We start from the raw sequence: 127,803 nt of genomic DNA on the forward strand, positions 1-127,803 counted from the left end.
GATTCTCATCTATGAGCACATTCGAGAGAACATGTTAATTTATCTGATGCATGTGATATATTATGTAGATTTTATAAAAAATGGAACATTGGTTGCAGGATTGACATAAAACTTAGAAACCCGAAAGAGAAGGGCCCGAAAGCAGCAGAGGTGGTCGCTGAAGAGGAGGTACGTAGCAGCCCGTTCATATTCAGCAAGCTGCTTGGGGAGCTCATCCGTCAGCTTCTTCATCACGGCCATGCTCGCGATCAGCTCCTTGGGGACTTTGCTCATTGATCGGAGTGTTCCACGGGGTTTGCTCTCTCTCTCCATCCCCTTTTAAGGAGCTTTTCTAATTCCGCACGCCTTTGTTTATCTTCCCTCGGCCTCTCAATGTACTTCCCTCTGGGCCTCTCGGAGTCGAGACTCTGATCTGAGAAAAGCTGCCTCGTACTGCTGAAATTGCGATTCTTGCCTCAAGCCGTGAAATCTGAGACAATTCCCTCCAAAGGTTAGGCACATTCTTGGGAGCACGAGCACCAACTTGCACTCGATGAAGCAATACATGGTACAGACGTCACATTCTTTCCTTGACCGCGCAACTTGCCTTGGTGGACCTCAGTGAAACCTTCCTAGGTGAGAAGGGACGTTATTTTTATCAAATTTTTTTGTAGCAATGATTTCAGAAGAGAATTTAGCCTTTTAGAGCAACATAAAAAGCCCTACATTCTCTTTTATGTAATTGAAACAAAATTTACAAATATCCTTTCCATTAGTAAAAACTCTTTTGCGACCTTAGCCCCTAGGAAGGTTTTATTGAGGTCGAACAAGCCTAGGGGTCCACCAAGGCAGGTTGTCTATTCAAGGAAGGAATGCGACACCTCTGCCATGTATTGCTCCATCGAGAGCATGATCGTATCCGGGCTCCTGAGAATTAGATCCTACGTTCTGTGCTAACTAGTGATGGGGTTTTCTCATATATTTCAAAGCCAGCTGAGGCAGGAATCGTATTTCCGGGAGCATGAGGCTGGTGCGTACATCGAGGTATTAAAGAGGCTGAAGGGAGAAACACGAAGAGGTAGGGAGATATGGAAGCACCTGGTAATGGACAGGGAGACGGAGCAGACATGGTGGGGCACTGCTATGAATGAGCAGATTCCCCAAGAAGCTGGTCGTGAATATAGCTGCGATGGGGATGCTGATCAATGAGCTCGACCAGCACGTTGTCGGAACAGGCTGCTGCCTCTTCTTCTATGATAATCTCTGCTGCTGCTGGGACTTCCCGTGCAGGTTTCTATGACAATCCTGCAACCAACGTTCATCTCGGTCGGGAAGGCGATGGTTCCACTTCGGAACATTTGGATCCATCCTCGCTGCAGAATTAGGATACCATGTGTTGGACCTACGTTGATTTACGGATCTTTATTTTTCCTCACGACCATGTGTTGGATGCCATGTACTTGGGAGTTTCACGACCCCAGATGCTTCATTCAGATATATATTTCTCACACTCATCTAAGGCCAAGCCCTAACCATTATTTGGGCCAAAATTAGACCCAACTACTAGTAAAAACTCGAGGTTGAATATTCAGCTTTCTTACGATTTGATTATGCTACATACCAGTATGACTTGTTTTAATTTTGGTCGTAATTTTCTCCCGCTCGCAACTCAAATGAATGAGCAGAGATCCAACTGAAATTGACATTTTGCTAAATAAAGCAGACCCGAAATGGTAAATAATGTACGACAGACTTGCATATATATGATGATTCGACCGACTTCATAAACAAGAGCATCGTTCCATGAGTGAGCCGCTTGTGGTTTAACCTGATAACCAAGAAGTTCAATATGTGATACTCATGATGGGACTACCCGTGACCATTTATTAGCTATTATGAATTATATTTCATTATACTATACTTGTATACCTCCTTTATAATTGGAAAAAAAAAACTTAAAATTATCAACAACACATTTAAAGTACAGATATAGGTCATATATGGGATGAAGGAATAGAAATAATTTGTAAATTGTATTGCCACGCAAAATTCCACATATTTTATATGCGTATATACTGCATTTCCTTCACTTTCTATCTCTTTGTGCCAAACAAGGCCATAGTGGATATGATTTGCAGTATCCATCGTGTCTCCTGAGCACATCAAATTAGTGCAGAGATAAGTCAGACGAAATCGATATACAACTCCATTCACTTAATATTAGGTACTCAGCTTGGATTTGTTTTCCATTGTAATAAGAGTAAACTAATAATTTGTCATCGAGAGATTGATGTTACATCAAATCAAATTTTTTTAAAAAAAATTATATCAAATTGAACATTGACGAATTAAGTGTATATCAAATGACTCATTCAGTTTGCCTGTAGTCCAATAGTGAATGGAAATATCTTCTTTTTTTTCATCAATTTTAACATTAGTTTATTAAATGTATATCATATTGTCCATTCTGTCAGTAGTTTTCGTCAATTTTTTTAACTGCAGACAGACGGAATGGGCAATATGATGTACATTTAATAGGTGAAAGTGAATTAACGTAAAAACTTTTTTGAGATCAGATTTGATATAATATCGATCTCTTGAGGGACAAATTGTTAATTAATTATTAACTATTTTTTAAAATAAATGATAATAACTAAGATTTTAAACTGTAATGGTAATATATTATATACTTATTTTTATTTATTAAACTTTTACTTTTTATTTGATTCTAATTTCCTATTACTGCGTTGTGTTAGAGATACAATATTGTGGCAAAAAAATTGACAATACAATATGAAGATATGTAAGAGATATGTTCAATTTTTTTTTTCACCAAACATGCGTCCAGATATACAAATTCCACTTGCACTTCTTTTCTTTTCTTTTTTGAAATAGTACAATTCAAAATACTTATTCTTAAATGTTTAATTTTATTTTTTAATTGTTTTCGAGCATAAATTATTCTACTATTTATTTTCATATTTGTTTATCGGATCATTTTTAAAAAAAATTAAGTATAATTATTGTATCCATTAATACTATCTATTATAAGAAATAGTCGATTTTATTACATATAATAATAATGATTATATATTGGGGTCTCTCTGATCTTTACCTCCTAAATATTCACGGATCATTTTTTTTTTACTCAAATCTCTTTTATTATCCTTTCATAAATTCACATGACCGTAATTCTTGCATACTTAGGGGGAATGAATAGGATTTTCCCGAACGAAAGAGGGAAGGTTTGGTCGGCAGATAATATTGTGGAAAGAAACAAATAATAATTACTTACTCCCCAATGCCAAAATTCCACGATCTGGCTTGGGCAATCTGTCTAGAATTGACCGTATATATTGTCCTGTCCGTGGAGATTCCCCTTCTTGCCTTCACATTTCGGTCCAAAATCCCCTCAATTATTATGTAATATCCCTGATTTTTTTTATAGGTTTGGGCTATTTCCATCCCATCTTTGGCTAATCCACTTCAATTGTGGTTCATCTTACCAAAATGCCCCCGATAATATATTAATTATACTCTAATTGATATGGGTAAAACTCTTAAATTACTCACTCAATTCTCATATCTTCCTTTCTAAATCAAACACGCCATTTATTTCCAGTTGTGAATTTTTCAATCTACTCTACATATCCAGTTACTCAAAATTATTATAATAAATTATTTCTTAACTCCATGCAATAAATGAGAAAAAAATTATAATCTTGCCCCAGAAAATCAAATCCCATTTTGTCCAGTGTTCCATTACTCATTTAAAGGTCTCGACGCCAATAATATAATATATATATATATATATATATATATATATATTTTGGTTGTGTTTTTATTTTTTGCGCATAAAATTTTTTAAAAAATTAATATAAGAAATTATGCTAAAAAGATATTTAGGACTTCCAGAAATAAAATCATTTCCATATTATTTGTAATACGAAAATGTAAAACTTATTTTAACTAATATTATATGTGAATATTATATGGTCATCAGTCATCTACTTGCTATTCGACTGGAATGGTGCTCATACAAATGTGACTTTCTTTTCATTAATAAAGTATATAACCAAAAACTTTTGTAGATTGAAATCACCTTTCTATTATAATATATAAAAATAAAAAGTACGTCACCTTTTATAAACCCTCAACTTGTGGTTATTTGCCTCTTGGTTTGTCCAGAAATTTAAATTTTTAATAACAAAGATTCATGTATCCATCTATTGCAGAAATAGATTCATGCATCTGTTAATTTAAATTAAATGAATTTTGCAAGTTCTTGTATATTCGGTTCAACGAATTTTAGATGTTCATTTACATTATTCGTATTTAGGGATATAACTAGATATTCTTTTTTGAAAAGTTAAAAATTCTCTAAATAATTTAAAAGTTTTTCTCGAAATATGAAATGCATTTTTAACTTCAATGTACTATATGTCCTATAAATAGAGTACGGAAAACTTCATTTTCTAGACTAGTTTCTTTCTACTGTTATTTCTCTTTACACTATACCTCAAGATGTTTCTCTCACTATCGATATACTGCATTTTAAATTTAAGTTTAAGTTATAACTATTTCTCTTAAATTTTTTAATTCACATCGGGTGTATAATATACATTTTCTATAACATAAGTTCTTTTTGTAATGTTTTATAATTAACAACAATAATCTCATACGAATCAAATTACTTATTCTTATGATTGCAATTTGATTTTTCTTAATTATATTAGATAATTTTTTTCTTTCATAATAAAAAAATATTAGGTATATTATTTTCCATACCATTTTTGTATGATTAGATTATTGCAATTAAAATTTTCATTCCTATTCTATTTAACTTATTATCTATTTTAAACAAATGTCAAAATTATTTAAAAAAACACTATGTAATACGCGAGAGCTCTATTTTTTTAATTCTCATTTAATGTTTTATTATTTATTATTATTTTTATATTTAAAAAATTATAACATTTAAAATTTTATTAAAAATGTAAATAAACACTATAAATTTTAAAGTAAAACATTAAATCAATTCACAAATGTATTAAAAGTTTTCTAAGAAGTAATTAAAAATTAAATAAATTAAATAATTTCTAAAGCCCGCGCAGCACGCAGGCGTAATCCTTGTTTTTCTATAACAAAGCTTTTGGTAGTATAGACCTTGCGCGGGCATTAATATGTAAATGTAACTAATTTCTAAAAACAACTTAAAATACAAAATTACCTAAAGACTGATTGGATAACTTAACATTAGGTTATTACTAAAATTGTTTTGAAATTAAATAATATGCATGATTATATGATATATACTTTCACTAAAGCTTCAAGAAATTTTTCAAAACAATGACTGTTATTAATTTTAGCAGTCATAAACATGATTGATTTCCTATTTTTGCTTATTCCCTACTTTAAGCATTAGTTTTGATTTTAACAGTTTTAGAGTATGGTCTCCCATGTCCCGAACAGTTTAATTTTTTTTTCCCGTAATCAATACTTTTAGTTTTTAGAATTATATTTCTTCATTTGTATATCAGTAATAACATTTCCAAATCAAGCCCAAGTCTTAAGCTTTTATACGGTATATATAACTCACAAGTCCATATTAGGCAACACGATTCGCACTCCAACTGGAATTTTGGAAAGCCCTTAATAACAAACGAATGCCATGTGCTTTTCCTTGTATGGATCGTAATTCAATGGGAACTTGATGAGTCAATCCGCCTTCACATCTTGCTTTCATATGTATAAAATTATCGGAAAATCCTAATGTAATAAGAAATGTAAAGTATGTAAAAAAAAAAAAAGGGAGCAAAAATGATGCGAGAGTTTTTCAGTGAGTAGGATTGGTTATCCGAATATGTTTGTAGAGGTATAGCTCCATAAATTCTATGGAAGATTCTAATAATAAATAAAATGAATCAAGACATGCATGGTAAGTGAATTATATACCTAAATACAGTCTTAATGATCGGTAGGTTTTAGCACTATATAAGAGGATCATTAACCAAGTCTCTCTTCATTCACCTCTTATCACAAAATATGAGTTTTATATAATTTATGAATATATTTTATACACTGATGTAAAATTACATTATATAACTATTGTTTTGGCTGAATCTGGAAGATTCTCATCTATGAGCCCATTCGAGAGATTACGTTAATTTATCTGATGCATGTGATATATTTTGTAGATTTTATAAAAAAAATGAAACATTGGTTGCAGGATTGACATAAAATTTAGAAGACCGAAAAAGAAGGGCCCGACAGCAGCAGAGGTGGTCGCAGAAGAGGAGGTACGTAGCAGCCCGTTCATGTTCAGGTGCTTGTGGAGCTCATCCGTCAGCTTGTTCATCGCGGCCATGCTCGTGATCCGCTCTTTGGGGACTTTGCTCATTGATCGGAGTGTTCCACGGGGTTTGCTCTCTCTCTCCATCCATTTTTAAGGAGCTTTTCTAATTCCCCACACCTTTGTTTATCTTCCCTCGGCCTCTCAATGTACCTCCCTCTGGGCCTCTCAGAGTCGAGCCTTTTGATTCAAGAAAAGCTGCCTCGTGCTGCCAAAATTGCAATTCTTGCCTCAAGCCATGAAATCTGAGATAATCCCCCCAAAGATCAGGCACATAGTGTATTGCACTCGATGAAGCAATACATGGTACAGATGTCATATTCCTTCCTTGACCGCGCAACTTGCCTTGGTGGACCTCCTTGGCTTAGTTGACCTCAATGAAACCTTCCTAGGTGTCCGGGTAGCAAAAGAGCTTTCACTAGTGAAAAGGGACGTTATTTTTATCAAATGTTTTGTAGCAGTGATTTCATAAGAGAATTTAGCCTTTCAAAGTAACAAAAAAGGGCCTATATTCTCCTTTACGTAATTGAAACAAAATATAAAAATTATATTCTTTTCCATTAGTATAAATAATATTCTTTTCCAAGAGGTTGCCCATTCAAGGAAGGAATGTGACACCTCTTCCATGTATTGCTTCATCGAGAGCATGATCGTACCCGGGCTCCAGAGAATTAGATCCCACGTTCTGTGCTAACTAGTGATGGGGTTGTCTCATACATTTCAAAGCCAGCTGAGGCAGGAATCGTATTTCTGGGAGCAAGAGGCTGGTGCGTACATCGAGGTATTAAAGAGGCTGAAGGGAGAAACATGAAGAGGTAGGGAGTTATGGAAGCTACTGGTGATGGACGGGGACACGGAGCAGACATGGTGAAACACTCTGATGAATGAGCAGAGTCCCCAAGGAGCTGATCGCAAACAAAGTAGCGATGGAGAAGCTGATGAATGAGCTCGACCAGCACCTTGTCGAACAGGCTGCTGCCTCTTCTTCCATGATGATCTCTGCTGCTGCTGGGACTTCCCGTGCAGGCTTCTATGACAATCCTGCGACCAACGTTCATCTCGGTCGGGAAGGCGATGGTTCTACTTCTGAACATTTGGATCCATCTTCGTTGCAGAATTAGGATACCATGTGTTGGACTTACTTTGATTTAGTGACCTTTCTTTTTCCTCACGACCATGTGTTGGATACCATGTATTTGCAGTTTCACGACCCCAAATGCTTCATTCAGATATATATTTCTCAAACTCACCTAAGGCCAAGCCCTGAACATTATTTGGGCGGAAATTAGACCCAACTACTAGTAAAAACTCGAGGTTGAGTATTCTGCTTTCTAACGCTTTGATTATGCTGCATACCAGTATGACTTGTTTTAATTTCGGTTGTAATTTTCTCCCGCTCGCAACTCAAATGAATGAGCAGAGATCCAACTGAAATTAACATTTGCTAAATGAAGCAGGCCCAAAATGGTAAACAATGTATGACAGACTTGCATATATATGATGATTCGACCGACTTCATAAACAAGAGCATCGTTCTATGAGTGAGCCGTTTGTGGTTTAACCTGATAACCAATATGTGCAATATGTGATACTCATGATGAGACTACCCGTGTTCATTTATTAGCTTTTATGAATTATATTTCATTATACTATACCTGTATACTTCCTTTATAATTGGAAAAAGAAAAACTTAAAATTATCAACAACACATACAAAGTACAGATATAGGTCATATATGGCATGAAGGAATAGAAATAATCTCTAAAATGAATCGCCACGCAAAATTCCACATATTTTATATTCATATATACTGCATTCCCTTCACTTTCTATCTCTTCGTGCCAAACAAGGCCATAGTCGATATGATTTGCGGTATCCCTGGTGTCTTCTGAGCACATCAAATTAGTGAATATATAAGTCAGATGAATCCGATGTACAACTCTATTCACTTAATATTGGGTATGCAAAGCAATGAACAAGCATATATATGAATATTATATGGTTGTCAGTCATCTACTTGCTATTCGATTGGAATGGTGCTCATACAAATGTGATTTTCTTTTCATTAATAAAGTATAAAACCAGAAACTTTTGTAGAGCGAAAACAACTTTCTATTATAATATATAAAAATAAAAAGCACATTTCCTTTGACAAACCCTTAACTCGTGGTTACTTGCCTCTTAGTCTATTAAGAAAAAAATAAATTTTTAATAAAAAGATTCATGTGCCCATCTATTGCAGAAATAGATTAATGTATCTATTAATTTAAATTAAATGAATTTTGCAAGTTCTTGTATGTTCGGTTCAACGAATTTTAGATATTCATTTACATTATTCGTATTTAGGGATATAATTGGATATTCTTTTTTGAAAATTTCAAAATTTCAAAAATTTCAAAGTTTTTTCTTGAAATATGAAATGCATTTTTAACTTCAATGTTCTATATGTCCCATAAATAGAGTACGAGAAACTTCATTTTCTACACTATTTTCTTACTACTGTTATTTCTCTTTACACCATAACTCGATATGTTTCTCTCAAATCGATATGCTCGTATGTACGTAAATTTAAGTTTAAATTATAACTATTTCTCTTATATTTTTTAATTCACATCGTATGTATAATATACATTTTCTATAACATAAGTTCTTTTCGTAATGTTTTATAATTAACAATAATAATCTCATACGAATCAAATTACTTCTTCTTATAATTGTAATTTGATTTTTCTTAATTATATTAGATAATTTTTTCTTTCATAATAAAACAATATTATGTATATTATTTTCCATTTCATTTTTTTTGTATGATTAGATTATAGCAATTAAAATTTTCATTCCTATAATATTTAACTTATTACCTATTATAAACAAATGTCAAAATAACTATTTAATACGTGGGAGCACTATTTTTATAATTCTCATTTAATGTTTTAATATTTTTTGTATATTTAAAAAAATTATTACATTTAATATTATATTAAAAAATGTAAATAAACATTATAAATTTTAAAGTGAAACGTTAAATCAATTCACAAATATATTAAAAGTTCTCTAAAAAGTAATTGACAATTAAATAAATTAAATAATTTATCATACTCGGCAATGCGTAGGCATAGTCCTTGTTTTTCTATAACAAAGCTGTCGGTAGTATACACCTTGGGCGGGCATTAACAAGTAAATGTAACTAATTTCTCAAAATAACTTAAAATACAAAATTGCCTAAAGACTGATTTGATAACTTAATATTAGGTTTATTACTAAAACTATTTTGAAATTAAATGATATGCATTCTTATATGATATATACTTTCAATAAAGCTTCACGAAATATTTCAAAACAATGATTGTTGTTAATTTCAGCAGTCATAAATGTGATTGATTTCCCATTTTTGCTTATTCTCTACTTTAAGCATTAGTTTAAATTTCAACAGTTTTAGCGTATGGCCTTCCAAGTCCCGAACATTTTTTTGTTCTGTAATCAATACTTTTAGTTTTTAGCAATTATATTTCTGCAATTGTATATCAGTAACAACACTTCCAAATCAAGCCCAAGTCTTAAGCTTTTATACGGTATATATAACTCACAAGTCTATATTAAGTAATATGATTCCCACTCCAACTGGAATTTTGGAATGCCCCTAATAACCAACTAATGGAAAGTGTTTTTCCTTGTGTGGATCCTATTTCAATTGGAACTTGATGAGTCGATTTGCCTACACATCTTGCTTTCATATGTATAAAATTATGGGATGACCCTAATGTAATAAGAAATGTAAAATAGATACAAAAAAAAGGGTGGAAAAATGATGCGAGAGTTATTCAGTGAGGAGGATTGGTTATCCGAAGATGTTTGTAGACGTATACCTCCATAAATTCTATGGAAGTTTCTTACAATATATAAAATGAATCAAGACATGCATGGTAAGTGAATTATATACCTAAATACAGTCTTAATGATCGATAGGTTTTAACGCTATATAAGAGGACCATTAACCAAGTCTCTCTTCATCCACATCTTTTCACAAATATGAGTTTTATATAATTTATGAATATATATTATACACTGATGTAAAATTACATTATATTGTTTTGGCTGAATCTGGAAGATTCTCATCTATGAGCATATTCGAGAGAATACGTTAATTCATCTGATTCATGCGATATATTTTGTAGATTTTATAAAAAATGGAACATCGGTTGCAGGATTGACATAAAACATAGAAGACCGAAAGAGAAGGGCCCGACAGCAGCAGAGGTGGTTGCTGAAGAGGAGGTACGTAGCAGCCCGTTCATGTTCAACAAGGTGCTTGTGGAGCTCATCCGTCAGCTTCTTCATCGCGGTCATGCTCGCGATCAGCTCCTTGGGGACTTTGCTCATTGATCGGAGTGTTCCACCGGGTTTGCTCTCTCTTTCCATCCATTTTTTAAGGTGCTTTTCTAATTCTCCACACCTTTGTTTATCTTCCCTCGGCCTTTCAATGTACTTCCCTCTGGGCCTGTCGGAGAAAAGCTGCCTCGTACTGCCGAAATTGCAATTCTTGCCTCAAGCCATGAAATCTGAGACAATTCCTCCCAAAGGTTAGGCACATAGGGTAGCACCTGATAATTCTTGGGAGCAAGAGCACCAACTTGCACTCGATGAAGCAATACATGGTACAGACGTCACATTCCTTCCTTGACCGCTCAACTTGCCTTGGTGGACCTCAACGAAACCTTCCTAGGTGTCAGGGTAGCAAAAGAGCTTTCACTAGTGAGAAGGGTCGTTATTTTTATCAAATTTTTTGTACCAATGATTTCAAAAGATAATTTAGCCTTTTAGAGCAACATAAAAGGCCCTACATTTTCTTTTATGTAATTGAAACAAAATTTACAAATATTCTTTCCATTAGTAAAAACTTTTTTGCGACCTTAGCCCCTAGGAAGGTTTTATTGAGGTCGAACAAGCCTAGGGGTCCACCAAGGCAGGTTGCCTATTCAAGGAAGGAATGTGACACTTCTGCCATGTATTGCTCCATCAAGTGCGTGATCGTATCTGTGCTCCTGAGAATTAGATCCTACGTTCTGTGCTAACTAGTGATGGGGTTTTCTCATATATTTCAAAGCCAGCTGAGGCAGGAATCGTATTTCCGGGAGCATGAGGCTGGTGCGTACATCGAGGTATTAAAGAGGCTGAAGGGAGAAACACGAAGAGGTAGGGAGATATGGAAGCTCATGGTGATGGACGGGGAGACGGAGCAGACATGGTGGGGCACTGCGATGAATGAGCAGAGTCCCCAAGAAGCTGGTCGTGAACATAGCTGCGATGGGGATGCTGATCAATGAGCTCGAACAGGCTGCTGCCCCTTCTTCTGTGATAATCTCTGCTGCTGCTGGGACTTCCCGTGCAGGCTTCTATGACAATCCTGCGACCAACGTTCATCTCGGTTGGGAAGGCGATGGTTCCACTTCTGAACATTTGGATCCATCTTCGCCGCAGAATTAGGATACCATGTGTTGGACTTACTTTGATTTAGTGATCTTTCTTTTTCCTCACGACCATGTGTTGGATACCATGTATTTCTCACACTCATCTAAGGCCAAGCCCTAAACATTATTTGGGCCGAAAGTAGACCCAACTACTTGTAAAAACTCGAGGTTGAATATTCAGCTTTCTAACACTTTGGTTATGCTACGTACCAGTATGATTTGTTTTAATTTCGGTAGTAATTTTCTCCCGCCCGCCACTCAAATGAATGAGCACAGATCCAACTGAAATTAATATTTTGCTAAATAAAGCAGACCCGAAATGGTAAGTAATGTATGACAGGCTTGCATATATATGATGATTCGACCGACTTTATAAATAAGAGCATCGTTCTATGAGTACGCTGATTGTGGTTTAACTTGGTCAATAAAGTTCATCTTACCAACTTGTGGAACGAGTCAAGAGTTCATACGACATGAGGTATTCTGCTTGTGCTGGCTGGGCATAGAAATTTAAACCGACTAAGCCCGGGCGCTAGCTGTACCCGACTTCCATCCGAACCAAATCTAAGCCCAAAAAATAACCGAGTCTACTTTCACAATGGACATATTACATGGGTGTTTTAGTAATTTTATTCAAAGATAAGGGGCTAAAAGGCAGATAGAGCTTTTTCTGAGGACCTTACCAGAAGCTATAAGAGCAGCCTTTGTTAATGAATTACCGTCAACGCCGAATTACAGATAGTGAGGTTGAGAGACTAGCTCAGCTATGGCGACGGCAATGGCACGATCTGCTCTCCGAACCGCCCTACGCGGCGGCTCCCGCCCCTCCGCTGCCCCCAAGCGATCCTTCGCTTCCTCTGCGGGCCACGACGATGCCTGTATTCTCCCTTCGCCTCTCTTTTCCTCATTGTTGCGGCGATATTTTCCTGCTTATTTCATTTTCCAGATCCTTTTTGTTTTTCGGCCGTTTGTAAATCAATGTTCTGTTTGATGATCTTGCCGAGCATAAGGTGGATTGGCTCTGATAACAATTTTGCTCGTGTGATTGGTGTTATGGATTTAAGATTGGTTGCTGTATGGTTTCTGTTAGGGTTTCATTCCCCTTCGTTTGAAGGAGAACCAAATGGATAGTTTGTATACTAAGAATCACCAACGGAGTCAATTTCGTTGAGATTGCTGGCTGGAGAATGATTGTGTTTGCTCTTTTGATTTGTTCAATGAGCTTAATTTTGGATTTTGATCATGGATGTTTACTAGATGAAACGGCGAAATGGGAGAAGATAACATATCTTGGCATCGCAACTTGCACTGTTCTGGCCATCTACAATCTCTCAAAGGGGCATCCTCACCATGAAGAACCTCTCGTGAGCTTTCTTTTTTAACTATGCGAATGTTTCATCGTTTTTCTATAGGTTTTAGCTGCGAGTGCAACACAAGACGAGATGCTCTACATGCAGTGCTCACATCTGGGCACATGCTGTCGGGCTCCGATTGTGAATTGGCAAAAATCTCGTGCTGTACGTAATAATGTATTACGTACTTTTTGTCGTGTCAACTGATTCTCTATATTGATGATTCTAATTGCAGCCATACTCATACTTGCACATTCGCAACAAGGAGTTCCCATGGGGTACGCTTGCTGAATCATGCACTCTGTTTTTCATATTTTCTCGCAGAGGTTTTTGTTCATGTTCCATGAAGTAGCCTGCATTTGCTGATTGTTGAACCTAGACAAACTTATGTTTTATGTCTTTCATGTTCTTTTGTGTGAAAGGTGCACTTTAATTTTGCAAAGCTGTCTCCTGTCCTCATCTTATTCCATTTTATCGCATTGAAATCAATCTGCTTATATGACTTCCAGCATGATTCGGATATATCAGGGTTGAATTGTATTTTATGTATATTTCTTCTTAATTTTGAAAGTATGTCGAATGAGGAGCTTATTTTACCTAGAAGAGTAGCAGCTCAATGTGACTTCAAATGAATTGACTTGATGATATATTGAATTCTCATCTTTGGATGGAGACTAATTAGTCCATTAGTGTTGATGGCTGGTTGTAAGGCTTATATGGTCCAATAATATGAGGTTAATGACGAGTGGACCTGAACTTTGCCGATGCAAGTAAGCATGTTGCATAATACCTTCACCGGATTGTAGAAGTGAATAGTAAACTCGGTGCAATTTAACTAGTTGAGTTGAGCATGGGCCAGAAGCAAGGAACTGCACCAAGAGTCTCCTGGACTTGCAATTGATCGATCATAATGATTGCCGGTACTTGGTTGGGTACTGTAGCACAGTATCTCTGATTCAGATGATCGTCCTCATTATTATGGAATAAGCAATCTTGATCTATAGTTTTCCCCATCATTAAATCTGTTTATATTGACCAACCTGTCAAGGGAAAAATATTATTAAACTCATTGGTCCTGCACATCTGAGAATTTACCTTGTATGTGTAATTAATGAATCTTCTTTATGCTCATTGTGCAGGTCCTGATGGTCTTTTTGAGAGTAAGCATCATTGAGATCGATGACTGATGAGTTGGATTTGTTGGAATATCCTTTGTTCAGCGCTTAAGCGTTCTGTCTGGATTTAGTACTTTGTTGTTGGCATTTTGGCATCTTGTTATCTGTTTATTCGCATCGAATGCATACTTCAGATGGTTCAATAAGATTGACATAATTCGGGCATTCCATTGTGCGTAAGCATATACTTCACCGATGCTTGTTTGGCTAAACTAGTCTCTCTCGTAGTTGAAAACTTCGTTTGATTGCTCTAGGTGTGGATGAGCTAAATGTGAAGTAGTTGGCGCTCCATGGATCTGCATATGTAATAAGCCGTCCAGTGCTCCAAGGCAAAAACTTATGAAATTGCTTTGCTATCAATAAAATACAGTGTCCGCTCCGGACTATATTGCTTGAGCGCTGATATACGATATCTTGTGAAATGAGATTACTTCCTCATTACCTAAACAATTTGATGCATAAAGGTGATATAAAAAGCCGTCAATTGGATGTCTACAACCCCAAATACCTATGGAACGAAGCACAATGGATCTAAGCTCGACAGCTCTCGAAGATCATATGAAGAAATTGCAATGGATCCGAGCTCGATAATTCCCAGATGGAAAAACAGCTTTTTTTTTTTTTTTCTCCCCCAATTTTAAATGATCCAACAGAGATAAATAAGTGTCAGTTAGATCATGACGAGCCAAAAAAAAGTGTCAGTTAGAGCATAAATAGACACTCACTCAAACTACCCGCAAATTAGCGGCTGAAGCCTCGTTCAAAGCCTGCTTCCCCCCCTTCTTCTTCGCCCCCTTCCTTGGGAACCAATTCCCTGCGAACTGCCCAGAGTTTCAGATCTTTTTTCCTCGTTAAATCTCTTCCCCAACTAAATCTTGTTCGATACGCGGAATCACCTCACCTTCTTGCTCCATCCTTTGTTCGATCTGCAGAATCACCTCACCTTCTCCTCCATCCCCATCTGTTTATCAAGACAGTATACGACGATCCCGCTCATTCGCTTGCATTTCTCTGTCCAAATGAAGAATTGAGTTCTCTCGTTATTTGACTGTACTGCTTTTCTTCTTCCTCTTTTTTCCCTCTTCCTTCGTCTTGCATCAGCTTTCATGGTAGAAGAAGCTCCCAATGATGCAAAGGATGAGGTTACAGAAGCGAGTTTATCTATTCTCGACAATGTCATGGCAATTTTTCCCGATTGAGATGAAAGCATGGAATTTGCTGAGTCTGTCATTGAGCTGAACGGTTATATTCGTCTCTGGTCTGTTCGTATTTCGTATTGTAAATGATGTTGAGGTTCCAAAAGTACGCCCTGAGGCTCAACTCCACTACTTCTGGAATTAATCAATTTCATTGGGCCTCATCTCATCCAATCAACCACTTTATGCGTGATGGCTTTAAAATTGGATTTTCTCTGGCTTTGTCAAAGGAAAGGAAAGGACAGGCCTTTACGATGCACTTTCTCGGGAATACATTTCATCGACTTGCCTTCAGTTGTTCTGTAGTTTCACTGCCTGAAATTGCAGCTTGCCCCATTTGATCCTACTTACAAGAAGAAGAAGAAGAAGAAGAAGAAGAAGAAGAAGAAAGTCGTCGTTCTGGATCTTGCAGACGACTCTGCGGACAAATTGGCTGATAAAACTGAGAATTTGTCTGGTTCCTTGGATGCGTGAACACACGCTTTTGGGCAATTGGTTCCGATCTTAATCAACCAAAGAGTTATTCGGAGTTTCAGTATAGGTTCGGAGAGCTAATCTGTTTCCCTTACTCTGCAGTTTCTGATGGAACAGATAATACCTTCACTGGTTTAAAGAAGAAGAAGAAGAAGAAGAAGAAGAAGAAGAAACCCGTAAGTCGTGATGCTCCCGAAGTTTTATACCATGACTTTAAACATAGACTTGTAGCTAGTACGGTTATCTAAAGAGACATGCCTCACCATAAATAGGCAGAGAGCAGCGCGTTGAATGGTGAGAACGAACTTCTTACGGGTGGTTTGGAAGGTAAGAGAGTTTCATTATCATTGTCCTCTTTTTCGTCCGTAATGAGCAAGCACCCTAACTAAAAGAGCTGATCTCTTCTGGCCCTATTGGATTAAAGCAGGTGACGATGAAGAAAGAGATGGAATTCCTCCACAGCGCCGTTCCAGTTGGGAAGGGAGTGATCGCAATTACCATTATGAGGAGGTGATACTACAGTTCCTAATTCTAGTGCTCGGACTGTAGTTTATACGAGTTTTACTTAACTCGGCATGATTTTCTGTTACGTTGATTCTCGGAAAAGTTCATAGTATTCCATGCATACCAACAGTTCATACAATTCAGGCTGTTGCTGGTTTTGGTCATTCCTTGATCCTCAAAATCATTTCGTTTCCGGTTGAATGGTAGTGAAATTTTGGCACATACCGATTTGTGCTCTGGTGTATATTGACATATTATGTTCTCGGCTTCTTGGCAGGGTGTTTAACATCCTTCGTGAGAACAACCTGGAGCTCGCAGGAGATAGGCGCCGCACAGTTATGAGGCCTCTGCAGGTTCTTCGGGAGGGTACGAAGAAAACTGTTTTCGTAAACTTCATGGATCTCTGCAAGTCGTAAGTCCACCTCCCTACTCTCTACGATTTACTTCATCTTGTGGAAGTTGTGTAGATTATGTATCGATTCTGATCGTTTGTTTGATAAATTAAACTTAGGATGCATCGCCAGCCCGACCGTGTTATGGCCTTCTTGCTGGCAGGATCACTGGATGGGCAACAGAGATTAGTTGTCAAAGGGAGATTCGCTCCGAAAAATTTTGAAGGGATTCTGCGACGATACATTAGTACGTAAACTTTCCGCATTATTAGCATTCTCTCCCGGGGAAAATCGTCTCTTTTTTCTCAGATGCGAGAAGGTAATTTCTTCTCCGGTCCGTTAACGTAGCAGAAGGCCGTAAATAATCTCATGGATCGAGTGACCTGACCAGAATTCACCGGAGACTGTATATATACTTATTAAGACACCTTTCTAACCGTAAAATCATCTTCTCATTTGCAGTGCGGTTCTGGGAGATCCGTTCTTCCAATTAAAGCTGGTTTTCTTGCTCGTGTTGGACGTAGAAATGCCGGGACATGAAATTCCAGCAAACTACCATCGGTTAGTTCCGGCTTGCAGTTGGTGACGACGCCGCATTTCCTGAAGGAAGGAGATCTTCTGAACGTTGACAAGTTCTTGCAGTAAATATTAACGCTTCACGGCGGGATAGTACTACAAAATTTGGACTGCAATTATCTCAAGGAGATTGTCAGATGCATATAACATCGAACATCGATTTTGCCAATCCTGGAATTCGACCATATGCAGATCAAAAGACAGGAGCGTAACAATTAGAAGCTTGGTTCGGATGCTGTCCCATTTCTGGTCATCTCTTATGTTATAATTACGTATATTGGACCAAAAGAATCTCTACATCATACTAATCTTTAAACATTAAATCTGTTCTAGAAATTCTTGTCACCCCTCACCGTGATTATATATCATCACGAAATCAGATTACTCAAGCAATATTCACTTGGTGGAGTTACATGATGTTACAAACATTCGGGAAACAAGGCTAGGCAACTAAAGCTTTTTTCCCTTGACCTCTCCATTGCCTTGAAAATTCTTCGAGATTAGAGCAGAGCCAAGAAGAACAGATAGAGAATCAGGCTAAAATTCGGAGTCAGGAAGAACAGTTCTACAATTTCGGGCAATGAGCTCTGAGTGTCAGACTAGTCACTAGAGGAGAGACTACAGCACGAACACAATCTCTGCATCTTCCTCGACCTGCAAACCAGAATATGTGATAGGCTAAAGATGAAATCGGAATTCCACTAACACAGGATATGATAAGTAGAGACACTGAATTTAGCCAACCTGCAAGAGCCTTTCCTATAATGTCCGATAGACAGAGAAATGATGGTTCATCATCAGCAGCTCACTTGGTGCTCGAGAGCTTATCGATCAAGTTTCCCTGGAAAACACATTAGCCCGCGCCCGGGCCCCGCCCCACCTTCGCCTCCGAGCCCTCCTCTTCCTCCCTTCTTTTTTGGCCTTAGCCTTCTCTTTCAAGTCCCTCTCACCTCTCCGCTTGTACATCTTAAAGGTGACCTGTCTTTCCTCTGCCATCTTCCTCACCTTCTCGGTGATCTCAGCTGCAAATTGCCTGTTATAGAGCTTCCTGAGGCCTCGCATTAGCTTCGCGAAGGTATCGGGCTGCGGCATCAGATCTGAGTCCATCATGTCCAAACAATACGAACAGGCCTCCTTCACATGCCCCCTTGAGAAGAGGGCATGGATCCAAATCGTCCATGCGTAAACATTAAGATCACACCCTTTTCGTGTAATGCAACCCCACACATCTTTTGCCAGTTCAAGCTTATCTCCTCTCAATAAAGAGTTCAATAGTTCCTTCAATGTGCCGTAATGAGGGGCATTGAAGAGGCCTCTTCCCACCATCTCTGTAAAGTACTTGCATGCTTCGACGAGATAGCCTTGCTCGATAAAACCGTGGACCATGATCACAAAAGTGTCAACTCCTGGGCTAAGCCTGCTCACTTCGATTTGGTTCCAAACCTGAATAGCTTCCTTAACCTCCCCCAACTTGCATGCTAAACGTATCACCACGTTGTATGCATTGAGATTGGGTCCACACCCACTCTTCTTCATCTCCTCAACAAGATTTAGGCACTCTTCGAGGTCTTCCTTCTTCTCATGTGCTAGCATGATATGCAAGTAACTCGTTGATTCAGGGGGAAGCCCTTGCTTTATCATGCTCTGCAAGAGCTCGTAGCCCTTATCTACTTTGCCCAACTTGCAGAAGCCGCTGATGAGAGTGGTGTAAGTGATGACATCTGCCTCGCAGCCGCGTCTCTCCATCTCGTGTAGGACCCGCATCGCTTCTTCTGTCTTCTCCTGAGTACAGAGGCCCTGTATCAAAGTTGTGTAAGATGTTGCATTCGGCTCACAACCCTTCCACATCATCTCCTTCAGCAAATCATATGCATCCCCCATCTTCTGGGCTCGAGTGTATCCGCTTAATAGGTTGTTATAAACCACAATATCAGGTTCAAAGCCTTCTTCCCTCATCTGCACCAACACATGCTTGGCCTCCATGAGCTTCCCTTCCCGGCACCAACCATACAGCAGAGACGTGAAATGCCTGATGCTTGGGGTGAATCGATATCTCATGTCTTCAAACAAAGATGCTGCCTCTTTCACACTGCCATTCTTACAGAGAGCATCCAGCAGGCAACCAAATACGTACTCATCAGGCTCACATCCATACCTGGGCATCTCATCTAATACTTCTATCGCCTTCTTTACCATTCTTGTAGATGCGAACCTCCTCATCAAGACCACAAACAAGTCAGGTGAAATCAATTGAGGATTCTCCTTCCTCATCTCATCTATCAATGCCCAGACCGTGCCAAAATGCCTCATCTTCCCCAATATCCGGATGATCGCCTTGTACACATCATAGCTGTGCCGGTAACCTGGTTGTTTCGAGGCCCAAACAAAGAAGCTGTAACCCAAATTGCCCGCATCCCCACACCGCTTGAGAACTCGTTCTGCTAAGCCCGGGCGCATGACAATGCCGGATTCTTGTAATGCCAGTTCCAACTTGGCTTTCCTAGAGTGGAACTTTCTGAGGATTCTGTATATCTTTTCCACATCACCCGCAAACTCACCTTGATTTTCATCGTGGGCAAAGTCGTCCTGGTTCTTCGCAAGGCATACCGGGGTTTCTCTCGGTTTAGCATATCCGTGATTCGTAGAATGATGGCGTTGATGATCCTTGGGACCTAAACAAACCAGGCGGATATAACTTAAGGGTGGTGTCTTCGGCTTGGCGGATATCAAGCAGAGGACATCTCTGTCGAGAAGAAGGTACGCCCGGGAAACAAATCTCCACATATTCTTCGACTAAACAATCCGATTTCATCGGCTATTCCCTTGAAATTGCATCATTTTACGACTCCAAATTCACCAGCACTACACTACATAAGCCATAAAGTCTTCATTAACACTGATTCCCCAATAGCAGCAGCTGCAAGCCTGCAATAGCTTGTAATCGAATCTTTCATTAGCATACAACTCCATACCTCTTTGCTTCAACACAGTTCAACACCGAAAGCTAATCAGCAATTTAGGGAAACAAGGCAGAGGCGACGGGCAATTTGAGGTAATTTCCCAGAAATGCTCGAGTCCTATTACAATAACGACAATCAATACCAACAATTGCTCTCAGTAAATTGGAGAAAACGGCAGGGGCAGAAGGTGATGATAGCTAAAGTGAAAGAGCTCGAATGAGTTTGAGGAGCAGAGACAGATTTACGAGGAGAAAGAGATTAAGGTAGGAGAGACGAATACAAGGACTCCACCGGTCGGTCGGTCGGTCAGAGCTGCCTGAGGGGGGCCGACACAAAGCTTTGCTTCGCGCCGGAGGACGACGTGAGTGCTTGTGGGTGTGGTTTTTTTTTTTTTTAATATATATATTTTACCAAAAATAGTTTTTTTTTTTTTTTTAAACCAAAGGGGCCGAAGCCGGAAATGAATTAAACACAAAGACGTAGAATATGAATAACAATCCCATAAATGTCTCTTATTAGAAGATGACTAAAACCATAAGGACAAACATCGAGATATTGAACACCCAAAGGGAAGTTAAGAGAGCCAACCAAGCCAGCCAATTAACACCTGGATGGATTGTCTTCACGAAACACATGCCTTACTTCCATTTCCCAGTCTCGATCAAGAAGAATTCGGCATGAATCGAACCGGCGACCGCAAGCAAAAAGGACACACACTACTCCACCTAGCTGGGAAGCAAGTGTTGTCTTGCGTTGCATAATATATTATAAGTCATAATTAGTCGAAACAAAATAAAAAAAAAAAAAGTAAAATTTAATGGTTTGACAGCTGGCAGAGTAAACAACAGTTTTAGTTATATTTTATGATTTATGATAGTGGTTGTTTTTGGGTAACTAAAAATAATGTTTTTAATTACCTACTTATTCATTTAGTTAAGTGATTTTAATCGTAAGAGAAAGAAAGGAGTAGGATAATAGCATACACATTTACCAAGAATATTTTATTTTCATGTCTGTACTTAAATGGTCTTAACTTCGAGATGATGCGATCAGAAATAACATTTGTAATATTTGTGACAATTAATCACCTGATTAGTACTTATTTAAATATACGTGATTAATACTTATATATTTATTACAATCTAATTGATCCCAAAATAGAATCTCTCTCCTTATTTCATATGACACGATAATATTTATATATTTATTACAATCTAATTGATCCCAAAATAGAATCTCTCTCCTTATTTCATATGACACGATAATATTCATCCGCGCAAGTTGGGGACTCCCAAGAATGCCATATAATGGGCACATCAGGTGTCCGTATGTTCATGACTAATTAAAGACACGGATAATTTTTTGCCATTCCTCATCGTTCATAGCATGTTCGACTTCTTCCTTTGAGTCGAACTCTTTTGATCAGTTCACAGCATCCTGCCGCTGGTGCAATTTTGCGTGTTCATCTCGACTTCCAAATGGCAGGTTCATCCACAGTACCGTCGTCCCCGAAGGTCTCTTTGAAATACTTTTCTTTTCGCCTCTTTAATATTGAGAGCAGAATTATCATTCGGATAGTGCCAAAGATCACAAGGTTTACACGATCACATTGCGTAGAGGAGCTTTTACAAGGACTAGATAAAATTATCTGCAGCAATTACAAAGGCTGATTGGTGCGTGTTCGGTGCGTGTTCGTTCGACGTAATGAAGCATCTTATTTACAAGGTTGCAGCTTCCTTTAGATACGTGGTCCCTTTCACATGTCGAAGATCAACCTCTTCGCCTCATAGTAAGCGCTCAACCAACCCTCAATCAGCCTGATCTCAGTTGCCCTTTGCTCCACCAGCCAGTCAGGATCTTCAGGGGTAGCAGGGCGCAGATCCGTGTGATGGGCCCCTTTCACAGTATCCAAATAAATAATGAGTGACGTTCAAAACTTCCATTTAACTAAATTCCAATTTTTTTCCCGTGACACGGATATTCTTTTAAACGAATCAGCTATGACCAGTGACTGGCTACAGGTCCCATGCTGATTGTCATGGGACCCTCGACACTTTCATAGACAAAGGCCTACAGTTGCTGAAAACCGAGCTAAAAATGGATTGTGCGATTAGTTTGTAAAACAGAAATCCTTTCACCGTACCTTCTTCAGCAATGAGAGCAACTATTGAGTCGGATATATTCTGAAGCACGCTGCAACACATTAATATTATATATCAATCAGTACCACGGGAAGAGGATCTTCTGGTACTTATATAGGTCTACTATACAATAATACAAGTTGGCAATTATGATGTTACCTGCCCCCGCTCCAGGGATCCAAGAGCCCGTTCGAGAAGATAATGTTGCTTCCAAAGATCTTCAGAGTTGTCTTAATATCCTTCATTGCAAAGTCCCGAAGATCAAGTCAGAAAATAGTAATCAATGTTGCAACGCATCAGAAGAGATGATAGAAATCAATTAAACATCAAGTTGGCAACACTCCTATGGTAACACTAAAAGTCAGGCCCGGCACTTGAATGGTTGAGCTATGACAAAGGTCTCTTATATAGCGAGGTATACTTCCTGCTGCTTCGATTTAGGATACTAAAGAGAAACGCCTCTGCTCTCAAATAAGTTTGTCCTGAGGGCTATATCTTACATGTCCACCAAACTGGGTAGTAATCCATCTCGGCCTTGGGGTCACGCCAAAGCTCTTCCTGCAATCCTCTTCAAAAAAGGAGAGGTTAAATTCAGAAGGAGGGAACATGCTCCCACCTCGGCTACACGACATCGGCATCACCATCTCTGTGCACGCCTATATAAAAGAAAAAGTAAATTGCTGCATCAATGATGTCCCATACTCTCATTTAAAAGTTGAAAAAAATGAGGAAAATTTTTAATTTTTAATTATTTATTTATTTTTTAAATTTCGAAAAGAGGGATGGAAAAAAAAAATTATGTTGCTGCGAGTATTCAAGACCTGCCAATTCCAACCATCCATGCCATGAGGATCATCATCTAATTCAAAGCAATCTGCATCTCCCGTGTAATTGTAATAGATGCTAACTCCTTTGAATATGCGTTCCAATATACTGGTCCCATCAGAGGCACCGTCAATCTTTTCGCACACCTAGTAAGAGGAACAGAGAAGCATTGAGCATGATATGGTATTAGGTGACATGACATGTTCATGATGAAATGTTATTACGAGAAAATTATTTCAGTAATGTAAATAATCTTTTCTTTCAAAGTTGGAAATACATAGTAAGTACTGATCTCTTCAAAATAGTTGAATAAAGAGATACTAGTCTCGCCAATCTGACTCTAGAGATATGCTTTATTGAGGAGATTGTCAAACTGCAATGAACCGAGACTGACCTCGCGAATGGGGTGTCCAGGCAAGGGCATAAGAAAGTTGGAAGGATAAGGGTAATCAACCATAGCCAAAAAACTATATGCAGAGTAGAGCCAGTCAATGAGATCTTGTGTGCTCTTTAATTCCCTGTCAAAAATTAAACCACCATAACATTATAAAGAAAAGCATAAAAAGGAAAAGTCGACTTAATCTCACATGAGATCAACCGCACATGAATTAGAGGAAATTCATCTTTAGTCTCCTTACCGACATAAAGAAAAGCATAAAAAGGAAAAGTCGACTTAATCTCACATGAGATCAACCGCAAATGAATTAGAGGAAATTCATCTTTAGTCTCCTTACCGACACAAGTGGAAAGTCTTTGTCAGTTGTGAAAGACCATTCTCCTTCAGGCCCTCAGATATAATTGCATCCCATGACTCCTTTATCGTGTTGAAGCAGCTTATACTTTCACGCTATGATTTAATAAAACAAACAATGGGGCAGCATCAGATGCAGAGAAGCATTAGATTGAACAAAAGGAACGTAGAGGATAGCAAGGTGATATACTAACTTTGAAATCATTAGAGACAAGATCGTAAAATGTTTCTGGGGGCACGATATCTTCGAATTGAAGTATTGGCGCTGATGAAGCAAGAGCACCGACTGCTATGTGGGGATACTTCAACCTCATCCAAGCAGCTAACACTGTTGAAATATGCCCAGTGAAAGAAATAAGTTCATTTTGGATACCTAATTGCAGCCCCGAATTATCAGGGAAGATCCAACCACTGCTGATACCGCTGGTGCTACTACTAGATATATTCATCTCATGTATACCTTAAAATATACAATTTTCTAACTTCACCCCACAACTATGTGAAAAGCTCCCTGATTTGTGCAGAACATCGAAGCACAAAAATTTGGTTTAGAATTCCGACACTGCCGAGTCTAGTTTACCCAATTTCTTTCTCTCATATGATCTCCGATTCAAATACCAATAGGCATTCCACTAGCTTAAAAGGAGTCAGGTTTATATATATAACCAAAAAAGAGTCGGGTTATAATCGGTCAATGATTTGTTGCGACTCAAAATAGCAAAGAAATGTTAGGTAAAAGGGAAACAAATGAGCAGCAGATCGCCTACTTCCACCATATGATCCACCAAAGAGCACAACAGGGCAAGCCTCAGCAGACAAATTCCGCTTCAAGTTTGTAACCAAGACCGCAAAATCAGCAAGAGCTTGCTCGGCGGTCAAATATTTCAGCGTCGTCGAATTCTTATTCGCCTCATCTCGACTCCCAAACGGCAATGACTCCCCGTAATACCGATGCTGTCATTGCAGTCAGAATGTGGTTAAGACCCGACATGCATAAGAGCAGAAGACTGTCAACACTACACCAAAACCTTAACATCCACGAAGGTTGCCTTTTCCCTAATCTTCCAATTCAATGGAGGACAAGAAGCTGATAACATTTTCATGGAAATGCGACCGCACTTACTTCAGGGAAGAGCACCATGGCCCCGAACTTGGGGGCGATCTCCCACACGAAGCCCGTGTTCTGAGCAAACCATTCGATGTCGCCCTCGTTGCCGCAGTAGAGGAATATGGGGGCCATCCTCTCGGGTCCCGCCCAGTGGTCGGAGCTGATAAGGTACCGCTGCCGGAACGTGGGGGCCTCGGCCGAAAAGCTGAAGTGGTCAAGGGGCTGCTCGAAGTACCGGACATCGTACCGGTACTGCTGCAACCGCAGTCTGTTGGAGCTCGCCGGTTTCCGGGAAAATTGGCCGAGAAATCGCGGTGGCCAGAGTCGGGGCGGCAAACTGAGGGACGGTGAGGACGAGGTCAGTGAGATGAGAATGAAGAAGACGAGAGAGAGTACGAAGAGCGGGCTAATATTTTCCGCCATTGCCGAGGATTCTGAGCTTCAGAAAGCTCTGATGACGATGAAGAAGCCGAGAACTGTTATGTTTGTCGAAGTGCAGACTTCATTTCGCCCCCTATACTTCTCATAATATCTCAAAGTGGTCCTTTTGTCGGGTTTTAACCGCAGATGTTTCCGTTGATGGCTATCATAGTGTCCTCGTCGATCCGGTGGACCGTAATCTACTTGCAGATGACACATTGAATGAGGTCAGATCTAAATTAAAACTATTAATTAATGTATCCATTGTTTAAGTAAAAAAATTAATAAAGAATAGAAACCCATTTCGCATAAAGAATTATTATTGTAATTTTATCCTTTTTAATGTAGCGTCAGAAAGCACGAACAAAATTGTAGCAAATGAAATAATTATCCTCTTAATTACAAGAATCTAGTACGTTTCTTTTTCTGATTATAAATCACCATAACAGACTTAATTATAAGAGGAGATAAAGTTCGGGGATCAATGGGGAATAAAGATAAATTTCGGGTACTGACATTAACATACCGAAAGCAGAGCTGTCAGATAGAATGTGAGCCGGAAGAATCTGTTTGCCATTTCATCATCGGCTCCGGGTGAATCCTTGAATCTGAACCAAAGCTAGAGTAAAAGGACTTGATGGGTCGTCCTGCTCCTTCTTGCCGGCCGCTCCAAACTAGCTAAAATGGTGAAAATCTTCATCTTCCTTAGTTGCTTCTGCAGTTGAGTGCAAGTTCTTGTCTTGCATTGCTTCAATTAGTTTTGGATTGTTCAATTCTATGCATTACCCGTTTCTTGAATCAGACTGTGTTGATTCTTGGTAAAGTTGAGAACTTTAGCTTTTCGCGTGCTTGTTGAAATGCCTCAGCCAGTTTGCATGCCTCACCGCGTCCCTTAATCAATCACATTTGGGGTAGTGTTTACGACTCCCTCTCGACCCACTATACGGGGTATCGATCCATCCTGAATCCTTTAATGGAGAATTGTTCTGCTCGCCGCCACATCTATGACCACCTAATAACTTCACGCTACAGAACTTGAAATTGTGTCTTGCCTGCCTGCTGTACCGATTGCAGGAATGTACTGAGCGAATCAGATGCAGAGAGCTTGGAGGGTCATCGTCTTTTCACGACAAACTGTACTCGGAGGTGAGCCAAAACGTCTCGTGACTGTTGCCTGGAGAACGAATGCAACACCGATATTCCATGTTCCATAAGTTCCTCTTTTTGCAAATTTGCTTAAACTCAAATCCTCTTCTCTTCTAAGATTAAGTTGTTTAGCAAAACTGATGTTGAAGTGGTACATCTATTCACTAATTACACTATTGGCTATGGATATGAGGACATGCTTCGAGATGTTAGGTCAATTAATACCAATGCTTTATACTTGAAGCAGTGAATGGTGATCATTAGAATCGTATCCTTTTTTCTTTCATGAAACCGTCTATTTGTGCAGCCATGATTTTCAAATTTTTTGATACAATACATTATCCATACATTTCTAACTTCCAACGTCATCTCTAGTGTTCTTTGCATTTAAGTATATTGGTTATTATACATGTCTGCAGATTGAGGAGGTTGGCTGGGACCACCTTGTCCGATTGGGTGATGACGTAACATTTCTCAGCTTCCGCACCTTGTAAGATCCATTTATCTAACTTTCTGACATTTAAACATCGAAGTAGTCTTACTCATAGAACATTTTTCTCAATGTGCCTCTCCTTTTAAACTTAACTTTTATTACTATTGAAAGTTAACTTTGTGATTTTGTATTTTAGAGATAAATCAGGAAGAGTGCATGTCGTGGAGGTTCGATTTGATGACGCCCTTGGATGTGCACCAACTATCTCAGCGGTTCGTAATGTCTCCTTTTACAGCATTTGAAGCTTCCTTGCCTTCAAGGCCATAACATGTTGTGGACCTCTCCTTAGGACATCCCATATCTTCCCAATATCAAATGGTCAGCAAACTTGAGGTTAAAGGATGTTCTAGTTCAGTTTGAAAAGGTATATTAACTTATATTCTGTGGTGGGAAAATGGTCAAGTTCCTAATTGGTCACGATGAGAGTCTAATCTATCCCAATATCTATGTAGCATTTGGAGAAGCTTCAGGAGTTTTGGTCGATATTAGATGAGATCGACCGATCTCTCTGGATTGTGGGCCCAAAATCGCCATCACGTGCATCAGGCAATCGCCAAGTTAATCTAGGTATGTTCTCCTTTTATGACCTGGGAAAATATATGTACACTTTTAATATTTTCTTACTTGTGTTTTTTGCTTCTCTCTCCGAAGGAAATGATTGCACTCTTTTGGTGTCAATAAGTGCCCACGATCCTCGATCTTTGCCAGAGTAAGAATGCAACAATATAAATATTATATATAAAGGTATTATGTAATGCTGTACATGTCTTCTCATATTACATCTGAGTATTATTAATTCCTTGTAATATCAGCAGATGTCGTTTTTTGGGCCCAAATTCTTGCATAAGTGCTATGAAATTGATATGGAGCAGAAACAGCAGAAAGTGGTATCCCTTCCTATACTCCTCATGCTTCTGGTCTTATGATAGTTGTGGTTTTCATCAGAGTGCCATTAAAGTCCATATCTCCGTAGAGAAAGTAGCTGCCCTTGTTTGATATTTTACTCTAACTTTCGACACCGTGTCTGATATATCAGATGCAGCAACTCTTTCCTCTGTCATTTATCTAAGTAGTATTAAGCCTGCTTGTTTCTTGGCAACTTTGTTTTTCAGGACAAAAGGGAAGTCTTTTGCTGATAATCTTACATGTATGTTGGAGTTTCAACTGCCAAAGGCCCCAGATATTGTTCAAACAAATGATGAAGTTGAATGTGGCATTTGTTATGCTCAATATCTTCCTCTAGGTCAAATTTTACAAATTGCCAATATCTTGTTTTTGCTATTTTCCTTTTCCACTTCCCATGTATGACTTCGCCACTTTACATTTAGTTTGTCACCTTTCATTAACTTAGGTGATGAGCTTGAAGCCAAGAGAGAGTGTGGAATCGATTACAGATGTGATAATGCCAACTGCAGCCGAGGTTTTCATAGTATTTGTCTTGTGGAGTGGCTGCGCTCCATTTCGACAACAAGGCAGTATGTGGATTTTGCTCCACCTCTTCATATCATTTGCTGTCATTTAGTTCATTCCAGCAAGAGAATGGGTCCAAAAATTTTCAGATTCCTCTTTTGTTTGGTGGCAGGTCGTTTGATGTTCTATTCGGGAATTGCCCGTATTGCTCAGAAGCTATCGCTGTCAAACTCAACAACGGAAAGAAGTACTTCTAAATCTCAAGCGATATTCTGTCCAGAAATGCATCACATCAGCACATTCATGCATCACATCATCGATATTCCGTCCAGAAATGCATCACATCAGCACGTTCATCCAGGCAAGAAGAGCAACCTCGTTTTACTCCAATGGCTAGATTTTATTGCCTGAAGATTGGATGGTATCGGTGGCCCCTCTTGGTAGTCAAGATGCATCAAGTGCTCGCTTAAAATGACATGCTGGGCCGGATCTAATAGACTGAACCAGGACAAGTCGGGTCAATAACTGTAAGGATACTAGTTATATTTTTCCGAGTTTATATTCAATGCACGATGCTGCAAGGTCATCTATTATCCATCTGCGGACATGTTTCGTACCTATTTGTAGTCTCACTGTGAGCACTCGTAAATGACAAAGAACATTGGGTTGAGAACACCTTCCAATTACAAATAAACTTGATATATATGAGAATCATGCAAGGTGGCCACCAGCCCTACCTGCTATCAGCATGGAGCGATAATCTCGGGAGCCAGTGCAAGTATTGAAACTGCTCTTCGACTACCAAAACGACAATTGCTCACTATCTTAATTGGAAAGCGATTTCCATTAACCAACCGATACCTAACGGTCCGTTAAGAACTTCTTTTCGATTGAACAGAACGGCAAATCCAAGCTCCACAATTAGCTCAAATTAAAGCGACATAAGATATGCTAACTATTGTGTTTTGTTTCCATTAATTAACAAATCGAATTAATTATATTTCCTCCAGTCATTAAAAAGTACATAAATTGAAAAAATAATGACAATCGTGAATGTGAACACAATCTATGTGACAACCTTTTTGAACATCATCGGCATTTGTGGAAGAAAAATGCCTGGAGAGTAAAGCAGCCTGGAGCTGTACTCCATGGAAGACTTTCATAAAGAACTTTTTCAAGTAAAAGATTTTGTCTAATAAAAAAAAGGGCAAAATAATATCGCTTTAAACAAATAAACTCTCATATCAGGTCAATATTGCACACAGTTAAAGGGACAACAAAAGAAAACAATAGGAAGATTGATAATAAGAATGTGTTTGGATTTAAAGTTGAGTTGAATTGAGTTTTGATTTTAATTGGTTTGTAATGATTGTGATGTTGAATTATAAAAAAAAGTATGAAAAAGTAATAAATAATTTGGATAAAGTAATAATTAAGCAATGATTATGTTGTTGAATTATGAGAAAAAGTGTGAAAAAGTAATGAATAGTTAAGATAAAGTAATAATTAAATAATAATTATATTGTTGAATTGAAAATAAGTGGAGTTGAGTTGAACTGAGTTAAAAAATATTCAAAATCCAAACATATCCTAAAGGCTGGCGGTCAACCAATTTTACTTCTTTGAATTAGAAACTAAAAGTAACATCAGAAATCGTGTCGTTCACCAATAAAAGTGTTAATTGAGTAGTAAGCAGCTCATTCCCGTAAGAAATAGAACATAAATTCGAACTCCGAGAAGTGCAATTATTGGGAGGAAGAATAATTTTTAATACTCGATCTCCCGACTGGATTAGTCAGATCCCGTTGGGCTCTGGATACCAGACAGATACCGAAAAAAAAGAAATCGTGCCGCCCTAGGATGCTCGGAATCAGTAACGGACTTTTTCTACCGCACATCAGCTGTGGCATCATTATTACATCTTTTAGTAAATTGATATTGCAAAAAGTTCGTCATCAAATAAGATATCATATTACTTCTTTAATTGAACGGAATAAAGTTCAGTGACTCCTTTCTAATTGTATACCGGTGTCTTTCGAATGCTCGAGGGCCAGGGATCGGTCATCGACACAGGAACAGAGAGTTTTCTCCGATTGTACCTCCCTCTAGAGGTTCAAAGATGAGAAAGAGGGTGCATGGTTTTAGCCAATTTTACCTTGGACCAGTCAAAAATGCGATAGTCCGATTTCTCTGGTAGCACTAAATGCAGAAGAATGCTCATGGAAGAATGGTCGTCTAAACACAAAAATAGTCAAGGGCAATTTATGTACTAATGCCACACTTTTGACTTTTAATCTTCATAAGAACCCTAGCCAGTTAGTCAAAAATAGTTCCTCTTTTCCTTCACTAATCCTTCCATTTTCCTTTCATTAATTATCATTATTCTCTGTAGAAAATAGGCCCTTAGAGATTGGTTGACAATGATTCAGTGAACCATACTCCAACTCCGATGTTTCGTTCGTCTTTTGTTTCTTGAAGTACAAGCGTTTCTTCTTTGACTGTCGCGCAGTTCGGTCAGTTTAGAGTTAATTAATGATAGGTCAAAGACCTAACTATCCAAGTGAAATAATCAGCCAGCCATGGCTATATGATGAGAGCGGTGATTGATTAGCAAAATCTGAAGAATAATTTATGCACATATTTGGAGTGCTCTTGTATATTCCGACAAATCTACAATTAATTTTTTTAAAAAAAGATTAAAGCATTAAGATCCGTCCGAATTGAAATGTACAAAAATGTTTTGGGAAAAGGACATCAAGGGCGAAAAAGTCTGATTTGTGACGCAATTGATTTGATAGTGGGGCTGAATGTCCACTGCTGGACCAGTAAACCAGTACATTGGATCTCTTATCATGTTCTATAGTTTCTCTTTGTTGGTAATTTTTAATTTATTTTTTTTTGGGTTACATATTTTTCTTATTTTTAGTTAGACCAGATCGTCTCCGATCATCTTAATAGACGAAACCAGTTCATGTTCAAAAGATGGTTTAATTAGTCTTGACGATCAGATGCTTTCAATAAAATTCAAATTTATATGAAGCATAATTCTGTCAACTTAATCACAAGTTGTAGTTTATCAATATTATTTTATTTTTTTGTCTTGTTTATGTTAATTTAATTTATCGGGGCCCCCGTTGAGTGCCAGATTGATTTCCATAGTTTTATCAACCGTCTTTTTCAACCTCAAAAAGCCATCAATTATTGTGTCTAAACTTCTCTTAATACTCGAAAAAATAGTTTATTAATCTCCAAAAGGCTATGCGTTAGTGCTTAACTCTCTTTATTTATTATTCCCAAGAGAATTCTGTGTATATTTATCGTTTAGTATGATCTTGATTACTTTCCAAATTTATTTGTTGGAACAATAGATCAGAGATCCTAGCCACTAGATCGCGTCCAAAGGATATGAATATGCCATTGTGAATTATTACCAAAATATCAAATAAGATCAATATATATTTAGGAAGTAAAGTCAAATAATTGTTAGACGTACGACCACTATTTCCAACACGTAGATTTAATTAGATGAGAGGTGTGAGCTTAAGTTTTTCGAACATGTGTTGTAATATTAAGTGAAAACTCTTACCTACCAACAACTATTTGTTTTAACAAATTAATCTTGCTAGATACAACATGATTTATTAATTCATATATATATATATATACACTAATAAATTAAATGAACATACTAATTGGGCAGTGCTCATTTGGCATCAATACTAACCAATTTATTAGTCTTCTCTCTTCCGATATTGGATAGAACTATCTCGAAATATATGGAGCTCATTACCGGAAGTTTTGGTACTTCTAGCCGCTGTTAGTGTTGTCGATCAATCGAGGAGTCAAGATGGTTTTTTCGATTGAGCTGTATCTTAATTAGTTTCTAATACCAGTGGTTAATCAGTAAACATAAGTACCAAACGGACATTTCCTAGTACAACTTATTTATTGTATGTCTCAATGGACATTTATGCGAAATGCTCGATTGAGTTAATCATGTGATTGTGCATAAATGTATACTAGGCCTTTCTGATCTCTCTCTCTCTCTTTTAACATGGATTTCGACTTCACGAAAAACCTTACGATGGCAAAGTCTTATGAAGCTCCAAAAACTCTACCATATATGCTTAGTAACGATTTGAAGATGTTAACCCGGAGAATTTGCAATGTCCAAAAGAGAGGATAAACTTTCACTAATTTGTTAGCATTTGGTCACCCACCCATAACGAAATCTTTTGGTTAATCCACACCTATGTGATTGTAACACTTGAAGGAACCAATGCGTATGTGTGTGTGTGTGTATATATATATGTATAGCTTCTAGACTTGAGTGGACTATCACCTACCAACTGCACCGAGTTTTAAATAAGGTAACATATCTAGGCGCAAGGGACCATTAATTCTATTTGTAGTGTTGAGCTCAAATCACATTGATGGTTACGAGGTATTCCTAGTTTATTGGTTGATTGAGACTAAGTCTCACTCGAGGGTTGGCTTCGTCTAGCCATGAGAAGCTTTCACTAATTTGCTATGATACCAATTGTTGTAATTTTTTGTTTTCAATCTAGTGAATACTCATGTTTTGTTCGTGAATGTTTCCCTCGCCTTGAGGGTTTTATCACATATATTTGGTGTCGTTTATTTTTTGATTTCTTGTTGTTCTAATCTCATTTGGATATCTTGTTACAACGTTTCAAACCGTTGTACTATAGGTAAAGTTCACGCACTGACAACGCAGTTTTTAATTGCATCATATCTCGTTTTTGTTTATATTATTGTGTTTTTTAATAGTAGTTTGGAAGTCCCAGAGAGACAACTATTTGCCATGCAAGCTCAATCATACTACACTTTATGGTCGAGATGCTTTCGGTATTGTTTCAACAATTGTACTATAGGTAGAGTTTATCCACTAACAGTGTAGTTTGCCAACTGTATCATATCTAGTGATTATTTGCAATATTGTGTTTGATTGGTTACTCAACCTAAAAATTGCACTAACTTCATTCAAGCACAAATAAATAAATAATAAATAAATAGAGCAGTTCATGTTCATCGATTCAAAAGTTTAGAATGACAGATGATATATGTTCAATGATCAGCTGGAAGGATGCATATTCATCTATTATCTATTATAATATTAAATAGAGGAATTTTTTTTCTTTTTTTTCAATTCCTGAAATTCTAACAAATAAATGTAATGAAATTATAGAGTTACCTATTATAAAACTTTATCAATCAATTATAAATTAACTAGATTAGGGTATAAAGATCATTTCACTCAATTTTCTTTATCCTCTTACTTTCATTTTTCTCTCCCATCCCCGTTTCCCTCTTCCTTCTAGAATAAATAAGTCCCCACTTAACTTTGCCATAATCTCCTCCAATTTTTTCAAACAAAATTTTTAAAAAAAAGTTACCAAAAATAACATAAAAGAAAGAAAATGATGAAATTTACAAAATCGAATTTCCTTCTAAGCATTTCTTTTCTTTTTCTAGTATTGTCTGCACTTAGCGCGGACGCATTCTCTAGTTAATAAAGAATTGAAATTTTCACAAAATTGTGTATGTCATTCAAAGTTTTCACTGTGTATATAAGTAGTTTGGTTTATGTCTAATGCAAAAGTTCGAATTAATAGAATGGTGTTCAATCACCTCATATACCAAGAATTTACTTTCCGTTTCTGATGTGCAACAACAACTCTCGACGTGCCATTACACCCATGTTCAAAGCATTCAACTTTGGAGCATACTCTAATTTGGCACAGCCACAACCAAGACAATGTATGGACACAAACTGATTGTCAGAAGTAGTGCGAACCTCAGTATATTTTCTTTCTAAATCCTGAAGACTTCATTTTAATGAAAAAATTATGTATATATATGTGAGTCGAGAATAATAGTCAAGGAGGATGGCGGTACGTACACATATGATGCACGCATGCACGTATATGTTTGTGTAACATACACACACACACATATATATATAGATGTAGATGTGTGTACGTGCAACAGATGAGATTCTTCACAAGTACACAAAGACAAGTAGAAAACTACCTCAATTTTGTATTCTTCCTGTTGTGAGCACTTCATAACATCCTTCCAATCATCATTCCTTATTAAACAAAAAAAAAAGAAAAAAAAAGAAAAAGAAAAGAGAAGCCTGCCACTGTTCCTCGTCCCCCCCTTTTGAAAAATCCTCCATCTTCATTGCTCGATCATTTCCTATGTCTTTCCTTCTCCAGCCATTATTGTATATAAAATAACATTATCACTCGAGAATTTTATATATTTCATCGAAGTCCTCGTTGCTACATATATATAGCAATCATGGGGAGAGCGATATTGTGAATTATAGAGTATTTGGAAGAAAAAAAAATATACATGGGGAGAGCTCCTTGCTGTGACAAAACCAGTGTCAAGAAAGGCCCGTGGTCGCCCGAGGAGGACGCCAAGCTCAAGGATTACATCGAGAAGCATGGCACTGGGAGCAACTGGATCGCCCTACCCCAGAAGATTGGTACGTAACCTCATACCATTCCGTTTTTTGATCAGTAGTGCACCTACGGAACGATCATTGTTCCGTTTTGTCCCTCTGGATTAAATTGAAGTTACTGCGCTTGATTCTCTAGGGCTTAAGAGATGCGGGAAGAGCTGCCGGCTTAGATGGTTGAATTATCTTCGCCCGAACATCAAACATGGTGGGTTCTCCGAGGAAGAGGAGAACATCATTTGCAGCCTCTATTTGAGCATCGGAAGCCGGTAATAATAATACTTTGTGACTGCTGTGCCCGGTGTGTCGACGACCGAAAGTAGGAGTGGACGTGACATGACAAAAGAGAAACCTTCTGACTGCTGATTTCTCCATAACTAATGCATATAGACGTGCAGGTGGTCGATAATTGCCGGGCAGTTACCAGGACGAACAGATAATGACATCAAGAACTACTGGAACACGAAGCTGAAGAGGAAGCTGTTGGACAAGCATCAGCTAAAAGACCAAAATGGTTCTCAGCAGCCGACCGTCTCAAAACGTGCTCTTATAAAGGGCAACCTCGAAACCATTGAGGTTACCGATGCCCCGGAGGTGATGATGAATAGTTACCATGATCATCAGAGACTGTATGATCCCAAGATGATCCCACTGGTTAGTCCTGAGGATTACCAGTGCCCCATCAATTATGGCTTCTCCTACACTTTGCAAGACCGAATTTGCAGGAACTCTTCCATGGATGTTGTCGGAATCCCACCAGCGATAGATAGCTCTACAAGTGAGGATTGTTCTCGAATTTCAGGCATTGACGGTGGTATGGATAAGGAAGCTCTGGAATCATTCCTAGGACACAGAAACACCTACTTCCCTCACCAGCCAACAAGTGAGGTGACGGTTTATGGCGACCCAGGACTCAAGTACGATGAGTTCACAAGTCTCTATTGGCCAATTGACTTGGACAACAACATAGTCGTTGACGTGAGTTCTAGAACTTGTAATCCTCCAACACTTTCATACCAAGAAGTCGGTCTACAGGATGAGTCGGTCCAATCGATCTTATTAGAAGATCCCAGGCGCTACTTCGGCCTGCAATAAAAACGGTTTATTAGTAATATAAAGTCAAGCTCATACTGGAAATTCTTGTTTTCTTTCTTCGCCATTTATTTATAGATTTGGAGGGACACACCATTCGTTTTGCATCGATCAGTGGTTAACTCGAGTTTGTGGCTTATGAGTTTTTTTATTAGTACATGCTCATCATCTAAAAGCGCTTTGTTATCCAATTATATATAGTTAAACACAGGTCACGTTAGATTTGTTTCATACGAATACTAAAGACCTCCTTATCAATTTCACTTGTTACGCTTACCAGAACTTATTCAGTAATTCAAAACTCGTCACAGACGGAATTTATTGTACGTGTATAAATTCCTCAGTAGACAGCGGTGGAAACTCGTTTAGGGAATGACACTTTATGCTTTGCCTCACTTGGAGAAGTCGACATGTAAAATAGAACTTCGATTGAGGATACATTGGTGGAAGAATCTTTCCCAGATTCCACGTTGTGAATTGGCCTCCATTAAAAGGGCTGGGGCCACTAGAAATTACGGGGAAAGGTTAACATAGAGAGGAAGAAAGAATGTGTAGGGTTGACATTTCTTGTCACAACACAACTTGCCCCGCTTCCAAATAAAAAGGCTGAGATTTCTAACCACGTGGTGTCTGACCGCATCGTGTCTAATCACGAAACGTGATATAATATTGACTGTAAAATTACGTTGTCAGTGAATAGATTTTACCTACAATAAATAAGTTCAAACCCATACTAAAACCACTTAATAATCATAGGACCCTAATTTGGATACGTATTTAATTTCATGCAAATTCAATAGAAGACTGAAGATAGCTCGTTGACACAAAAAAAAAAAAAAAAAAAGTCGAGAGGTGTGATCTCAAGATAGAAGCAGCTGGGTATATCCTTATTCTTATCTCTGTGTCTTGTATTATTCGGCAGCATAGAATTCAGGAGACAGCAGACCAATAATTAGCAGAGCTTTTCCCAAGCAACTCCAAGTAGAATGATTAAAAAAGCTGTCCCATTTTTCGGGTTTCCTCAACATACAATTGTCGGATAAACTTCGCAGATAGTAACAGTTTTAAGTGATTCGACGCTTATTTCGATAAACAATATTTCGGATTGAGTTTTGCGAATTAAGAAAATTCATGATTTGAATAGTTTTATTCTTTAATGAGCCGACTTGATTAAAATTGAAATAGTCTATCGAGTTTCAGAGTACCAGAGTTCGCACCGAAAACTTTGCAGGTAGTAAAATAGCTCACTCTCATATCTCGAAGTACTTTTCCGTTGGAGATAAAAATGATAGGTTGGCATGGTATTACCAATAGAATTTATGGAGCGCCTTGCGATAAAATTGGATATACAAACTTATGAGATACATCCATCAGCCCGAGTTGACTCCGGAGGAAGTCACGCCATCATCGGAACAGAAAAATTAAAATCGAGTACCAAACGAATTTCACCATTTATCGAACTTTAGACTGAACCACGAAGTTAGGCCCAACATCACCTTCAGCTTCAGAATGGCCCATGAGGCCGAGAAAGAATGGGCCCATGGATCGAGAAGTCCAAGTGCTTACACGGTGGCCTGGGGCCCAAGTTGAATCAAATCCTTTTCACTACTTCTGTATTTGGTCCAAGTAGGCCCAAAAGCCCATTATAAAATCCAAAAGGAGCTAAAATTTCTGCTCTTCAGAAAAAAAAAATGTTAAATGTAAACGGGAAACTTGTTTTAACTTACAAAGAAGAAGGAAAACGAATCCCAAATTTGGGGAAAAATAGATCTGTATTCCGAAAATGGTGTTTGGCCGGCTATTGAGACCTGCAAAGGCCACTTCATGATATGGAAGACTCAAGAAAATGACTCAATAATGTAATCAAAATGCGAATAGCATGGCGACAAACCGGACTCAATCCACTCGAAATAGGCTCAATCATGAGAGGTTGGACACTTAAAGCTTCAAATCCCTTATTACTGGAGTGTAGATGTATAGCTTAGATTAGCTGGGTCTGCTCGAAGCGAAATAAATAATTAGATAGAGTCACAAGTTTTTTAAAAGTTAATTTTTTAGAGCAGATGATGTTTGTGATTTATCTTAAACTTTCACATATAGAGCATTCTCTCACCAAAATTCTCACGCCGGGGCTCAGCCACAACACCCAACCTCCACACCACGAGGATTCAACTTACTACTTCACAATTCAGAAAGCAATGCAATTTAAATCTTCCTTTTTTTTTTTGAATAAATGGCAAAAATTTATATATATTTTCAATTGCTTTGGTACTAAAGAAAGGCTTCAAAAAATGTATATTACACATAAATTGATCACCTTTATCGTGGTTAATCAATTCCTTAACCCTAATATTGGACGGAAAAAATAACCTAAATATATTTTTGAACGACCTTGGTGGAATTTCATCTTTATCACTCTCCGCCCGACATCAGAGCTTTTCTTCCTGGAGACCTTTGTTGGGCTGCCTTGCCCCAATTTTATTCTATTAAGTTTATTTTGATTTTTGTTCTGTTTTTTCTTTCTTTTAGTTTTTGTCCCGTTAATTTTTTTTCAAAAAGTAATTACTAATGTAGGTTAATTTAAGTGATTCGACGCTTGTTTCCCTTGAATAAGGTCTCGAGTTTGAAACTTATGAAAGAAGAAAATTCGCGCTTAGAGAGTTTTAGCTCTTAATGAATTGACTTAGGTCGAATTAGATTAGTTGAGATTTATTAAATTTCCAAATATCATCGTATTAAAAAAAAATTGTCGGTTATTTGTGGGAAAATCAGGAAAAGTATCTCCTATCGTTGCCTTTTTACTCTGTTGTGTCGATCATTGGAGTTTGGTTCATGAGGCTAGTTCATGTCTGCCACTCATATTCCAATTTCCGCGGGAAACGATAAGAATAATGACATTGTTGAACATTTCTTTGAATAAGAATAACAACAGTGATCGAAAAGCAGAACTTGGAACAATCGTATGACTTTTCAGTGAGGACATTACTAGTATTTCAGTGCAATATTCTTCTTTTTACGCGATACGGCCTCTTTAGTCTGTCAGTCTCGTATGTATTAAACATGATGCAATACAGTACGTACTCACCGACCCGACATATAATTCCAAGATCATCATCGCGAACAAGAGAAAAGGCGCCTTCTTTTTTTTTTTCCCGGGACAAATGAATGATGAAGTGACAACAGAGACAAACTTGGTTGCATGGGCTGAAAATGTGCAGCGGGATACCGGGGATATTCAGACCCTTTCGGGAGCAAAAAGAGAAAATTAAAAGGGTCTTTTCTTTGAAAGTGGGGCAGCCCTTGCAAAGGGCATCCCTTTAATTAAAAAGGCCATATGATTTAGGGTTCAAATTGGGACAATATATGGCCTAGCTTTTGTACTAAAGTTCATCTGCAAACTCTCTTTGTGAAACAGCAATTGATTATTTTAGGGCAAATGAACTGGAAACTTTAACTAGAATTTCCCCCCGTTATTGGTCGGAAACGGAAAACACATATATCCCTATCACTGTCGGGAGCTTTGATCTATCAAGTTCAATTTAGTAAAGGTGCATCACATATTAACTTGCCCCTAGATTTGGGCGGTTATTTCGGTTCAATTACTTAAGTTTCGCTAGTAAATTACTGTCACATCGATCCGTTATTTATGTGGGTTACAAGTGCTATTCAGAAAAAACTAAAAGAGAAAAAAAAATGGAAATATGAACAATTGATATTGTGCCTCTTGAGATATGAAAACACTCCGTTTTATTTTCATCATCATACTGAATTCTCTCATCACTGCGGAGTGGAATTCACCCATATAAATTGAATCCTTAACCTCTTAATAGGGCCAATACAACTACAATGAATCCCCATTTCTCGAACTTGTATATCTTAATGTGTACACTTCCTTACATTTTTTTAATTTTGCGACGTATGTTTTGTCCTTGCAAAACCTAATGCTGGTTCCGACTACCTATTAATTATGTCTCCATGGCATTCCTCGCAACCCCTTAACGAATGATTGCATTTTCAGCTAAAATTGGTTCTCGTAATACATATATAATACATACACTAAATAATAAGCAGTCTGTCGTCTATCGAGACGATATATAAGAATATGATATTATACGATTTACATGGTCTAATTTGACTAATAAAATATAAAGTATACACTCCGATGCTAGTCCAACCCCGATTGCTTTAGGCCAATCGAGAGAGGACGATATTTTAGGTCGAGATCAACTAATATAGGCGAAGTCGTGGACTTAATTTCTATATTACGTGCAACATGGTCAACTAAGTTGAAAATACATGCTTTGCCTGACATTCCTCCCGAGTACAAGAACCCGAAAGAGACTTTTTAAAAGGACAGAATTTTTGAGCAAAAAAATTCTTTCACCCCAAAGAAAAAAAGGACAAAAGTTTTTCAACCACGGCATCAGTATGGCCTCCCAGAACCCAAACAAACGTCAAAAATTTTAGTGATCTTGGACACTCCATTTAGTAGTCTTTAAATTACCAATGTAAAAGTATAATATTGGGGGTTAAATGTTTTCCGGTTCCGGCAGGCGGGCCATCCGTCACTTTTTCATGTCGGATCATTTCACATGTGAGAGAGTAAAGGACGGCGATCGGTTTGGGTAGTTTGTTGAACAAAAGATGATATACGTAGTAAAGAGTAATATATGTCAGAAAATGTTGTTCAACGTCTGACAATGGTATATAGAATGGCTTGAATAACCCTCTTTTTTTTTTTTGGGTGAATTGGCTTGAATAAATTGTTGGACAAATACGAAATTCAGGAAAGAGTACATACATTGGGTCAACCATTGCTGCCCTTTGGTCGAATGCCAAATTTTAGTTTGCCCCTCATAAAATATTTCAGTCGGCAGAAGGGATATGACTCTGTCGACTGCCCAGAATTTCTTTACTTTACCTACCATCCATAATATAATATTCATACATATAAATGAAAAAGCGAAAAAGAAAGATCTCACTGGAACATAATAAAGGCTGTTTCTATGTAATTTTATTAATTAACCTGAACCACTATTTTCCCCTTGACTTGAAAATTTTCTCTTCGTGGCGTAATCCTAGGTAATAAAAGTTCATAAACGATCACGAGATTATGATTCATTGGCTAATTGCGATTTCATTAGATGAATTTTACTTGCTGTATAATAGTCTAAAATTCACTTATTCAAAGAGAGTGTAACCGAATGGTGCACGTCCTCCCCTGATATAATCAAAAAGTTTCAGGTTCGATATTTGTGGTAGGACTACCCGTGACCCTTTATTATTTATTAAGATTTTTATTTCATTGTGCCCATAGCTCTCCTTTGTAATAAAAAAAAAAAACCAAAACCAACTCGTGAATAGGAGCAAGTCAATGACAAAATTAATCTCAATTAATAGGTTGATAATGCATGTGATCTTCGTACAAATATCTTTGAAAAATTCTCTATTCGTTTATTTATATATGTTTATGACAATAAACCTATATATTCAACCAAGAAAAAAGATAAATTATATTAACTGTAGGTCCTCGATCGTAAATACGCTAGCAGAAGTCAATAATCCATTCCTATAATAATCTGACTTAGAGGGATTTACCGCCTTGGTATCCTCAAGGTTCTCTCATGTTGAAAATGTTTCTTCTTCTTTTTTTTTCTGTTTTTTTTGGTGGAATGTTGAAAATGTATTTGGATGGGTCATATATATAGGATCGGAAATTCTAAACAATATAACTTTATAGCGATATGTACGGACACAGTTCCTCATATCACATGGTAAAATATGATAAGATAATTTAAGAAAATCTCTCTAAACTCTATTAAAAGTTACCTCTCGGATATATCCCGCGAACATCCTATGAGAAATCACAAACCCGTTATCACTTTGTCTAGTGTGTATTTTTCGGTACGTCCTTTAGTGCGTATTTTTCTATCTTAGGAGCGCGGCGACGGGTAGACCCAACACATACTTTGATTTGAGCATTAACCAAGACCGCCCACCATTGTCTCCATCAAAGAGAACATCAGCCAAAGGGAGCACATACCTATAGGTTGCCTGCAATTAATTTAAATTTGAGTCGTTGTTTCTGATCTTCACAAAGCAAAAATAATAAACTAAAGAAACATTCAAAACACGCGCGCAAATGTTCTATGTTCCCTCTGGTGTGCCTCCTCATGTGAATCCCACATGACACCCATACCACTCGATCCCAATTTGTCTTCTCTCTTCCTTCAATGCACAACACGTCGAATTAATTGGATGATCTTTCGTTTTCGAAAAATCTCCAATGATAAAGATGTTAGATATATAGAAATTATATCATATTAGATGCATGATTTATTATTATATCTCGATAAGTTTTGGTCTACTAGTCTTAATAAAGAAGATTACCTATGCAGTCAGTCAATGCAATATATATGTATTCTTTTCTGCTAACCCTAGAATCAGCTGATTCATTCCGATCGTAAAAATTACTGAAATTCGATACAATAATCATAGCTATATATAGTTTCTTTATTTAGTGTGTTAGACCAAATGATATATGAATGGTCTATACATTAGAATATGATTTTAGGAGGAGGGGAAAAAAAACAACTAACTGGATGTTTCAAACTCATCTGCATGGATTGACAAAAATAAAAATCATTTGCATGCGACGTGTATAACAACTACCAAATAAAGAAAATTTTCTTCCTTTTTTGTTTTGTTTAGTTATCAATTATAAACTATCAAATGAATAAACATTCCTTCCACCGAAAAAAAATAAGTAAGCATTCCTTCTTTTGTTGCGAATAATTTATCTATATATACACTACATAAAAATAATGTAACTAAATATAACCGGTTTTGGGATATTCTCTTCCATATCTCTTGATCTTCTCCGCCGCCCAGAATCTGAGATATGCTAAAACTAATAACAAATTTTTTAAAAAAATTAAATTTATAATATATATATCGTTTTAGCATATATATATATTGTTTGTTTGGAACACCAATAACTAATTATATGATCACAAAATATTAAAAAGGGTTGTGAATATGAGGAGAGCAACTGCGCCCGATATCTCTGGCACATGCTCTCAGTCAAAGAGAACATGAAAAGGAAATCAAAAGATTCAAAACAATATACTCCGATATAATTAATTAGCGTATTAAAAATTAATACTTTAATTATTCACTAAATACTTGTTTGGATCGCGAGTTAAAAAGAAATTATAAGGATAGGTTATGTAAGATTACTATATAAATTTATATAATAACCCTTGGTTGGATTATGAGGGTTATTACACGAATTTCTACCATAAACCTCCGTACCCGCGATCGAAACAAGTTGTAAGACAGATGTTTTAGAACCCACCCTGACGGTCCTCAAGTTCTCGACAAGAGTATAAATTATCCGATCCCTTATTCAATCATGGTGCAAAAGGATATCTCGTTATAAATAGGCCAATAAAAATGAGTTACTACTTAGGCTAGGTAACGACCATGTTGTCTTGCCATTCCAAGGTAGCCTCAAGCAATGGGTTACAATCGCGCTGCCATAGGATCGCCTGGGGCGATACATCCCTTTCATCACCGAAAGGATTGCTTGGGGTAGCATGTTATCCTCGAGATTATTATATCCTCCCAAAGCATGAAAATCCTCCTTAGAATCATATAATTGCCGGTAGCTAGTGTATATAATATCAAGGATATCGAAAGAAAAACGACAATTTTTATATTTTCAAGTGTTAGGAAGAACTTAGGTGTATCTCATCATTAATGGGTGTACATATGTTGGTTATTTAATACACCCTTCAGGATATTATACTAATATTATTCCACCTACTAATCAAACAATATATAAGAAAAATAATTAATCATTTCTCGGAGATGATACTGCATCGTGTGGTGTTTGCCAATTACTATTATTTGCCGCATACTGTTGCGAAAATTTATAATAATAATAATAATAATAATAATAATGAGGGTTATTAGCCCAAAAAAGCATGACATTTACGATTTTTTCTGATTCTAGCATGACCTTTCGAAAATTGTCCAGAAAAGCACGATCTTTCATTTTAGTCTCAAATCTAGCACGATGTTAAATTTCCCGTCAATTTTAACAGTGATGTCACATGTCGCCACCTTATTGGATGAGTGAATCCCACTTATTTTTATTTAATAAAAAATTTTGAAAATAAAATAAAAAACAGAGAGAAGGGTCGGCTAAGGCCCGAAGGAAGAGGGGGTTGGCTGTGGTGGCCTCAATTGCGGCCGCCACCGCCCCAGACGAGGTCGGCAATGATAGCAAGGGTCGCCGCCAACCCCGATTGGGGCAGTGGTAGCCACAATTGAGGCCACCACCGCCGACCCCCTCCTCTTTCAGGTCTGAGCTCGTCAGTCGACCCTCTTTCTTTTTTCTTTTTTTAATTTCATAAAATTTTCAATTAAATAAAAATAAGTGTGACCCACTCACTCAATAACGTGACGACATCTGGCATTACTGTTTAAATTGACGAAAAATTTAACGTCATGTTAAATTTGAGACTAAAATGAAATGTCGTGCTTTTCTAGGCAATTTTCAAAATATCGTGCTAGAATAAAAAAAAAGTGCAAATGTTGTGCTTTTTTTTGCTATTAATCTTAATAATAATAAAGGAGGCTCTTTTAATAATTAATTGTAAATTATGAGATAAAAGGTGCTTTTTAACACAAATAAGGTTGGCGTGGTGATACCACTGAGGTGTAGCTCAGTTGGTAACATGCTAGTGATTCAAACACTAGTTCGAGGATTCAAGTCTCCTTGGAGACTTATTAGCAAATAAGGGGGAAGGTCACCATATTTGTTGTCGAATCCGCCTGCAATAGTAGTAATCCCGCTATAATCGGACATTCTGCGGTGGGATTTAGTCCCATATGATTACGCCATGTAGGGGTTGCTATGCTAGTTGCCCCCAACCCCTTTAACCTATCAAAAAAGGGGGCTGATGTGATAGTTAAAGGGCGTGACCCATGGGGAAGATCGAGTGGTTAGAGTGACTTGGTAGGAATAGGATTTTCTGCCCAGATGTTATTGCTATTGTGTTTTATTTTCACTGTATACCATGATATTCAGAAGTCCAATTGGATTTCGACTAATTTAGTCGAGTCGGATCGACTCACTAAGGGATAAAGCTCTTCCAGCGTAGATTTTCTCCATTCACAAGACTCGAACTCATGACTTTACTTAAAGGAAACAAACGTCGAACCGTTTGAACCAACTCATGTTGGTGCTACTATGTTTTATTTATTATTAATATAAAATGAAGTCTTCTTACTTATAAAAAAGATCATTCCAGAGACCATGCAGGAGAATATTTTCTCTTAGAGCATCGGACACCCTCATTATAAAAATAATTAAATAATAAAATGTACTTTTAATGAATTTCTTTTATTTCATCCTTTTTCGAGTCTTGTATTAAAAGAGATTATAGTTTTTTTTTTGGTGAATTAGGGGCCGAAGTCCAATTGCATTAAAAGAAATAATCAAGTAATACAATAGCGAGGCATGGTGCTCCTACAAGATCACAAAATAATAATGAATCGAGTCCAAACGAGCAAATACCCAGTAACGAGTCCCAGTACGAAACGTCAATGCATAGTCTGCTAGTCAATCCGCACATCTGTTCCCCTCTCGGTAGACATGGTTCACAGCCACCATCCAACTCCATTCCATCAAACTACGAATATCCTTCACTAAAGCCTCATTCCAACCCACATGCTCCACAAAAGAGATTATAGTTTCAAAGCCAGCCGAGCTCGATTTATTTTACCCATTTCCATTTTTCAATATAGCATATTTTCCCTTAATTTGTTTCTTTATTTTTCAAGAATGGAATTCTCAAAAAATGATTCAGCTATTACCCAGAAAAAAAAAACGATTCAGCTAGTTTTTAAGAATTCTTCCGATCAATGAGCTATTTTAAACAATTATATATATGTAACGCAGAAATATTTTAAATGGTATTTTTTCACGACGAATGTAACAAAAAATGATTGATTTCTTTCATTATTTAAATACATAACATGTTATTCGTGCTTATAAACTCATTTTTTTTATTTGGTAATTTCATTGGTACTATATGATGCTTCTTTTTTCTTTTTCTTTTTCTCTCCGGTAAGGTGGTATTATATAATACTTCGTTAGGGATAGGATCACTAAAAAGTTATCATAGAGGCAGTTTTCCTTATCAAAATCTACCTTTAATTATTTCTATGTGTGCCAATATGTTCATGAGTATAGCAAAAAAATAATATAGAAGAATTTGTCGTAGATGAGGAAATATTTCCAAATTGACAATAAGCATAAGATGAAAGGCCATTGCCATTAGTTTTATCAATGGTGGGTAGCATTTACTGGCGAAATGATTTCATCCGACAAAACATATGCTTTGGTTTTTTAAAAATGGTAAGGACGTCATTCAATTGAACAAGAAATATATATGCTACCAACAAGAGTCGGTTCAAACGGTTCGGCGCTTATTCCCTTAAGTAAAGTCTCGGGTTCAAGTCTTGTAAATGGTGAAAATTTATGCTATGATAACTTTATCCCTTAATGGGCTGATTTAGCTCGGCTAGATTAGTCGGGGCCCATTAAATTTCTGAATATCAGGGTTCACATAAAAAAAGTATTATATAATAATATATATACGTTCTTCATGCATGCTTTGAAATCATTATATTGTCATTAATGATACATTTTCCGTTTAATATCAAAATATATTCTTAATCTTCAATATGAACATTTCCATATTTTACAATGTAATTTTTTTATGAATACTTTTTACAATATGTATATTAATTCGCAATGAGTATTTTCGATTACAAATTGATGATTTGTTACATGATAAGATGTCTCTCGAATTTGACAAGTTTGTCGACTCATTTTCATCCATTTCAGATCATCATTTTTTCCGTTTCTTCATCTTCTCTCAGAGTGAATCCATTTCTTATTCTTTTTTGTTCTTTTTTATAATTAATCCATATATTATTCTTGCTTCTTCTGCTACGTCGTCATGCACTTTTTGAATGTGTAATTATATTATACGGTTGTTAATTAACCTATATACGAGTACGGCACAAAGAGATATATACAAGAGAGTTGTTATATGAAAATGAAATTAATTAATTAATTAAACATGTATCTTTGACTGCAAGTGTGTTTCTTCTTTGTACAATATTTAGACCAAGGGACGGTCAACCACAAATTTAGGTGATTAAAGATTTGAATTTGAAACCACAGACATGTAGTGCTGAGAAATTGCGTTGTTAATGGTAAACTTTATCATCTATAGTGTAATATTCAAAACTAATTGTAATAATTTCATAAATAGGATAGTCGCACGACACTTAGTCTCACATAAATAAATGAGAGGTAATCGTGATGTCATTGAAAAGAAAATGTTAATTTAATTTATAATCGATACAAGGCCCCTATTTCAAGTGACGTACACATGGGGTCTCCTTTTTTCTATTCTCCACATCTAATAGTCATACTATTGATTGCTATTGCCTTCGTATACACCAAAGCTGTTGGATTATTACTCGAGATCCTGGAAATGATTTATGGTCATTAATTAACGTGGAATTGGGGTGGATCTAACGTCTAAGCATATGCTTACCCTATAATATACTCCCGCGCGCTTTTATTATAGGAGATGACGCACTAATCATTGTTCAATATATTGCCCTGAGGGGGAACTTCAAGAAATCCTGATTTTTTTTCTAGTTCATTTCCTCCATGCTCCTATAATTCTCTTTAAAAAAATCAGATAGGTATCTACTTTGTTGATTACCAATTAAAATGATTATTGCATGATATGTGCAAGTACTTAATAATTAGAGTCCCTTGTTCCTATTATATATTCAATCAATAACCTACTACAATTTTTATAATTTAATATGGGGAAAATACTATGAAAAATCAATTACTTTCATTAAATTCTTCAATCTACAAATTTTTTAAATCTTGGCATCAAAAATCACAATTTTTACATCTGTTTCCCTGATCTACCAATCCGTTAATTGAGTTGTCAAAATTACTGACGTGACCATTAACGGTACTAACGTGGCAGACGGTTGCCTTCATGGGTTGCATGTCACAAAATTTTTAACCTAAAAAATCACATAATTTGTTTTTTTTCCCTCATCTACCAAAATATTAATAAATTTTTCCTCATTTACCAAAATATCAATAACTTAAAAAAAATTACATAGTCTGTTTATGTTCCTTCATCTACCAAAATATGGCTTCTTTCAAAAATCACATCTACCAAAATATGACTTCTTTGAATGATTATAAGTTTGAATTAGGGACTTATATATATGTATGTTGATTTGAATATTAAAATAATTTTTAATAGAAAAAAGTGCTAGAATAGTTATAAGTTTATCATTTGTAAATTAAAAGGATATTCATATATGTTATCACATTATAAGTAACATAGGACTGCAAGACAATAACATGCCAAAATAACCATTCCAAGAACTTGTGCACACCAACATCTATAAAATTTTAGCATGTTTCAACTTGTTAAACATAAGTCATGTTGTAAATGTTATTTTATCATAGTTATTGTCTTTGAAATATAATATATCTAAGTTCTTATCTGTATATATATGAAAGCAAGATAAAAATGGATCGTGCCAGATGGTCCTAAAACACTTCGTTTTTTAATGAAAATTTTTCAACCTTTTGAACTTTTTCTAAATAATATAATTTTAAATTTTAGAAATATATATATATATATATATATAGATTTGTGAATCCGTTCATTATTTTATCGATTTTCTGAGTTTTCATTATTTTTAATTTTTTAATTTTTAAAATTTTAAAATTTTAAAATAAGTATATATGGATTTATGAACCAATTGTTATTTTTTCAAAATTTTTAAATTTTTTAGAAAAATGAATTTAGTTTTATTTTTAAAGCATATAGATATAGATATCTAGAGCAATTATTATTTCCTCGCATGTACGTAGTTTAATTTTAGGTACATCCGTAGTTAGATTTTTGGAAGTGAGCTCTTCAACTATCTTTTTCTCGCACATAAATATTTTTTTAGAATTTTATGATTTTTAATTTTATATTTGTAGTTTAGCTGTTAAATGTTGATAATGCAGATATGATGAATTTCTATCTTCAGCATTTTCATCACATTTGTATTATCAAAATTTAATAACAATCGGTCACAGGAATCTATATCCACACAAACCATACCAAGATTACCATGCGAAAATAAGTTGAACCATACTAAAGTAATCGGTCCCCTTGTCCAACAAGTTCAACCATGCTAACATTTTATAGATATTTGTGTACATAAGTTCTGTTGGAATGGTTATTGTCTTTGCAGTATAATATGTTTAAATTACAATACTACTTATAATGTGATAACAAATATGAATATTCTTTTGATTTGCAAATAACAAACTAGTAACTATTCTAATATTTCTTTTATGTTAAAAATTCTTTTAACATTCAAACTAACATATTTTGATAGATTTGATTTTTGAAAGAAGCCTTATTTTGGTAGATGAGGGAACATAAGCAAACTATGTAATTTTTTAAAATTATTAATGTTTTGGTAAATGAGGGAAAAAAATTATTGATATTTTGGTAGATGAGAGAAAAAAAAAGCATATTATGTGATTTTTTAGATTAAAAAGTTTGCGGCATGCCATCCACGTAGGCATACGTTAACGGCCACGTCAACAGTTTTGACAACCCAATTGACGGATTGGTAGATCAAGGAAATAGATGTAAACTTTGTAATTTTTCAGGCCAAAATTTAAGAAATTGGTAGATCGAGAAATTTCATAAAAATAATTGATTTTTCAGCATATTTCTCCTTTAATATATATAATTTCTGATACTTGGCAAATAAAACCAAGTGTGAACATGTGACATCGATTTCCACACCGAATATTTTAATTTACCCATTAATTGAATAAATAAATTTAATTGTGTATGCATATATATATATATATAACGTGAATAATTAATAATGTTTTTGTTAACTAAAAACTAACTTAGATTCAGGTGGTCCAAATTGGCATAGCCATTTTAAAATAGCCGCAAAGCCGCGTAATCTGATCTGAAAGTAATGATAATGGAAGGCTGCACTGATTGATCGATGAAACTTCAAAGTAGTTTTGACTTTAATTAAGTTTTTTTTCCCTTGATTTCGTGCTGCTTAAGGCTTTTATTTTAACTATGAATATCATTTTCAATTGTTATTTTTCAATTATTGGCCAGTTTTTTTATGAGGCTAGCTGCTTCCAACAAATTCTTGGTGTATCTTGTACACATGCTCTACCTTGACAAAATTGAGGTTAGTAAGAATCAATTAACAAACATAAAGCTAGCTTTGGATAAAAGAAAATTTTAGCCCTTAATTAATTCTTTTTTTCCAATTAAATAAAATAAACTCTTGTATAAAGTTTAATATCATTGGTCTAACAAGAGAGAGGGCCACTAATGAATGTGTTAATATATAATTAGGATGATAATATATAGCAATGCCATCCACCCAATTAGGATAATATCAGCAATGTGTTAATAATTAGAATGATATTGCAAGGCTGATCAGGAGTAGCTCAAGACTCAAGAGCGATTTAAGATGGTCTTCCAAGGCTGGTTATGTTTTTTGTTTATTCAGGTGAACAAAATAATGAAATCATAATTGGCGATTTCTGAAAATTTCTCATTAACACGTGATAAGATAGGATTGTAAAAGAATTTCACTTAGACAAGAGATTGGATATTACATTTAGATCCTTTAAATGCTGATCCGTGCCAATTCCATTTTAATTTCTACATCTTGCACGTATTCGGCCAAACCAAATATATTAAATCATGATTATGTTTGGGAGTAGAGCATCATTCAGCTGGCCTTCATTTCACAGCTTAAAAGGTCCTCTCCTTATCAGAAAAAGATAACTAAAAGTCCTTTTAGTTCCCTTACGTGTTTGTGTGACTTCTAGGTTAATTTTCCAAAAACACTTTTGACAAAAAATAAAGGCATAATTCCCCAAAATTGGGCTTTTATAGCAGGATGGCTAATTAAAGCCCCATTTTGAGGTGAGAACATTTTTCTCATGCTTGGCTCATGAAAGTATTGGAAGGTTTTAAAAAGTTACCAAAAAAAAGTATAAATAATGTAAATATAACTTATATATGTTAGGTTAGTTCTAATAATATGATAATCTCAAAATTTAAGATGGTATAAGAATACATGTTGGAAATACTACACAAGCACACACACACACACACATATGTCTCTTTATTTCTCGGTTATAAATGAGGCACAAGGCCTAGTATAATGAAAGAGAAATCCTTAATAACTAATAAAGGGGTATTGGTAGTCCCACAAAGTATGAAATCTGTGACCTCTCGGTCAACAGGCAAGGGTGTACGCTACTGCGCTATACTCTTTTTTATATATGTCTCTTTATTTAACCAATAACTAAGAAGATTGACAAGTCGTTTTTTACTTATTACAAGGGACATTCAATGATCTTATCAAGAGATAAAGATATAAAGAGGTACGAAATGTCTCATCAATTGATGAGAATAGAAACCATATATCTTAGTTCTAGCTCGACAGTGAGTGTCATATCTCTAAAACTCCATATTTCTAACAAAATTAGTATTTTGTGTTATAATCCAAAAAAAAAAAATCCTTGATCCATTTCAATTTGCAGTCCAATACACAAATTAATTGGTTCCATTAAGCCAGCGATATCATGGGTGTTATCAATGATTTCCACATAAGTTAAGATTATGTGTTACGTAGTTACTCATCAGGGACCTTTGACACAATAGTCGCGTCACAAGTTCCACGCAAATAACTTCTCAGTACAATTTTTTTTTAAAAAAAATTATCTTAATTTCATGTGCTAATTCCAGAATAACCACTATGGTAGAATATTCATGCAGTACTTTTTCAAATTTTGCACGGGTGATACACATATATTACTTCTATTTTCCCAAGCAAAACTCTTCGCATATCGCAATGTCTATTGTTTCGGCTTGTCCTTTTATTTAAAAAAAAAGGACAGGATAATGCGTCCATAATAAAGTATTATTGTTTACTCTTGGTTCAACACACTTCCACTCTAGTGTCCGAGTAGGAGTAGCTCTAAACGCTATTTTTCTAGCAAGGTTAGTATTTCAAGTCCTAATCGCTATTCAAACGTTGGCTTATTGATGTGACCATATTACGTCCGATCTGATCTACCTCATTAAAAGCCATATCTCAAGATCTGCACTAATCAAAAGAAAAAATTATGGTACTTTACAAACTCTTTTTTTTTTCTTTTTATACCTTTGTGTGTAATTATGGGACTTAAGAATTTGTAGAACCAACCAAAAGCTTTGACAAAATCCTAAAATGAGGAATTAATGTGCTTTCATGCCTTAGGCCGCCGACATCGTCACCAAGAGATGTCTTTTGACCTTTTCTATGGTCTGACCGACATAATTTAAACACAGCCAAGGATCATGCTTTAATATTCCATTTCCATCTTAAGCATAGTAGAAACTCTCAAATCTTCCTTCTCATACGGCCTAAAATACGTAATGATTTAAAATTATATATTCAAAAAAGAATTACAATATAATTAAAAAGCTGTATTTAGGGAAAAAGATGAGTCATGTTGAAAGGTCGGTGGGTTAGAAAAACAATTCACCGAGAGCCGACCAACAGCCGGCAGCGGCCAGAGACCCACCGCCTCAAAGCCGCACTTCTCGTCAATGGCACTGCGGACAGTCCATCCATTAGGGCATATATATATATATATATATAAACTCTAATTATGTAATTTCTTTTTCTCGAAAAAGCTTCATCTCATTATCTGACAAGGTTTTTTTGCCAATAATAATTGTGTATATGGTGACATTTCGCCATGTCAAATGTAGATACTTACAAATCAATTACATCTATTAACATGCCTGCACCAATCCATATATACATATCAAACTGTGTATTTTGTTTCATGATTACATGCAATTATTTGAGAATTCGTATATATAGTGCGATAGGGAACCGAGAATATCGAAATATTTTAATAATAAGATATGATCGTATGAAAATGAAGAATAATCATACAATATTACATGTGATATATATATATATATATATATATATATATATTTCACACTTTACATGGGAGATTACTCACTAAACTACAAACATGATCTCATCAATTTTTGATTCATGGTAGTAAACACCCGGGTAATGAAAATGAAAAATGCCCTAATTAACTTTTACAACTTGATTTAGCTAAGCTAAATGCTAATGCCACCGCTAATCCACTCATGGACCGAGTGCACTTTTTGCCAAACACTAAACAAAGAGGAATTCATCCTCCAAAAAGGTTCTTATAAAAATTATTTCTTTAAAAAAAATGATTGAGAACCAGACTATCGATCATCAGCCTCACGGAGATGCGATGACGATAGTCGGAAAACCCACTTTGTGAGGAACTTCTTCCCCAAGCTCTTGTCCGTTGAGCTCGGGTGGCGGCGGCCCCTCCTCCGCTCGCAGCCACCCCTCAAGATGGCAGAGCTGGCGGACGCCACAAACTCCTTTATCCGTTGCATTGCGAGTTCCAGGGTTTCCTCGGTCATGTTCGCGAAGCACACCCTGAACCATCCGGGCTCGGTGCAGTGGCAAGACGAGCCCGGGGATATGTTAAGCCTGACTTCGTAGACAATCTTCTTCCATAGGTCGATCTCTGCCTTGAAGGTCTTCTCACGCAGGAGGTGGCTCATGTCGACCCAGCAGAACAACCCTGCATTGCTCTCAAGGCACCTTATCCCGGCTTCTTTGAGTCCGTGGACGAGCGAGTCGTGCCTCGTCTTCAGCCTCCTCTGGTTCTCGGAGATGTAACGGCTCGTGAACTTCTTGTCCGATAGCATTGCTGACAAGAAATACTGGGTCTGGGACGACACGAGCCCGAAGCTCGACATCTTCGTGGCAGCATCCACGACAGCCCTGTTGCTAGAGTAGATAGCACCGACCCGGAAGCCCGGCAAGCCCAGGTCCTTCGACAGGCTGTAGACAACATGGACTCGGTCCCAGACATCAGACCCCTGGCAGTCAGGCCGACCGGCCAGGACCTCCACGATGCTCGTGAAGCTCGGGGAGCTGAAGACTGTGCCAGAGTAGATCTCATCGCTCACAAGGTGAATGCCTTTCGCGATGACGAAGGTGACGAGGAGGTTTAGCTCGTCCTTGATCATTGTTGTGCCCAGAGGATTTGACGGGTTGGTGACCAGGACTGCTTTGACCCGAAGGTTACGTTTCTGCGCGGCTGAGTAGGCTTCTTCGAGAGCAGCCGAAGTGATCCTGAAGCCGTTCGAGCTCGTGCATTGTATTGGCACAATCTCCGCGCCTGTTCTCCATTTGAGATCTCTATCAAACCTGAAAATATTATATATAATATATTCAAAAGTTAGCCCTTCTGTTTATCATGCATAAAGCAAACGCGGTAGAGAAGAGTGGTCACAAAGAAACTGACTCAGCAAATTGCATTCTGATTATATTTTATCCGATATGATGACAATGAACATGTAATTTGTTAAAGATTTAGTTCAACTAATCTGGAGTACACGAACTTACCCTGGATAGTAGGGAGTGGGAATTAGGATGGCGTCCCCGGCCTCGGCAAGGCAGAACATGAGGGTCTCGTTAGCAGAAGTCGCACCGGCCATCAGCACGATATTGCTCGGGTCGAAGTTCACTTTGTTTCCCCGAATCTCGGACATGAACGACACCAATGCCTGCACAAAACATAATGCCCGCCGTTTAGCCAACAATATATATACAACAATAATTATTAGGATAATAACAGCAACTTAATTAATCAACGTGTCACATGTTTTTCTTACATTCTTGAAGGCGGGAAGGCCATGGTAGTCTTGGAAGAGAGCGAGCTCCCTGAATATCGACTCTCCATTTCTCTTGAACCCAGCCGCATCCGGGTTCTCGGCGATCCAGGACTCGGGGAGATCGAATGAGAGCTGGTTCTCGGCGAGGCCCATCTGGATGATCCCAGTGGGATTGAGGGTCTCATGGTAAGGGTTCTTCTCGTACTCCTGCCAACCCAGGAAGTAGGATGAGTCTTGCCCGTGGGAGTTACATGTGGCCTTCCTAGACAACATCCCCATCGATCGATCAATTAATTTCGGGCTGATGAATTCTCGAGCTACCGAATATTGATAGGCTAGCTATGGAGGACGAAAGAGGCTAAATATTATCGCTAAAATTCTAGAGAGAGAAGGAAGTGTGAGTGTAGAAGATGAAGAAAGCTTATTAGATAGAGAGAGAGAGAGAGGGGGGGGGAGGGAGTTGGTGAGGTTGTAGCGGATAGGTCTATTGCGATTAGGACATATATATAGGTGTTTTTGTTGGACAAATTAAAAATAAAATAAAATATTCCTTTAAAAATATTGTTTTTGTTTTTATTTTTTATTTTTTCTAATTTTCAAAGGAAGTATAGCACAGTGGCGCACTTTGATATATTTAAATTTTATTTTATTATACTAGGTTAAAAAAATTATGAACAGTTAGACGGGGACAGTTTTGACCATTGGGGCACAGAGGGATTGAGAGTGAGAAATATTATGATATATCTCTCTCTTCCGCCAAAGCAAAATGCTTAATTGAAAATTGAAAATATTTATTAATCAATTCTTGGTTTAATTAATCGTCACGCGGTTCTGCTCCTATAGAAATTTCGGTCATTTATCTTTGTCAAGATCTCCCTGGAGATCACTATACCTCACACTCAGTGCTCAAAACAACAACGCCAGATAAGTTCGATCCATTGCATGATCAGCTTGACAGAAGATGCACAGCTCAAAAACGATGTTTTCACAAACATATATTGCTTCAATAATCAGTCCAGAGGGATGCACAACATACGTCCATTTATCCGTGTCGTAGTGGTGAAACTAGAGAAATAAAGAGAAATAAGGGATTACGAAAAGTCGAATGATTAGAATCAAACTTATAAGAATCTTTAGTTTCAGGCGAGAGCGTGTGCTATTGTATTACTTTAGGCTCGACAAAACAAGCTATGTCATTACGGATATCGAGGGGGGGCTAATTACTGTTGGAAGATGAAAATCATCAGATTAATGCTGTAATAATGCCGCAAATTGGTTGAAGTAAATTAACAACAAGAAGGGGACCAAAAAAAGAGGACGGAGGAGGGGGGAACTTGAGAGCATGTAACCGACAGAAAATGGGGTAGGGACCCGCATGGTCCTAAGAATTGCTAAAGTCTTAACCCCTAGAAATGGAACAACGTGTCCATATGTCCAGTTGCAATTGGGCCCATCTCACTAAGTCGGCCTCCCCCGCTCTCTATCAATTATCACTTAAAATTAGGAAAATTATGAGCATATATACATACGTACGTTCCATTGGGGTTTACCCAATTAGTAAAGAGAAGACTGCTATACTATACTAGCCTAGTACTTTTATGGTCAATGGCCAAGTTGAAAACGTAAGCCATTACATATTGGAGCATACTACTTAGGCTATGTTTGGTGACGCTGGATTGGACAGGAAATTTCGGAGGTGGATGGGATGGGATTCCGCATCCCATGAATTTTGAATATCCTATCTAATAAAGTCCCTGGTGCATGTCAAGGATTACGATTAAGATATTCAAGCAAAATGACTAATATATGCCCATAAAAATAAATTTCTTTAATTTAAAAAAGCCCAAAAAATTACATAAACGAATGGAGATAGGGTACGGGCAATACCCGACCTAATGCCAATCACCGCCGCCCATACGAGATCACCAGTAGTCCTAGAGGTTAGTGGCAACCTCGCCTGAATAGCGGCAGTCACCGTCGGGCCCCCATCACACAAAGTTGGTCCACCTGTCCCCTCCATCTTTCTCTTCAAGAGAGAGGAGGGAGAAAAGGAAGGTGATGGTGGCCTAACCCCGTATTGAGGTTCTCAAGGCGGTGGTGACAGCATCGAGTGACCGCCACCCCATCTCTCCCAAAAAAAAAAAAAAACCTCAACTTTTCTCCCCTTTAATGACAATTTTTGTAAATTAGAGATAACAACAATGGCACCTCTCATCCTTGATCAGTTGCTTAAATGTTATATCCTATCCAATTTTAAACCCAATCCCAACCTTGTCTCTGCCAATCATAGGATTAGAATTATGGAAATCTTATTCTCCTTCTTATCTCGTCTTCCAAATATGGTCTAGAACTTAACGCAGATTATAGGAAATTAGTTTGCTCACCTCCTTGAGATCTCGTGTTCAACACTCATCGAGGACCATGGAAAATAGCTATGGATGAGTTAGAGCCAGTGTAGATGGATGCTCGGACTGACCGATGAGGGATTAATTCGACTTAAGGGCCGAAAGACCATGAGGTTACAAATACACACATATATAAATAGGCATATCTATATATATATATATATATATATATATAGTCGGGTTTTTGTAAAAGCCAAAATGAACCAAAGAATACTATAAATTAGTAAGTAGTTTGAATTTTGGTGGGTTGGAGATTTCAGTAAAGTAATCAAGTTTGATTTTGGACTTCTAGAAGAGAATACAAATGCCCACGGATTTTTCACTTTATGCATAAGAGAAATTCGTTTTGAATTAAGTCTAGAATGGCAAAGGAAAAAAAATGTTTAAGTCTAGAATATAATGATCTTTGTATGAATTTATACGATTTGAGAAATTTTATGATACAATCACAAAAATGATAGTATGATGTAATTAAATAATTTATTCAAAATTTAAGTAAAATTTCGTTAAAATTCATTTGATTTACTAACGTAATTAACACTCGTCAAAATCCAATAATTTACTTTAAATGTAAATAATTTATTCAAATCAAAATTTTCAAGATATGCGCAACTTGAAATACATGTAATTACTTAATAAGAATTTACTATGATTCTAAATAAAATTATTTTTTATGAATTTTTAAATAATTTACTTGTATATATAGTGGCAATCGCTTTTTAACAAATTGCACCTTAGATCATCCCATATCAATACGCACACTTATATATATACAATATTTTGCATTATGTTATGGATATTTATATATATAAAATAATACGTATACACATATATATATATATATATATATATTATATATATTTGTTTAAGACTTTTGTGCTTTTGGCCCTTGCGAAAGACGAACAAATCTCTCGGTGTAAATATAAAAATGTCTCCTCTCTGTTGCCGGTTTACGCGAGAGACCAGAAGGAAGGCCAAATCACCATATCCAAGAGGAACTTTGGCTCATATGGCAATCATAATTACATGTAGTCCCAAAATCCATCAGGGCTAATTTGTCGCCTTCATGCTCTCTTTTTTATTTCATTTTTCACAAAAAGAAAAAAGAAGAAACATAAATTAATATAAAAATAATTAAAATTGAACTAAACTTTATCTGTGAAAGGATACAACCTCATATTAATATAAAAATAATTTTAAAAAAGCATTCACTATTATTTACATTACGAAATAATAATGTATACTATCTAATTGTTGATTGATGATTAAATACTGGCGGAACACGTCTTCATAGTCATGTACATATAATGCAGCTGAGACCTGACGTACCAAATTGAATCAAGAAATATTTTAGGGGAAAAAATAAATTACGAGTGGGTAGTTTGTATAAAAATTAACAATCAATCGGTTTTCAATATAATTCAAATAAATGGCAACCTGCAGAACTCTCTCGCTCCATAATCAAACGTCCGCCCTTTGTTTCAAGCTCCCTGATTTCCGTTCTAAACAACTATGATTAGTCATAATGACAAGGCGAGTGTCGAGAGCAGTAGTGAAACTTTCTTTAAGCCAAAAAAATTAATAAATTAGAAACTAGGGTCCTTTTTAGGCATTCAAAGTGATTAGAAGGGACATGGACTATATATTAATTTAATTGGGATGTGGCAAGAGGTAGGTGAGATATCATCGAACTGTAAATGGCAATCAGCGCTCCTAGATTCCGAGCCATTTCTCTATCCATTTGCGACCACCGACACACAAAAAAGTTATCTATATTTTTCAAAAGTATGTCTACGCTATCTGATGGACTCGACCTGTTACTAGCGGTTACATAATGATAACATGAATCATCGTTGGTGAGGTAAAATTACCTAGAATGCATGCTTTGTCTTGATTAAGGAGATTGAGTTCATACAGTCCCCAGTTTACCAAAGCAAATCAAACATCACCTTGTGTTCTTCCAAGCAAATGTCTTAAGGGAAGATGACAGACAGCTCACTTTTGATGAGTGATCAATGGACTTCTTGATCAGCAATCAATTAACTCTTAAGTGAGGTCACTTACTTGAAGAAGGATGCATTGATTTACAATTTAGTTATTCTACTTCTCACGATTTACTTATAACTACACTTGCTTTTTCCTCATTCAAGATAATTTATGGGTACTTTTTCCCGTTATTGATTAATTAACTTGATAGTATCTTTCTTCAGTGTGCACTACCCGGTATTAAGAAGTCCAACGAATACTGATTAATCCTAAATTGAGGGGATTGGCCCACTAAGAGGTAAGTTTTATATGATAGATTTTCTCTTTTAATAAGACTTGAATCTAAAATTTTGCTTAAGAAAAATTATCGTGGAACCATTTGAACTAATACATGTTCGTACTTGATATAGTATTTTTTTAGCATCAAATAGAAAGAAGAATATCTCAGTTAATAACTTATAATAACGTGAAAAGGAAAATGAGATCCCTAGACTACGTAAAATATATTATGGTCCACACTATATATTTAGTTAGTTTTAATAAGGCATGTGCATATGTCTATTTCTAACCTCCTATTTAAGCAGGGACTAGAAAAAAAAAATGATAACGACTATGGGTCTCGGCACATTGAAGAGTTCGATGCAAGATAAATGAGCACTCTTCGAAATTTATAGCTTAGTTAAGGCACCATACGAAAACAGCTTGTAAGATGATTACAAGCTTGTTTATCACCGAAAAACGGCATGCTTGTAAGATGATTATTAACTTATTATTAAAAGTTTAATATATCATTAAGACTGGAGTCCCAAGGAAATCACTCATATATATTGCCACCATCTCTCCTCCATATCATCGTTGTTTGCATGAAGTGAGTGATATATAGATGATCAATCTAATGCAATCAACATTAATATTCCATTACCTAAGTTGTGATTTTAGATTTTGCCACGATTAATCTAATTAGCTAGGTGAACTTTTATACAGGATACGTGTGGCTTGTCCTATTGAATTTGCAATTAGACGACTGTTGCATTCCTTCTAACCATATAAAGGCAAAGGATCTAATGTCGTGACATTTACTATTATATATAGTAATCCAAATCGAGACGTCAGAGGTTGAAAGAGACATGACTTAGTCCAATGATTTGACTGATGATAGATGAGAGAAAATACAAAGAACTTTCTCCACCTCACCAGACATATACGTTCTACTCTGGGCAGCAAAATGAAATCAATACGTATGAATCGATCGATGCATGTATACATATATACATAAATGGCTCTCTATCAAAATGCTATTGTTCTTTTTTTTTTCTTTTTCCAGATTAATGCAATTCAAATCTGTGAGATTATCTGCTCAAATATGTTCACAGCACGAATGAATCAATACTATTTACATTATTACGTACAATATATACAGCTCAAAACGATTGCAAGCAGGGTCTTATATGCAGTTGAAGCCATTGGCGAACTTTTTTGAGCAAATCCTAGAGAATCTTTGGAGTTATTGCTAGCTTGGAACTCGGTTGCTTGCCTATAATCTGCATTAATCCAATGCTGACTATATTATACATATATCAACGATCCACGACGGAGCCCTCTGCACGGGATAGTGGAGACACTCGAGAGTACAGTGTTTGTAGTTTAGGGTACCATGCTAACATGATTCTCATAATTTGATCCAACATGTATTAAGTGATACTCTACTCATTGAGTTGATTCAATTGCCATTTGCAAACAAATTTGGTCCCTCATTTGGTTACAATGACATGACTAGGAAAGGCCTATTGACAATTTGGTGTTCATGGACACAAGCAACAATCCTTCGACATGCAAAAGACATGATTTGAAATCGCAAAACCAAAATGTCTCACGCGTAAAAGTTGCGTCAGTTTATCATCGGTACATTTTAGAAATCTTATGTATCAGCCAAACTATTCATCTTTCAGTCTCTCATTCGGCGATATCTGATTCCTTTCTTATTATCGAATCGGACTCTTCTGCTGTTGTTGGTTGTATACAAAAGGGATCAGGTGGTCCATAGAAATACCGTCAGATCTTCATTGACATTCATCTCTCCTCTATGCACTTCAACCGCATTAAATTTCAGCACACTCTCAGAAAAGGAAATGTTGTAGCTAATTACTTTGGCTAAATTTGGCATTGATAGAAACCGAGATTTTGTTGCTTGGCTTTAAGTTCTTTGTTGTTGGCTTTACCTTTCCTATTGTCACTCATCTTCATGTTTTCTTCCTTGTTGTTGATTCTCTATTGTATGGACTCTATATAGATTTTGTAGTCATCTTTTACTAATGATAAGCCGTGATTTATTAAAAACAAAAAAGAAATCTTATAGATTAATATATATATATATACCCAAATGTATTTTATTCCTACAGAAATCTGTGAGTCTTATAAAGAGAAGAAGGAAAGAAAATAAAGAGACGATAAAAGTTTACCGACAAAAATTACATCTGAAACTTCTCGATTCTAAATAACCGCGCGTATTAATGTATTAAGCTTCCTTTTATCTGAATGCATGCCCAAAGTTTAATCGGTCAATCCTTGCCGTTGAAGTGGGCCCTCGAGGACCCAAGGATCAGTCCGATTTTGGACTCTTTCGTTAGAAAATCAACCAATTTAAGGGGCAAATCATTAAATCGGTTTGTGTATGGAATCGACTTTGGGTGTTCTCTTGTTTGCTTTTACAGGGAACACAGCGCCACCCACTTTGATTAGAACTTTGGCTTATGTTATGCATTTTGATGAGTTATTTAAAGAATTATTATTCAATTGGCTTTTTGTGGTGATTTGTCTTTTAACCCTAACATGGCTTTGGCACTATTCTATGACAAAATTATATCTCCTTTGACAGCTAAGAGTCAAAGTTACACTACGACCTATACGATAAAATGAAATGCATGCAATCGTCATGAGATGAGAAGTAAATTTGCTAATATATATTGTCTATGAATTGGAAATTATTAATTACATGCACAACATATGACAAATAATTTAACATATATAAGTTTGACTTATACATCATATGCGACGGTGACCCATAAATTTGATAAAGAATTCGCTTGAATCTGATCATTTCACTAGCATCATGTTCGTAGGTCTAAGACGGAGAAAACGCTAATTTACCCCAGATCAATAGACCTATATTATGTTTAAATATCAAAATGCGGCTTTATTTGAAAAAAGAAATTGATTGTAATCCTTTCAATCAATTTAGAATTTCAGACTATGCCAATATAAGATTTACCACAAAATTTTGGACGAACTTGGAGAAGGGAAGTCGTTGATTAATTATGGAGGAGGGAGGAAGACCACGTGGTTGTGTAGTAGGACAAGGGTTAATAGATATCCCCACCCACACACTACCCGTCCTTTAATCTCATCATAGTGAAAGATGGATTAGATAGAATTTTGAATATATATAACAATAACGAGAGTTTTTTCAGGGCATCTCAACACTCTTTTTTTTTTAATAAAGTCTCGGATTCGAGTCTTGCAAATATAAAAAATTAACAATTTAGAGAATTTTACTTTTTAATTGGTGAATTTAAATCAAACCCGAATTGGTCGGGTTTCATTTAATCTTTCAGGTAACAGGTGATGGAGATTGAAAATTTTTGAATATTATATATATATATATATGTATATATATATATATATTATTTAATTAATAATTGCAAAAGGGGACCATGTAATAATATATAGAGGAAGACTCTATAAGGAGTCTCCCATTGGTGACAACCACCATTGGTGACAACCAACATGATACTTCACGTTACTCTCCATTACCTCGCTCGCACTTCCTAGGAGACATTGCCATGGTCCACTTGCTTCCCAACCCTTTGGCCCCACACATATCACTCTAATTTGATCTCTTCTTCTTCCATGTAACTGTACTCGATTGAGCTGAGATCGACCCTGAATATACGTCGCATGAAATATCCTATCCTACTTTGTTTCGATTAAATTGGATCCATCGGTCTCAATCGCCAGCATAAATTAATCATCCTCTTTTTTAACATATATTTGACTTGAAGGATGCTATGACCCTTATCAGCTAGCCCCGTGTGTCATGGGTCGATGTCGGAGAGGATAGACAAGTTGATGACGGACTATTTTCGGAAACTTGATGCGGTTTGGCAGTCAAGACTACATATCCTGATCCACCTCTTAGGTCTACGATTGCTGAGAGCTACAGGTCGAAGAAATTATTTGGGGGCGTTTGGTTTCAGAGTTAAAGTAACTTTGATTTTGATTTTGATTTTGATTTTGATTGTGGAAAAAGACAAATGAGATGGTATTATAAATTTGACTTGGAAAACGTGTGTTTTTGTTGTGTAGTGGGTAGAGTTAAAATCAAAATCATGATTCTAAAATCTGATCATGAAACCAAACAGGCTCTTGAATCCTGTACCTACACTATTGTAATGCATTGATATCTTGGTCCATGCTAAGACTTCTCTCTCTCGTGTAGTAAGCCGTTGATTGACTCAATATATAAGGACCGATTGATTAGAGTCGCGGTGAAGAGGTCAATGAAAGCTACGCTGTGCCCTAGCTAGCTACTGAATTAAATCAGTTAGATTATAAGTTTATATATCGAAATATATATATGTGTGTGTGTATGATATATGTATTTATGTAACGTCGAGACGTAAACTCCAAGCTTTCACGGGCCAAATTCAAAGCCCAGTAACCGTTGACTTGATTAGAAGTCATTGAGAAAATGACTCATTACAAAGTCAAATAGGAAAAATCCTTATACATCGTGGTTCAACGCAGGAGAAATTGTGTAGTTACGTAAAATTATTGCATGATGCTCACATGCTTAACGGGCCATTTCATGTTTATTGTAATTTGATCAAAATTTTCTCACATCTTGTTGTGAGGTTCGATCCCTGAAAAATGTTCCTAGTCAAACCACATGGTTAATTCACTTGGATCATACGACATCCGTGCATGAAAAGATCTATCAATGAATAAAAATCAACAAAGAGAAAAGAGAAAAAAACAAATAAATAAATATTTAACGTAAGGCTCTTGCATGGATTGAAAGTTGCTATATATTATGTGTATGTATATTTTCTTGATGGGAATTTTTGGCAATATGCATTTGAAGTCAACCCCTTGAGGTTGACCGGAAATCGAGCTTCAATCCTCAAGTTGTCGGAGGGTTTTCAGCTCAAGAAAATTCGGACGTTCAATAAATAGGCTTGATGGGGATGCGTAATGTTAATTTATAGAATAATAAACATAATATATAGTTAATGTAATATAATGAATATATCGCATTGCATGTCCAATTAATATGTTAAAGTTGGCGAATGAGGTCCAAAGTTCAGTAGGAGAAAATGATGCAATATCTCTGGTTATTATTTCATTTTCAGTTTTTTGATAATGGCTAAGGTCAACATTCGCTACACACGTTATGGTAGGAGAGATGATAAGAAACAAAGCTGCTTATAATGAATAATCCATAAAATAAAACTTGATTGGTATGTCGTATATGCATCGTAAGCCCAGTAACTCAACGCTTGAAATTTTATATCGACTAAATCTTGTGACAGATGCAGTAATAATTATAAATTAAATTGTGAACTTAATGTATTTATAAGAATATTTCTATAAAGTGCTTTATGAATCTGATGACTGAAAGACACTTAGAGAGGGAGGGGGGGTGTGTTGGTGTGGGGGTTGGGGTTGGGGGAAGGAAACCCAATGGATTAAATTTTCAAGGAATATCGCACTTAATCTTGGTTTTCGAGAGTATAATTCTTGCGATAGATAAGTGATGAGGTAGAGTTCTCGAACTGATTGACTGATCAAATTCTCGATTCGGAAATCAACTTGCTAATCGGTACGAGGTTGATACATTTGTAGTCCATGCAAGTAATCTCGAGTCTTTGTCCAATTTTGAGAATGGATTGTAGTGTTTTCTCGAGTGTTCTTAGCACGAATGGACATCTCATTTTGAAAGAGAATTTTTTTGAAAGAGAATGCTACATGAGTATTAGTCGCTCATCAAGCTTTGTCCTACTTCAACAAACCAATTAGTCAGCCTTATTACTTGGCTTGGGAAATTTCTTCACCACTTGCTCTCTATTTGAATCGAGAAAAACGAGGGGAAAAAAAAAACAGAGAGAGAGAGATGATGGGAAATTTCCAGAAACACATTAATTTTATATAGGATCTTTTAAATTCGTTTTCTCCATTAATGTGAGTTGGTTCAAGTGATTCAGCGTTTATTTTTCTTAAACAAATTCTTCAATATGAGTCTTGTAAATAAAAAAATCCACATTGAGAAAACTTTATCTTTTAATGGGTCGACCAAGTTTAAACTGAATTAATCGAGACTATTAGACTTCTCAATACCAGAATATACAAAGGAAAAAAAAATTCATCTCCATCCTCTCCCCTCCTATTACTACAAAGCATTAAAGATGTTGACCTAATCACGGAGGCTCCGGACACCATATCAGCTGATTCCGCGACTCTCACTGACTAATCAACTATAACTTAAATTGATTATGGAAACTTCAAGTCGATTATTCGCGCTGTCTAAATAACGATCACATGAAATGATCACGGAAGCTTCAAGTCGATTACGACTATAAGAAATATTACTGATAAAATTCATGAAAATTTGCCGGCATCACAAAATCGACCAGTTCAAAATAAGGGACCCGCAAATTAATAAAGTGAGGGACCAATTTAGGGATTGCTCAATGAGGCCTTTATATTTCGATTTCGTCTTCTAGTGGTGGCAAGTGGGTAACAGTGAAGCATGGGCAGTGTACCTCAATAGCAGCTGCCCATACTTGAGTCCGAGAAAATCATCCATAGTTGCAGTTTCATCGTCAAATTCAAGTGTCTGCTTTGTTACTATTGGAGCACCTAACTGATTCTTAAAATTTTCGATAGAGTGAAAATTATGTGTGATGATCATCCTGTCTTACGTGTACGTAACAGTTAATTTAGTCACGTGCCAATGTTCGATTACATATTCCACTGTACTTTTTCGGAGCGAATTTTAGTTCGATAATTGTGCTTGGTCCATGCAAATACAAAAGAGTCGTATTCGGAGAGATGTGCAAGCTGTGGCATTGCCGTCTATATTGGGGACTTGGACAGCTTAGATTGAGAGTGATCTTTTGTTTGATTTGGCTCTGCATGGAGCAAGTCCAGGACCCCCCCTCCAAAAAGAATTCGGGACACCAACGTTCCCTTTCCTCTTAAATGGGTTCACATCAAATCATCGAATGTTTAGGATCTCAACATCTTTGCCACGAGCCAGTCCAATATCATGCCGGGTTTAAATTATTTCAACATATAGTCTCTCCACGCAGAGTCATCACGTCGTGTTTACGAGTTGATGCAGATCATGCTTCTGTACATGTATATAACCGGTGCCGTGTCTTGGCCTTCAAAACACCAGCTTACAAATCCGACTAGTAGTGCTCAACCCAAGCAAGTCGTATCTGTCAGGAGTAGCGCCCTCATGGGAGCCGCTTTCTATGACTTCCCAACAAGATTCGAACTAAAGATTCTACAGAGATGGCGCCAATGATGAGGGTTTGAGCCTAAAATCTACAATACAGAAAATCCATTTAAGAGGTATTGTATGCTTTGAGTTTGATTAATTGGATTATGTCCGTAAAAAGGGCACCTTTTGAGAGGATAAAGTAGTTTTACCTCTTATAAGCTTGTTCTGTCCCTTGTCTCTGTGCAATAAGGAATTCGAATATCTCATCTAATCACATAATCGACTTAACGCGAGTCCGGAGCACCGGCTTATTCAATATTCTTGACGGTATTTGCCCCTAAAGGAAGACCCAAGGGCATCAATGGAATCCAGAGACCCGGCCCAACATAGACCCACAATCACACTAAATTATTAGATTAAATTAATTTTGGGCCCGTGCCTGATAATATTTATTAATGAATAGAATAATTTTATTTCACAATTCTTTTCAAAACCTTTTGGTATTTTCTTTCCCTTTCGGCTTGTCTAGAATAGGATTCACCTATTAGCCTATTTGAGGATTGGTTGTGCTGGTTCCTTAAAAGGGGACACAAAGACCTGATGGATCAAAAACAAGACCAACAAGTGGGCCACAATGGGCTGGGCCCAACATGCATGTCTCCTCTTTGGTTTATGCAATCTCGCGTGGCGTGCATGTTGTTCCTTCTTAACACTGCACATTTCCTCGGGAAAGATAAATTCCTTTTAAATATAAAAATAATAAAAAGTTATTTTTTACCGACTAAATATAATATGTTATTGCCTTTTATTTATGCAATATCCATATTTATTTTGAATAATTTTCCTATAGCATGTTGGATCCACTTTCACAATGTTGTTATCGGGTTGGCTAAAATCTGTGATATTTACCCTCTTCTTATTGCCACCTGCTGCCAAAAGAACATGAAAAAGAAACACCCACTTTATCCCATAATAAAAATTTTTTTTCTTGTGGGAAAGAAATAACCCACTTTTTTTTTTTACATGCATCACGCAGTATTTAAAATTTTAATAGATTTTAACTAATTTAAATTCGAATCAGATCATCCATTAGCAGATAAAGTTTTTCTTATCGTGGGTTTTCTTCTATTCACGATATTCAAATTTAAAAATTTACCAAAGGAAAAGAAGTATTGAACCATCTAAATTAATAATATTTTATTTTATTGAGATCCAGTATAATCAGATTTTTTATTAATATTATAGCTTTTATATATATATATATATATATATATATAGGGTTTATGAAAGAGGAACAGCCGCAAAAGCTTTTTGTCAAGAATGTTTTCATTTATTAAGAACGAAAGTTGAGGGCTCGAAAATGATCGATTATAGTCCTAATCTCAAATAAAAATGATGCCGACCATCCCTTGTATAAAGTAAGAGATATCTTCACTTATTGGCCGGGACTAATTAATTCTCACTCGACTCACCTTAGGTGCTTTCAGCGTATAACAAGCCCACTACACATAATATTTGCACCACATCCTATAATTGAGATTATAGCTTTTAGTTTGCAAAGATTTATTCAGATCCTATTATATCTGTCCAATTGAAAAGTACTGCAAGAATATGGCTCGGTGGTATCTGGAGTTTTTAATGAGCAATCTTTACTTGCAATTTCAGTAGTTCAAAACTCAGAAAGCATTTATTAGGATCAAGATGACGTCCAAATAGATATTAGTAAGACACCTCGTGATCACACCCTAAATAGTACGGGAATCTGATTACATCTTTGCATGGTAAAAGTTTGAAGATCTCTTTAATAGTAAAATACTGATCATAATCAGTTAAGAAACACTAAAATTTTGTAGGACAAGGATGTCTCCTGCTCATTCCAAAAGTCCAAACAAATCGAACAACAACTCGACCACAATGCTCCAGTAAAGCAAGTAGATTGTTTCTTTTTCCACTCTTCTTCAGTCCAGACAGTAACAACGACAACCATAGAACCCAAACTTCGAGTCAGTTTGAAGTAACAATCCAATTTTTTCGACCATTTAAAGGACAAAATCGTAAATATAGTTTTGCATTCATTCCATCACCGTAAGATGTAATAAGTTCGCAAGAGCGCCAGCAAGTAGTTAATATGCAGGTCGACTGGTAGATGATGCCCACGGTGGATGGTCCCTGATCCTGCTACAGCTGCAACAGCAATGTTCCAGCTAGCATCATTGTCCTCTGTCTGATATAAGACACATTGCAAGGAACACGATCCGCAAAAGTCGTCACCTCCTATTGCATCAACAATAGGTAGCCGCGCGGACCTCCATTGCTCTGGCAATGCCATATCCAAGCTCACACCGAGCTAAAATCCTCTGTCCCGCTTCTTTCAGCCACCTACACTACTTAGTTGGCCAACCACAATGGTGCATAGGAGTCATGCAGATAAAACGTAATGAGGAATTATAATCCGAGCTGCAGCCGACTTACTGATGACCCGTATCTAATCCAGGCGCCATTCAACCACTTGAAATTTTTACAAGCAAAATAGGCATACAAAATGTTAGCTCGACTCACGTCCCTATCACCAGCAGTGTGGCATGCATGCAAGGACCAGTGAAAGGTATCACATTGGGCTTGCACATTCAGAGCATACTCAAAGGACACAAGGAAGAGCGAATCGAGTTCAAATCCAACAGATTGAACATTACTGCTCTTCTCCAGGGCTTTGGGTTTTCAGACTCGAAATTTACTCCATATGGTTAGAGACTCGGGATCCTCAGTCACCGACAAGGTGGAGAAACAGAAACATCCGGAGACCCAGTAAAGAAACCTGAGTCCTGAATCTTATAATAAATCAATAAATACTGAATTACCTTCTGTAATATCAAAGACGGCATAAAAATGAAACATGTGGTAACTGTAGGTCTATAACCAACCGATGTGGTGAATCACATTGTGTGTGCTTCCCACGGGAAATTAGAACATTATCCTGATTATTTTCCATCTAAAAGATTAATATATATAATCGAGAAGTATCTAACAGCTATCGAATGGATTATAATGATTAACCATCCCTATGCAAAAGAATTAGTGATACGATTTTAGGTGGAAAACTTGGCAGCCCGGCTCATAAGATCTCTTAGACGCAGCTTGCTCGAACTTTTTACTTGCAGATTCATTCTCTTCTAAGCTCATCTGCATGAAGAAGCGTATCCACCAAGACGAGCTCCGCATTTTGGGCTTCACAAAGAAAAAGAAAATGAATGATAAGAAAACCAACTCCATATATGCAACACAATAAGAAAAAGCTCAATAGAAACCACCAAGAGATGGAACTTTATTTCCAGCAAAAGCAGACGGAACTTTGTTAACTCCTGGTAAACCTTCAAGGGTATCAATTTTGGTGGACACGAGAAAGTACTAATAATATTCAGTTTTGGAAGTTAATTGTGTTTCATGAAGCACTGCAATTGACAAGCCAAAAAGCTTATAACATAGGATAGCCACTTACCGGCCTTCCGAATTTAGATACTTCCCCAACCTTAGCTTTCTGTTTGCTTGGAAACCCTGAATGAAAAATAAGAAGAGTTTAGAAAGAATCTTACGCAAAACGAATATTACAAAACACCATTTGTCTGAAAATGAACCTGAAATATATCTAGTACCTTATGGAATTTAATATCCAGCAAGAAACCTTATGGAATTTAATAAAATAATTGTCTCAAGCAGTATATAATTCCCATAGATTACAAAACCAAACTAGGGATTGAATTAGCCATGTTCATGGTTTCAATGAATTGGATTTACTAATATTTTTAAGAAATAAATTTAAAAAAGAAAAACTTAAGCACAAGGGGACCCATCCTGAAAGCAAGAACACCACAATCTTTCAATTTGTTCAGTTGCAGATCTGATTTTAAGGAACCCAATCATTAAGAGCTTCTGCTTCCTGGTTGAACCAAAACCCCTAGTTCAGCCAGTCCAGTTGGCCCAGTTTATAGACCAAGTTTATACCTGTAAAAATAACTATGCTATCAGCCGAAACCCTGGCTAGGTCAGGAAGAGTCCTGTTGAGATACTTTGGGGACAAATAATCCAATGAGTCTGACACGATGACGAGGGAAAATGACTTTGGCCTGTAAGGGAGAGGGAACTTAATGTCCGCAACTCGAACAAAGCCCTTGCGGACAAGTCTCTTGCAGCTTCTGTCGGCATCTTCTATGTCATAAGGTTCCACACCCCAAGCTTCAGTCTCTTCCTCTTTCAGCAGTTGAGAAACTACCGAACAAGTGTCCGGTCCCACGTGCAAAACCTTGTGCATACTATCACCATAAGCCTTCTTCAGTACAGGCAATGCTCTTTGAACCTCCAATGTGCATGAGAAGTCACCTAGAAGGAAAAAAAAAAACCAATGTTTAGGAGGCAACTGAACATGAACAAATTATCAAATGTCTAAAGACATCATTCCTGGAACAAGCAGGGTGATCTTCTCCAAATTTTCGGCTCCCACTTTGTCAGAAACAAGTAATATAAGGAAAAGATACATTTTGTAACACTTCAAGAGTGGTTTTATAATCCTCCTGATCTTGTGAATGATAATCTAACACTTTTCTTTCTCTCTCTCTCTCTCTCTCTTTTTTTTTTTTTCCTTTTTCTTTGTTATAATTGCTTTTATAGAAAAAGAAAAATGAAGAAGCTACAGAACCCATTTCCCAATACTAAACACATTTATTTGCACTAGTTTTTCAACCTCTGCTCACCCACATCTAATAACTAGCAAAGTCATTCCAAGTTCATCTCAAAACATTTCTTGATTTAACTAATCCAGTCTATTCGAACAACCAAAAATTGCCTGACAATCCGAGAAAACACCTACCCTGCAATACATTTATCATGTGAAATGCAAAAGTATTCACAAGTTAATTCTGGTTTTAACACAACAGCAAATGCTGGAAGCCTGGAAAAGAGATTGTAGTGATAGTTTGAGTAATGAAATTAGGGGACAGAGTCCCATTGAGGTGATGCAAAAAACACCGTGGTATCTACCTTCAACCTTGCTAAATGCTTCCACCTTTCTTCCAAATAAACCTGTAGTAATATTACAAGTTAATCAACATGCTAACGTAAACCAAAATTGAAATTATAACAAGGATAGACCTAATCCTCTGCTAAGTGCATCACAAAGAAGAAAGGACTTAAGAATGTTGGCACCCTAGAGTTATGGAAGCAATAAGTGAAATATAAGAAATTAATAATGCGAGAGAAATGACCTGAGCCATAGGCAAAGCAAATGAGCAGGACTGCTCCCTGTAGAATTAATGAAAATGGAAAAACAAGCCATAGTAAGAAATGGAGTTTGACGTGTTCACATTAAAATACTTTCCAATGGGAATGAGAAAGGAGAAAAGAAAAACACGAGGGAGAGAAAGAGGAATGCTACCAAAAGGACAAGAACAACTGATAGCAACGGTGAAGATCGGGACTTCGAATGTAAAGATCCAGCAAAAGGGATTCCACTGTCGACCAGTCGGCGACTGGAGCCTACTTGCCTCCTCGCCATTGCTACTTCTTATTTAAGAATAATTTATCTGCCTCCACAATAAACAGATAAACGGGAATATCCTTGTGTTAAAAAAAAAAAAAAAAAAAAAAAAAAAAACAGAAGTAAAGTGGTAACAAGCAGTGCTAAGACAAATATTCATGCACTTAATTTACAAAATACAATGGAGAAGAAATCGAAAATAATTCTGGAATCCCTGAAGAAACGAAAGACAAACATATCAATAAAATACTACAGAAAGAAAACATGAACAAGTCTTATACATTTATATCAAATGCATACATTGTATTTTCTACCGATACTAAAAATTCAGAATAACTGGATGCTCACATTTTGGAAACCTATCCACTACAGTTGTATATGCTTCTCTGTTATCTCCATGAAACCCTCAAAGATGGTCGAAGCACAGTTAGTGTGTTTGCATATGCGCTTGTGTAGTTATGTAGATAAGGACTCCTCATAGACCCTACGCTTGTGAACACCCCAAAAATCTCATAGCTCCAGATAAGCCCAGCCACACTGGACCAATAAGGAGTCCAGTTTCTGTGACATGGTTCTATATCCCATTAACTACAGAGTTCCACCCACTTCCTTAAACACCTCGACGAACCAAAGGCTGTATGTTGAGTATGGCAATGCCCCAAATGCATTTAATACCCCAATTTCATCCTCTGGTATATCTCAGATTCCAATTCTGACACTCTAATAGTTCGCCTCTATACACACAAATAATTTCCATCGACTATAATTGGTACCCAGTGATAAGAACCGGACACAACATGTGCTTCCCAAACTCAGCTCACAAGGCAAATATTGCAGAAGCACCGCCGACATCAATAGACAAAAACAGCTGACCTTCTGGAACTTCTCATTTCCAAAAAATTTGTCTTCAAGCTACTAACTCCATACTTACCATTCTAAAAGAAGTAGTAAATAATAATTTATCAAGTGCTCCCCCTAGACCTAGTAAATGGAGAACCTTGAGGCCACTAATTCTCCCCGCAGTAAAGCAGCCTCTGCAATGAGTATCTTGTTTGTCCAATAAGAAACTAAATTCTAGAGTCAAAACCGTCCTTTTCACCCTTCCCTTGGCATAGGAAATAGAGAGCACTTCCTTAACCTACCCCCAAGAAGCTGCAATCTTGAAGCCAACACATACCGAGATCGACTTATTTAAGCTCGACAGAGACCGCACACCCGATACAGTCGCATCAGACAAAACCCCCAAGCACCCAAATATTCCCCGTACATTATATTAATCTCAATAGCTCCCGAAAGCGTCCAAGAGATGCACAGATTTAACATTCCTAAATAACTACGAATCGCCTCATTCACTCCCCCATATCAAAACAAAATTATGACTTTCCAAAAATCGGATGAGCCAAATCACTCCTCGTACGACAAAGCTTCCCAAACATTTGCCCAAAGCTAAATACAGAACTCTGAAACGATGAAGCTTGATCAAACCTGCAAGAGCGGAGCGGAGAGAGCAAGAAACAAACGCTCGGAGCAGAGACTCACCTCAGATCGACGATGGAGAACACCGCATTGAGATCCGAATCGACGAGGAAGCTCCCAGATCCGTGCTCGGAGAAGATTGCGGCAAATGCGAAATGCGTCGGGAGGCCGAGGAAATGGATAGTTTGGGGAATTTGCGATTTTCCGATGTGCAGTGTGTGCGCGAGAGAGTGAGTGAAGAATGGAAGCAGGGGAGGGGAAGACGTGCGGTGGGATATCATTATACCGTATACGTACAGTCCAGCGGGCCCCACGCCGAAGGAATTTCGTTTTCTATTTTTTTAATTAATTTGATAATATGAGGCGGGTTGTGTCGGCGACGGTCCAACTGGCGGGGACTCGAGGGGCAGTTTGGTCATTTTATTGGCGGGAGGCGAGGGTCGGCGCGCGCCTATCAGTTATTCTCGTTTGTTTGTTTTTTTTAATTTTGTTTTTCCTTTTCATTTTGTCAAATTTATGCTATACATCCAAATTCCAAACCGATGATATCTTATTCTGAATCTGTATTTCGCTGCTCGGTCATGGATTGTCGAGATTGTGCAACGAGGCCGTGACTTCGACGAATTTCTCGGTTAACTTCTTGTATGTGATAATGCTTTGTCGTACACTTTAGATAACCATTTCGACAGCATCACACTGGGATCGGGTGTCCAACATCCTTCGTTTAACATCAAAGCTGCTCGATACCTAAGGACATTGTTGGTGCACTTCAAAGTCGAAGAAAACAGAGAAAATTCTCCCGCTCTATTCAAAAATTGACACGAGAGACTATTGCCCGGCAGAGAAGAGCTCAGTAGCACTGTCATGAGTCCTCCTGAGCAGACAACCGATCGACTCCGCTGTTGCCAAGCGTCTCTTAACTTCTTTTCCACCAATGGAGTTACTGCTCGACTGCAATGCCTGCATCGTTTTCTCGGGGTGGTCTCCATTTTCTATCGAAAGCACCCCTTTCCACTACTCGCTCAGACTTGACGCTCTCGTCCTGCGCCTTCAGCTTCTCGTCGATGAGCTCCAGAAGCTCTTGTAGGCCCACTCCTGTCACTGCAGACGTTTTCACATCAGGCCCACACTTGTAGGACTGATACCGTTCATCACTGGCTGCGCTCTGAGCCTGCCGAATAGATGATCCTGGAGTGTTGCTGGTGATGGCTAAATCATCAAGCTCTCCAGATGACACCTCACACAGACGGTCCTCATCTTCCTCATACTCGAGTTCTCCCTCTGATTGCTCGGCAACAACTTCATCATCACCACTGGCAGTTGTCGAGCGATCTATCCCCTCACCACTGCTCTCCTGACATGATATCTCAGACAACACACTCTCGTCATCTTCTCCTGAGAGATTCTCAAATTCGACTTCTTCGGCATCAAGCAAGGCTCCATCTGAATGCATCTCATCAACTTCCTGAAGATCAATCTGAAAAATCACCGAATATCACAGATGTCAAAACTCAAGCTTCCTTATCCCAAAAAAAAAAACAAGAGCTCGTCTTCGAAGCACATAACTTAGGTAGTTTTTGAATAACAAGATTTTAATCAATTCACATACGTGAGAGCTGATGATAAATAAAATAGTGTAATGTAATTGAGGTCATGTGCTCCGGAAAATAATTAGATTTAATCCAATTTTTCATCTTTCTTTCTCAAAAAAGTGAGACCATGCGGGTTGTGGAAGTATAAAGGCATTTTGATGTGCTATCTAAAGACCCTTTTTTGGGCTGTCTACTATGAAAAAACCGCCCAACTGGAAAATCAGATGAAGTTTAACGAAAACTAATAAACCACTCTTGCAAATACCCTCTCGAAGAACAGTTTCCCGAGTTTCAATTTTAGTGGGAAAAAAGGTCCAAGCAAGCCTTTCATTTCTTGTTTTTAAACTCAGAATTCTTGGAAACAGTAAAGAGGAAAAAGCAAGGACTTATTTTCCGTACCTTATTCCAAACTTCAATCATGTTCTGAAGCTTATTCTCAGATACACCTATTTGTTCAAGAACTTGCAAGACTGATGAACGATGCTCATCGAGATTTGGAGCACTTGAATCCAATACATGCTGCAAATACAAGCAACATATATAGATGGAAAATAAACTGTATGTTTATTGCCAATAGCTTATAGAATGAAGGTTGAGTGTTCCTGTAAAAAGGGCAAGAAATCACTATTTACCACAAGAAGATCGGCTTCAACCACCTCCTCCAGAGTTGCATGAAAGGCTTCCACCAACTGAAAAGAGAAATGGTGACGAAAAGATTAGAGAGATATTGATATTATGAATGCCAAAAAGGAAATCTAATGTTATTCACTGTGTTAATACCTGCACAGGCAGATCAGATATAAACCCAACTGTGTCGCTCATAAGCACTTTCCTCCTGAATGGTAATCCTCAATTAGCGATAATTTGAGCACTAAGGATATGATATACATGGCAAAAAAACTCCAGCATTTCAATATTCTTAAATCCATGAGGATAAATAATCAAGATTTCTTTGCAGCACCATTACCCCGAGGGAAGAACAACGCTTCTCAATCTTGGGTCAACAGTCGCAAATAGCCTACAGAAACATTGCAGCATGGAATCAATCAAAACAAGAAGAAAGTAATTGATTTAAATGGCAATATCAAATACGAGCTGTCTTGGTGGTAGACCAATTTACCGATCATCACCATAAACATCACTATCTGAGAGTGTACCGACTAGAGTTGACTTTCCCTGTAGAAGACCGGAAAAAGGGAAGGCAAAAAAATCAAATTTCTATTGAATGATAAAGATGAGGGATATTATCAATCAACAAAAGGGCATTAACGGGACGCCAACCTTTTAAGAATGCCAAATATAAAATAGTACAAAAGAGGAGTTTTTGAACACGAAGATAGGATCAATATGCCCAAAAACACCCGTAGTATATTAACTTGTATAATAATAACCTATATGTTATATAGATAGAATCTCTTAGTAACCTACCGCATTGGTATATCCTACGACAGCAACGGTAGATAACCCCAGGCCAAACGAGCCTCCATGTCTCTTCCGACCAGCTCGTTGCACAGCTCGAGTTCTACGCACTTCTTCTATATGAGACAGAAGACGGCTACGCCTCTCTGCAATTCTACAAATATCAATAGGTTAATAAGAGAAATCTAGCCTAAATTCAGGCAAATGAACAAACAGAGTAGAGAGCAAAGCTTCTAAAATAAAGTGAAATACATAAAACTTCTAATAAATCAAACCTTCGCCGCTGCAGCTGAAGTTCAGTTTCTCCAGCACCGCTGATGAAACCTTGTCCTCCACTTCCTCTCCTGCATCAAACAGTCACGATCATAAAGTTGATCTTAAATTATGATAAGAAACCACAGGTAACTTTAGTACTGTAAAAAGTGAGGATTGGGAAAAATATTATCACTGCCAAGTCTAAATATCATGTGCCTCTTGGATTTTCAGAGCACGTATATTAGATTTTTTTTTTTTGGGGGACCATCTATTAGAAGTATTCAAATGATAAACTCACCCTCGAGCACTGACAACTTCAGCTTCACCACCAACACCAAAGGTAAGACGGCCATTAGGCCCACGAACACGGACAAGCCTCGTCTTTTTGTACATCAGGGCTGCTAGTTCAGCCTATAAAATGTAAATAACGAGAGCAAATTCATTGCCAAGCTATGCCCTCAACTAGCTATAGTGAATCCCTACTCCAAGAAAATAAAAGGTCGAGATAAGCATATAAATAGAGAGTACCTGTAGTTTTGCTTCTTTTGTGAAAGCATGAGCGTTAAAGATCTCTATAATAAGGCCTACACGATCTAGCACAGGCTTTCCCCATATCATCTGATACATGAGAACATAAATGAAAAAGAATTTACTCCACTTCACTTGACATAATACATGTAGAGTTTCGTCATCCTCCTTTAAACGCTTAAATAAAGAAGCTAAACACAACTTGCCTCTAAATTCCTCTGCTGAATTCCCGACAAGATGGCATTCACGAAAACAGCATCTATTATTTCACCCTGTCAAATTGTAGTTTCACTAAGATGAAATAACCATGTGCTGAGACTATCACAACTCCAAACAACAAAATAAGGGGAATAAAATGCAGTGAAAGGCTCTTGCCTTTTCTTCTGCTGCATTTAAATGGATCTTAATATTGTCCACAGTCCCTGGTCCGAAATACGTGTCTGCACATTGTAGCAAAAAGCATAGACAATCCCATTATGCATTCAGAGGGTACACCACGACGAACCCCGAACGAACCAAAGCAGCGGCAAAATGGCAAATGAATGAACAGCAGAAAAACAAAGCTGACTTATGAAAGCCAACCTTTTCATGACATTGGAAACCAATGGAATCGCAAATACCAAGAACGGATCAGGAACAAAAGCACTAAATCATTATTTGTCATACCCAGAAGATATCAGAAAGAAAAACGAAATTGTTACATTGGATAACTACAAAAAGTTCACAAATTTCATATTATTCTAACACAAGAATATAATTTGATCAGATGGGTCATTAGAAATGACAAGAATCCCTAACAACTTCCTAGGAAAACAACATTTTATCTGAGCTAATTAATTCTCCATCTTCCAAATGAAAGAAGGGAAGCGGGAAAGCAGGAAAGCAACAGAAAGCCTAATGGTAATTCTGCTAGACCAAAGAAACCGACCTGCACGAGGTTTCGGGGATCTAGCAGCAGGGTTCTGAACGACAACGTGAGGGGGGAGGCCCTTTTCGAAGAAATCGGTGTGGAAGAAGCCATCCCGCTGCTCCTCGAGGGAGTTGGCGAGGCAGAGAGCTTCGTCGAGCCTGGCGTGGAGGGCGGCGTCGGGGCGGAGCCGAGGCTGGACCACGAAGAGCCGCGGGGGGCTCGTGGGGTCCCGGTTGATCAGCGAGACTACGTCCTGGGGATCTGGCTCGTTGCTCTGCTTCGTGGAGAGTGGGAAGGAGAGAATCTTGGGGGCGGCGAGTCTGGGACACGGAGGTTCAATGAGGCGGCAGCGGAGGAGATTGAGAGCTCGAAACATCTGATAAGGCTGAGTTTCCGGCAGGAAGATGCCAAGAGCTTCGCTTCAGAGTGAATTCGAATCAGATGCTGCTGCTCTGCTGCTTCCTCTTCTTCAGTCAGCCACGGCCACGGAGGAAGGCTCTGATTCTGCTGGGTGCTGCTGTTTTTGTTCACGATAATCTCCATTTCTTGTACCCTTAACTTATCTATCATTTCACTTTGACCCCCAATGTTTTACTTATCTATCACTTTGTTTTTTTAATTCTTTTACAGCAAGTCTCGGGCACAAGAGCTCGACATGATCATCATCAACTTCCTAACAGGGGAAGGAGGTGAAATTAAAAATACCTTAAACAACCTAAGTGCCGGGTGGCTCCTACACGAGCGAGATGATCAACATATTAGTTGGCCTCCCTATAGACGTGCACCTCCTGCAAAGAGTCCTGCAGTCATTGATCGAGTTGATCAGCACAGCATTCGTGGAATCACCCCGCACCCAGCCTATGATAAGCTTCGTATCCAATTCCACGTAAAGCTTACGAATATCAGAATCTAGAGCAAGGAGGCCTTCCCGGAGGGCCTTCAATTCTGCAATAAGGCTTGTAGTGATCTTAAGGTTCATTAGAAAACTTTTAATCCATCTACCAAGCAAGTCTCGAATGAGACCAACCGCCCTGATAAGCCCCGGGTTACCTATATAGAGCACCCATCGGTGTTGAGTTCAATGAAAGAGTGAGGGGGTTCTAGAGGAGGGTGCAACTCCCGAAGCAGCAACTTATGTAGTTAGTTATTTAATTGTCTATTTCATTTAGATGCTTTATATATTCATTTTTCTACTCTTATTATGCATGCTTATTTTTGGTTTTTCCTTTTTTGTTTGTCTTTATTACCTTGAAACTCCACTGAGATACACTGACGCTTACAATTTCTTTGTAAAATCTTCTTCTTTGCTTTTAAGTAACATTAACCAACTGTCCCATTTTATTTTTCTTTTAAAAATTTCGATTATTATATTATATCACTTCATCTTATATCTCATTACCCAGGTCAAAAATTGTATTAGAGGATGCTTGCGAAAAATTTTTGGGGAGAATGGAATGGATATTGTAAGGCAAATTAAATCCAATCTACTAAATTGTGTGATAATTGAAGTAAGGGTAAACTTTGGTGCTCATCCGTTGGTGAGCTTTGGTCCCACCACTAAGGCTCAGAGAGAGACAGTGAATCCGTTAGTCAGCGGTGTTGTCAGAGAAAATACTTAAGGTTAAACTTACTCTATTTAATTCATCACAATATTTTCTAGAAAAGGATCAAAATGTCTATGCCATTCAGGAAGCTCTCCAAAGATCTAGCTGTGCTAGCTCAAATACTAGTAGCATATACTCTTTCCATTTAGCTCAAACGGAATTTTCTACACCCATTATGGAACCTAATCAAGATTTTCATAATCCACAAGAAATTAATTCCAATTATTTGTTATTTGATAAAGAAAATAAATTATATAAAAAAACAAATTATATATAAATGATGGATATTAATACAATTGTATTAATTTATATATAACACTTTTATCATTATGATAAATTATTCTTTCTAACTTGTTAGTTTGAGCTAACATGATTCATGTCATCCGTATTGACATACATTTTTCATAAATTAATGGAAGTAGGATTTCCTATTTGGTGGAGACTAACAAACAATATGTATAATAAATTGCTTACTATAGTTTTTATTTTTGGCACAAGCCGAAACTTATTTTTTTCCCAAAACGATCAGTTATGTTGGACATCTTTTTTTATTTGCTTGACCTGATTATTTATTACTCTTCTATTATTGTGCTCGGAAAAATCAATTAGTCACTGAGAGTTTTTATCCATATCGACCATTCAACGAGGGATCTTTTCTATATCTATCGATCACTAAGGGATTTTCTTTGTTCACTGTCAAAAGCAAGGAAAGTGTTGTTTATGGGGCTCAAATGTATCTTAGACGGCATAGCATCTTCTTATCTGTAACCCTCGTTGTTCTTTACAATAGAGTGAATGAAAACTCGATGAATATAGTTATTGTATTTTAAATTGGTCTACTAATATTAATATATTGAACACTTTATGCATGGGTCCAATCTAATCAAACTGTTAGTAGTGACATCTTAATTTAGTTCTGCTAGAAGGACAAAACTGACAAAATTTGATATGAGCCTAGGTGCTTGTAATAATTGGCTCAAGCTTACATGAATATACAACAACACTTATTTCATTCGTATTACACTATTATATGGTTGAATATGTGTATTATGTAAAATATAAATTTGGCCAGTGTGTGCCATGACTATTGTGAATAAGTTAGTAACATCAATATTTCTCGTAACTTAGTTTTGATAGTTGTTATTATTTCCCTGAGTCGATGATAGTGTCGGTGCTGACCAATTAGTTGTACTTGACATTTTTCCTCACCACATATGCCAGTGACTGCAGCTAACCTTGTCTACACTCATTGGCTACTCAAACTGATTTTGGATAATATAATATTGTACGTGACATTAATGTCAATTATACATCAATATATATATAAATTATAATTTCAGAAATACAGTAATTAAGAATAAAATAATTGTAATAAACAAGATTATTAGCCAAACTACGCGAGTAACCCAGTTTATTTATTTACTTTAAGTTCTTTAAAGAAATTTTTTTGAAAAAAATAACAGCCAAGCGGGGTGAAGAATGGGAGGTGCAGTTGGTGCTCGAACCACTACTGTCGAATCTCCTCATTCTCTTTCTTTCTCGAAAGAAAAAGGTTTTTGATCTCCCCCATCTTCTCTTCCACATTAGGAGTTGATTCGAGCTAATGGCACAATTAAACACAACTAACTATTACAATGAACATATTTTTTTTCTCTAAAATGATCTTTCATGATACTAGTGATTGTAGTGTCTTTAATTGATATGATCAATATGCTCTTCTAAAGTAACACGCTTCAACTTTATATTGACTAGATTTGGCAATGATGTAATTTCAATATATAGTTTTTCTCTAGAAAATTATACTCCTTTATAGAGTATTGAGTAAACAGGCATAAGAAATTGTTTGAATGAATTTAGTATGTGGAAAATATTTCTTCTTTCTGTATAGAAGTTTGAACTATTGTATATATTATTAACTTGAAATCTCTAAATTTTCCGACGATAATTAGCTTGACTTATTTCTAACTTTTGTAAGACCAAGTGTTATATAGAACATATTCTATTCCCTTCTATATTCCAAAGGTGAAATGGAATAAAATAAGATAAAGTTGAACTTTAAAAAAAAAAATTGATCTCAGATCAGCGAAGAAGAAAGAGGAAATTGAAAAAAATTGCCACCTCCCTTCCCTTCACACACACAACACCTCCCCCCCCCCCCCCCCCCCCCCCCCCCCCCCCCCCCCCCCCCCGGCTCCCAACCCCCGCTTCTTATTCTTCGGCTGATCTGCAGATCAGCTTCTTTTTCTTTTATTGTGGCTGGTTCAAACGGGTGGACCGCCTTGTTGAACCAGTTCAGCTTTCGAGACACATCATCAATCCCGAAAATTTGATGAATTTCCGATTTGACCCGATGAACTTATGACATAGTGAAAACATCTAGAACTAAAATGTAATTTTTAACATTCGAGGGACTTAAAAATTATACGTCCCACTATGTGACATTTTTTAGATTTCCACTCTAGAAGCACTCCAAGTTCAAAGTGTCAAGTTAAGAAGAAAATAAATGAAACCACCATGGATGAAGAATTAAAACAAAAAATCTCATCCATAATCTCCAAAAATGAGTCTTCGAAAATTGAAGAAACTAGTTCAGACAAGTCTGAATACCTACACGAAATCTGTAAACAGTCTATTAACGTAATCTCAAAAGAAGAAAGGGAAATTTTAGAAAAGGTAGAAGAATTAGAAAACCCTAGAGAAAAATTAGTAGTTTTAATGAAATTTAGAAAAATGCTTTTAGAAGAAGAAGAGAAACTCAAAAGGAACGTAGTTACATATAGTCTCAAAATATATTTGAAACAATCAGGCATAAAAGCAAACCAGTTACACTTCAAGATTTGCAAAGTGAAATCAATGAAATTAAAAGACAGATCACATAATGAAAAAGATAAAATTTTGAAATAAAACAGCTACTTACTTTTGAAAACATGAAAGAAGAAAAAACCCAAGAAAACATGACAGAAGATGCTAGTAAATCACCGGGATAATTTCTCAGTAGGAATGTTATCTCTAAAATGCCAATACAAAATGACATGTAAAGGTTAAAGTAGTAATTGGCGCAGATTTTAAGCTAGAATTGTTTACGAGAAGGAATAATACCTACTAAGTACAAAGAAAAAACTATTGAAAGGTTACACAGTGCAAACGGATCAAACCACTATTCCAAATATTACAAAAAACTCCTGCTTGGAATGATAAAATGACGGAAGCCATAAGGATTATTAAAGAAAAGGTAAATCATCTTCCATGCTTAGGATTTATCCTAAGACTAGTCTCATTGTAGAAATGGATGCATCATATATAGGATACGGAGGAATTTTAAAGCAAAAGCTTGACAATGAATTAATTGTAAGGTTTTATTCCGGGATATGGACAGAGCCACAAGAAAATTATTCTATAGTTAAGAAAGAGATTTTATCAATTGTTTTATGTATTTTAAAATTTCAAGATGACTTATATAATAACATGTTTTTATTAAGGATTGATTGCAAAATTGCGAAAGAAATATTGCAAAAGATGTTCGAATTTTAGTTTTTAAACAAATTTTCGCAAGATGGCAAGCAAGTCTATCTTGTTTTAGTTTTGAAATTGAGTTTATGAAAGGAGAATCTAATTCATTACTAGATTTTCTTACAAGAGAATTTCTATAAAGAAAATATCTATTACGAAAGGATCACCCAAGACTGAAAAATCTTACGCAAGGAAATCACGCAGTCTCTCTATCATGACTCCTTTTTCATCTCCATTACTCTATTCTCAATATAGGTCTCCTAGGTTGGTTTCTCCATCCACCTTCAGACTCATGACCACATTAGGAACAGGCCTGTTTGGATTTCCAAACACCAAATTTTAACTTTAACTTTAACTTAACACACTACACAACAAAAAGATACATTTCTCAAGTCAAAAATTTTAACTTTAACTCAACACACTACACAACAAAAACACACGTTTCCCAAGTCAAATTTATAATCACATTTCATTTGTCATTTTCCACAATCAAAATCAAAATCAAAATTAAAGTTACTTTAACTCTGAATCCAAACGCACCCTCATATTCTCCTTCAGCTCTAACTTTCCCTTTCCATTATCCTTCTCCTTCTACTCCCTCTCCTTGCGAAGGGCCTTCTTCTTTTACCTTTGCCCAAATAATTAATCCCGAAGTCAAAAATATGAAAGGATTTATAGTTAATGTAGCCGTTCATCTATGTCCTATAGAGTCAAAATTCGAAAGTCTTCCTCCTTACAAAATTGCAGAAAAGATCTATCCCAAAGATTTTAATTTTTCAGTTGATGGTGGAAAAATCAGGGAATTTTATGAATACATTTTAGTTGATACCGATTCAATTCACATCACGGAAGTACCGGACACGAATAATCCCGACAAGATTTTATATTGTAAATCCAAAATCATGAAAATATTTTTCCCTTATGACTGGAACACTCCTCTCACCACTTCACGATAGTTCTCTCAACCCTATTCTCCTCAAATGAATGATTACGCAGATTATGTTACTGCTTGGAGTCGAGCCTTTCTCTACTCTAGCTTTGCCCATACCTAATTTTTTCATTTTGGTGTTAGATATGAAAAAATTTCGAGATGGTTCTACAATTGGTGGGATTTTCACGGGGCTATCTCAGAAATTCTGCCACCCAAAACTTACGAAGGATGGAAAATATTTAGAGACAAAATCACAATTGAACGAGGAACCCTCAAGTCCAAAGGACTTCATTTTTTTTGCTTAATTTTTAGTTCCATAGAATTTCAAAATCGAAGGAATCTCCCCAAAAGAATGCCCATGAATCATGAAAGGTGTGTTCATCTCTAGACTCATTAGACAATCTAAAGTCAAATGATGGCCAAGTTGTAAAGAAGACCAGGCCTGTCCGCAAGCGGTTCAAAGATGGATTGATAAACAAAAGACGCCTTTGTTGGATGTCATGAAAAATTCAAAATTTTCGCATATGAAAGCTTAGATGCTAGCCAATTTATACAAGGCCGGCTCCATCATAAAAATGCAAGCTCAAGTTCAGAAAATTCATTTTATGTGTAGTCCAGAAGGTTTAGTCTCTGGGTCCGCAAACTCGCCAAATGACCCATTTCTGGACTCTCGAATTCCCTTTGAGTTGTAATCCAAAAGAAGACACGACTAAAGCGAGACAAGTGATGTAAAGCAGCAAGATTCCTTGCCAACGGTAGACCATTATTTATTTCATTGTTCAAAGGACAATAATGTATTAGCTTTTAATTAAGTCCATAAGCATGTAAAGTAAGAAATAGTGTAGGTTATCAAGGGTAGACGAAAGAGGGCATCACCAAAACATCCTGAAATCCTTTGTTAAAATTCCAAAGTTAGCTATGCTCAAAGCTTGTATCTCTCTTCCACGAATGTGTATTCCCGCTTCCTCAGCTCTATACAAAATATATCATTGACAAAATAAAGAAAGATTTGTAAGTATTGCTATTACTCAAAATTATCTTTTACTATATCTTATTAGTTTGAGATGAATTATTATTAGAAAATAAGATACAAAATGTTTTGTTGAATAGATATTCCAAAGAATCGAAAGATTAAGATTTGAACTTGATCGTTTATTTATGATTCTGAGACATTCCTGTAACGAAAATATTGCTTTAAATAACAAAGCTATTTTTAATCTTATGGATAGAAAGATTAGAATGATAGTGGATACAAAGAGGAAACATGAAGAAACTAGGCGATCAATCGGTGCTTGCATTTGTTAGAATTGCAGTCATTGCATATATCATATCACACTCTTATAAAACAAGCAGTCTTATAAAACAAAAATGAATGATTTTGAGATCTCAATGAATAGAATAGTTATAAAATTATAAAATTGGTATAAAAACATAATGATATTTTACAATTTTATGTTGATTTTATCATGCAAGTTTTTTAGGGTATTTATTCGATAATCATGAACTTAATCGAAAACTAATTGAGACAATGATGAATGCCTTCCATGAAGAGAGAGAAAGATTGAGAATTGCAAGCGTAGAAAATGAGAGTCAAGAAAGTGAAAAGTATTAGAAGTCAAGAAAATGAAAGTATAAATAGTGATTGGTTTCAAGGAGACGATGACCCTGAAGCATGAATGATAATAATTTTATTAGGAGAAATGGGTTATAATCAAAAGATTAAATTTTAATGGATCATTTAAATGTAGATATGTACAACATAAACGAATGGGTAAAATATGTCAAATTGTTGAGAGAGATAATAAATAAATTAGAAAGTCTAAAAAATTCATAAGATTTATCAAATGCAATTTGAAAGAGGTCACGAGTTAAATACCTACAAAGAACAATTAAAGCAAGAATTATTTTACTTATTTATGTTAATTAAAAATAAGCAACAAATAATAGAGAATGAAGGTACAAATGAATTATATTATATTACATTTTATTATATTTTATTACATTACATTATGTTATATTATTATTATTTTGTTATATTATTTTATATTATTATTATTACTTACTTAATTCATGCTTAGACAATGTATATATTTACATTAATTTATTCGTACTTTTTAAAAGATAAATAAGAAACTCGAGCGTATGAAAAAAGAATGTACTCTACTAGAGAATTAATGATTTCGATTTGTATAAGTGATGTATATATTTACATTAATTTATTCATAGTTTTTAAAAAATAAAAAATATACTCGATGGTATGAAAAAAGAACGTACTCTCTGCCAAAATTTCTAAAATGCTTCCGGTTTATATAGATATAGATATAGATATGTGGGACAAATGATCGCCCAAACCTTCATCCTTAACACCTGAACATCGATATGATTTATGTTCCTACCTCTGATGTCTATTGCCGCCGCTCAAGACAATGTATCCACTATCCACTCTTGATAATGTTAATGTTATATGCATAGTCTATCGGCACCCTCTTCCAGATTCCGGCCCCTTCCCCGGCCACCACGTCGCTCTCTTTGATCAAGTGAACCACTCTTGCCTACCACGCCTTCTGCACCTCATCTACTCACGGTCATGAGCGTTGTCATCATCATTCTCTAGCCCATGCATATCCTCTCTTACAAACTCCACCAGTCTCTCGGCAAGCATTCTCTCTCGAATGCCTCATGCTCATTCCTCACGTCAGTGTGTCCATACCTGCAACGACCGACATGCATGGGAACAAGAGATGTAGATTAAGGGAGTGAAATTTTATATGAGCAAATAGAAGGCCAAATGTTCAAGCTGAAGAGCATTTATTTATTTATTTATTTGTTAATCTTTCAGTAAATCGACTGCGAGTGCTTTATATATATATTTGTACATTTAAGAATTTCTTCAACTATTTTTTCTAGACTCATATCAATCATCTGTACTACTTTCAAAAGGGATATGTCTTCTTGGTCTAATATTCGGTTTCTCAAAATGTCCTTCTAATTCGATTAAAAAATATGAGTCGTTGGATATAAGGTCAGTTTTGTATAAAAGTTCTCCTTTTTCTCCATCCCTCTCTCACTTCTCTACTACCTGCATAACTTCTTCACATTTCAGGTTTTTATAATTGTTTAATAAATTTAACTCTCAAGATCAAGTTTTTAAATTTCGACGAGGCATATACTGTTCTGAGTAATTAAGATCGATAAGAAAATTACAATGGATTGTAAAAATTGAACTTCGGTAAAAAATATTATTTAATGAATTTTGCGCATAGCGTGGGTCTACACCTAGTTCTTATGTATGTTCGTCTCTAACTGAATACGCAACTAGGGGCGGATCTATATGGGAGTTAATGGGGTCAATGACACCATTTATTTTTAAGAAATTAAATGCAAGTATTAAAATTAGCGAGCAATTTGACTAAATAAATAGACCAAATAAATGGTACAAAATATAATTAAGACCCCACTTCTTCTCCTACACTTAAAAAAATGAAAACGAAATTTGAATCGATCACAAAAATTGACCATCGATTCTCTGTTGAGATAGACCTATATTTTGTTTTTGTTTTTGTTTTTTATGTTTCATTCCCTCCCATACTCTCTTTTACTAGAAGAGTAATAAAAAGAATATGGACTCGTTTAAATTATTCTTAATCTCAAATCTTACATCTCATCAGTATCTCTCGAGGTATTACATATTTTGTATTTTTGATTGCTAAACAGTTAAAACCCATTTTCAATGGTTAAATACCACAAGACTAACAAATACATGAACAAACATATATGTGTACACATAAATATGTACCCAAAGTAATATTAAATATCATTGATGATGGAAAAGTGAATTTTGTTATTTTGATGTGAGCACACATGGGCAAAGTCAATCTTTGTAACCAATCAAACACGCGACATGCGCACATCAAAAAGGGTCATGTGACATGTGTACACATATGCTAGTAGCAAAATATTATCTTTGTAATTCTGCGCTAAACATACACGCATCAAAGGGGGCCTTTCATTAGTTAAGCCGAAAATCCATGCATTAAGAGGAATCGGGCATTATATAGAGAGAAATAAATTGGTGCCAATCACATGGATTTGAAAAGTTCTTAATTCAATTTGGAGACGGCCACCGAGCAAAAGAGAAAATGTTAAGGATTGAGCAATAAAAAAGGATGAAATACTTCAAAATCACAAATAAACCCTTCTGGATATATAATCCTCAAGCAGACATCGAGTACCTACATTATCTGATACTTCATCGAGCAAAGCATGCATACTTAGAGTGCGTTTGGATTGAGAGTTGAGTTGAGTTGAGTTTTGATTTTAATTGGTTTGTAATGATTGTATTGTTGAATTATGAGAAAAAGTGTGAAAAAGTAAAAAATAATTGAGAGAAAATAATGATTAAGTAATGATTGTGTTATTGAATTGTGAAAAAGTAATGAATAGTTGAGAGAATTTAATATTAAAAATTGAATTGAATGGTTAAAAATATTTAAAAAATAAAAAAAGTAATGATTGTGATGTTGAATTGAAGATAAGAGGAGTTGAATTGAGTTGAATTGAACATTGTTTATAACACACCCTTAATCTTTGGCATATGCTAAATCAAGTATATTATGGTCCTTCCTTCACTGGGCTTTTTTTCACGACATTGCAAGCCTATATCGAGCATGCAAGCACACCCACCTCAAGAGGAGGCCTAGCTACCCGACTAACATCCTAAACCAGTTCTTTGATTGATGAAATTTAATAAAATAGTAGGATGATCATAGTACTCCCTCCCAGTATTTAGAACTCATACCAATTATTCTTAGAGGTGAGAATGCCATCATAAACCTGGGATGGACGTCGGTCTCTTCGAGTTGGGCATGACTTTGCCAAACTTGTCCTCAAGTTCAACCCTCCCTTGATCTTTTTTTTTTTTAATCTCCTGATGAGTACTCCTCATCTCATCTTGCTTGTAAATTCCAGCTCATTAACTCATCTCGTCCTGATCATCCTCATTTTGCTTGCCTCATCTTGCTGGTCAATTATATTCCACCTCATGAAGCTCATCTCTCCCTTCATATACAAGAGAATCATCACAAGAATTTCGAAGAATTGGTGATTTTACTGAACCTCTAAAATGCCTGCGGCTGTCCATCCATAATCTATTTTTCAACAGACAATTTTTCAATCGAGCCAGAAAAAAAATTTCAATTAATCCTCCTATCATCAACCGTAAGCACTAGACGATGGACAATTGCAAAACGACACCTAGTTATGAGACGGAATAGAACTGATCTGAATGATGATTCAAAACAATTAATAGGCGAGCCAAGTTCTAAAACCAAATTTCATAATTAACCAATCCTTTATGAAGCTGAAAGAGCTAGCCCCATTTCAACAACATAGTCCAGCAAGACGAATCATCATCAATTAAAATAAAATAGCAAGAAATTCGATACATCGAAGCCCGCATTTTAAGATAACAGATTAGCAAAATTAAGTACCACTTAGCAGGTTTTTCACAATTATTCCAAACCTTATATATATATATATATATATATATATATATATATTCGGAGCTCGTGAATAATTATTTTCACAAAAATAAAATATGTACTAAATCGCTTATCCTAGACCAATTAAACCCCCTTTTACTTCAATAAATAGAACCAGATTATGACCATTTGCTCAATCAAATATGACCATTGCCCAATCAAATAAGCTGCATGCAAAGTTAATTACCTGGGCAAAATCAAGAGGTAATTCTATTTAAGGGATGAAGGTATAGTAAAATTAAGTGAAGTTCTAGTGATACTGTTATGAATTTTCCGAATTCCTTAAGTTTCAAACCCAGATTTGAAGAGATTTAACCTATAGCAAGTTCGAAGAATTAAAGAAGCGAGGGGCAATTATCTGATCGGCAGAATTTGATCAAAGGAAGATCATTTGAGGAGCATATTTGCCCAAATAATATTTCAGGTTTCATGCCCTAGACAGACCAGTCATGAATTGATTTATCGCAATAATCAAAGAAGGTTTTACGGTTTAGGATTTTAGGGTTTCAGGATTTAGGGATCCAGGGTTTAGTGTTTCAAGATTTAGGGTTTTAAGGTTTCAAGATTTAGGGTTTCAAGGTTTAAAGTTTTAGGGTTATAGGATTTTGCGATCGGAATTTGTTATTTTATCATTGGATTTATTTGATAGGAGATATGTATTTAATGTTATCAGATTTATTTGGTAAGAGAGGATTAAGGGTATATTAGGTACTATAAAATTAAAATAATTGCTTTGATGAGATCCCGTTTTAATATGGTAATATTGATTTCCTTATCATATGCCTTTAGGGAATTGAATGTAAAAACTCTTATTAAATTATTTTCTATTCTATGCCCTTATCACATAATCTCAAGCATTTTTAGGGTTTTTGGGTTTAAGGGTTTTGGGTTTTAGTGTTTTTAGGGTTTTAGGGTTTTAAGGTTTTATGATTACCTATAATATTCTAGAAAATATATTATCTCTTTGCAAAATCATATATGGATAGAAAAATCCTGTGTAGATGATTTGAATCCTATTAGAAATGATAGAGATTATATTGTAAAAGGAAATTATAATTAATTAGGTAATATAGAATAAGGGTAAATTAGGCACACAAAAAAAAAGAATTTGGAATGACTGATTTGGAGTTTACAATTGGTAGTTTGGGTTTGCTTATGTCATGTAGAATAGACGAACCCTGTCATTTATTAGTTTGCAAAAATAGCCGCTTCTCTTGTTGGAGGAGGGAATGCTTACGAAGGTATTGCCGCTTCACTTCTCCAGGCCAAGGTCGAGGCCGAGGGGGAGGCTTTCGGCCGTGCCCCCTATCTCCGTCGTCTTCCTCCAGCGGTAAATATGCACTACTCACTTCCCTAGCTCCCTTAATGCATCGCGCCACTGAAGCGAGGGGGAAAAAGAGTTGGACCTTCTTGTCATCCAGTCTGAGGTTGATGTAAATTGTATCTCTTTTGCGGGCTAGGCGGGTAGGTCTGGTTTCCAGATATTTGGATCTTCTCGAGTTGTTAGAATAGGAACTGCCATCGAATCGAGGATGGAGATTTGCATCCATGCGTTCAAAGTTGTCTGCTTTGTTGTTTAGGTATATAATCTGGCGAAAGCGTCGACTAGCAACTACCGATTCACTCCTCCTCCCCCTCCTAGCTATTCACTGTAAGATGATAAATTTGCATGTTTATTCTTCCCTCGTGAAAAGCCAACTATGGTTTGAGCTTCAATTCCTAAGAAAGCAAGCAGATGCTGCACATGTTCAGTAAAGTGGGTAATACACTGCGGTGCTGCGGGGGTTGGTTTCATAGTACTGGCGTTGTAAATCAATATTTTCCTCTAACGTATACAAATCTAATGGTTTTCATCACCTTGTATTCATTCTCTGCAGTTACAGTCAGTTGGCCGGGGCTGGGAAGAACTTTGCTGGAAGGGACCGTCTGTTGGAAATTGAGGCCACAGTTAGACCTGGTGGACGGAAAATGATGTTTTCAGGGCTGATGCTGGTGAGAAGCCTCCTCAACCAGGGGAGAAGTTCTTTGGAAACTTCCCATACCCTTATATGAATGGGTATTTGCACCTGGGGCATGCCTTCTCGTTTTCAAAGCTTGAATTTGCAGCTGCCTTTCATAGGCTTCGAGGGGCGAATGTGTTGTTGCCATTTGCTTTTCACTGCACCGGCATGCCAATCAAGGTAGCCGCTGATAAGCTGGCTCGGGAAGCCCAACAGCTTGGTGATCCTCCAGCTTCTTTTCCCAAAAAGGAGGAGGAGCAAGTGAACCAAGAGGCAGACGCGTCGGATGATACTGCTTATGAGCCGTGGTTACAGGATAACTTCAAGGGAAAGAAGTCTAAGGCTGCTGCAAAATCAGGTGGGCAGTTGTACCAATGGGAGATTATGAGAAGTGTCGGCCTCTCTGACAGTGACATATCAAGGCTTCAAAACCCACGTAACTGGTTGACCTTCTTTCCTCCTCTGGCCATGGATGATCTCAAGGCTTTTGGCTTAGGTTGTGACTGGAGGCGTTCCTTCATTACTACGGATGCGAACCCTTTCTATGATTCATTTGTGAGGTGGCAGATGAGGAAGCTGAAATCTATGGGGAAGATTGTTAAAGATGTCCGATACACAATATACTCTCCTTTAGATGGTCAGCCTTGCGGCGATCATGACCGGACAAGTGGAGAAGGGGTTCGGCCTCAGGATTACACTCTCATCAAGATGGAAGTGGTCCCGCCTTTTCCTCCAAAGATGGGGGTTTTGGATGGCAAGAAAGTGTGTTTGGCTGCTGCTACTTTGAGACCGGAGACGATGTATGGGCAGACGAATGCTTGGGTATTGCCTGAGGGCCAATACGGAGCCTTTGAGGTTAATGAAACCGAAGTGTTCATCATTTCACATCGGGCTGCCCGTAACCTTGCATATCAGGGGTTCTCAAAGATCCCTGAGAAGCCTAGTTGCTTATTGGAGCTGACCGGTTATGATCTGATCGGGCTTCCTTTGAAGTCCCCGCTGTCATTGAATGAGATTATTCATGCTCTTCCGATGATGACCATCCTGATGAACAAAGGTACCGGGATTGTGACTAGTGTACCAAGTGATGTCCCCGATGACTACATCTCCCTGCATGTGTTGAAGACAAAACCAGCCCTTAGGGAGAAATTTGGTCTCAAGGATGAGTGGGTGTTGCCCTTTGAAATAATACCGATCATAAATATTCCCGAATTTGGTGATAAAGCAGCTGAGAAGGTCTGCAAGGACATGAAGATTGTCAGTCAGAAGGAGAAGGTGAAGCTTGCAGAAGCAAAGCGGAGGACATATTTGAAAGGGTTCAATGAAGGGACAATGATCGTGGGAGAATACACCGGTATGAAAGTCCAAGAAGCAAAGCAGCTGATCAGGAATTTGCTTATCGAGACAGGCCAAGCAATTATCTATAGCGAACCAGAGAAACGAGTCATATCAAGGTCTGGCGATGAATGCGTTGTGGCTTTGACAGATCAGTGGTTCATCACTTATGGGGAGCCCGAGTGGAAAAAGATGGCTGAGGAATGTGTTTCGAGCATGAATCTGTATTCTAATGGAACAAGACACTGCTTTGAAGACTCATTGGACTCGCTTCATCAGTGGGCTTGCTCACGTTTATTCGGCCTCGGAACTTGTATCCCTTGGGATGAGCAGTTCCTTGCGGACTCTCTCTCTGACTCCACCATCTACATGGCTTACTACACCATAGCCCACCTTCTTCATGATGGGGATCTGTATGGAAGGTCGACTTCATCATTAAAGCCCGAGCAGATGACTGATGAAGTCTGGGATTTTGTTTTCTGTGGCGGGCCACGCCCAGAATCCTCTGATATTCCTTGTTCTATCCTCAATAAGATGAAGCAGGAGTTTGAGTATTGGTACCCATTTGATCTGAGAGTTTCAGGCAAGGACCTGATTAAGAACCATCTGACTTTCTGCATATATAACCATACAGCAATCATGTCAAAGCACCACTGGCCTCGGGGCTTTAGGTGCAATGGTCACCTTATGCTGAATAATGAAAAGATGTCGAAGCAGACTGGGAACTTCAAGACCCTCCGTGAGGCTATCAAGGAATTCTCCGCCGATGCCACAAGATTTTCACTTGCTGATGCTGGTGACAGTATCGATGATGCCAACTTTGTGTCCGATACTGCCAATGCTGCGATCTTGCGACTCACCAAAGAACTGTCCTGGATGGAAGAAGTGATAGCTGCAGATTCTTCTTTGAGATCTGGCCCGCCGTCTACCTATGCGGACCGCGTGTTTGCAAATGAGATTAACATTGCAATTAAAATGACCGAGCAGCATTATCAGGATTGCATGTTCAGGGAAGCTCTTAAGACTGGATTTTATGATCTTCAAGCTGTGAGGGATGAGTACAGATTCTCGTGCGGTTCGGGAGTCATGAACCATGAGCTGGTGTGGCGCTTTATGGACGTACAGACGAGGCTTATCGCCCCTTTCTGCCCCCATTATGCAGAGTATGTTTGGCGGAAGCTCTTGAAGAGGGATGGCTTCGTGATTAAAGCAGGTTGGCCAGTTGCCGATTCTCCAGATCTGACCCTACAGAGAGCAAATAATTACCTAAAGAGCACAATTGTGTTGATGAGAAAGTTGCTCCAGAAGCAGCTGTCGCATTCGATGAAAGCAAATAAGGAGGGAGCCCCAGTTGCATCACTAACAGAAGAGAAGATTATGGGATTGATATATGTCAACGAGCAATTTGATGGCTGGAAAGCCGAGTGCTTTAGGATTCTGCAGCAGAAGTATAACAGGGAGACCCGATCTCTTGCACCAGACAGCGAGATACTTGAAGCTCTGAAGCAGGGCTGCATAGGTCAGTCAAGTGACTTCAAGGAAACCCAGATGCTGTGTTTGCCCTTCTTGAAATTCTTGAAGGACGAGATGATCGCTCCTGGTGTTCAAGCTCAGGATCTCAGGCTTCCGTTTGGAGAGATGGATGTTTTTCGAGAGAACCTGGACTTGATCAAGAGGCAAATCGGTCTTGAAGAAGTGGAAGTCTTGTCTGCAGCAGACCCTGATGCTATTGCTAGAGCTGGCACCTTGGCTTCGATGTTGAATCAGAATCCCCCGTCACCAAGATCTCCGACTGCTATCTTCATCACAATTTGAAAAAGTTTTACTTTGGAACTTCTGATGCACTATTAGCTCAAGAGACTATGCTGTCATCTGACTTTTTTGGTGCAACTTAGTTTGCAGGTTTGATTTTTTATTCAAGAACATTCCCTTGTTGATTAGCGGGTATGTTGAAAATGCAAACTTTATTTCAGTGATGTTCTTTTGCCAAATTTTTTGGTGGACTCTGTCTGACTTTTTCCATCTATCATTGTTCTTTGCCAAGTTCCCCTCTCGGGTGTAGGCAGACATATTATTGAAATAGATGGAGCTTGATTCTATTTCCTTTAGAGGAATTTGGGTTATCAGTCTGCAGAGCTTATCACGAGTTCATCTTCATTGAAGCCTTGGAGATCCTAAATTTGATGAAAAGATTTTAAGTTCGATCAGTTATGTGAACGAACTGTTCTTAATTCCATAGGTTCCAGCTCGAGATACACGAGGTCAGGCTCCTCCCAGCTCGGGCTCAAGCCGGCGAGTGGTTATTGGAGAGTCAGGCCGTTGGTGTGCTTAGCTGTGACGATCGTATCATGTCATCTCGATGCCAATGATTCCAGGCACCCACTCGATAAGCAGGTGAGGCCTATACCGCTTTCTCTCCATGTTTTTTGAGTGTCTATCCTCTTTGAATAATCGAGTGTTCTAGCTTGCTCAGTTGTGAGATATTGTATTTGAGCTGGAACTTTTGTTGATGGATTGAGAATTGCAGAACACACTGATATTGAGGACCATAGCAGGACTCAATGATCTCGGGAAGGCTCCATTAAGTATGTTATTCTGCAAGAATTCTCATAGCCTAAATCATTTCAGCACGGACTGTTACTGTGTGCAGTCACACAAAGGAGATTAATTTTGTTTGATGATAAAATTTATGCTAGAATCTGTTTACTCATAATTGACTGCTTCATCTATTCTATTGGAATTCAAAAGAGACATGCCACCACATGTTATGTCCTACCTCGAATGTTCAGTTCTCCATTTTCCTTGCTTGCATTCTCACACTCAGTGACATCAAGACAAGGAGTCAGAATTCATGCTTTTCACGGTTTGGAACATTCAATCTGAAACCTTGGAATTTGTCCGACTTCAGAAATATGTGATAAAGTCTTTCCTTCTTTGGCTTGCATTCTCATATTTGTCTTATGTTCTCTTCTTTGAACCGCTTATCTGACTGTGTGACAGGAAGTGTAACAGAGCAGGTCATGCTTCTCGAGAACATTGCGACATCGGTTCTCGTTTCAAAAGATCAAGTGAGCGAGTACTGCAAGATTATGTCTGCTTTCTATTTGATGCAGAACATAGTCAGCAAACTCTTGTTGGAACATATCATTCGTTGGAGTTCTTGTTTTATCTCTTCTTATTTGATGTGCTTTTATTTTCTCTGAATCTGAAGAGAACTTTTCGATGCGCTGGGCTACATATTCTGTTTTGTTTTTGTTTATTACTTTTGTAGGTTAAATAAGTCCTTTGTCATGGAATTGATCTATCTAATCCTAAAACAGGAAAGCTTATGGGGAGAAGCGTGCAAATATTTGCTCATATTGATTTTAGATTATGCTTTTTTGCTCTCTGATCTTCATCAACTAACTGCACAAATATTGAACATCGAGCCTCCCCTTCTGATCTTTATGTTCGTCAAAAGTCCTGTGCCAATCAAATCAATGACTAAAGTTCTTGTTGTTCATTATGGTAAACGATAAACATACTGCGCTGTTTAAGAAATTTTGTACCTGTATGACTTATACATCTGGGATCTGCATAATCATCTGTAACAATGCTTGTATGAGAATCTGCGCTTCGTTTTTAGTCAGTTGTTGCTTTAATCTGAGTTTATGATTTTGTGATATTTTGTTTCAGTAGGTTTACCTCCAAGGTCCAAAATTCAGTCCAGGCCATAAAACCAGGCTTACCCATGTTTCTTTACAATTTACACCGCTCATTGGTTGCTGGTATTTTTGAGGATAATTTGTTTCAGACTTTCTGGCTTAAAATTAGTTGGTCAAGAGCATCCTGTGGATATTACGGAGTTTTTATCGAAAGATGGACCGTATCCGGTATTTTCTTTTCTCCATTCGACTTTGATAGGAAGCAACTCTTAAAGTATCTTAAGTTGAACTCGAGCATTTCTATATTTCGGAATTCATTTTCGACGTTTTTTTTTTTTTTGGGGGGGGGGGGGGGGTTGTCTGGGGGTGTTGTGGTGTTCTACAATTGATCCAACTGCGTGGGAGGATAGAAAATGTAAACGCGAATTGAGATTCCCTGCTCAGGTAGTTCTGATTCGATTCTGTAGACTCTCACATTCAAATTCCATTCAATAGCTCTCTCCTTTTAAGTTTTAAGGTAGTGCACCTTTCCATTACGCATTCAGAGGGGGACGGACCCAAATGCTTCAAAAGGAATGGCAAATTGGCAAAAGGAATGAACAGCTTCATACGAAATTCGAAACCAATTAATGGAATCGTTAATTAACTTCTAATCAAATTTTGTTAAACACTGGGAAAGTACAATTCAAAGAAGGGGGGAAGAACGAAAAAACTGACTGATCCAAAGCCTGCATCCCGGCGTTTCTCCTCTAGCCGCCGTGAGCCGGGGCTGACAACAAAGAGCCGCGGGGAAGGGGCTCTCATATATATATAAATGAATATATATATATTCTATATATCCAAATTTATATTTATTATTTAAATTAAATTAAAGAAAGAATAAAAGTTAGTTATTACACACATGCATGCAAACATTCCTCCGCCAGCATCGGCCTCCGGGCAGGGGGGTCTACGACTGAATTTCACCTATTCCCAGGCCAAAGCGCTGCTTCTCTCCGCCTATATAATGCCAGCTGACGCCATTGTCATTCTTTTTTTTATGATGACTCGAATTTTCACTAAAATTTCTCCTAAATTTTCTCAATTTTCATTATTAAATAACTATTCGCATAAAATTTGATTTTCATAAACTCCCAAATATATATATATATATATATCTAATCCAGCAAACTCTAATATGTATATACATTCCAAAAAAGAGTTTTTTTCTCTTAACCACATCACTAAACTGACTAAACAAAAATTTCAAATCGTAATATATTCAAATACATTCTATACTAAAAAGAATACCTATCAAATAACTAAAGTCCCTATATAGTCCTCCGAGCTAATCCCTGATTCCAACAATGGCTCTCCGACACAGATAGAAGCTTATCTAAAAAAATATATGCAGGATGTAAGTTGCATCTCAGTGAGTACAAAATTTATAGTAAAATGAACTATTAAATGAATATTAATCCTTAATTAACTAAATATATACATACATACATATATATATATATAATATATACCACATCCAAATCCATCAACCAATACCTCTCAATCAACATCTGTCCATAAAACATTTTATACCTCACAAACAAACATTTATAAATCTCAACGTTTTATATAAATTAAGTATCCATAAAATTCCACCATAACATTAGAACATTCCTTTAATTCACTATCGCATAATAATTTCATACAATATGTACAATATATACAAATACTTCACAGTGTCCAAGCTCTAGCAATCACATACACGACATGCAACTCAATATCATATAATTAACAAATACCATTAAACCAGCATTTCATAGAAAATCACTATCTAAGCATTTAACAAATTAGGCTCTAACATCCCACAAACAATTAAGTATATTTAGAATACATACAGACAAGATCAACCATCATCATTTCCACTCTCAATTAATCCTAACACACAATGTATGACACCACTCAACCAATATAGCCACATGATCGCATTTTCTTGTAACAAGTTAAGATGGTACCGTAACCCTGCATAATTCAATCCACTCTTCCATAACTCCCATATCACCTCTCATACGCCGGGGCCACCTATCATCAAACTCCAACTAGCGTCCATTTTATATCCTGCTGGATCAGCGGTCTAGCGTCCATTTCTATATCCCGTCGAATCAGCGGTCCAATGACTATAACCACAAACAAATATCATCAACATAGCTCTATCAAATTGCAACCATATAGACCCTTCAATATCACATTACATGCTTTAACGATGATATTAAAATCATTTGCACATAATCAATTTATACAATCCATACTTCTTGAAGGATCACATAACTAAAGCTCCTGCAATCATCACATGCCTCTTAAAAGGAAGTCGCATAATTTCAAACAAGCAAATCATAACACCACAAATAATATATCTCAAAATCATTTATTCTTCCAATTTCCATTGAGTAAATCATCTCAACGATCATTTTTAATATATATATATATATATATATACACACACATTTATTTACCTATATGCGCCATTTCAAGAGGGAATAGAGTACTCACAGTGCTCCCAAAAATTTATTCAACGAAAAGAGCCTTGGCTTGTATAGACTCGGTCTCCTTAGCTCTTATCAAATATAATAGCACTAGAAAATTAAAACTTTTTCAAATTGTGATGAAGATAGCAGTCGGATTTCTTGGTGACGGGGGATTCTGATTCAACATCGAAGCCAAGGTGCCAGCTCTAGCAATAGCATCAGGGTCTGCTGCAGACAAGACTTCCACTTCTTCAAGACCGATTTGCCTCTTGATCAAGTCCAGGTTCTCTCGAAAAACATCCATCTCTCCAAACGGAAGCCTGAGATCCTGAGCTTGAACACCAGGAGCGATCATCTCGTCCTTCAAGAATTTCAAGAAGGGCAAACACATCATCTGGGTTTCCTTGAAGTCACTTGACTGACCTATGCAGCCCTGCTTCAGAGCTTCAAGTATCTCGCTGTCCGGTGCAAAAGATCGGCTCTCCCTGTTATACTTCTGCTGCAGAATCCTAAAGCACTCGGCTTTCCAGCCATCAAATTGCTCGTTGACATATATCAATCCCATAATCTTCCCTTCAGTTAGTGATGCAACTGGGATTCCCTCCTTATTTCCTTTCATCTATCGCGACAGCTGCTTCTGGAGCAACCTTCTCATCAACACAATTGTGCTCTTGAGGTAATTATTTGCGCTCTGTAGGGGCAGATCTGGAGAATCGGCGACTGGCCAACCTGCTTTAATCACGAAGCCATCCCTCTTCAAGAGCTTCCGCCAAACATACTCTGCATAATGGGGGCAGAAAGGGGCGATGAGTCTTGTCTGTACGTCCATAAAGCGCCGCACCATCTCATGGTTCATGCCTCCCGAACCGCACGAGAATCTGTACTCATCCCTCGCAGCTTGAAGATCATAAAATCCAGTCTTAAGAGCTTCCCTGAACATGCAATTCTGATAATGCTGCTCGGTCATTTTAATTGCAATGTTAATCTCATTTGCAAACACGCGGTCCGCATAGGTAGATGGCGGGCCAGATCTCAAAGAAGAATCTGCAACTATCACTTCTTCCATCCAGGACAGTTCTTTGGTGAGTCGCAAGATCGCAGCATTGGCAGTATCGGACACAAAGTTGGCATCATTGATACAGTCACCAGCATCAGCAAGTGAAAATCTTGTGGCATCGGCGGAGAATTCCTTGATAGCCTCACGGAGGGTCTTGAAGTTCCCAGTCTGCTTCGACATCTTTTCATTATTCAGCATAAGGTGACCATTGCACCTAAAGCCGCGAGGCCAGTGGTGCTTTGACATGATTGCTGTATGGTTATTTATGCAGAAAGTTAGATGGTTCTTAATTAGGTCCTTGCCTGAAACTCTCAGATCAAACGGGTACAATACTCAAACTCCTGCTTCATCTTATTGAGGATAGAACAAGGAATATCAGAGAATTCTGGGCGTGGCCCGCCACAGAAACCAAAATCCCAGACTTCATCAGTCATCTGCTCGAGCTTTAACGATGAAGTCGACCTTCCATGCAGGTCCCCATCACGAAGAAGGTGGGCTATGGTGTAGTAAGCCATGTAGATGGTGGAGTCGGAGAGAGATTCCGCAAGGAACTGCTCATCCCAAGGGATGCGAGTTCCGAGGCCAGATAAACGTGAGCAAGCCCACTGATTAAGCGAGTCCAATGAGCTTTCAAAGCAGTGTCTTGTTCCATTAGAATACAGATTCATGCTAGAAACACATTCCTCAGCCATCTTTTTCCACTCGGGCTCTCCATAAGTGATGAACCACTGATCTGTCAAAGCCACAACGCATTCATCGCCAGACCTTGACATGACTCGTTTCTCTGGTTCGCTATAGATAATTGCTTGGCCTGTCTTGATAAGCAAACTCCTGATCAGCTGCTTTGCTTCTTGGATTTTCATACCGGTGTATTCTCCCACGATCATTGTCCCTTCATTGATGCCTTTCAAATATGTCCTCTGCTTTGCTTCTGCAAGCTTCACCTTCTCCTTCTGACTGACAATCTTCATGTCCTTGCAGACCTTCTCGGCTGCTTTATCACCAAATTCAGGAATTTATAATCGGTATTTTTTCTCCCTAAGGGCTGGTTTTGTCTTCAACACATGCAGGGAGATGTAGTCATCAGGGGCAACACTTGGTACGCTAGTCACAATCCCGGTACCTTTGTTCATCAGGATGGTCATCATCGGAAGAGCATGAATAATCTCATTCAATGACAGCGGGGACTTCAAAGGAAGCCCGATCAGATCGTAACCGGTCAACTCCAATAAGCAGCTAGGCTTCTCAGGGATCTTTGAGAACCCCTACAGCACGCATTGTATTACCCACATATCTGCAGCATCTGCTTGTTTTCTTAGGAATTGAAGCTCAAACCATAATTGGCTTTTCAGGAGGGAAGAATAAACATGCAAATTTATCATCTTACAGTGAATAGCAGTTGCCTCTAAAAAGAAGAAGGGGGGAAAAGAAACTAGTCGTCGCTTTCGCCAGATTATAAACTTAAACAACAAAGCAACCAACTTTGAACGCATGGGATGCAAATCTCCATCCTCTGCTCGATGGCAGTTCCTATTCTAAACACCTCGAGAAGATTAAATATCTGGAAACCAGACCTACCCTCCTAGCCCGCGAAAGAGATACAATTTACATCAACCTCAGACTGATTCATCACAAGAAACCAAGCTCAAAACTTTCTAAAACTTGCGATTCCATCATGAGTTACCAAGACAAGCTGGACATAACAACTAAATAAAATAAAATAAAATACAAATTTTGCTCAGCCTGACAAAGCGATTAGACGCGAGTTCCATATTTGCAACAACAGAAGGTCCAATTCACACACACAAACACCCCCCCCCCCCCCCCCCCCCCCCCCCCCCCCCCCCCCGGGCTTCAGTGGCGCATTGCATTAAGGGAGCTAGGGAAGTGAGCAGTACATATTTACCGCTGGAGGAAGGCGACGGAGATGGGGGGACACGGCCGAAAGCCTCGGCCTGGAGAAGTGAAGCGGCAATGCCTTCGTAAGCATTACCTCCTCCAACAAGAGAAGCGGCTATTTTTCCAAACTAATAAATAAAAGGGTTCGTCCATTCTATATGACATAAGCAAACCCAAATTACCAATTATAAACTCCAAATCAGTCATGCCAAAATTCGTTTTTTTTTTTTGCCTAATTAACCCTTATTCTATATTACCTAATTAAATATAATTTCCTTTTACAATATAATCTTTATCATTTTTAATAGGATTCAAATCATCCATAGACGATTTTTCTATCCACATATGGTTTTGAAAAAAAAAAAAACAAAATAATTTCTCGGAAATTATAGGTGATCATAAAACCTTTAAACCCTAAACCCAAAACCCTAAAACACTAAAATCCTAAAACCCAAAGCCCTTACACCCAAAAACCTAAAAATACTAGAGATTATATGATAAGGGCATAGAATAGAATAATTTAATAAGAGTTTGGACATTTTATGCCCTAAAGTTATAGGATAAGGCAACCAATAGTACCATACTAAAACAGTATCTCATCAAAGCAATTATTTTAATTTTATAGTACCTAATATACCCTTAATCCTCTCTTACAAAATAAATCACATAACATTAAATCTATATCTCCTATCAAATAAATCCGATGATAAAATAACAAATTCCGATTGCAAAATTCTATAACCCTAAATCTTGAAACCCTAAATCCTGAAACCCTAAAACCCTTAACCCTAAAACCTTCTTCGATTTAAATTCGCGATAAATCAATTCATGATTGGTCTGTCTAGGGCATGAAACCTGAAATATTATTTGGGCAAATATGGTCCTCAAACGATCTTCCTTTGATCAAATTTTGCCGATCAGATAATTGCCCCTCGCTTCTTTCTTCGAACTTGCTATAGGTTAAATCTCTTCAAATCTGGGTTCGAAACTCAAGTAATTCGGCAAATTCATAACAGTATCACTAGAACTTCACTTAATTTTACTATACCTTCATCCCTTAAATAGAATTACCTCTTGATTTTGCCCAGGTAATTAACTTTGCGTGCAGCTTATTTGATTGGGCAATGGTCATATTTGATTGAGCAAATGGTCATAATCTGGTTCTATTTGTTGAAATCAAAGAGGGTTTAATTAGTCTATGGTAAGCGATTTAGTACATATTTTATTTTTTTGAAGATAATTATTCATGAGCTCTGAATATATATATTTGGTTTGGAATAATTGTGAAAAACCTGGTACTTAATTTTGCTAATCTTTTACGATGGATCGAATTTCTTGCTATTTTATTTTAATTGATGATGATTCGGTTTGGTGGAGAATGTTGTTGAAATGGGGCTAGCTCTTTCAGCTTCATGAAATTGTGAAATTTGGCTTTAGAACTTGGCTGGCCTGTAAATTGTTTTGAATCATCATTCAGATCAGTTCTTATTCCGTCTCATAACTAGGTGTCATTATGCAAGTGTCCATCGTCTAGTGCTTACGGTTGATGATAGGAAGACTAATTGAAATTTTTTTTCTGGCTCGATCGAAAAATTGTCTTTTGAAAAATCGATTATGGACGGATGGCCGCAGGCATTTTAGAGGTTCAGTAAAATCACCAATTCTTCGAAATTCTTGTGATGATTCTCTTGTACATGAAGGGAGAGATGAGCTTCATGAGGTGGAATATAATTGACCAGCAAGATGAGGCAAGCAAAATGAGGACGATCAAGACGAAATGAGTTAATGATCTGGAATTTACGAGCAAGATGAGATGAGGAAAAAAAAACAAAGAAGAAAAGAACAGGCAAAGTCATGCCCACCTCGAAGAGCCCGACGTCCATCCCAAGTTTATGATTGCATTCTCACCTCGAAGAATAATTGGTATGAGTTCTAAGTCCTGGGAGGGAGTACTATGATTATCTTACTATTTGATTAAATTTCATCAATCAAAGAACTGGTTTAGGATGTTAATCGGGTTGGCTAGGCCTCCTCGTGAGGTGGGTGGGCTTGCATGCTCGATATAGGGTTACTATGTAGTGAAAGAAGCCCAGGGAAGGAAGGACAATAATGTACTTGATTTAGCATATGCCAAAAATTATGTATGCTTTGCTCGATGAAGTATCAGATAGTGTAGGTACTCGATGTGTGCTTGAGGATAATATATCCAGAAGGGTTTATTTGTGATTTTGATGTGAATTCACATTTCATCCTTTTTTATTGCTCAACCCTTAACATTTTCTCTTTTGCTCGGTGGCCGTCTCAAAACTGAATTAAGAACTTTTCAAATTCAGGTGCCTGGCACTAATTTATTTCTCTCTATATAATTCCCGATTCCTCTTAATGCTTAGATTTTCCTCTTAATTAGTGAAAGGCCCCCTTTGATGAGTGTATGTTTAGCGCAGAATATACAAAGATAATATTTTGCTACTAGCATATGCGTACACATGTCGCAGGACCCTTTTTGATGCGTGCATGTTGTGTGTTTGATTGGTTACAAAGATTGACTTTGCCCGTGCGTGCTCACATCAAAATAACGAAATTCACTTTTCCATCATCAATGATATTTAATATTACTTTGGGTACATATTTATGTGTACACATTTATGTTTGTTCATGTATTTGTAGTCTTGTGGCTTTCAACCATTGAAAATAAGTTTTAACTATTTAGTAATAAAAAATACAAAATATGAATTACTTGGTAAGAATAATACCTCAAGAAACACTGACGAGATGTAAAATTTGAGATTAAGAATAATATAAACAAGTCTATATTCTTTTTATTACTTTTCTAATAAAAGAGAATGTGGGAGGGAATGAAACATTAAAAACAAAACAAAAAATCAAAATATAGGTCTATCACAGCAGAGAATCGATGGTCAATTTTTGTATTTGATTCAAATTTCATTTTTCATTTTTCTAGAGTAGGAGAAGAAGTGGGGTCTTAATTATATTTTGTACCATTTATTTGGACTAAATACCTCAAGAGACACTGATGAAATGGACTAAATACCATTTCATTTTTGACTAAATACCTCGAGAGACACTAACGAGATGTAAAATTTGAGATTAAAAATAATTTAAACGATTCCATATTCTTTTTATTACTTTTCTAGTAAAAGAGAGTGTGGGAGGGAATGAAACATTGCAAAAAATAAAAAACAAAAAAAATATAGGTCTATTACAACAGAGAATCGATGGTCAATTTTTGTATTTGATTCAAATTTCATTTTTCATTTTTCTAGTGTAGGAGAAGAAGTGGGTTCTTAATTATATTTGGGTAAATTACAAAAAAAAAACCCAAATTTTGTAAAATGTCTCAATTTTGTCCTAAATTTTGTTTTGTAACAAAAAAAACATAAGTTTTCTAAAATGTCTCAAAAATGACCTCCGTTATAACTTCCGTCAATTTTTGCTGCTGATGGTGGGTCCCTTTAACAGTCCACGTAGGTCACACGTAGGCTAATGGGTCCCTTTAACAGTCCACGTAGGCCACACGTAGGCAAAAATTGACGGAAGTTATAACGGAGGTCATTTTTGAGACATTTTAGAAAATTTATGGTTTTTTTGTTACAAAACAAAATTTAGGACAAAACTGAGACATTTTACAAAACTTTGATTTTTTTTTGTAATTTGCCCATTATATTTTGAACCATTTATTTGGACTAAATACCTCGAGATACACTGATGAGATGTAAAATTTGAGATTAAGAATAATTTAAACGAGTCCATATTCTTTTTATTACTTTTTTAGTAAAAGAGAATGTGGGAGGGAATGAAACATTAAAAAAACAAAGAAACAAAATATAGGTCTATCACAACAGAGAATCGATGGTCAATTTTTGTATTTGATTCAAATTTCATTTTTCATTTTTCATTTTTCTAGAGTAGGAGAAGAAGTGAGGTCTTAATTATATTTTGTACCATTTATTTGGACTAAATACCTCGAGAGACACTGATGAAATGGACTAACTACCATTTCATTTTTGACTAAATACTCGAGAGACACTGATGAGATTTAAAATTTGATATTAAGAATAATTTAAACGAGTCCATATTCTTTTTATTACTTTTCTAGTAAAAGAGAATGTGGGAGGGAATAAAACATTAAAAACAAAAATAAAATAAAATATAGGTCTATCACAATAGAGAATCGATGGTCAATTTTTGTATTTGATTCAAATTTCATTTTTTCATTTTTTTCTAGAGTAGGAGAAGAAGTGGGGTCTTAATTATATTTTGTACCATTTATTTGGACTAAATACGTTGAGAGACATTGATGAAATGGACTAAATACTATTTCATTTTTTACTAAATACCTGGAGAGACACTGATGAGATGTAAAATTTGAGATTGAGAATAATTTAAACGAGTTCATATTTTTTTATTACTTTTCTAGTAAAAGAGAATATGGGAGGGAATGAAACATTAAAAAAAAACAAAATATAGGTCTATCACAACAGAGAATCAATAGTCAATTTTTGTATTTGATTCAAATTTGGACTATTTATTTAGTCAAATTGCTCACTAATTTTAATACTTGCATTTAATTTCTTAAAAATTAATTGTGTCAATTGACCCCCATTAACTCCCATATAGATCTGCCCCTAGCTGCGTATTCAGTTAAAGACAAATATATATAAGAACTAGGTTTAGACCCATGCTACGCGCGAAATTCATTAAATAATATTTTTTACCGAAGTTCAATTTTTACAATCCATAGTAATTTTCTTGCCGACTTTAATTACTCGGAACAGTACATGCCTCGTCAAAATTTCAAAACTTGATCTCGAGAGTTAAATTTATTAAATTATTATAAAAACCTGAAATGTGAAGAAGTTATGCCGGTAGTAGAGAAGTGAGAGAGGGATAGAGAAAAAGGAGAAATTTTAGGAGAAAAATGTAGGTTAAGAGAGAAGTGGGAACTCGAATATACAAAGCTGACCTTATATCCAACGACGCACATTTTCTAATCGAATTGGAAGAAGGATATTTTGAGAAATCGAATGTTAGACCAAAAAAACCTTATCCCTTTTGAAAGTAGTATAGATGATTGATATTGTTGAGGAGTAAAATGGGATAAATCCCACATCGGAAAAGAAAAAGAATATCCATGGGTTTATATGAGACTTGGGTACCACCACTTATCAGCTTGAGCTTTTAAGTGGAAATGGGCCTGAGCCCGTCTAAGCTCAATGGAAATTTAATATGGTATCAGAGCCTAGGTTACACGTATGCGTGCCTATGCGCGTGTGCACACCCATACTACGCCAGGCCCAGTATGTCGAGTGCAGCCAAAGTGTGCGCCTCGTGTTAGTCCCTCTTGCTCGAGCACGGAAGAAGAGCCCGGCTCGAGATCAATTGTTGAGGGCGGGTGTTTAAGGGCACATGACAACGTGTAGGCAGAAATAGACCACACGTTGCACGTGAGGGTGGGTGTTGAGGAGTAAAATGGGATAAATCCCACATCGGAAAAGAAAAAGAATATCCATGGGTTTATATGAGACTTAGGTACCACCACTTATCAGCTTGAGCTTTTAAGTGGAAATGGGCCTGAACCCGTCTAAGCTCAATGAAAATTTAATAGATATGAGTCTAGAAAAAATAGTTGAAGAAATTCTTGAATGTATAAATATCCATATGTATAAAGCATTCACAGTCGATTTACAGAAAGATTAACGAATAAATAAATACTCTTATTTTTCCGGTTTCAACATGAACATTTGGCCTTCCTATTTGCTCCAATAAAATTTCACTCCCTTAATCTAAATCTCTTGTTCCCATGCATGTCGGTCGTTGCAGGTATGGATACACTGACGTGAGGAATGAGCATGAGTCATTCGAGAGAGAATGCTTGCCGAGGGGCTGGTGGAGTTTGTAAGAGAGGACGAGCATGGGCTAGATAGAGAATGATGATGACAACGCTCATGACCGTGAGTAGATGAGGTGCAGAAGGTGTGGTAGGCACGAGTGGTTCACTTGAGCAAAGAGAGCGACGCGGTGGCCAGGGAAGGGGCCGGAATCTGGAAGAGGGTGTTGATAGACTATGGATATAACATTAACATTAACAAGAGTGGATAGTGGATACATTGTCTTGAGCGGCTGCAACAGACATCACTGGTAGGAATATAAATCATATCGATGTTTTGGTGCTAAGGATGAAGGTTTGCGGGATCGTTTGTCCCACACATCTATATCTATATATATCTATATCTATACTATATCTATATAAATCGGAAGCATTTTAAAAGTTTTGGTAGATAGTACATTCTTTTTTCATATTCTAGAATTTATTTTTTTATTTTTTTAAAAATACGAATAAATAAATGTAAAATATATACATTACTTATATAAACCCGAAGCATTTCAGAAGTTCTCGAGTAGTGTACGTTCTTTGTTCATACCGTCAAGTTTCTATTTTATTTTTTAAAAAGTACGAATAAATTAATGTAAATATATACATTGTTTAACATGAAAATAAGTAATAATAATAATATAAAATAATATAACAAAACAATAATAATATAATGTAATGTGATATGATATAATATAACATAATTTAATTCATTTGTACTTTCATTCTCTATTATTTGTTGCTTATTTTCAATTAATGTAAATACGTAAAATAATTCTTGCTTTGATTGTTCTTTGTGGTATTTAATTCGTGACCTCTTTCAAATTGCGTTTGATAAATCTTAGGAATTTTTTATAGACTCTGAATTATTTATTCTCTCTCAAGAAATTTTTAAAAGAAAAATAAAATGGAATGACAGTTGCTTATAATGTGTTTAGTGTTAGAGATAAGTTGAGTTGAGTTTTTGTTTTAATTTGTTTGTAATGATTATGTTGTTGAATTATGAGAAAAATGAGTGAAAAAGTAACGAATAGTTGAGAGGATTTAGTATTAAAAATTAAATTGAATGGTTAAAAAAAATTTTAAAAATGAAAAAATAATAATTGTGTTGTTAAATTGAAAATAAGTGGAGTTGAGTTAAATTTTTTTAAAATCCAATAAAATGACCAAACTGCCCCGAGTTCCCGCCCGTGGACTGTACGTCTATGGTATAATGATATCCCACCGCACGTGTTCCCCTCCCCTGCTTCCATTCTTCGTTCGCTCTCTCAAGCGCACACTGCACATCGGAAAATCGCAAATTCCCCTAACTATCCATTTCCTCGGCCTCCCGACGCATTCCGCATTGCCGCAATCTTCTCCGAGCACGGATCTGGGAGCTTCCTCGTCGATTCGGATCTCAATGCGGTGTTCTCCATCATCGATCTGAGGTGAGTCTCTGCTCCAAGCGTTTGTTTCTTGCTCTCTCCGCTCCGCTCTTGCAGGTTTGATCAAGCTTCATCGTTTCAGAGTTCTGTTTTTAGCTTGGGGAGATGTTTGAGAAGCTTCCTCGTCGATTCGGGAGCTTCCCCGAGCACGGATCTGGGAGCTTCCTCGTCGATTCGGATCTCAATGCGGTGTTCTCCATCGTCGATCTGAGGTGAGTCTCTGCTCCAAGCGTTTGTTTCTTGCTCTCTCCGCTCCGCTCTTGCAGGTTTGATCAAGCTTCATCGTTTCAGAGTTCTGTTTTTAGCTTGGGGAGATGTTTGAGAAGCTTTTTCGTAGATGAGGAGTGATTTGGCTCATCCGATTTTTGGAAAGTCATAATTTTGTTTCGATATGTGGGAGTGAATGAGGCGATTCGTAATTATTTAGGAATGTTAAATCTGTGCATCTCTTGGACGCTTTCGGGAGCTATTGAGATTAATATAATATACGGGTGATATTTGGGTGCTTGGGGGTTTTGTCTGATGCGACTGTCTCGGGTGTGCGGTCTCCGTCGAGCTTAAATAAGTCGATCTCGGTATGTGTTGGCTTCAAGATTGCAGCTTCTTGGGGGTAGGTTAAGGAAGTGCTCTCTATTTCCTATGCCAAGGGAAGGGTGAAAAGGACGGTTTTGACTCTAGAATTTAGTTTCTAATTGGACAAACAAGATACTCTTTGTAGAGGCTGCTTTACTGTGGGGAGAACTAGTGGCCTCAAGGTTCTCCATTTATTAGGTCTAGGTGGAGAACTTGATAAATTATTATTCACTACTTCTTTTAGAATGGTAAGTATGGAGTTAGTACCTTGAAGACAAATTTTTTGGAAATGAGAAGTTCCAGAAGGTCTGCTGTTTTTGTATATTGATGTCGGTGGCGCTTCTGCAATATTTGCCTTGCGAGCTGAGTTTGGGAAGTACATGTTGTGTCCAGTTCTTATAACTGGGTACCAATTATAGTCGATGGAAATTATTTGTGAGTATAGAGGCGAACTATTTGAGTGTCAGAATTGGAATCTGATATATACCAGAGGATGAAATTGGGTTATTAAATGCATTTGGGGCATTGCCATACCCAACTTACGACCTTTGGTTCGTCGAGCTGTTTAAGTTAGTGGGTGGAACCCTGGAGTTAATGGGACATAGAACCATGTTGCAGAAACTGGACTCCTTATTGGTCCAGTGTGGCTGGGCTTATCTGGAGCTATGAGATTTTTGGGGTGTTCACAAGCAAAGGGTCTATAAGGAGTCCTTATCTACATAACAACACAAACGCATATGCAAACACACTAACTGTGCTTCCACCATCTTTGAGGGTTTCATGGAGATAATGGAGAAGCATATACAACTGTAGTGGATAGGTTTCCAAAATGTGAGCATCCAGTTATTCTGAATTTTTGAGTATCGGTAGAAAATACAATGTATGCATTTGATATAAATGTAAAAGACTTGTTCATGTTTTCTTTCGGTAGTATTTTATTGATATGTTTGTCTTTTGTTTCTTCGGGGATTCCAGAATTATTTTTGATTTCTTCTCCACTGTATTTTGTAAATTAAGTGCATGAATATTTGTCTTAGCACTGCTTGTTACCGCTTTACTTCTAGGTTTATTTATTTTTTTATTTTATAACACAAGGATATTCCCGTTTATCTGTTTATTGTGGAGGCAGATACATTATTCTTAAATAAGAAGTAGCAATGGTGAGCAGGCAAGTAGGCTCCAGTCGCCGACTTGTCGACCGTGGAATCCCTTTTGCTGGATCTTTACATTCGAAGTCCCGATCTTCACCATTGCTATCAGTTGTTCTTGTCCTTTTGGTAGCATTCCTCTTTCTCTCCCTCGTGTTTTTCTTTTCTCCTTTCTCATTCCCATTGGAAAGTATTTTAATATGAACACGTCAAACTCCATTTCTTACTGTGGCTTGTTTTTCCATTTTCATTAATTCTACAGGGAGCAGTCCTGCTTATTTGCTTTGCCTGTGGCTCAGGTCATTTTTCTTGCATTATTAATTTCTTATATTTCACTTATTGCTTCCATAACTCTAGGGTGCCAACATTCTTAAGTCCTTTCTTCTTTGTGATGCACTTAGCAGGGATTAGGTCTATCCTTGTTATAATTTCAATTTTGGTTTACGTTAGCATGTTGATTAACTTGTAATATTCCTACAGGTTTATTTGGAAGAAAGCTGGAATCATTTTAGCAAGGTTGAAGGTAGATAGCACGGTGTTTTTTGCACCACCTCAATGTGACTCTGTCCCCTAATTTCATTACTCAAACTATCACTACAATCTCTTTTCCAGGCTTCCAGCATTTGCCGTTGCGTTAAAACCAGAATTAACTTGTGAATACTTTTACATTTCACATGATAAATGTATTGCAGGGTACGTATTTTCTCGGGTTGTCCAGCAATTTTTGGTTGTTTGAATATACTGGATTAGTTAAATCAAGAAATCTTTTGAGATGAACATGGAATGACTTTGCTAGTTATTAGATGTGGGTGAGCTGAGGTTGAAAAACTAGAGCAAATAAATGTGTTCAGTATTGGGAAATGGGTTCTGTAGCTTCTTCATTTTTCTTTTTCTATAAAAGCAATTATAACAAAGAAAAGAAAGAAAAGTGTTAGGTTATCATTCACGTGATCAGTAGGATTATAAAACCACTCTTGAAGTGTGACAAAATGTATCTTTTCCTTATATTACTTGTTTCTGACAAAGTGGGAGCCAAAAATTTGGAGTAGATCACCCTGCTTGATCCAGGGATGATGTCTTTAGACATTTGATAATTTGTTGGCGTACAGTTGCCTCCTAAACATCATTTGAACGCTGGTTTTTTTCCTTCTAGGTGACTTCTCATGCAGACATTAAGTTCCCTCTCCCTCACAGGCCAAAGTCATCTTCTCTCGTCATCGTGTCGGACGCATTGGATTATTTGTCCCTGAAGTATCTCAGCAGGACTCTTCCTGACCTAGCCAGGGTTTCGGCTGATAGCATAGTTATTTTTACAGGTATAAACTTGATCTATAAACTGGCCCAACTGGACTGGCTGAACTAGGGGTTCTGGTTCAACCGGGAAGCAGCAGCTCTTGATGGTTGGGTTCCTAATCAGATCTGCAGCTGAACAAATTGAAAGATTTGGTGTTCTTGCTTTCAGGATGGGTTCCCCTTTGCTTAAGTTTTTCTTTTTTAAATTTATTTCTTAAAAATATTAGTAAATCCAATTCATTGAAACCATGAACGGCAGGCAGCGGCCGTTTTCGCTGCCGTGAAAACGGAGGATGAAAATGACCAAACTACCCAGATGAAGTCCCCAGTAGTGTCCTGATTTCATCTGGGTAGTTTGGTCATTTTATCAATTTGCGGCAAGTTACCCGGGCTCTTCTGCTTACTTTTTTCTTCTTGCTTCTGCTTCTTCAGTTCATTCATTCTTCTTCTGCAGAGCAGCTTCATTCTTCCGCAGAGCAGAGCAGAGCTTCGCTTGCTTCACTGTGACGGTGAGTAGTGAGTCTTTCATGTCATGGCATCATTTCTGCGTTGATTTTGCTTGCTGCTTCTTCTTCTTCATTCATCGCAATCCATTGCTGTTGCTATGCTGCTCCCTCCCTCCCTCCCTCCTCGTTTTCCCCCCTGTCTTGGCCTTGTTTTGATAATCTGTCTGTCGATTGAATGTTTTCCTAGATGATGATGCTGCTGCTCTGCCGCCGATACCTTGCCGTTGAATTCCGAGCTAGTTTCCTCTGTCCAATTTCTTCCTCTATTTGTCTGTCGTTGAACTCTTCCCCCTCTATGAATTAAGTTTATCTCTGCATTTCCTCTTTGCTCTGTTCTGTTCTGCTGCTGGTTCTGTTCTGCTGCTAGTTCACTAATTCCATGGTGTCTGTCTTGTCTTAAGTTGAGCAATTCGTGTACTGCAGGTTCGATGGCCTGCAAACTTAGCAGGTACATCTACCTCACCATCGAGACTGAAAAGAAGCGGCAAGAGCTGGCTTTTGCTGAAGGACTTATCAAGCATTTCTCCATTTACAAAGAGAAGAATGAGGAAACTTACCCGGATGCTAGGAAGATTTGCATCGAGTATGGAATCCGCTGCCGGGAGCAGGGTGCGCTCCGGTTCGAGCCGAGCACGGCTTCCGTGGGCTGATTAGCGTGAAACCGGAAGAGAAAGATTATGAGACACTCATGGCAAGGATCAAGTGGGGGAAGGTTCCTTACCTCCTGGTTGATCGTGAGTGATATTATAATGGTTTGGTCTTCTCGTGAGTCCACTTTATCGTATCAGTATAGTACTACTTTAGTTTGATTACGCATATGCTTATGAGACATCGTTTTAGCTTCTTTTCTTTCATTTTCGTCGAGTATCCGTCAGTATTGTCCTTTGGATTGTGGAATGATATCGCGATCTGCTACGAGTCTTGGATATCACACTTATCCTTTTGGATTATAGAATGATATTTTGTTTGTTGCATACAAACTTCTAAGATATTCCGATTGAAATGTTTGCAAAGTCAATGGATATCACACTTATCCATAATGTATTCGTAAAGTTGGACAAATTCCAAGTATTCGGATTAAAATGTTCCAAACCGTGAAAAGCATGAACTCTAAGATCATGCCTTGATGTCATGGGAGTGCGAGCGACGAGTATCCGCTAATCAACAGGGGAACGTTGTTGAATAAAAAAATCAAACCAGCAAACTAGATTTGCATCAAAACCTTCAGACGACATCATAGTCTCTCGAGAGCTAGTGACATGTCAGAAGTTCCGACATAGAAATTATTCAAATTGCGATGAAGATAGCAGTTGGATTTCCCAGTAACAAGGGTTTCCGATTCAACATCGAAGCCAAGGTGCAGGCTACAGAAACAGCATCGGGATCTACAATTGATCCAAATGCATGGGAGGATAGAAAATGTAAAGGCGAATTGAGATTCCCTGCTCAGGTAGTTCTGATTCGATTCTGTAGACTCTCCCATTCAAATTCCAGTCAATAGCTCTCTCATTTTAAGGTCTGTTTTAGTTATTGCTGTATATCAGACCCAGGTGAGAATGTGTGTCCCGAAACTGTGCAAGGCATTGGAGCAAGACGCTTTCAGGCCTGTCTTGCACCATTATGATGGCCCGAAGTTTTGCCTTGAGCTCTCAGTTCCGGAGGTATAGTAAGTACAATAGCGTCTGATGGCTCTGCTTGAATACTTCGTAACTCGCTCTTTTGTCAAATTGCTTGGCTGACTTTTCTGCGGAGCTTCTGGACCTTTGTGAACAAGTAGGCTCTGCTCAGCATCGTAAACTCATGTTTAGTCAGGTGGAGCGTTTTTCCTCATGCTTAATGAATATGGTTTTGCTTTGGTCGGATTTTACAGAGGCGGCATAAGCTCAGAGGAGTAGTAAGATCTCAATAGGTTTTCGAAGGAAACTAGCTTGCGACTTGTGAGTCGCCCGAATAAGTGCATGTATCGACGTGGGTACTTATCTACAACTGTTAAAAAGTGTTTTGTTTTAGTAAGTTTCTTGTGCTACAATCTCCAAATATGAGTATTTGTAAGACTTTATTTTCTTTTTGGACTGTTGGGAACTGTTAGAATGTATAATCTAATCAATGAGAACAATGTCTCATCGGAATCGATAAAAGTAGTTAGGAACCTTATCACTCGACCTCCAAGCTTCTGTAGAAGAGGTTGTTTGAATAAAACTTGGTTTCACCAGGTTCATATATTTCACATTCTCTTTAACAGAGAATGAACCATGAAATATATCTAGTACCTTATGGAATTTAATATCCAGCAAAAAACCTTATGGAATTTAATAAAATAACCGTCTCAAGCAGTATATAATTCCCATAGATTACAAAACCAAACTAGGGATTGAATTAGCCATGTTCATGGTTTCAGTGAATTGGATTTACTAATATTTTTAAGAAATAAATTTAAAAAAGAAAAACTTAAGCAAAGGGGAACCCATCCTGAAAGCAAGAACACCAAATCTTTCAATTTGTTCAGCTGCAGATCTGATTAGGAACCCAACCATCAAGAGCTGCTGCTTCCCGGTTGAACCAGAACCCCTAGTTCAGCCAGTCCAGTTGGGCCAGTTTATAGATCAAGTTTATACCTGTAAAAATAACTATGCTATCAGCCGAAACCCTGGCTAGGTCAGGAAGAGTCCTGCTGAGATACTTCGGGGACAAATAATCCAATGCGTCCGACACGATGACGAGAGAAGATGACTTTGGCCTGTAAGGGAGAGGGAACTTAATGTCTGCATGAGAAGTCACCTAGAAGGAAAAAAACCAGCGTTCAAATGATGTTTAGGAGGCAACTGTACGCCAACAAATTATCAAATGTCCAAAGACATCATCCCTGGATCAAGCAGGGTGATCTACTCCAAATTTTTGGCTCCCACTTCGTCAGAAACAAGTAATATAAGCAAAAGATACATTTTGTCACACTTCAAGAGTGGTTTTATAATCCTACTGATCTTGTGAATGATAACCTAACACTTTTCTTTCTTTCTTTTTTTATTTTCTTTCTTTTCTTTGGTATAATTGCTTTTGTAGAAAAAGAAAAATGAAGAAGCTACAGAACCCATTTCCCAATACTAAACACATTTATTTGCACTAGTTTTTCAACCTCAGCTCACCCACATCTAATAACTAGCAAAGTCATTCCATGTTCATCTCAAAACATTTCTTGATTTAACTAATCCAGTATATTCGAACAACCAAAAATTGCTGGACAACCCGAGAAAATACGTACCCTGCAATACATTTATAATGTGAAATGTAAAAGTATTGACAAGTTAATTCTGGTTTTAACACAACGGCAAATGCTGGAAGCCTGGAAAAGAGATTGTAGTGATAGTTTGAGTAATGAAATTAGGGGACAGAGTCACATTGAGGTGGTGCAAAAAACACCGTGCTATCTACCTTCAACCTTGCTAAAATGATTCCAGCTTTCTTCCAAATAAACCTGTAGGAATATTACAAGTTAATCAACATGCTAACGTAAACCAAAATTGAAATTATAACAAGGATAGACCTAATCCTCTGCTAAGTGCATCACAAAGAAGAAAGGACTTAAGAATGTTGGCACCCTAGAGTTATGGAAGCAATAAGTGAAATATAAGAAATTAATAATGCAAGAAAAATGACCTGAGCCATAGGCAAAGCAAACAAGCAGGACTGCTCCCTGTAGAATTAATGAAAATGGAAAAACAAGCCACAGTAAGAAATGGAGTTTGACGTGTTCATATTAAAATACTTTCCAATGGGAATGAGAAAGGAGAAAAGAAAAACACAAGGGAGAGAAAGGGGAATGCTACCAAAAGGACAAGAACAACTGATAGCAACGGTGAAAATCGGGACTTCGAATGTAAAGATCCAGCAAAAGGGATTCCACTGTCAACAAGTCGGCGACTGGAGCCTACTTGCCTCCTCACCATTGCTATTTCTTATTTAAGAATAATTTATCTGCCTCCACAATAAACAGATAAACGGGAATATCCTTGTGTTATAAAATAAAAAAATAAATAAACCTAGAAGTAAAGCGGTAACAAGCAGTGCTAAGACAAATATTCATGCACTTAATTTACAAAATACAGTGGAGAAGAAATCAAAAATAATTCTGGAATCCCTGAAGAAACAAAAGACAAACATATCAATAAAATACTACCGAAAGAAAACATGAACAAGTCTTATACATTCATATCAAATGCATACATTGTATTTTCTACCGATACTCAAAATTTCAGAATAACTGGATGCTCACATTTTGGAAACCTATCCACTACAGTTGTAAATGCTTCTCCATTATCTCCATGAAACCCTCAAAGATGGTGGAAGCACAGTTAGTGTGTTTGCATATGCGTTTGTGTAGTTATGTAGATAAGGACTCCTTATAGACCCTTCGCTTGTGAACACCCCAAAAATCTCATAGCTCCAGATAAGCCCAGCCACACTGGACCAATAAGGAGTCCAGTTTCTGCAACATGGTTCTATGTCCCATTAACTCCAGGGTTCCACCCACTACCTTAAACAGCTCGACGAACCAAAGGTCGTAAGTTGGGTATGGCAATGCCCCAAATGCATTTAATAACCCAATTTCATCCTCTGGTATATGTCAGATTCCAATTCTGACACTCTAATAGTTCGCCTCTATACCCACAAATAATTTCCATCGACTATAATTGGTACCCAGTGATAAGAACTGGACACAACATGTACTTCCCAAACTCAGCTCGCAAGGCAAATATTGCAGAAGCGCCACCGACATCAATATACAAAAACAGCTGACCTTCTGGAACTTCTCATTTCCAAAAAATTTGTCTTCAAGGTACTAACTCCATACTTACCATTCTAAAAGAAGTAGTGAATAATAATTTATCAAGTTCTCCACCTAGACCTAATAAATGGAGAACCTTGAGGCCACTAGTTCTCGCCACAGTAAAGCAGCCTCTACAAAGAGTATCTTGTTTGTCCAATTAGAAACTAAATTCTAGAGTCAAAACCGTCCTTTTCACCCTTCCCTTGGCATAGGAAATAGAGAGCACTTCCTTAACCTACCCCCAAGAAGCTGCAATCTTGAAGCCAACACATACCGAGATCGACTTATTTAAGCTCGACGGAGACCGCACACCCGAGACAGTCGCATCAGACAAAACCCCCAAGCACCCAAATATCACCCGTATATTATATTAATCTCAATAGCTCCCGAAAGCGTCCAAGAGATGCACAGATTTAACATTCCTAAATAATTACGAATCGCCTCATTCACTCCCACATATCGAAACAAAATTATGACTTTCCAAAAATCGGATGAGCCAAATCACTCCTCATCTACGAAAAAGCTTCTCAAACATCTCCCCAAGCTAAAAACAGAACTCTGAAACGATGAAGCTTGATCAAACCTGCAAGAGCGGAGCGGAGAGAGCAAGAAACAAACGCTTGGAGCAGAGACTCACCTCAGATCGACGATGGAGAACACCGCATTGAGATCCGAATCGACGAGGAAGCTCCCAGATCCGTGCTCGGGGAAGCTCCCGAATCGACGAGGAAGCTTCTCAAACATCTCCCCAAGCTAAAAACAGAACTCTGAAACGATGAAGCTTGATCAAACCTGCAAGAGCGGAGCGGAGAGAGCAAGAAACAAACGCTTGGAGCAGAGACTCACCTCAGATCGACGATGGAGAACACCGCATTGAGATCCGAATCGACGAGGAAGCTCCCAGATCCGTGCTCGGAGAAGATTGCGGCAATGCGGAATGCGTCGGGAGGCCGAGGAAATGGATAGTTAGGGGAATTTGCGATTTTCCGATGTGCAGTGTGCGCTTGAGAGAGCGAACGAAGAATGGAAGCAGGGGAGGGGAACACGTGCGGTGGGATATCATTATACCATAGACGTACAGTCCACGGGCGGGAACTCGGGGCAGTTTGGTCATTTTATTGGATTTTAAAAAAATTTAACTCAACTCCACTTATTTTCAATTTAACAACACAATTATTATTTTTTCATTTTTAAAATTTTTTTTAACCATTCAATTTAATTTTTAATACTAAATCCTCTCAACTATTCGTTACTTTTTCACTCATTTTTCTCATAATTCAACAACATAATCATTACAAACAAATTAAAACAAAAACTCAACTCAACTTATCTCTAACACTAAACACATTATAAGCAACTGTCATTCCATTTTATTTTTCTTTTAAAAATTTCTTGAGAGAGAATAAATAATTCAGAGTCTATAAAAAATTCCTAAGATTTATCAAACGCAATTTGAAAGAGGTCACGAATTAAATACCACAAAGAACAATCAAAGCAAGAATTATTTTACGTATTTACATTAATTGAAAATAAGCAACAAATAATAGAGAATGAAAGTACAAATGAATTATATTATGTTATATTATATCATATCACATTACATTATATTATTATTGTTTTGTTATATTATTTTATATTATTATTATTACTTATTTTCATGTTAAACAATGTATATATTTACATTAATTTATTCGTACTTTTTAAAAAATAAAATAGAAACTTGACGGTATGAAAAAAGAACGTACTCTACACGAGAACTTCTGAAATGCTTCGGGTTTATATAAGTAATGTATATATTTTACATTTATTTATTCGTATTTAAAAAAAAATTCTAGAATATGAAAAAAGAATGTACTATCTGCCAAAACTTTTAAAATGCTTCCGATTTATATAGATATAGTATAGATATAGATATATATATAGATATAGATGTGTGGGACAAACGATCCCGCAAACCTTCATCCTTAGCACCAGAACATCGATATGATTTATATTCCTACCTGTGATGTCTATTGTAGCCGCTCAAGACAATGTATCCACTATCCACTCTTGTTAATGTTAATGTTATATCCATAGTCTATCAACACCAGTGTTATCAGAACCGGACCAGATGATGAACCGGAAGGGGTACGGGGTCATGGGTTTATGGGTCCAACCGGGGGTTCGATAGGTCGGACCGCTCGTTTATTTAAAATAAAATAAATATTCATATTATTAAAAAAATTATGATAATTAAGATAAAAGTATGATGATTTTAAAGAAATATAATAATAGTATAAGAAAGTATCTATATTTAATATGATGATTTTAAAGAAATATAATAATAGTATAAGAAAGTATCTATATTTAATATTTCTTACTTTAAAATAAATATTTTATTTTAATAAGTACTTAAAAGTAGAGTTAAAAAAACAAAAAAGTGGTGGTGGCTTGGTTGGTAGTATGCTAATATGAGAAGTAAGAGGTCATGAGTTCAAATCTTTACACAATCAACCAATTTTTACATTAAATAGGAAACCCATAGAACCGGCCGGTTTAATGAAATTTTGCTTAAAACCGGCCGATCAATGGGTCCGACAGTTCAAAATTGTCATTTCGATTTTCAGGCGAACCGGACCGGACATAGTGTCGGTTCCCGGTCCGACCGGTCGAACCGGCCGGTCCGGTCCGGTTCTGATAACAATGATCAGCACCCTCTTCCAGATTCCGGCCCCTTCCAAGGCCACCGCGTCGCTCTCTTTGCTCAAGTGAACCACTCCTGCCTACCACGCCTTCTGCACCTCATCTACTCACGGTCATGAGCGTTGTCATCATCATTCTCTATCTAGCCCATGCTTGTCCTCTCTTACAAACTCCACCAGCCCCTTGGCAAGCATTCTCTCTCGAATGACTCATGCTCATTCCTCACGTCAGTGTATCCATACCTGCAACGACCGACATGCATGGGAACAAGAGATTTAGATTAAGGGAGTGAAATTTTTATTGGAGCAAATAGGAAGGCCAAATGTTCATGTTGAAATCGGAAAAATAAGAGTATTTATTTATTCGTTAATCTTTCAGTAAATCGACTGTGAGTGCTTTATATATATAGATATTTGTACATTTAAGAATTTCTTCAACTATTTTTTTCTAGACTCATATCAATCATCTATACTACTTTCAAAAGGGATAAGGTTTTTTTGGTCTAACATTCGATTTCTCAAAATATCCTTCTTCCAATTCGATTAGAAAATGTGCGTCGTTGGATATAAGGTCAGCTTTGTATATTCGAGTTCCCACTTCTCTCTTAACCTACATTTTTCTCCTAAAATTTCTCCTTTTTCTCTATCCCTCTCTCACTTCTCTACTACCGGCATAACTTCTTCACATTTCAGGTTTTTATAATAATTTAATAAATTTAACTCTCGAGATCAAGTTTTGAAATTTTGACGAGGCATGTACTGTTCCGAGTAATTAAAGTCGGCAAGAAAATTACTATGGATTGTAAAAATTGAACTTCGGTAAAAAATATTATTTAATGAATTTCGCGCGTAGCATGGGTCTAAACCTAGTTCTTATATATATTTGTCTTTAACTGAATACGCAGCTAGGGGCAGATCTATATGGGAGTTAATGGGGGTCAACTGACACAATTAATTTTTAAGAAATTAAATGCAAGTATTAAAATTAGTGAGCAATTTGACTAAATAAATAGTCCAAATTTGAATCAAATACAAAAATCGACTATTGATTCTCTGTTGTGATAGACCTATATTTTGTTTTTTTGTTTTTTTTAATGTTTCATTCCCTCCCATATTCTCTTTTACTAGAAAAGTAATAAAAAAAATATGGACTCGTTTAAATTATTCTCAATCTCAAATTTTACATCTCATCAGTGTCTCTCCAAGTATTTAGTAAAAAATGAAATAGTATTTAGTCCATTTCATCAGTGTCTTTCGACGTATTTAGTCCAAATAAATGGTACAAAATATAATTAAGACCCCACTTCTTCTCCTACTCTAGAAAAAAATGAAAAATGAAATTTGAATCAAATACAAAAATTGACCATCGATTCTCTGTTGTGATAGACCTATATTTTGTTTTTTTTTTGTTTTTAATGTTTTATTCCCTCCCACATTCTCTTTTACTAGAAAAGTAATAAAAAGAATATGGACTCATTTAAATTATTCTTAATATCAAATTTTACATCTCATCAGTGTCTCTCGAGTATTTAGTCAAAAATGTAATGGTAGTTAGTCTATTTCATCAGTGTCTCTCGAGGTATTTAGTCCAAATAAATGGTACAAAATATAATTAAGACCTCACTTCTTCTCCTACTCTAGAAAAATGAAAAATGAAATTTGCATCAAATACAAAAATTGACCATCGATTCTTTGTTGTGATAGACCTATATTTTGTTGCTTTGTTTTTTTAAAATGTTTCATTCCCTCCCACATTCTGTTTTACTAGAAAAGTAATAAAAAGAATATGGACTCGTTTAAATTATTCTTAATCTCAAATTTTACATCTCATCAGTATCTCTCGAGCTATTTAGTCCAAATAAATGGTTCAAAATATAATTAAGAACCCACTTCTTCTCCTACACTAGAAAAATGAAAAATGAAATTTGAATCAAATACAAAAGTTGACCATCAATTCTCTGTTGTGATAGACCTATATTTTGTTTTTTGTTTTTTGTTTTTTGTAATGTTTCATTCCCTCCCACACTCTCTTTTACTAGAAAAATAATAAAAAGAATATGGACTTGTTTAAATTATTCTTAATCTCAAATTTTACATCTAGTCAGTGTCTCTCAAGGTATTTAGTCAAAAATGAAATGGTATTTAGTCCATTTTATCAGTATCTCTTGAGGTATTTAGTCCAAATAAACGGTACAAAATATAATTAAGACCCCACTTCTTCTCCTACTCTAGAAAAATGAAAAATGAAATTTGAATCAAATACAAAAATTGACTATCGATTCTCTGCTGTGATAGACCTATATTTTGTTTTTTTTTCTGTTTTTAATATTTCATTCCCTCCCACATTCTCTTTTATTAGGAAAGTAATAAAAAGAATATAGACTCGTTTAAATTATTCTTAATCTCAAATTTTACATCTCATCAGTGTCTCTCGAGGTATTATTCTTACCATCATGTAAAGTAATTCATATTTTTTATTTTTTATTACTAAATAGTTAAAACCTATTTTCAATGGTTGAATGCCACAAGACTAACAAATACACGAACAAACATAAATGTGTACACATAAATATGTACCCAAAGTAATATTAAATATCATTGATGATGGAAAAGTGAATTTCGTTATTTTGATGTGAGCACGCACGGGCAAAGTCAATCTTTGTAACCAATCAAACACGCAACATGCACGCATCAAAAAGGGTCATGCGACATGTGTACACATATGCTAGTAGCAAAATATTATCTTTGTATATTCTGCGCTAAACATATACGCATCAAAGGGGGCCTTTCATTAATTAAGAGGAAAATCCATGCATTAAGAGGAATCGGGAATTATATAGAGAGAAATAAATTAGTGCCAGGCACCTGGATTTGAAAAGTTCTTAATTCAATTTTGAGACGGCCACCGAGCAAAAGAGAAAATGTTAAGCGTTGAGCAATAAAAAAGGGTGAAATGTGAATTCACATCAAAATCACAAATAAACCCTTCTGGATGTATTATCCTCAAGCACACATCGAGTACCTACACTATCTGATACTTCATCGAGCAAAGCATACATACTTCATTTTTGGCATATGCTAAATCAAGTACATTATTGTCCTTCCTTTTCTGGGCTTCTTTCACTACATAGTCACCCTGTATCGAGCATGCAAGCACACCCACCTCACGAGGAGGCCTAGCCAACCCGACTAACATCCTAACCAGTTCTTTGATTGATGAAATTTAATCAAATAGTAAGACAATCAGAGTACTCCCTCCCAGGATTTAGAACTCATACCAATTATTCTTCAAGGTGAGAATGCAATCATAAACCTGGGATGGACGTCGGGCTCTTCGAGTTGGGCATGACTTTGCCAGTTCTTTTCTTCTTTGTTTTTTTTTCCCCGGTGTGTACTCCTCATCTCATCTTGCTCGTAAATTCCAGTTCATTAACTCATCTCGTCTTGATCGTCCTCATTTTGCTTGCCTCATCTTGCTGGTCAATTTCCACCTCATGAAGCTCATCTCTCCCTTCATGTACAAGAGAATCATCACAAGAATTTCGAAGAATTGGTGATTTTACTGAACCTCTAAAATGCCTGCGGCCATCCGTCCATAATTGATTTTTCAAAAGACAAATTTTTGATCGAGCCAGAAAAAAAATTTCAGTTAATCCTCCTATCATCAACCGTAAGCACTAGACGATGGACACTTGCATAATGACACCTAGTTATGAGACGGAATAATGATCTGAATGATGATTCAAAACAATTTAAAGGCCAGCCAAGTTCTAAAGCCAAATTTCATAATTAACCAATCCTTTATGAAGCTGAAAGAGCTAGCCCCATTTCAACAACATTCTCCACCAAACCGAATCATCATCAATTAAAATAAAATAGCAAGAAATTGGATCCATCGTAACAGATTAGCAAAATTAAGTACCACTAAGCAGGTTTTTCACAATTATTCCAAACCTAATATATATATTCAGAGCTCATGAATAATTATCTTCAAAAAAATAAAATATGTACTAAATCGCTTACCATAGACTAATTAAACCCTCTTTGATTTCAACAAATAGAACCAGATTATGACCATTTGCTCAATCAAATATGACCATTGCCCAATCAAATAAGCTGCACGCAAAGTTAATTACCTGGGCAAAATCAAGAGGTAATTCTATTGAAGGGATGAAGGTATAGTAAAATTAAGTGAAGTTCTAGCGATACTGTTATGAATTTGCCGAATTACTTGAGTTTCGAACCCAGATTTGAAGAGATTCAACCTATAGCAAGTTCGAAGAAAGAAGCGTGGGGCAATTATCTTATCGGCAAAATTTGATCAAAGGAAGATCGTTTGAGGACCATATTTGCCCAAATAATATTTCAGGTTTCATGCCCTAGGCAGACCAATCATGAATTGATTTATCGCGAATTTAAATCGAAGAAGGTTTTAGGGTTAAGGGTTTTAGGGTTTCAGGATTTAGGGTTTTAGGGTTTAGTGTTTCAGGTTTTAAGGTTTTAGGATTTCAAGATTTAGGGTTATAGAATTTTGCAATCGGAATTTGTTATTTATCATCGGATTTATTTGATAGGAGATATAGATTTAATGTTATGTGATTTATTTGGTAAGAGAGGATTAAGGGTATATTAGGTACTATAAAATTAAAATAATTGCTTTGATGAGATACTGTTTTAGTATGGTAATATTGGCTGCCTTCTCCTATGCCTTTAGGGCACAAAATGTCCAAACACTTATTAAATTATTCTATTCTATGCCCTTATCATATAATCTCTAGTATTTTTAGGTTTTTGGGTGTAAGGGCTTTGGGTTTTAGGGTTTTAGTGTTTTAGGGTTTTGGGTTTAGGGTTTAAAGGTTTTATGATCACCCATAATTTCTGAGAATATATATATATATATTTGCAAAACCATATATGGATAGAAAAATCTTCTATGGATGATTTGAATCCTATTAAAAATTATAGAGATTATATTGTAAAAGGAAATTATAATTAATTAGGTAATCTAGAATAAGGGTAAATTAGGCAAAAAAACAAAAAGAATTTTGGCATGACTGATTTGGAGTTTATGATTGGTAATTTGGGTTTGCTTATGTCATGTAGAATAGACAAACCCTGTTATTTAGTAGTTTGGAAAAATAGCCGCTTCTCTTGTTGGAGGAGGTAATGCTTACGAAGGCATTGGCGCTTCACTTCTACAGGCCTAGGCTTTCGGCCGTGTCCCCCATCTCCGTCATCTTCCTCCAGCGGTAAATATGTACTACTCACTTTCCTAGCTAGCTCCCTTAATGCAACGCGCCACTGAAGCCCCGGGGGGGGGGGGGGGGGGGGGGGGGGGGGGGGGGGGGTTGGTTGAATTGGACCTTCTGTTGTTGCAAATATGGAACTCGCGTCTAATCGCTTTGTCAGGCTGAGCAAAATTTTTTTATTATGTCCAGCTTGTCTTGGTAACTCATGATGGAATCGCAAGTTTTGGAAAGTTTTGAGTTTGGTTTCTTGTGATGAATCAGTATGAGGTTGATGTAAATTGTATCTCTTTCACGGGCTAGGAGGGTAGGTCTGGTTTCCAGATATTTGATTTTCTCGAGGTGGTTAGAATAGGAACTGCCATCGAATAGAGGATGGAGATTTGCATCCCATGCGTTCAAAGTTAGCTGCTTTGTTGTTTAAGTTTATAATCTGGCGAAAGCGACGACTAGTTTCTTTTCCCCCCTTCTTCTTTTTAGAGGCAACTGCTATTCACTGTAAGATGATAAATTTGCATGTTTATTCTTCCCTCCTGAAAAGCCAATTATGGTTTGAGCTTCAATTCCTAAGAAAACAAGCAGATGCTGCAGATATGTGGGTAATACAATGCGTGCTGTAGGGGTTCTCAAAGATCCCTGAGAAGCCTAGCTGCTTATTGGAGTTGACCGGTTACGATCTGATCGGGCTTCCTTTGAAGTCCCCGCTGTCGTTGAATGAGATTATTCATGCTCTTCCGATAATGACCATCCTGATGAACAAAGGTACCGGGATTGTGACTAGCGTACCAAGTGTTGCCCCCGATGACTACATCTCCCTGCATGTGTTGAAGACAAAACCAGCCCTTAGGGAGAAATTTGGTTTCAAGGATGAGTGGGTGTTGCCCATTGAGATAATACCGATCATAAATATTCCTGAATTTGGTGATAAAGCAGCCGAGAAGGTCTGCAAGGACATGAAGATTGTCAGTCAGAAGGAGAAGGTGAAGCTTGCAGAAGCAAAGCGGAGGACATATTTGAAAGGATCAATGAAGGGACAATGATCGTGGGAGAATACACCGGTATGGAAATCCAAGAAGCAAGCAGCTGATCAGGAATTTGCTTATCAAGACAGGCCAAGCAATTACCTATAGCGAACCAGAGAAACAAGTCATGTCAAGGTCTGGCGATAAATGCGTTGTGGCTTTGACAGATCAGTGGTTCATCACTTATGGGGAGCCCGAGTGGGAAAAGATGGCTGAGGAATGTGTTTCTAGCATGAATCTGTATTCTAATGGAACAAGACACTGCTTTGAAAGCTCATTGGACTCGCTTAATCAGTGGGCTTGCTCACGTTTATTCGGCCTCGGAACTCGCATCACTTTGGATGAGTA

At 37.1% G+C, this 127,803-nt stretch overlaps 9 protein-coding genes, 2 long non-coding RNA genes and 3 pseudogenes across 17 annotated transcripts; 7 read left to right on the forward strand and 7 right to left on the reverse strand.

Annotated features, from left to right (window-relative positions):
- Window positions 1-12,501: 12,501 nt before the first annotated feature.
- On the forward strand, window positions 12,502-14,722 carry LOC116202006 (cytochrome c oxidase subunit 6a, mitochondrial). Its single transcript, XM_031533513.1, has 4 exons — window positions 12,502-12,677; window positions 13,057-13,163; window positions 13,387-13,429; window positions 14,291-14,722. Exons 1-4 carry the CDS (start codon window positions 12,566-12,568, stop codon window positions 14,323-14,325), a joined length of 297 nt encoding a protein of 98 aa, XP_031389373.1. The 5' UTR covers window positions 12,502-12,565; the 3' UTR covers window positions 14,326-14,722.
- A 343-nt stretch (window positions 14,723-15,065) lies between these two features.
- On the forward strand, window positions 15,066-17,800 carry LOC116200672 (eukaryotic translation initiation factor 2 subunit beta-like). 2 transcript variants are annotated; one of them, XR_004155717.1, is made up of 6 exons: window positions 15,066-16,172; window positions 16,269-16,323; window positions 16,424-16,506; window positions 16,778-16,912; window positions 17,012-17,211; window positions 17,355-17,800. XR_004155717.1 is itself a non-coding variant. In XM_031531513.1 (6 exons), the coding sequence occupies exons 2-6, from the start codon at window positions 16,288-16,290 to the stop codon at window positions 17,384-17,386; spliced, it is 414 nt and encodes a 137-aa protein (XP_031387373.1). In that variant the 5' UTR covers window positions 15,067-16,172; window positions 16,269-16,287; the 3' UTR covers window positions 17,387-17,800. The 2 variants fall into 2 exon arrangements, 1 of the variants encoding a protein (XP_031387373.1); XM_031531513.1 differs by having other exon boundaries at window positions 15,067-16,172; window positions 17,012-17,139.
- LOC116200670 (pentatricopeptide repeat-containing protein At3g49730-like) lies at window positions 17,794-21,180 on the reverse strand. Of its 4 annotated transcripts, XM_031531512.1 has the most exons (4): window positions 20,709-21,180; window positions 20,441-20,545; window positions 18,213-20,335; window positions 17,794-18,122 (listed from the first exon to the last, which is right to left on the reverse strand). In XM_031531512.1, exon 3 carries the CDS (start codon window positions 20,250-20,252, stop codon window positions 18,300-18,302), a length of 1,953 nt encoding a protein of 650 aa, XP_031387372.1. In that variant the 5' UTR covers window positions 20,253-20,335; window positions 20,441-20,545; window positions 20,709-21,180; the 3' UTR covers window positions 17,794-18,122; window positions 18,213-18,299. The 4 variants fall into 4 exon arrangements, with proteins under 4 accessions (XP_031387372.1, XP_031387371.1, XP_031387369.1 ...); XM_031531511.1 differs by lacking the exon at window positions 20,441-20,545 and having other exon boundaries at window positions 18,213-20,393; XM_031531509.1 differs by having other exon boundaries at window positions 18,213-20,545.
- A 767-nt stretch (window positions 21,181-21,947) lies between these two features.
- LOC116201611 (lysosomal Pro-X carboxypeptidase) lies at window positions 21,948-25,714 on the reverse strand. Its single transcript, XM_031532891.1, has 10 exons — window positions 25,269-25,714; window positions 24,913-25,099; window positions 24,340-24,473; window positions 24,129-24,241; window positions 23,789-23,912; window positions 23,391-23,540; window positions 23,070-23,225; window positions 22,729-22,808; window positions 22,572-22,621; window positions 21,948-22,324 (listed from the first exon to the last, which is right to left on the reverse strand). Exons 1-10 carry the CDS (start codon window positions 25,674-25,676, stop codon window positions 22,185-22,187), a joined length of 1,542 nt encoding a protein of 513 aa, XP_031388751.1. The 5' UTR covers window positions 25,677-25,714; the 3' UTR covers window positions 21,948-22,184.
- Window positions 25,715-26,200: 486 nt separating this feature from the next.
- Window positions 26,201-29,416, forward strand: LOC116198683 (E3 ubiquitin-protein ligase FANCL). 2 transcript variants are annotated; one of them, XM_031528905.1, is made up of 11 exons: window positions 26,201-26,359; window positions 26,748-26,819; window positions 27,239-27,309; window positions 27,449-27,524; window positions 27,602-27,676; window positions 27,765-27,879; window positions 27,964-28,021; window positions 28,125-28,199; window positions 28,425-28,555; window positions 28,664-28,787; window positions 28,895-29,416. In XM_031528905.1, exons 1-11 carry the CDS (start codon window positions 26,357-26,359, stop codon window positions 28,977-28,979), a joined length of 885 nt encoding a protein of 294 aa, XP_031384765.1. In that variant the 5' UTR covers window positions 26,201-26,356; the 3' UTR covers window positions 28,980-29,416. The 2 variants fall into 2 exon arrangements, with proteins under 2 accessions (XP_031384765.1, XP_031384766.1); XM_031528906.1 differs by having other exon boundaries at window positions 28,128-28,199.
- A 5,605-nt stretch (window positions 29,417-35,021) lies between these two features.
- Window positions 35,022-36,411, forward strand: LOC116199282 (transcription factor MYB36-like). Its single transcript, XM_031529581.1, has 3 exons — window positions 35,022-35,239; window positions 35,352-35,481; window positions 35,611-36,411. The coding sequence occupies exons 1-3, from the start codon at window positions 35,104-35,106 to the stop codon at window positions 36,305-36,307; spliced, it is 963 nt and encodes a 320-aa protein (XP_031385441.1). The 5' UTR covers window positions 35,022-35,103; the 3' UTR covers window positions 36,308-36,411.
- A 17,054-nt stretch (window positions 36,412-53,465) lies between these two features.
- Window positions 53,466-55,670, reverse strand: LOC116199113 (1-aminocyclopropane-1-carboxylate synthase 3-like). Its single transcript, XM_031529406.1, has 3 exons — window positions 55,219-55,670; window positions 54,950-55,110; window positions 53,466-54,751 (listed from the first exon to the last, which is right to left on the reverse strand). Exons 1-3 carry the CDS (start codon window positions 55,495-55,497, stop codon window positions 53,749-53,751), a joined length of 1,443 nt encoding a protein of 480 aa, XP_031385266.1. The 5' UTR covers window positions 55,498-55,670; the 3' UTR covers window positions 53,466-53,748.
- Window positions 55,671-69,919: 14,249 nt separating this feature from the next.
- Window positions 69,920-74,380, reverse strand: LOC116199975 (probable pectin methylesterase CGR2). Of its 2 annotated transcripts, none has more exons than XM_031530593.1 (7): window positions 74,180-74,380; window positions 72,539-72,686; window positions 72,369-72,405; window positions 72,145-72,186; window positions 71,113-71,487; window positions 70,610-70,665; window positions 69,920-70,338 (listed from the first exon to the last, which is right to left on the reverse strand). In XM_031530593.1, the coding sequence occupies exons 2-7, from the start codon at window positions 72,656-72,658 to the stop codon at window positions 70,186-70,188; spliced, it is 783 nt and encodes a 260-aa protein (XP_031386453.1). In that variant the 5' UTR covers window positions 72,659-72,686; window positions 74,180-74,380; the 3' UTR covers window positions 69,920-70,185. The 2 variants fall into 2 exon arrangements, with proteins under 2 accessions (XP_031386453.1, XP_031386454.1); XM_031530594.1 differs by having other exon boundaries at window positions 72,539-72,690.
- Window positions 74,381-74,731: 351 nt separating this feature from the next.
- Window positions 74,732-79,330, reverse strand: LOC116199974 (GTP-binding protein At3g49725, chloroplastic). The gene is made up of 13 exons (XM_031530592.1): window positions 78,839-79,330; window positions 78,286-78,350; window positions 78,117-78,182; window positions 77,911-78,000; window positions 77,681-77,793; window positions 77,403-77,471; window positions 77,137-77,281; window positions 76,829-76,884; window positions 76,676-76,726; window positions 76,489-76,543; window positions 76,341-76,397; window positions 76,108-76,227; window positions 74,732-75,593 (listed from the first exon to the last, which is right to left on the reverse strand). The coding sequence occupies exons 1-13, from the start codon at window positions 79,194-79,196 to the stop codon at window positions 75,057-75,059; spliced, it is 1,782 nt and encodes a 593-aa protein (XP_031386452.1). The 5' UTR covers window positions 79,197-79,330; the 3' UTR covers window positions 74,732-75,056.
- An 11,296-nt stretch (window positions 79,331-90,626) lies between these two features.
- On the forward strand, window positions 90,627-95,848 carry LOC116200351 (annotated as a pseudogene).
- A 3,949-nt stretch (window positions 95,849-99,797) lies between these two features.
- On the reverse strand, window positions 99,798-102,738 carry LOC116198912 (annotated as a pseudogene).
- Window positions 102,739-109,959: 7,221 nt separating this feature from the next.
- LOC116198651 lies at window positions 109,960-111,857 on the forward strand. The gene is made up of 3 exons (XR_004155361.1): window positions 109,960-110,164; window positions 110,244-110,373; window positions 110,453-111,857. It is a non-coding gene; the product is annotated as an uncharacterized LOC116198651 (long non-coding RNA).
- A 4,110-nt stretch (window positions 111,858-115,967) lies between these two features.
- On the reverse strand, window positions 115,968-119,550 carry LOC116198798. The gene is made up of 6 exons (XR_004155378.1): window positions 119,353-119,550; window positions 119,144-119,273; window positions 117,506-117,653; window positions 117,336-117,372; window positions 117,111-117,153; window positions 115,968-116,459 (listed from the first exon to the last, which is right to left on the reverse strand). It is a non-coding gene; the product is annotated as an uncharacterized LOC116198798 (long non-coding RNA).
- A 6,803-nt stretch (window positions 119,551-126,353) lies between these two features.
- LOC116200353 overlaps window positions 126,354-127,803 on the forward strand; it is a 2,758-nt pseudogene continuing 1,308 nt past the window's right edge.

The sequence above is a fragment of the Punica granatum genome, chromosome 3 (assembly GCF_007655135.1).
Source record: "Punica granatum isolate Tunisia-2019 chromosome 3, ASM765513v2, whole genome shotgun sequence".
NCBI lineage: Eukaryota > Viridiplantae > Streptophyta > Magnoliopsida > Myrtales > Lythraceae > Punica > Punica granatum.

Excerpts from the sequence above, each read along its gene's own strand:
- LOC116202006 (XM_031533513.1), top strand. The coding sequence starts at position 12,566 with ATGGCGACGGCAATGGCACGATCTGCTCTCCGAACCGCCCTACGCGGC. Across the intron at positions 12,678-13,056 it reads TGCGGGCCACGACGATGCCT|ATGAAACGGCGAAATGGGAG; the intron begins GTATTCTCCCTT and ends GATGTTTACTAG. Across the intron at positions 13,430-14,290 it reads CAACAAGGAGTTCCCATGGG|GTCCTGATGGTCTTTTTGAG; the intron begins GTACGCTTGCTG and ends CTCATTGTGCAG.
- LOC116199974 (XM_031530592.1), bottom strand. The coding sequence starts at position 79,196 with ATGTTTCGAGCTCTCAATCTCCTCCGCTGCCGCCTCATTGAACCTCCG. Across the intron at positions 76,727-76,828 it reads GATGTTTATGGTGATGATCG|GCTATTTGCGACTGTTGACC; the intron begins GTAAATTGGTCT and ends ATGTTTCTGTAG. Across the intron at positions 76,228-76,340 it reads TTGAAGCCGATCTTCTTGTG|CATGTATTGGATTCAAGTGC; the intron begins GTAAATAGTGAT and ends TTGTATTTGCAG.
- LOC116198683 (XM_031528905.1), top strand. Across the intron at positions 26,820-27,238 it reads ACGACAAACTGTACTCGGAG|ATTGAGGAGGTTGGCTGGGA; the intron begins GTGAGCCAAAAC and ends ACATGTCTGCAG. Across the intron at positions 28,788-28,894 it reads TCCATTTCGACAACAAGGCA|GTCGTTTGATGTTCTATTCG; the intron begins GTATGTGGATTT and ends GTTTGGTGGCAG.
- LOC116199113 (XM_031529406.1), bottom strand. The coding sequence starts at position 55,497 with ATGGGGATGTTGTCTAGGAAGGCCACATGTAACTCCCACGGGCAAGAC. Across the intron at positions 55,111-55,218 it reads GCCTTCCCGCCTTCAAGAAT|GCATTGGTGTCGTTCATGTC; the intron begins GTAAGAAAAACA and ends TGTTTTGTGCAG. Across the intron at positions 54,752-54,949 it reads CCCACTCCCTACTATCCAGG|GTTTGATAGAGATCTCAAAT; the intron begins GTAAGTTCGTGT and ends TAATATTTTCAG.
- LOC116199282 (XM_031529581.1), top strand. The coding sequence starts at position 35,104 with ATGGGGAGAGCTCCTTGCTGTGACAAAACCAGTGTCAAGAAAGGCCCG. Across the intron at positions 35,240-35,351 it reads CGCCCTACCCCAGAAGATTG|GGCTTAAGAGATGCGGGAAG; the intron begins GTACGTAACCTC and ends TTGATTCTCTAG. Across the intron at positions 35,482-35,610 it reads TATTTGAGCATCGGAAGCCG|GTGGTCGATAATTGCCGGGC; the intron begins GTAATAATAATA and ends ATAGACGTGCAG.
- LOC116200670 (XM_031531511.1), bottom strand. The coding sequence starts at position 20,252 with ATGTGGAGATTTGTTTCCCGGGCGTACCTTCTTCTCGACAGAGATGTC.
- LOC116201611 (XM_031532891.1), bottom strand. The coding sequence starts at position 25,676 with ATGGCGGAAAATATTAGCCCGCTCTTCGTACTCTCTCTCGTCTTCTTC. Across the intron at positions 23,226-23,390 it reads TGGATGGTTGGAATTGGCAG|GCGTGCACAGAGATGGTGAT; the intron begins GTCTTGAATACT and ends TCTTTTATATAG. Across the intron at positions 22,325-22,571 it reads TGCTCTCATTGCTGAAGAAG|GGGCCCATCACACGGATCTG; the intron begins GTACGGTGAAAG and ends ATACTGTGAAAG.
- LOC116199975 (XM_031530593.1), bottom strand. The coding sequence starts at position 72,658 with ATGGCGAGGAGGCAAGTAGGCTCCAGTCGCCGACTGGTCGACAGTGGA. Across the intron at positions 71,488-72,144 it reads AGCATTTAGCAAGGTTGAAG|GTGACTTCTCATGCACATTG; the intron begins GTAGATACCACG and ends TTTTCCTTCTAG. Across the intron at positions 70,339-70,609 it reads TATCTAAATTCGGAAGGCCG|CCCAAAATGCGGAGCTCGTC; the intron begins GTAAGTGGCTAT and ends TTCTTTGTGAAG.
- LOC116200672 (XM_031531513.1), top strand. The coding sequence starts at position 16,288 with ATGGTGAGAACGAACTTCTTACGGGTGGTTTGGAAG. Across the intron at positions 16,324-16,423 it reads TCTTACGGGTGGTTTGGAAG|GTGACGATGAAGAAAGAGAT; the intron begins GTAAGAGAGTTT and ends GGATTAAAGCAG. Across the intron at positions 17,140-17,354 it reads GATTCTGCGACGATACATTA|TGCGGTTCTGGGAGATCCGT; the intron begins GTACGTAAACTT and ends TCTCATTTGCAG.